At 37.0% G+C, this 142,480-nt stretch overlaps 16 protein-coding genes, 2 long non-coding RNA genes and 1 pseudogene across 19 annotated transcripts; 12 read left to right on the top strand and 7 right to left on the bottom strand.

Annotated features, from left to right (window-relative positions):
• The first annotated feature begins 2,262 nt into the window (after nucleotides 1-2,262).
• LOC110795814 (gibberellin 20 oxidase 1-D) lies at nucleotides 2,263-8,441 on the top strand. Its single transcript, XM_022000840.2, has 3 exons — nucleotides 2,263-2,909; nucleotides 6,612-6,933; nucleotides 7,777-8,441. The coding sequence occupies exons 1-3, from the start codon at nucleotides 2,380-2,382 to the stop codon at nucleotides 8,047-8,049; spliced, it is 1,125 nt and encodes a 374-aa protein (XP_021856532.1). The 5' UTR covers nucleotides 2,263-2,379; the 3' UTR covers nucleotides 8,050-8,441.
• Nucleotides 8,442-26,548: 18,107 nt separating this feature from the next.
• On the top strand, nucleotides 26,549-28,982 carry LOC110776700 (uncharacterized). The gene is made up of 4 exons (XR_002530236.2): nucleotides 26,549-26,827; nucleotides 26,923-27,017; nucleotides 27,661-27,725; nucleotides 28,723-28,982. It is a non-coding gene; the product is annotated as an uncharacterized lncRNA (long non-coding RNA).
• A 653-nt stretch (nucleotides 28,983-29,635) lies between these two features.
• On the top strand, nucleotides 29,636-34,980 carry LOC130467682 (nuclear pore complex protein NUP107-like). The gene is made up of 6 exons (XM_056836270.1): nucleotides 29,636-29,639; nucleotides 29,740-30,050; nucleotides 30,129-30,158; nucleotides 30,855-30,996; nucleotides 32,512-32,672; nucleotides 34,788-34,980. The coding sequence occupies exons 1-6, from the start codon at nucleotides 29,636-29,638 to the stop codon at nucleotides 34,890-34,892; spliced, it is 753 nt and encodes a 250-aa protein (XP_056692248.1). The 3' UTR covers nucleotides 34,893-34,980.
• Nucleotides 34,981-44,002: 9,022 nt separating this feature from the next.
• On the bottom strand, nucleotides 44,003-47,279 carry LOC110795780 (glyoxylate/hydroxypyruvate reductase HPR3). The gene is made up of 2 exons (XM_022000800.2): nucleotides 46,569-47,279; nucleotides 44,003-44,787 (listed from the first exon to the last, which is right to left on the bottom strand). The coding sequence occupies exons 1-2, from the start codon at nucleotides 47,037-47,039 to the stop codon at nucleotides 44,269-44,271; spliced, it is 990 nt and encodes a 329-aa protein (XP_021856492.1). The 5' UTR covers nucleotides 47,040-47,279; the 3' UTR covers nucleotides 44,003-44,268.
• A 2,900-nt stretch (nucleotides 47,280-50,179) lies between these two features.
• On the bottom strand, nucleotides 50,180-53,191 carry LOC110795779 (glyoxylate/hydroxypyruvate reductase HPR3). Its single transcript, XM_022000799.2, is given in 3 exon segments — nucleotides 50,180-50,813; nucleotides 50,815-51,084; nucleotides 52,649-53,191. Coding segments are annotated over 3 exon segments (1,002 nt in total). The 5' UTR covers nucleotides 53,120-53,191; the 3' UTR covers nucleotides 50,180-50,552.
• A 1,479-nt stretch (nucleotides 53,192-54,670) lies between these two features.
• LOC130467681 (uncharacterized) lies at nucleotides 54,671-55,777 on the top strand. The gene has a single exon (XM_056836269.1). It carries the CDS (start codon nucleotides 54,671-54,673, stop codon nucleotides 55,775-55,777), a length of 1,107 nt encoding a protein of 368 aa, XP_056692247.1.
• A 4,808-nt stretch (nucleotides 55,778-60,585) lies between these two features.
• LOC110795784 (1-aminocyclopropane-1-carboxylate oxidase homolog 4-like) lies at nucleotides 60,586-66,323 on the top strand. Its single transcript, XM_022000803.2, has 3 exons — nucleotides 60,586-61,261; nucleotides 65,530-65,851; nucleotides 65,961-66,323. Exons 1-3 carry the CDS (start codon nucleotides 60,732-60,734, stop codon nucleotides 66,216-66,218), a joined length of 1,110 nt encoding a protein of 369 aa, XP_021856495.1. The 5' UTR covers nucleotides 60,586-60,731; the 3' UTR covers nucleotides 66,219-66,323.
• LOC130468057 (uncharacterized) lies at nucleotides 65,526-67,669 on the bottom strand. Its single transcript, XR_008928401.1, has 2 exons — nucleotides 67,529-67,669; nucleotides 65,526-66,957 (listed from the first exon to the last, which is right to left on the bottom strand). It is a non-coding gene; the product is annotated as an uncharacterized lncRNA (long non-coding RNA).
• On the top strand, nucleotides 66,448-67,833 carry LOC110795785 (1-aminocyclopropane-1-carboxylate oxidase homolog 4-like; annotated as a pseudogene).
• A 784-nt stretch (nucleotides 67,834-68,617) lies between these two features.
• Nucleotides 68,618-70,342, top strand: LOC110795787 (1-aminocyclopropane-1-carboxylate oxidase homolog 4). The gene is made up of 3 exons (XM_022000806.2): nucleotides 68,618-69,303; nucleotides 69,409-69,730; nucleotides 69,829-70,342. The coding sequence occupies exons 1-3, from the start codon at nucleotides 68,786-68,788 to the stop codon at nucleotides 70,075-70,077; spliced, it is 1,089 nt and encodes a 362-aa protein (XP_021856498.1). The 5' UTR covers nucleotides 68,618-68,785; the 3' UTR covers nucleotides 70,078-70,342.
• A 1,549-nt stretch (nucleotides 70,343-71,891) lies between these two features.
• Nucleotides 71,892-74,791, top strand: LOC110795786 (1-aminocyclopropane-1-carboxylate oxidase homolog 4). The gene is made up of 3 exons (XM_022000805.2): nucleotides 71,892-72,572; nucleotides 73,927-74,248; nucleotides 74,419-74,791. Exons 1-3 carry the CDS (start codon nucleotides 72,055-72,057, stop codon nucleotides 74,665-74,667), a joined length of 1,089 nt encoding a protein of 362 aa, XP_021856497.1. The 5' UTR covers nucleotides 71,892-72,054; the 3' UTR covers nucleotides 74,668-74,791.
• A 141-nt stretch (nucleotides 74,792-74,932) lies between these two features.
• On the top strand, nucleotides 74,933-78,055 carry LOC110795783 (1-aminocyclopropane-1-carboxylate oxidase homolog 3). The gene is made up of 3 exons (XM_022000802.2): nucleotides 74,933-75,688; nucleotides 76,939-77,260; nucleotides 77,708-78,055. Exons 1-3 carry the CDS (start codon nucleotides 75,147-75,149, stop codon nucleotides 77,954-77,956), a joined length of 1,113 nt encoding a protein of 370 aa, XP_021856494.1. The 5' UTR covers nucleotides 74,933-75,146; the 3' UTR covers nucleotides 77,957-78,055.
• A 248-nt stretch (nucleotides 78,056-78,303) lies between these two features.
• Nucleotides 78,304-81,782, top strand: LOC130468056 (uncharacterized). Its single transcript, XM_056837548.1, has 4 exons — nucleotides 78,304-78,667; nucleotides 78,891-80,973; nucleotides 81,084-81,432; nucleotides 81,616-81,782. Exons 2-4 carry the CDS (start codon nucleotides 78,892-78,894, stop codon nucleotides 81,780-81,782), a joined length of 2,598 nt encoding a protein of 865 aa, XP_056693526.1. The 5' UTR covers nucleotides 78,304-78,667; nucleotide 78,891.
• A 2,799-nt stretch (nucleotides 81,783-84,581) lies between these two features.
• On the top strand, nucleotides 84,582-85,160 carry LOC110795788 (uncharacterized). Its single transcript, XM_022000807.2, has one exon. It carries the CDS (start codon nucleotides 84,582-84,584, stop codon nucleotides 85,158-85,160), a length of 579 nt encoding a protein of 192 aa, XP_021856499.1.
• Nucleotides 85,161-86,056: 896 nt separating this feature from the next.
• On the top strand, nucleotides 86,057-94,213 carry LOC130468055 (uncharacterized). The gene is made up of 2 exons (XM_056837547.1): nucleotides 86,057-89,017; nucleotides 89,092-94,213. Exon 2 carries the CDS (start codon nucleotides 89,792-89,794, stop codon nucleotides 90,866-90,868), a length of 1,077 nt encoding a protein of 358 aa, XP_056693525.1. The 5' UTR covers nucleotides 86,057-89,017; nucleotides 89,092-89,791; the 3' UTR covers nucleotides 90,869-94,213.
• Nucleotides 94,214-109,094: 14,881 nt separating this feature from the next.
• LOC110795790 (UTP:RNA uridylyltransferase 1) lies at nucleotides 109,095-120,968 on the bottom strand. Its single transcript, XM_022000808.2, has 6 exons — nucleotides 119,773-120,968; nucleotides 115,391-115,759; nucleotides 114,330-114,553; nucleotides 113,884-113,947; nucleotides 109,896-110,092; nucleotides 109,095-109,564 (listed from the first exon to the last, which is right to left on the bottom strand). The coding sequence occupies exons 1-6, from the start codon at nucleotides 120,835-120,837 to the stop codon at nucleotides 109,354-109,356; spliced, it is 2,130 nt and encodes a 709-aa protein (XP_021856500.1). The 5' UTR covers nucleotides 120,838-120,968; the 3' UTR covers nucleotides 109,095-109,353.
• A 3,886-nt stretch (nucleotides 120,969-124,854) lies between these two features.
• On the bottom strand, nucleotides 124,855-126,152 carry LOC110795811 (probable carboxylesterase 9). The gene has a single exon (XM_022000836.2). The coding sequence runs from the start codon at nucleotides 126,066-126,068 to the stop codon at nucleotides 125,112-125,114; it is 957 nt and encodes a 318-aa protein (XP_021856528.1). The 5' UTR covers nucleotides 126,069-126,152; the 3' UTR covers nucleotides 124,855-125,111.
• Nucleotides 126,153-126,608: 456 nt separating this feature from the next.
• LOC110795791 (probable carboxylesterase 8) lies at nucleotides 126,609-129,394 on the bottom strand. Of its 2 annotated transcripts, none has more exons than XM_022000810.2 (2): nucleotides 128,700-129,394; nucleotides 126,609-127,241 (listed from the first exon to the last, which is right to left on the bottom strand). In XM_022000810.2, the coding sequence occupies exons 1-2, from the start codon at nucleotides 129,250-129,252 to the stop codon at nucleotides 126,799-126,801; spliced, it is 996 nt and encodes a 331-aa protein (XP_021856502.1). In that variant the 5' UTR covers nucleotides 129,253-129,394; the 3' UTR covers nucleotides 126,609-126,798. The 2 variants fall into 2 exon arrangements, with proteins under 2 accessions (XP_021856502.1, XP_021856501.1); XM_022000809.2 differs by having other exon boundaries at nucleotides 126,609-127,256; nucleotides 128,700-129,375.
• Nucleotides 129,395-132,906: 3,512 nt separating this feature from the next.
• LOC110795792 (receptor-like serine/threonine-protein kinase At2g45590) lies at nucleotides 132,907-135,487 on the bottom strand. Its single transcript, XM_022000811.2, has one exon. It carries the CDS (start codon nucleotides 135,182-135,184, stop codon nucleotides 133,079-133,081), a length of 2,106 nt encoding a protein of 701 aa, XP_021856503.1. The 5' UTR covers nucleotides 135,185-135,487; the 3' UTR covers nucleotides 132,907-133,078.
• Between the last annotated feature and the right edge of the window lie 6,993 nt (nucleotides 135,488-142,480).

Below are 142,480 nucleotides of genomic sequence, written 5' to 3'. Positions count from 1 at the left end.
ATTGAAGAAACTGCAGTAAAACAAGAAAAGTAACATCGAAAACAATGTACACCAACATAGAAATAAAGTCAAGTAACATCAGTCAATAACCGTCTTCACAGTAGTTGTGTTGTGCGCGCGTCACACTATCAAGTTGATGGAGTGACCGGTCACACTGGAGACGCGTTGAAATTGTTTTTAACAAGAACAATTGGGAAAATATTGCATCTCTTAGACATTTCACAAAGTTTAATTATCTTAAATTATTAATTATGTACCAAACTTGTCGAGGCTTTCTTAAAAAATAAGAGTCACCTCTTAAAAAATTGTGGAAATGGACTAACTTTTAACACTAGCTCTTATGCTCTCTTACCCTCCTTTTTTTATTATATTTTTATACAAAAACAATGATGTGACACTAGCTCTTATTTCAGAAATTTCTCGTACACATTCTAATTAAGAGTCTCTATTTTCTCACCTAAAAGCTAGCTCTTAATTTTTCTCTCTCCTTAAGAGATAACTAAGAGTCTACCACTATTGTCGCTTACAAGTATTAATGTTCACATAATTTTTTTCAAATTAAAGGGCAACCCTTAAATTTGAATCACACTTTTTAAAAAATTGTTTGTATTGTCAAATTAGACATTATATACCACACGAATGATCAATCATTATACTGAAGCGAACCTATAACCTATTTGACCAATAATCCTCCAAGAACTTGCAACTCAAAGAAAAAAAAACAGATTCTCCAAGAACTTGCAACACAAAGAAAAAAAAAATTTATTGGAGAGAAAAAATAGGCATCCAAGGTAATGGATCCTTTCAAAACCTTTTTAATGTTATTGTTGTTCTCTAAGGTAGGATACCCTCCATTCACAGTTCACACTAACAACAACTAAAGGTTTAATTGGCATGGCCGTCCCATTGATAACATGTAGGCATAACACAATACAGTAGGGATGACAACGAGTCAGATCGATCAGATTACATTTTTGAAATCAGATTATGACTTTGAATTTTATTTTAGAATTTACATCGGATTGTTTTGCCTCAAATTGAATAAGATGATTATTTTAACACTTTAGATCACAAAATTAAGTTTCTAATATACTACGAGTACTACATTTAATTAATTTGATATTTAATGGTTCAATTCAAACATAATTGTCATACCATAATATTATTCCAGTCTATCAATAGGTGAGGTGAAAACAATAATCAGATCAGGTCCCATATGTCGAATCTTACATAAACGCCACCTTGTATCGAGTATAAAATGGATTTTCATTCAGATTAGCTTTTCTTTCCCTCAGAATCGGACTAAATTACCTTACGTTAGGGTGTTGTACATGTTGGGCCTGGGATTTATTTTATTTTGTATAAGCAAGTAGAGCCATAACTTGACACGACAAAGCACGCAAGCATGACACGAGAAAATATAGATTGACACATGGGCTTGGGCCATGCCGCAACCTACCTTTTTAAGATTTTGACCTTGCACATCTAGTGGGTTGGGCCATAGGCCAGGCCTAACCACCCCCAAGTCATGTGGCTCGACATGGGACATGACCCACATAACAGGGCGTATAAATTAGAAGGTGGAGTCCGTATGGTAATTTAAGTGTTGTAGGAATTTACTATTTATAAACCACTTTAAGTCAATATCTGCTTTCTTTATCCTTCGAAACGCAGGACGCTTCCCTACACATTGGGCCACACGAGGAACTAACTACAGAGTACAAACCAAAATAATAATTGTACATTTTGCTTGATCCTATATTCTATGTCTTCTTTTACTTCTGCTCTTAGAAATAATACAACATAATCCACCATTCCCATATTCCATTTTGCCAACGTGATCTTTTGGTATTATTACTTGGACCATCCATTTCATAGCCAATAGAAATAAAGAAAAAAGTTTGGCCAAAGGCCCACTTACTTAGCTACTCCGTATTACTCCTTCCGTCTCTAATTGTTTGTCCTATACACAGATAATGTTTATTAAGATTTAGTTATGCAGAATTGAGAAGAGACAAATACGAAGGGTCAAATGTATTTTATGTGAAAATAGAGTTGTAGTTCTATGAACTTTTATGGTAATGAAACAATCTTTTAGATACAACCTAATTACACAGCAAATTAGACAAATAAAAAGAAACAGAGGGAGTAATATATTGTTAGGTTTTAACTTATTTTAACTTAATTCAGACTTAAAAAAAAGGTTGATAAGACAGTCGGAACAAGAATTGCTCAGTTGCTCATCTCATATAAACCCCTCACCTCCACATCTTAACTTCGACAAACTGCCTCAACTTCTTTCCATTCTCTATTTCTCTCTTCTCCTTAACCTCCATTTTCCTAACAAAGCTAGCTTAGTTTGCTTCAAACCAACAAAAAATGATGCAACCACTTCTTACCATTCCACCACCACTTCCAACAACCTCATTGTTTGATACATCATTTCTTAAACATGAAGATAACATACCAAGCCAATTTATATGGCCAGATGATGAAAAACCATGCTCGGAAACGCCTCCAGAGCTCGAGGTACCTCCCATTGATCTAGGGGGGTTCCTCTCAGGAGACCCAGTTGCAGTGTCAAAGGCAACTACACTTGCCAATGAAGCATGCAAGAAGCATGGGTTCTTCTTGATTGTCAACCATGATATCGATTTCGAGCTCTTAGCTAAAGCTCATGAAGCTATGGATTACTTTTTTAGTCAGCCGTTTTCCCAAAAACAAAAAGCTCTCAGGAAACAAGGTGATCATTGTGGCTATGCTAGTAGCTTTCTTGGAAGATTTGCCACAAAACTTCCTTGGAAAGAGACTCTTTCCTTTCGATATTATGATGATGATGATGATAAGTCCTCAAAAATGGTACAAAACTACATCTCCAACTTAATGGGGACTGACTTTCAAGAATTTGGGTAAGAAATCTTGCGTCCGTTCCATAAATATTGCACCATATTAACATAACGCTTCCCAACATACAACTTTGACTCTTAATCTCTCGAATTATGCATGAGTAGAAACTGTAAAATATTGATATTTATAAAGTATATATCAATACGAATCTAACAAGGTCTTACATGATTACATATTTCCTTACACATTACAAAAGATGGCCTTCCCTCAAAAAATATATTACAAAAGATGGCCAAAGGCCGACACTGCGTAAATAGTGTAACCCGTGGTGCGATGTTTGTGGAACAGAGGAAGTATAATACTTTATCCGTTTGTTTTTATCGCAACGTTGGTTACTTTCACGTATGATAATGTAAAAATTATAAAAAAAGAATGATATGTAGAAAACACACATTAAGACGAATTTATCAATTACATTCCATATGGCTATATTTTATCTTAGGTATAATTCACTAACATTAGTCAAAGTAAAATATGTGAATAGTATAAATGTCAAATATTGTGTAATCTCGTATCATTCTCATTAATAACATACGTATATATAGTACAACTCAGTTACCTAAACCCTAGGTACACATTAGGTAACTCACCATAGTTAGGACTCTACAGAATATTCACAGAATAATATCTAATATCTTAACATATCTTAACATCCCCCCTCAAGGTGGAGCATGTAGATCTCGAATGCCCATCTTGTTCAAAAAAAACTCAAATTGCGCCTTCCCCAACGCTTTGGTGAAGATATCTGCTAACTGAACCTTCGTCGACACGTACGACGGACTGATGATCCCTTCCTTGATTGCATCTCGAATGAAATGACAATCTGACTCGATGTGTTTTGTCCTTTCATGGAACACCGGATTCTGTGCAATATGCAACGCAGACTGACTGTCGCAATACATCCTCATGCCTTGGTCGTGTGTCACCCCCAAGTCGCGTAGTAGTTGTTTCAACCACTTCAACTCACACGTCAGAGCTGCCATCGACCGATATTCTGCCTCAGCAGACGACCGAGAAACAGTATGCTGTTTCTTGGTCTTCCAAGAAACTGGCGACATACCAAGTGACACAAACCATCCAGTCACCGACCGACGCGTCATTGGACACCCTGCCCAATCCGAGTCGCACCACCCCTCCAACTGCAACGCACTGTCCGACCGAAGTAGTATACCTTGACCCGGACACTTCTTCAAATATCTCACTACTCGCAAAGCTGCTTCCCAATGTGCCTCCTTTGGTGCTTTCATAAATTGAGATAGGACATGTACAGAGTAGGCAACGTCTGGTCGCGTGACAGCCAAATAAACCAGACGTCCGATCAGACGCCTATACTGCTCACCGTCCGACAGGTCTGGCCCGTCTGCCAATGCCAACCTATGATTCTGTTCCATGGGAAAGTCCACAGGCTTTGCTCCCAACAATCCGGCCTCTGAGATGATGTCGAGGGCATATTTTCTCTGACATACATAGAACCCTTGACTACTTCGTGCCACCTCTAACCCAAGGAAGTACTTCAGAGCCCCGAGGTCTTTCATTTTAAAACACTCCTTCAAGTATGCCTTAAAACTCTCAAGCGCAAACTTGTTATTGCCCGCGATAATCATGTCGTCCACATAAATGAGCACACTCAGCTGCAACGTACCTTTAGACAGAGTAAAGAGCGAATAATCGGACAGCGACTGTCGAAATCCATAGTGCGTCAATGCCGTCGACAACTTCTGGAACCAACATCTAGGTGCTTGTTTCAACCCATACAACGACTTTCTCATTCGACACACTTTGTCAGAGTGATTCTTCTGGAATCCAGGAGGAATCTTCATATAGATCTCTTCCTCCAAGTCACCGTGCAAGAACGCATTATGGACGTCCATCTGATGCACGTCCCACTGTTTGACAGCTGCGACAGCTAGGAAAGTTCGAACTGTCGCCATCTTCGCGACGGGAGCAAATGTCTCATTATAATCCAACGTAAATCAAGATTACCTTGCAACTTGGTTGAAGGTCGTGACAAGATGTCAACTATTTGCTGGACTTGCTCCTTCGTCACCCCAACAAGCTCATGATTGGTTGTCGTCACTGCACCATGCGATCCGTCTCCACTCGTCACAGTGGTTGTCGCCCCTCCTGTGGCATTGCTCACGGCATTGGCACGAGCGACACCACTGGTCGACGACGCTGCCCCGCGAGCTACTCTGCCTCCTCTAATCGACGTCCTGCCTCCTCGACCAGGCCCTCGTCCACCTCGTTTCTTCTCATCCCACCATTCAGGAAATCCAATCAGCTGATAACAAGTTTCTTCCTCATGACCCTCACGATTGCAATGACCACAAAATCTGCCACTGACATCTCCCGACCTCGACCGAGCCTTAGTCTCGACCTTGAACGCCATGACACTCTCCGGACCTCTCGCAGCCTTGGCGCGCATGGTCTCGGTATTCATAACCGTCTGGTACGCCTCGTCGAGTCCTGGCAACGGCGATCGTGCTAACAGTTGTGCACGAATGGCTTCATAGTGATCATCCAGGCCAATTAGGAAATAGTGCAGACGATCTTCATCGTGAATGTCCCCCACCTGCTTCGCTATATTACACGTACAACCCGCACATACACACCTGGGAACTCGTGCATACTGTACGTACTCCTTCCATACCTTCGACAAGCGGCCATAGTACTCCATGACGCCCTCAGACGTGCCCTGCTTGCAACCACTCAGAGCCATCTTAATATGGCAGACCCTGGTGCCCGACACGACGCAGTACCGCGTCCTCAAATGACTCCACAACTCGTGAGCAATATCAAAGTCCTCCAGATTCGAACGCAAACTCTCGTCAATGGTGTTTGTGATCCAAGACACCACCATCGAATTGACCGCAATCCAATGTTTCATCTTCGTCTCGTCCGTAATGGGCTCCTTCACAGACCCATCAAGAAAACCAAATTTGAATTTTGAAATCATCGAGCGACGAACGGCTTTGGCCCATTCATCGTAGTTCGATGCTCCTCTCAGTTTCACAGGGGTGATAACAATACCGGGGCCGTCGCCTGACCCGAGATAGTAGTCTAGGTCGACGGCGGCGGCGATGACCTTTGGTGGTGCCTCCTCATCGGAACTCATGGTGATACTTAAGGAATTGTTAACTCCTAATCTCAATACTCAACAAGCGAAGAAAGTCGCTGTTCTCAATACTCGGCTACACTCTCTCAAATTTCTTGCGGAAAAAAATCTAGGGTTTTTAACCTAGGCTCATGATACCATGTCAAATATTGTGTAATCTCGTATCATTCTCATTAATAACATACGTATATATAGTACAACTCAGTTACCTAAACCCTAGGTACACATTAGGTAACTCACCATAGTTAGGACTCTACAGAATATTCACAGAATAATATCTAATATCTTAACATATCTTAACAATAAAAATTTCAAACTTTACTAGTATTAAAAATAAGAGGAAGTGTATATATCTATTTTAGGACGTCCAAACAAACTTGCCTACCTACAAGTCTACAAGGTACACATTCTAAATTAAGTAACCAAAAACGAATTGGACTTTTGGTATGTTAAGGACGTAATTGAAAAAGAAAAAAGGGTACTATGTTAAATTGTTAACTCAATTTATTTATTTTTAAATATGACTTCGATCTGATGTGGTACTACATCGATCTATTATTTGTTCCAACACTTTTTTACATTGTTGTAGGAGGGTGTACCAAGAATATTGTAAGGCTATGAGCAAGTTGTCCCTTGGTATCATGGAGCTTTTGGGAATGAGCCTAGGAGTTGGAAGAAACTATTTCAGGGAATTTTTCAAAGGGAATGACTCAATAATCAGACTAAACTACTACCCGCCTTGCCAAAAACCCGAATTAACTCTTGGGACGGGGCCTCACTGTGATCCCACGTCGCTGACGATTCTTCATCAAGATCATGTTGGTGGCCTTGAAGTCTTCGTCGACCAAAAATGGTACTCCATCCGTCCCAACCAGAAAGCATTTGTCGTCAACATTGGAGATACCTTCATGGTAATTATATTGTCTTTACAACTAGTACTATTTTTGATTTTTTTTTTTTTTTTTTTCAAGTTACGTTTATGTTGCCCTACAATATTTGTCCACTTCATAATGTTTGTTCATCTATCAACTTATGAGCCACATATTATGAAGTGGGCAACAACTTGTCGGACAAAAGGAGTTATGAGTATCAAATATGCACTTACAATTTTGACATAAAGATTACAAATAGTCGAATAGTTCGATCCAGGATAACATAGTGATGATTTCGAGAGAGTAAAAGAATTCAAAATTGCATTAATTTTTAATTTTTTAATTTTTTTTTATTGCGAACTGAATGAGCCACATGGGCAATATATACGGAGTATGATTTAATTTACAAACTAGATTAGATTTTGTGCACGCACGGATTTTGATAATTTTTTTCACAAAAAATTTAACTGATTATCTCCCAAACTATTGCATAATTATAACATTTTTTAACATATACTCGTTTAATTTATTCATTTAATGTGCATATTTAAAATGCCAATATGATAATTTTATCAAAATATTGAGTGTTTATATTTTTCATTATTAGTATATCGATTTGATTAAAACATTACCAATTTAAAATAATTATTATTGCGTTATATCTATTATTGTCATAATTTATAAACTAAAATTTTGTTTCCATTCATAAATAGTTTATAAATAAAGCTAGGTAGAGAATAAAATAAAATAAAACAGATACACTTTGTTTTGGGAAAGTAGTTTTTGGCGGGAAAAAATTGCACCAGGAATTGACACATGTCATTCCCGGTGTCTCTTTTAGTATATAGTAATAGAATAGATGTGTTGAATATATGTGTGTAGGCTTTGTCAAATGGGAAATACAAGAGTTGCTTGCACAGGGCAGTGGTGAATAGCAAAACTCCTAGAAAATCAGTGGCTTTCTTTCTGTGTCCAAGGGGAAACAAAGTGATTCGTCCACCAATTGAGTTAGGGCATCCAAGGGTATACCCGGATTTTACATGGCCGCTTCTTTTGGAGTTTACACAGAAACATTATAGGGCCGACACAAAAACTCTAGATTCTTTTACAAAGTGGCTTCAAAAGAGATCAACTGAAGACGAGCGAGTAAAGTAAAACCATGCAACAGCAACAGCAACAGCAACAGCAACAGCAGCACGCAAAGGACATACATGTAAAAACATGATGCACTCGTTATAGAAAAGCATTGTACTCCGTATATGAATTGAAGAGACAAAAGGGTGCCAATTGAAGTTAGCTAAAGATCGATCTGATTAAATTACAACTGAAGCACCGCTGTTGGTTAATATCTATCTGTCTACTGTTATTAGTGTACTATGTTTAAAGTTTATGTTTGTTATTGTACAATAACATGTGGTACGACCCACCCTTTCTTAGACTCTGTCTTCTTCTAGGTTTTCTTCCCCTTCGATCATTGCAATTGCGTACAATGTAATATCTATACCGTTATCTATACTATATACTTCTATTAAAACAAAAGGTCTTGCATGCACAAGGTGTACAATAAATTTATTGTGCACCAACATAACTTTTATCCACTTTTCTCTAACTTTTACTCACTTTTATCTAACTTTTATATTAATAAAAAAAAGTTAATAGATAAACATTTTAAAGTGTTAAACGATTAATTTTATATATTATTAGTGATTTTGAAGAAATATTTTTTATTAGAATGAAAATTTTACATATATAAGTGTAACTTTTAAGCATTTTATGTCAACTTTAAATTCGGTGTACAATATTTATCGTACACCGGCCATTTGTAAATTAATAAGAATTTGTGATATTAAAAAGCGTTTTAACAAACGTTTACATGCCACGTGGCGCTCTCCCTCAATCCACAAATCCACGCTATAATATATCCACTTTCATTTAAAAAAGAAATAATATGGTTTGCGTAAGATTCGAACCCACATCCCCCACTTTCAACATTAGTCTATTAACCAATTGAGCTATAATCTTTTACATATTATTTGTGCAAAATTAATATTAATATAATATAGAAAAATCATCTTCTGAAAAAACTCAAACAAAATTCATTTAAAAAATATGATGATTATTGTTATTCACGAAATAATCCGGGGCATCGCCCGGGCCCAAATACTAGTTTTATAATTATACACAGAGTACGTACTATTTTAAGATGTACGAATATGATGTTATTTATCCTAAGTGATGGTGTATGCAATGTTTTTAATTCTTAGAATAATGAAATAATTAATGTATTGACACCGTTTCAAAATAATCTTTACACTTTTTGTTTTGTCGTTTTATAATGTTTTTTTTTATCATATATTTAACTAACGGTCTTGCGTGCACAAGTTGTACAATAAATTTATTGTGCACCAACATAACTTTAATCCAGTTTTCTTTAACTTTTACTCAGTTTAACTTTTATACTATTAAAAAAAGTAAATAGATAAACATTTTAAAGTATTAAATGATTAATTTTATACATTATTAGTGATTTTGAAGAAATATTTTTTATTAAAATAAAAAAATTTATTATTAAAAAGTAGATAACTTTTACATATATAATGGTGACTTTTAAGCATTTTACGTCAACTTTAACTTCGGTGTACAATATTTATCGCACACCCCATTTAAATAAGAATTTGTGTATATTTAATACTTTTTTTGGACATAAAAATGTATCATCTTACCCCCACAAAATTTACAATTTTGCACTCATTTTCTCTTACTTTATTCATTTTTTTCTTACTTCAACCCACCTTTTACACATTCTCACTTATTTTATCCATTATCTCTATTATATAAGTGAAGAAGTGATGTTATTTTAGTAAATCCCCTTTTGATGTCCCCCCTTGTATTACTAAAATACCCTCCACACTTATAGAATAGAGAATATAATGACAACCTACCTAATAGGAAAAGCCCAAGGAAGCATTTTAATCAATCTAGCCCCTTAAATAAATTCTTATCATTCTATCTAACTTATACGATTCTTATATTCGCACGCATCGCATTTATATTATATTTTTTAAATGTTATTTCAGGTTTAAATGTAATAACAGAAATATGTTTCTTATATTTGCACGCATCGCGTGTATATAAGACTAGTAATCTTCAAATCAGGACCTTTGATATCTATACTATTAAAAAGCATTGTGAAAAACGTATATGTGTCATGTAGTATTCTCCCTTTTATGGATAACTAAAAATCAATACAATGAGGTTGGAACACATGATCTCAAATGTAAATGATAACTCTCATCACCATCTTAATCAACCACCAATTGTGGTTTATCTCTTCACATCAATTTATAAATAATTGTTAATATGAAATCTAAAACAACTAAATTTTTATGTGACTTTTTATTTACAATGGACTATTTTGGGAAAATAATAATAATACCTAAAGCAAAATTAAGGATAACCATGAAGAAACATGATGTCATAAGTCTCGTAAGCATCAACTATAGAAAATTAGAAACGGCCGGGCTACAGACTAGTTTAGCATTAAACGACCGGGCACAGAAGTTTTATCCGCGCGCGCAGAATAAGTCGTGCGCGCGCACAGCTGAGCGGGATCTCTTCTCGCCTTTTGTTTTTGGGCAACGTGAGCTTTTCTACTGCATTGATCTAATTTCTTCTTTGGTACTATACATACCAACTAAACCTATTTCTGATTTGTGTGGAGAGTTTATAGTGAAGGAAACACATAAACACAAGAGAGTTAGAGAGAGAAAGTAGATATAAACTCTTATCACACAATTTCTACTTGTAATACCTCCTCAAAGTGTGAACGGATTAATACAAGCATTATTCTCCCTCCCCAAAAGTAGATGTTTGTAGCTCATTTATGAGTGAACCACTATAAATTTGGGGTTCTTTATTTGAGTATTTATTGTTTTTCATTTATTTCCCAACTAGAAAATCACAAATCAAAATTCCTCGATCTTTATTGAATTAATCCGACATTAATTCATAACACTATAAGTATGATGTCATATCATATACATGAAGTACATCAATTAATGACGGGGTTGGAGATGATAAAGAGTACATTAGTTGAAAGTTTAGAACATAGACATAGTCCATGGTCTAAAGCTCACACATGTTCACATGCAAGATGTGTAATGTCTTAGATGGATCCATATGATCAATCGAGTATGACTCAAAGGACTATGATGTTTCATAGTTACATAAAACAAAACAAAACTAATTAGGCCCTCAAATTAAGTACTTCGTATATAAAGTTTGTAGATTATGATTGATGTAAATGCTCACTATTATTAGTTGCTATATGCACATAAAACCACTTCGTATATGGTGCGGATAATGAATTGAACATCTTTTTTTGGATACCATGGTAAGAGTACTTTATCTAACTTCACATGGTACAACACTACAACATGTGATGTGGGCTCTAGTTTAGTGTTTCCTTTCAAGCATACACCATACAACAACTTGATCATAATAATAATACAGAATAACTGTTATTTGGATGGAACACTACAAGAGGGGGGGTGAATTGTAATATGGAACTTGCTAGCCAATTTTTGCGGAATTATAAAGAACATAAGCAAGTAGAGAAACAATGCAAGAGAGATTTTACGAGGAAACTTTCCAGGGCCCAACTGGAAAGAAAACCTCGACCCACTAGGGATTTCAACTCAAACTCTTTTCACTATAGGGCAACAACTCAGTTACAATCCTATAAGAAACTTGGCCATTACTTGAGTTCCTCTACGAACTCAAGTTCCCAATAGTTGTTCCCTCAAACAACTACGCTCTCACTGACTTCCCTAGAAGTCTCTCTTGACTCTTAGACTTCACTCAAAGCCTCTCTGCTTCTCTCTCATAGACTTCACTCAAAGCCTACCCAAATACATATCAGGAACTCACTCACGTTCCTGCCCCATACACATCAGGAACTCACTCAAGTTCCAGCCCAAAACTTGATACAAGAATTCACTCAAACCCTTGACCAATTCCCCATTACAAGAGTTCACTCAACCCTTGACCAACTCTCAAAATATTGATGATTGATAATTGATTAGTATCCCTCTAGAATGTAGCACGTGAAAAACCAATGGGGAACATGTCACTCGTAGGAACTTGGAACTCGTAAGAACTGACTCAAAAATGTGGAATGAAAAACATATTCTTCTATAACATTATTCCACAGCCAACCCTTATGGAATGACACAAGTCAGACTCTTTGGAATGAAGATATAAGCCTCTATTTATAGCGTGTACAAGACTTAACCATAATCCCACTAATTCCTCCACTAACAGTAAGTTTCCTAACTTCTAGGCACTTACCCATGATCAGTTAGTTGGGGAGAAACTTGGGGAGAAAGCAGTCAAAGTCTTGGGCACAACTTATACCACGTTTACAGTAAAACAGTTAGAGTAAAAATAGGAAATAAAAAGAAAATAAATACTTGGAGAAAAAGCAACGTTTTATCAAAACATAATCCAGGAGATATTTTTCCAAAACTCACTTTTTATTTATTTTCTTATGCAAAAATATTTTACTGAAAACCTTTTCATAAACGTGAAATAAATACATGAGATTTCGTTCGTGCAGGAACTTGCATTACAAGTTCCAACACTCACAAACTCATTATACGTATTTTAAATTTTGACTCTTTATTTTCCAAAAGCAGGTAAGATAAAAATAAATAAAAGATGAAATTAAAATCAGAATCCTAATTAAAGTTGATTTAATTTAAAACTTATCTTTTATTTAAAACTAAATCTTATCCTAAAATAACTAGTGCATATTATCTAAAACTCTTAACCAAGTAGAGATTTATTAAGAAACAAAACTCTAAATAAATCCCTACAGATTACGATAATAATATGCAACATATTCACTGACTCTTATATGCTTTTGACTCTAAGTTCCACGAGTTCCTTTTGACACCTTGTTCCATTACCTTTCACGCTACTACATACTTACATGAATCCTAGAAAATAAACTCTTATTTCCTGTCTTCATGTTCCATGCTGCTCCGCATGTTGGTTGTGAAGGAAATAATTCCCTTGGTCCAAGTATGCATTCTATGTTAAGTCTAATAAATGCGGTTCAGTATTAATTAACAAGTTAATAATTCAGTGAGATCAAGTGAGCTGAATGCCTAGCTAGAGGCCGCTTCAGTTCAAGTGGAATTAATGATATTAATCCACAGCTTACTCTTGACTGAACCCGTAGGGTCACACAAATAGTACGTAAACGGATCAAGTATTTAATGGCATTAGATACTCCATCTATGGATATTCGGAATCGACGGATCTTGGTTTCAGTGGGAGCTGAGATCGTCACAGGCAAGAAATGAATACTCCGGAAACGATGATATTGCCGGAAACGGAAATATGGATCGTATCGGAAATATAAATATTATCCAAGTCGTAGATGTTGCCGGAAACGGAAACATGGTACATATCGGAAAATATTATCGGAAATGGAAATATTTCCAGAATCGGAAATATTGCCGGAAACGGAAATATTGTCAGAATCGGAAATATTATCGGAATCGGAAAATAATTCCGGAAACGGAAATATTAAATATTTGTTCGAAACGGAAATTGATTCCGGAATCGGAAATATTAAATATTGTTCGTATCGGAAATGAATTCCGGAACCAGGAATTTAATCGAAAGCGTATCGTACGAATTAGCATCGGACGAGGCCTGCCGGACGAAGGCCCAGCACGAAGTCGGGCCATCGCCCAGCAAGCCAAACGCGCGCCCAGCCAAGGCAGCGCCCAGGCCCACCGCAAGGCAGGCCCAGCGCGCGCCAAGGCCATGGCCTCGCTGCGTGGGCTGCTGCTCGCACGCACACGCATGGGCGGCCCTCGTGGCTGCCGTGTGTGTGTGAGTTTGTGTTCATGCATGATTCCTAAAACTATTAGAATTAGTATATGATTAAATTCCTATTCCTAAAAGGATAAATTAATTAATTAGAGTTCTTGTAGGATTCTAAGTTTAATTAATTCGTATCCTACTAGGATTCCAATTCCCTTTCCATAACTCTATAAATACGTGCCTAGGGTCACATATTTTCAGAGATTAATTCAAGTATTCAAAGTGAGTTTTAAGAGAAAAATTCAGCCACATTCCTTGCTCAATAGTGCCGAAAATTCTAGTACCTTAAGGGCGATTCTAGTTGGTCAATCTTAAGGCGGATCCGGACGTGCTGTGGACTATCTACGGAGGGACGACACTTGGAGTCCTAAAGACTTGTTCTTGTTCGGTTCGGGCGCAGCTAGGGAAGGCACGCAACAAAGAGTATGCATCTAAATTATGCTATATGATTATGTGTAAATAATATGTATTCCTGGCTTAATGGTTGTTTCCGCATGATTTATGTATTGTCATATGTATCATAACCTAACAGTGGTATCACGAGCCCCTTATTATTTTCATAATCTAAATTGCATGAACATGGTTAAATATTACAAATTTGCATGAATTAAAAGGGGTGATTAATTTTCGTAATTGTTAATTAATTGCAAATTGCGTTTATTTAATTATACGTACGCAGTTTTTCGGCAGTTTCTTCGTTACTCATCCAAATCGAGTGATTTTATTGTCAATTCCGCATGTAAAAGGCATTCTAAAATTTTGACAAAAACAGTATTTTTCTGCCGAACCCAGAATTCTCAAATTCGAAGCCTAACTATGACTTTTCGAAGGTTTTAGTTTTTCGAATGCAAAATTTCGTAAATTTAAGATTTTAAATTAAATATTTGCGATTCTTGTTGATAAATCTTGAATTTTTGATTGACCTACTGTATATGTTTAACAAGTTTGAATGCCTAGCCTTGTTAATTATGCAATCTAATTTGTAATTATGATTAATTTGTTGAAAATTAGAATAATTTAGAATTAATTTGATTTTCATAATTAATTATAATTTAATTAGAAACCTATGATTAAAAACCACCATAAAAATTGTAAATTTATGATAAATTTTAAATTTTTATGACCTAGGCTTGAATCCAAAATAATCGGAAATCAATTGAATAATAAATTTTCGATTTTTCGCCCTAAAATTATGAAATTAATATTAATTTATTAATTTGTCAGTAATTTTAAATATAAATTTTAAATTTTTATGCGATTCGTTCATATAACTTGCACGCACAAAGCAATGGACGCTTCGTGTTACCCTTAAGGGGTGTTGTATAGTGCGGGCATGCGACGACGAGCAAGGGAGCTCGTCGCCCATGCGGCACGAATGCAATGAGCAAGGGCATGGTGCACGAGCACAAGGCAGCAGCCCTGCCTTGTGTCGTGGGCCACGAGCAATGAATGAATGGGCATGGGCGAAGGCAAGGCATGGCAGTCGCGTGTGGGCAGCAAGCGAGCTGCGCCACAACGCGCACTGCCTCGCGCAAGCGCGCGCAGCGAGCGCAAGCTCGCGTGCCACGAGCGCAGCGCCCAGCGTTGAACGCGCGCAATTGCTCGCGCACAGCGAGGGATGGCTCGCGCGCAGCGAGCGCTGGCGCTCGCGCACAGCGAGCGATGGCTCGCGTGCATCGAGCGCTGGAGCGCGCGCTGGCGCTCGCGCACAGCGAGCGATGGCTCGCGTGCATCGAGCGCTGGAGCGCGCGCAGCGAGCGCTGGCGAGCGCGCACTGCGAGCGATGGCTCGCGTGCGACGAGCGCTGGCGCGCGCGCAGCAAGCACCACAGCGTGCGATGCCTTGCGATGGAAGATGCAGCAGCTATGCGACGAGCGCATGGGCTGCGCGCACATGGCCAGCGATGGCTGTGTGCGTGCGGCCCATGGGCGTGCGATGCGTAGGGTGTTTGCGTTGCGATTAGATCGTTTTGAATGTTTAATTTGAAATTTTTCAGTTTACGTAATTTTAATTAATTTTAAAATTAATAATTTAAATTATTTTCTTGGATTTTAATTTTGAATATTGTAATTATAATAAATTTTATTTATTCTAATTATATTACTAAAATTAAAATCATGAATTAATTTAAATACGACTGAAATTAAATTAAACTTTTTGGATTCAATTATAAATTTATATGAGCTTTAAATTTTAATTAAATTTGTATGTTTCCGGTTAGACTTGAAATACATTTTTATGTTTAAAATTAGTAAAGCATATGAACTTATTGGTTTAAGTGGAAGCCCTTTTAGTCATAAACTCTTGATTAGGTCTACAAATCCTTATGGTTAAAACAACTTGATTAGAATTAATAAGGACTGAATAATTGGTAGATTATTGGTGCCCTTGATTAATTGCTGCAAATGTTTACGTGATGCATAATGTGTTTTACTAACCAGCTATGTGGGCCATTCATGATAATGAATGGGTGAATGGTATATATTGTATATGTACTGTTTTGCAGGTTATGAAGTGACTAGTATGGCCCAAAATAGGATAGAAAATATGGTCTGCGTACCATTAATTTGAATGTAATTGGTCTAAAGTACCAAAGTCGTTTTTCAATTCAAATATGGTCTGCGTACCACCAAATAGTTGTAATTAGTTTTAATTATAGCTTATCCTATTTGAAGAAAATGGTGCCTCCCACGGAGATTTTCGTGACGGACTTTGAAGTTGAAGCTTCAAGATGAAGTCGGGCCATACTAGATCACATTTATCTTATGCATGCCTTAAGTTATTTATTGCTTTAAATATGTCTTAATTATGCATGAGATTGTGGCTTGATTATGTTGCATGATTAAGGATTTTAGTTCACTTAAAATCTAACCAACATAGTAAGAGCCTTAAGTTCCAAACTTAAAAATTGAGTTATAAGGTGCCATGCCAAAATATACACTTGCTTGGATATCCTTTACATCAATCTAGTAATAGTTTTCGCTCAGCGAGGTGTTACTTATTGGTCCTAAAGGGGCAAGGTACACAAATAATTGTGAGTACACGTTAGTTTTGGTGAAACTCAACGATATAAGTAAGGAGTCCTTTTATGTCGTGGCAAAATCGATAGGTTTACCTAATAAGTTCTTAGACGTACCTATCAACCAAGAGTAGTTTCTAGACTATTAGCAAAAGGATTTTGCTTACCTAAAATGTTTTAGAATTGAGTCGACAAACTGTGCTTAATTCTTCAATGGTTTTAGGGTCTTGGAATCATTTTATTCACACCTGCCGGAACACACAATTCGAATAAAATGCTAATGACTTGTTTAAATTGCATGAGTGCTTTCATTTTCAAGTTATTATTCATGATAAATGTTTAGACTTTGCATGCTTCAATATATGTTTTAATTATTGTTTATAATTAAATATCTTGCACTGCGGTAAATCCTTTTAGAAAGGTAACAGTAAATTTCCTCGATTGATAGTGAATCCAAGAACGATTCACGGAAATGAGAGAAAATGAGCAATTTAAAATGTACGTTTCTTTTAGTAACTTTTATGGTTGTTTTCGAGTATCAAAGTCGAATGGCGAACCGATTGGTGCTTGTGAATTCAAAATACAATGTAGTTTTGAGATCATAAAGCATTGAGTTTAATACGCTCAGCTTTACCAATGGTTAACAACCTAATATCTTTGTCCATTTAATTCTCGAATGAGTCTAGTCCCTAGACATTCGAATAGATCGATGCTTAGAGAACTTTAGAAGCTTCTGGTAAGATCATCTAGTTGAAACTTAATATTCAACATAAATTAAATGGTAAGAACCTTGTTGGGGTGACATTGGACATGTCTAACAAAGTATAAAAGTCAACACTAAAGAATTCAATTCTTAAGACTATAAGAAAGGGTACAAGAAATAGGAAAACGAGGAACAAATGAAAGGAATTTACGATTCCGTTTCTACCTATAAGTTTATGTTTAAAGAGAAGTGACCTAGCAATCAAACTTCCTTGGTATCATATACCGCTTGAGGTTCTTACTTCGGTAAAAACTCAAACAATGGAAGCTAGGCTACACTAATGACCTACAAGTGCGAAATGAAGCATGGCAATGCTACATTAGTTGTAGGGTCATCTAGTTTGTTTTAAGTCCTTTCAAAGGCTGGAACTTAATGGCTATTTTGTTCCATAATCAGCATACCTAAATTTCTGTTTTTCAAACACAGAAAGACTCACATTCAAGAAAAACAAAAACAATGTTTGTTTGTTTATTTGAATGAAATGGTCAATTACGGGTTGAGTCAATATGCTTGATTAAAACAAACAACTCTTAAATAAAAACTTTACTAGGTTCAAATCAAACCCTTGATTTGAGTTCCACTAATCTTTGGCATTGTTGCTTAGACCATGTCAACAAGTTAACATTCACAAGCTCTATTTTAATGGACTTTTGAAAGTTGATTGATTTCTAGATCATTTTAAGACAACTAGTCTTACTTGTTGAAAGTAACAAAAGATATGAACTATTGTTAGAACGCCTAGACAATAGAGTTCAAAGCTAAAGAAAGATTTTATGACTTTATTATTTCACACAGATTTGAGTGAATATAGGTTTATTTACTCAAAGTGATATAAGTTTGAATCTGTTTGGCTAGTTCAAAGATTCAGAAGTATAAATCCCACTTGGAAAGAAATCATAAAGATCTAGGTTAGATCATGTTGATGATTACTTGAGACCAAATATGATCATCAATGATTGTGTGTTGTAATTTCACAATCTAGGTCCATAAGATATGGCATATCTTAGTTGGAATAATCGAAGTCAATTAGTACTTGATTCGATCAATGATGAATCATAAAGACTTTTCCTTTAATTTCTAAAACAAAATGCTCAACTACCACCAAACTAAACTAAATTCGTCAAAGCTATAGAAAAGAAATTTCAGAATATCTTTTCGATAATATATATCTAGAGAGTTGCTAAACTCAGTGGGAGCTTAGTGTTTGTTATTCAACAAACTAAGGCCCAAGTATAGATATATGTTTCATTGTGATTTATTCAAATGAGACACAAGGGTATTGTTTCTACCACGAATTTTTGAGAACAGAATGTTTGTTTGCTCGAAATGATGTCCTTTTGGAGATTCGTTTCCAAAATGACAAGTGGGAGAAAATAGACCTCGAAAGTTTTCGAGGCGAACAACAAACATAAACGGAGATTCCGGAGGCTTTTCGAAGTGCTTCAGAAAATCCGAACTTATTCTTTAAGGACTTTAGAAGTGGCTTTAAAGAATAGACATCTCTTAGAAGACTTTACAAGTGCTTCAAGGAGAACAGAATATTCAAAGGACTTTCAAGTGGCTATTGATATTCTATTGTTTGATGTTCTATACCCAAGTAGGCATAGAATTCAAATCACTGAAACTATGAGATTCTTCTATTAGATAGTGAAGAAACATAGAGATCAGGTCAATGAAACTATGAGATTCTTCTATAGTGAAGAAACCTACAACTTGCAGTCAAACTATTATCATATAAATTAATGAGTTTGTGACTTGTAAGAAAGCTATGACGAAATATAGATTCCCTAAAATGGTTAGAGGCCATATATAGACTCAAATGTTTTAAATGGTTAGAGGCCATAAAACGTACTCAATGTTTTGATGACAAAATTGAAATTTTGTTGATTTGCAAGAATAGTTTCACACCTATTGGTTGCAAGTTTGTTTTAAGGATAAAAACCATCAAACATGGAATTGTGTTCACACACAAAGCTAGATTAGTTGCTGAAGGTTACAAGAAAATTCATGGCATGGATTGTGTTGAAACCTCATGCATAATCGTGATGCTCAAGTCTATAACTCAAGCAATGATTGCATATTGGTACATATGACAATTGGATGACAAAACGTATTCCTCAATCAAATGTTGGAAGAAAACTATGTACATGGCATGTCATAGGATTTGTGGATCCAAATAAATGCTTGAAAAGGAATGCTAACTTATGAAATCTAAGTACAGATTTAAGCAAGCAATTGGGAATTGGAACTGTATTTTAGTGAAGCTAATAAGCATTTTAGTTTCATAAAATATGATTCTTATATATATATAAGAAGTTTAGTGGGAGTACGTAAAACTTAATTGGTCCTATGTGTATCACACACATATCTCTCTATTGTAAAATAACATTCAAATGCTAATGACTTAGATTTGAAATTATTCATCAATAATGGACCATGGCGAAACTTAGTACATACTGGGTATTAAGATCTATTTACAAAGATCTTATGATATTGTTTTAGATTAAGTAATGGCATTTACTAAATCAAACACGAAAGTCTCCATTGGAGATATTCGACCCATGTGAATAAATCTAAGTAAAGGATGTTTGAACTATGTATAAGCATTTACTAAGTTAAACATCAAAGAATCTAAGTAAGATTCTTAAACCTATATTATATGTCAAAGAATTTAGCTGGATTTAGTATCTACTGAAACTAGATGAGCTAAAGTTACATGAATAGAATTCAATTGGGAATCATTCTGCAAAAGAATTTATCATATATGATATAATATGAGGATCGCCAAAAACGTATCGTATGACTTTAGGCATGACGAACATATACCAATCTCTATTGATCTAAGTAAAGATCAACTAGATTGAGATCAAGAATACTTATGGTACTTGAAAAGGTACATAGGAATAGTTCTTGATTCAAGGAAATAAAGATATGCTAAATATTGATGCTACACGCATAAACACTGGCAAAGGATCAAGCAAGATCCTTTGGAGTTAACCATTGATAAGGACGAGCTATAGAGCATCGTGTTTTGAAAATGGCAACATGGGTTGGAGACCATGAGTTGTTGCGTGGGAAATTAAAATAATAATTTCTATGTTCTAAGATATAGTTGGAGAATCTTCCACATATCTATGAACTGCCTGGATAGGTAAATCCAAACAAAGCATCACTAGCAACCTATACAGTTGAAGTAAAAGTAATTATTGCCTAAGAAGCAATAAAACAAGGTTGTTTAAAGTTCTTCACTGAACTTGGGTAGATCACCTATCTGCTGGCTTGATGGTTCTTCATTGAAAAATGCGTAGAACCACTCTTGAAGCAAGAAAAACGTCTGCTAACTTGATGGTTCTTCATTGCAAAATGAGTAAAACCACCATCGAAGTAAGAAAGACTAGATCACATAATAAACAAACTCGAAAAGATCTTATCATCATATCTCGAAGAACATTCGATGAAAAGGATATTAAGATTGGCAAAGCATGATAACTAAACCTATGCAACAAATGAGAAGCAACACTCACGTTGTAGCACTGGAAATCAAGCATAGCTTTGAATTCCACGAATTGTTTTAGAAGATGGGTTTGAGGCCCATGGTTATAAAACATTGGGGTTGAACATTTATCATATATGAAATGTATTTTCATATTCCATTTAATCTTGGTTTAGTATTAAATGATGAGTCCCTTCAAATTTGACGATATATTCAAGATAGACTGTCAGGACCAGTCCTGTGACTAAGAAATGTCTATCAAGTGAACTTGAATGTCAAAGGTTGAAAATGGTCCCTGGTCGGAGTTTTCTATAAAATTGGACGCATAGAAAACGTTAGACGATTAGAATGCAAGATGACTAGTAGTTATATTTCTTGAACTATGTGGACATGGCAATGTCATAATCATTTGCATAGATACTTACTTTGGGAAGACTAGTATCGGACAAGACCTATGAAACTTTACTGTAAGAGATGAAAATCTGTCATAAGTAAATTTCATTAAAATTATTAGACACTAAATCCTCAATACCTGAGTGATTTGAGATTACTTGTTTGAGAACTGGTTGCTTTGACGTTGACCAACCGTCGCACCGTAAAAGGAGGCTATAAAGGCAACGCTCAGGTAATCACCTATCAAACAAAGTCTAATCTCAAGATCGCAAGATTGGGATTGTCCTCCCATAAATCGGGATGAGATGCTTAAAAGTTGTACAAGGCCACTCGGAGAGCTAGAAACTGTGAAATGCATGGCCGTGCTCGGATGAATCATAGGCTATGATTATCTGTTTATTTGATCAGTTGAACTCTGAAACCGAGGAACACCTCTGGACATAATAAGGATGACAACTCTTACCTTATGTTCAAGAGCAAGCATCGAGCGACAAAGGAATTAGGAAATGCACACTTGTCCCTAAGGACAAGTGGGAGACTGAAGGAAATAATGCCCTTGGTCCAAGTATGCATTCTATGTTAAGTCTAATAAATGTGGTTCAGTATTAATTAACAAGTTAATAATTCAGTGAGATCAAGTGAGCTGAATGCCTAGCTAGAGGCCGCTTCAGTTCAAGTGGAATTAATGATATTAATCCACAGCTTACTCTTGACTGAACCCGTAGGGTCACACAAATAGTACGTAAACGGATCAAGTATTTAATGGCATTAGATACTCCATCTATGGATATTCGGAATCGACGGATCTTGGTTTCAGTGGGAGCTGAGATCGTCACAGGCAAGAAATGAATACTCCGGAAACGATGATATTGCCGGAAACGGAAATATGGATCGTATCGGAAATATAAATATTATCCAAGTCGTAGATGTTGCCGGAAACGGAAACATGGTACATATCGGAAAATATTATCGGAAATGGAAATATTTCCAGAATCGGAAATATTGCCGGAAACGGAAATATTGTCAGAATCGGAAATATTATCGGAATCGGAAAATAATTCCGGAAACGGAAATATTAAATATTTGTTCGAAACGGAAATTGATTCCGGAATCGGAAATATTAAATATTGTTCGTATCGGAAATGAATTCCGGAACCAGGAATTTAATCGAAAGCGTATCGTACGAATTAGCATCGGACGAGGCCTGCCGGACGAAGGCCCAGCACGAAGTCGGGCCATCGCCCAGCAAGCCAAACGCGCGCCCAGCCAAGGCAGCGCCCAGGCCCACCGCAAGGCAGGCCCAGCGCGCGCCAAGGCCATGGCCTCGCTGCGTGGGCTGCTGCTCGCACGCACACGCATGGGCGGCCCTCGTGGCTGCCGTGTGTGTGTGAGTTTGTGTTCATGCATGATTCCTAAAACTATTAGAATTAGTATATGATTAAATTCCTATTCCTAAAAGGATAAATTAATTAATTAGAGTTCTTGTAGGATTCTAAGTTTAATTAATTCGTATCCTACTAGGATTCCAATTCCCTTTCCATAACTCTATAAATACGTGCCTAGGGTCACATATTTTCAGAGATTAATTCAAGTATTCAAAGTGAGTTTTAAGAGAAAAATTCAGCCACATTCCTTGCTCAATAGTGCCGAAAATTCTAGTACCTTAAGGGCGATTCTAGTTGGTCAATCTTAAGGCGGATCCGGACGTGCTGTGGACTATCTACGGAGGGACGACACTTGGAGTCCTAAAGACTTGTTCTTGTTCGGTTCGGGCGCAGCTAGGGAAGGCACGCAACAAAGAGTATGCATCTAAATTATGCTATATGATTATGTGTAAATAATATGTATTCCTGGCTTAATGGTTGTTTCCGCATGATTTATGTATTGTCATATGTATCATAACCTAACAGGTTGTTCCACCTCTGGAACTTCTCGAACCATGTTCCCATCAGGAACTTATTTATGCATGCTTGATCAGTTTCTCTGATTGTCCAAGTCTACATGCTTTGGCCTTCTCTTGTTCCTGCTCTGGAACTCCTGGTTTTCTTAGCATAGAAACTTAAACATTTATTAGTTAAGTTTGCCTGTCATCATCAAAACCCTGTGGGTCAACAATAACACTTTCCGTCTCAAAGATAATAATAATACGGAGTAATTCTTTCCATCTCAAATTAACTACAACATTCACTTTTCAAAGTTAAATCTTATAAACTTTTTGGTTAGATTTTATAATTAACAACATACAGAGTACAAGCTATTTAAACTTTTTGGTTGGATTTTATAATTAACAACATACGGAGTACAAGCTAATTAAGGGAAACAATAACTACATAGTATCAAGTTATGTAATAGCTGTAAGATTTGTTTTAATGTTAAAAGTTATACCAAGTATTTAATATATTTCGGAGACGGTAAAATCAAATGTTGTATACTTCCTCTGCTTATTAATCGCTGCATGTAAACATTACAAAAATTTGTATCTTTTATGACAACCTAATAACGACGGGTAAAAATCCCATTGCAAAAGGGCTAACAACCCAACAAAGACGGGAACAACCGTCGTAAATGTTTTTTATGACGGGTTAACGACGGAATTTTTCATTAACGACGACCCCCTTTTATGACGGGTTCACGACGGAAAATCCCGTCGTTAATCAACAATTATTGGCCTTTAGCGACGGGATTTCCCGTCGTTAATAGTACAATTTCTTATAATGAAAGATAAATTTTGTTTTTTTTAAATTGTTAGTATTGTAAATCTCAATATACTTTTGCAAAATATCTAAGTTATATAATTTTATAACAATAATTTAATTAAAGATACTGATGATCAAAATCAATATATAAATAAGATAGAAAGTCAATATGATGCATTTATGATGAAACAGCGGAATTACGAGTTTACTTTGAGGCGAAATGAATACTTCATCAAAATAGCATCTTGATGAAAGAAATTGCTATTTTAGGGTGCCACGCATGATACAGTACATAGGAACGAATTGATGAAGTAAGTCGTAACTTAGATGATGTTGCATTATTAGACATAGAATACTTTTTTAAAAGAGAAAACAACTGATCGATGAGATGTTGTACTAGAAAACAAATCAATTCCTTTCACTTTAGATTTGTGAAATATAACAGCTAAGACTATAATCTTGCTGTTGGCTGATTAGGCAGCTCCATTATCTAATACGGAGTAGTAGTTTACAACTTATGTTTCACCACGTCAAGAAAACAATTTACCCCCTCCGTATTTATCTAAGGAATACACTTGTTTTTTTCGACGGTATTTATTTAAGAGATACACTTGACGTCTTTTCGCCATACGTTAAGAAAACAACTTATATCTTAAAAGTAACTTTATAGAAGTCGTTTATAATCACTTTTGAGAAACAAAATGAAATTACAAAGTATAGAGGTAATTAGCAATCGAGGGGGTCATTTACATGAGAAAAATTTCCAAATGTTTACTGTTAGGTGTCCTTTAGTATATGTACTGTTCCTATATACAACGAATGCAACGTTTGCAATACATCTTAAGTAGGAGTATTGCAATACGGAGTACTACTTTTTTTTGTTATACGTTCCTATACTACTCCATCCGTCCCTTAATACTCGCACCGCTTTTCTTTTCGGGTCGTCCCTCAATACTTGCACCGCTTCTATAAATGGAAATTTATACCAATATTATATTATTTCTCACGCTTACTTAGTAACCCCACCTACACCCCTATTCCCTACAAAAAATCATTTAAAAATTCACACCCCCCACTCACCACTCCCCACCTCTTACACATTTCCCATTAACTATATTAAAAAAATACGCCACTATCCACTAACACGTATTAAATTAATAAGTCAATTCAAATGTTTTAAACTCCGCACCAGTCAAACGGGTGCGAGTATTAAGGGACGGAGGGAGTACTTCTAAGATATAGTACTACGTAAGTTGTTATAAGTTCCTATACATGAGAACGTGCTTAAGATGTATTTCGTTATAAAATAACAAAAAAGTAGGATTGCAATACGTGCTTAAGATGTACTTCAGCAACGTTTGTTACAATATATGAAAATATTTTTAAGTAAACCCACAATTGGAAAATCGTTTTTTTACCAGAAAAGTAATAGCAAAAACGAAAATGAAAGTGGAAAAAGAGAATGATGGAAGGAGATCGAGAAAAAAAAGTTCAGTGTGTGGTTTATTGTATTTAGTTTGCTTTACTTTCTTAGGTTGTAATTGCATTTTCGAATGAACTTTCTGTGAAAAAAAAAAGGTAAAAAAGGTAAGAAACGAAGGAAGTAAGGAGAAAAATGAGTGCTTCTTTCTCATAAGAAAATGTTTTCATTAAGTTTTTTTCCACCGTTTAGATTAGAAAACAAATTAAGAAAAATGATTTTTTTTGTCAAGAAAATATTCTACTGTCAAAATAAACGGAGCCATCATTATTCTGTCCAGAGGAAATACGAATCTCGAAAGATCGAAAAGGCCCACCACCAGCGTATAAGATCTGGGACTGCATTGAGCGTCAAGATATAGATTTAAAGCAGTAGTGGGAGACTGGGAGGCCCCATTATTATAGGAAACTCCAAACGAACAAAGGTTTCTTCTCAAATGGAGTTCGAGATAATGTCCCACTATTACACTACCATTTTTGTCTCATTACTCATCTTCAATTAGCTCCCCAAATATGTTATCTTCCTGACTTCCTTAGATTCTTAGGTAGGCTTTAAGATTCAACATAATAGACTTCAAATTCGTATTAAAATACTATCATAACAATGTACGATGTTCTTATAGGTTATGTTTGGCAAAAATCAATTAGCACGTAGCTTTTGATAATTGGTAATTGCCCGAACAAAGATTATCCTATTCGTAATTTTATACATTTCATTTATATATTTTAACGTATATTTAATATATTTAAATAAGAATTTATGAATTTTGGAAATAAATATATAATTAACGTACATGTATTATTACATTTTAATATTTTCAACGATTTATGAAATAGAAAATGATTTTTAGAATTTTAAGTTGAAAAGAATTTGAATTACGAAAATTGATTGAATTTAGAAAACGATCCTATTCGGTTTTGGATTCGAATCATAAAAGTTAAATCCTAAGTCTAGCCCACTTGGGAAAGCCCAACATTAAAACCCAAAACTCAAACCCTCCCCCTTTTCCTAATTCACGTGAAACCTTGGAGAAAGAAAAAAAAAAAAAAAAAAAAAAGCAAACCTCCTTCTTCAACCTCACGTACGGTACAACCAAACCCTCATCCTCTCTTCTCACCGTTTCTCCCTCCCGCCTCCACGTTCGTTGTTGCAGCTTCCCTCGCCGTCGGACCACCACCAGCCGTCGCCACTGGTAAGGTTTCGACCTCCTTCTCCTTCGAACATCTTCTCTTTCGTTCCTCCCTCTCTGTTTTCGTCTTTTCCTTAGCCTCTCTCGTTTTTGCGCAGCAACACCTCGACCCAGCACCACCGTCCGCCGGTCAACCTTGCCGCGAGCCACCACCTGTCCGCCGGCCAGCCTCCTCTCTCCTCTTTAATTCTTGGTTATTTCTTAAACCCTAAGTAACTAATTATTTTAATTAATTATAGTTGTTAATTTAAATTATGTTCTTGATATTAAATTTATAATTTTTATGGTTTGAACATGATTTTCAGATTTGGTTGAGATTATAAACGAATTAATTTCAAGTTTTGGTTGATTGAACTATAAGTTAGGGCTTATTTATGATTTATTAATTTGGGTTATGTTTTCTTGAATTAAAGTTATGGTTTTGTGATTTAAATTATGAATTTAAGATTATACGAATTATATAATTAAGTTACTAATTTTCAGATTATCAAATTACTTTGAAACATTAATTTTGATTGTTTAAAGTATGAAATTCAAAGTTTTTATGATTATTAATCATTGTAGTTTGAGTATGGATTATTGAATTTGTTGTTTGGAGATACTAGGAACATAGATTCACCAAAACGAGTTTATATTGCTGAAAATTTAAAGTACGATGTTTGCAAAGAGTTTTCAACGAATTTCAATCACTAGTTCAATAATCATGATGCTAGGAAATCAAATGTTTAAGTTTTGATATTGGGGAAAGTTCTAAATATGTTTAGGATGCATTTAGAATGCTTTATTATGGTTGCCAATGATTAGAAATTGATTGGGATTACTTGTTGTTGTTTTAGGCGGAGAATTCTCTTTAGGCAACTTTTGAAAGTGTTAAAGTGGCGTATCAGTTTGTTTACACAAGGTACGTACATACCTGTGTGCTTGGAATGTGTGCTAATTGTTGAAACCATGTTGAATTGTTGATAAACTTGGTTATGTTGATATTGTTGATGAACTTAGTCAGGTTGAAATTGCATGTTTAATACTGTTGGATGGACATATTAAACCTATATTGCATTTTGAGGATTTTAACATGTTAGTATGGATGTGATGCAAACATGTTTGATTGGGAACAATAGATTACTTATATATAATTCAGATCAGTTGATTGTTGTTCCCTTTTAGCTTTTCACTACTTTATGAGGGCGGAGGACCTTATTTAGTAAGTTGAAACCTTATACCCACATACAGGGTTGATCAGTATTAAAGGAAAGATTGGAGTTAATTGGAATGAGTCTTGTTTGATGCCTTTGTGATCACTTACTTAATTCCAGGATAAAATCAGTTGTAAATAAATGTGAGTTGTATGCCTTATGTGATTGTTGAGTCATAACAGGGTGTCAATTTGTAAATCATGTAAAGTGAAACTGAGTAGCAATAGCTTTAGACTGTGCACGTCTAAAGTGACGGACAAACAGGAGTTGGGGTTCATGGTGGTAGCCCATGGCCTTTCATTCGGACCGGATTGATCACCGCGTCCTATTTTTAGTTAAACGTTCCTCGATATCGCAGGTCACTGAGGTTACGGAGTCGCGCCCGTACCTCGTCTTCCTTAGTGAAGACTTCTAGCTAGAAAACTCGGTCCATTGCCTATTTCAATTAAAATAATATTATTGTTATAAAAGTCTAGTCCAGTCTAGCCTAGTCTAGTTAAGTATGGTCGTCAGATTATCATGCTTTGTCTGCCCTTATTTATGTTCATTAGTGTCATGTTAGGATTGATCGTTTAATAGTATCATGTTAGGATTATTATTGTTTTAGTATGTAGTACTCAGCTTTGCTGATTACGTGCTTTTTTTGTGTGTGTTGATCATGGCTATGCCTTATTGATCCTGTGATGACCCATCTTTGGTGAGCAGTCTCTAAGGATCAATAAGCGTTGCCCATCTACAGGTTTGAAGATGATGCATCATTGGGATCGGGATTAGAGAGCTTGTAGTTATATTTGTTTAATTAAGTGATTTAATTTGTTAATTTGGACTTGAAATTTGTCGTACTATTCGTAATTCCTTATTTTCGTTAATTGGTTTTTGAACTTAATATGTAATCGATTATTTATAAACCTAAAAGTTAGTTTTATGTTTTCTGCTGCAAAATTCTGAATAAGCCGTTACGTTTTCACACGGGCGATAATACTTTGATAATTCTCTATAGTTATATTTATAAAAAGGGTTATTTTAGAAAACGGGAATTGTCGGGGTGTTACACTATTTGACTTTTCACGGTCTCTAAAACACGACTTAAAATTTAAATATATCTAATTCTACACACGTAAAAATATAAACAGTTGATATTCCAAAAATATAAATTGAAACGAATTGAACAATATCCTACATGTTTTAATTTTTATAGGCTAATGAGAATTCATAGTCAAAGTTTTCAAAGTTTGAACAAAAAATTCTAGTGGGACAATATTGAAGGCAAGGACGGAGTAGTTGCTAAAAGCTACTACCTCTGTTCCTAAATGTTCTTTTCGTTTACTATTTGCACGATAATTATGGAACTTTGGTGAACATGTGATGGCGGGGTAACAAATGGGAAAATGAGTGGCTATAAATTGTCCAACAATGTGAGTGGATGAAAATTAATATTAAACTATTTGCACGATAATTATGGAACTTTGGTGAACATGTGATGGTGGGGTAACAAATGGGAAAATGAGTGGCTATAAATTATCCAACAATGTGAGTGGATGAAAATTAATATTAAACTATTTGCACGATAATTATGGAACTTTGGTGAACATGTGATGGTGGGGTAACAAGTGGGAAAATGAGTGGCTATCACTAGAGAAAAAATCCTTATAGGTGGCTCATCAAAGGTTGCTCTTATCAAACAAGTGCAACCTTTAAGAAATAAAACATTAAAATAAAAAGATAAACATCTGAATTCTTTCCCTCCAATACACGCGCATCCTTTAACCTATGGAACTAAGAAAAATTTCGCCCATCAGCCAACTCTCTCCCTGCAAACTTTCACAGGTCTCTCCTCCTTCTCGGGTCACCGGCGAAACCACCGGCGAGGAACACACACTCACACACTCGCACCCTCCTCTGCTATTTTTCCAAAATTACCGGCGACAACAGCGAGGAATAATGATCATTGTTCTGGCATCACCTCTCACTCTTCTTTCCCAATTTACTCTACCCATCTCACCAAATCCTTGATTCTTTGCTATTTTTCTCAGGTTCTTTACTCATTTTTTCATTTTAAAGTTGTTTTTTCTTATTTTGTGCGTGGGATTGATTTGATTTTTTTGTTGCAGATAGATGAGTCGTTTTTTGTGGGAATTGAGGTGGAACAATCCCTAATTATTGATGACCCAGATGGGTCTTTTACTGTTACTGCTTTTGATGCCAATCACTGCCCTGATATTCAATTTCATCCCTTTTCTCTATCAAATTTATCGGCTATTTGATGATTTTTAGAAAGATAAATCGGCTAGTTCAATTGGTGAATTTAATGTATTGGTATACAATATTGTTGATTGATGTATTATGTAGAAAGGGGGGAAATTGAGCTTATTTTGATGAATTAGTTGGGTTTATATGGGTATACAATATCGTTTACGTGTTGACATTACAAAAATATGGAGTTTCTTTTTCGTATTTTCTGACGGGGTTCGGGATTGTTTAAGCAATTCCATCTTGTGATATGCTGCATTTTTCAGGGACCTATATCCTAATGTTGAATTCCTAGCAACAATTCTGCTGCTACTGACTGTATGCACTTTGTTTTATTCATCTCTCTCTAGTGTCTGACTTATAAAAATGTAATTTATGATGCTCTTGTGTCCATGAATTTATGTAGTTGTAAGCTTTTTCGTAATAGGGATTGTGATAATTAGCTTTTAGACTTTGGTTTGACCAGTGACATGTTTGAATATGTTAAACTGTTGGTTGGCTTCTGGTCGAAGGTTGATCCTTTGGTTGGTTTCACAGATCATCATTTTTTGCATTTTATTGAATTCTGACCAATTATATATTGCCAGGTCGACGTGAAGGTTTCTTCTAGGAATAATTTATGTATTGAGGTTATCCTTCGCTGCTTGGCAGTTCAAGGCGATGGATTAGGGCCTCATGAACTGAATGATGGTGGTATCCTTGCCAGTGTAATGTCAGCGGGCTTTAAAGGTAGAAAATTTTCAATAGCATCAGTACGATATAGTACTCTCACTTTGGCAGTTGTGCTTTGGCTTAAACTTATGGTTATGCATTATATTGTTCAATGAGTCTAAAGAGTTTGGTATGTGGTTTTAACATAACTGTAGATTTTTTATACTCTATTTTATTTCTAACTCACGCATATCAGACTGTCGGTGCACTTTTTGCCCAATTCTTTAAGCTTGCTTTCTTATGCTGTGAAGCCAAGTGGCATGTCTTCATGGGAATGGTAGTGTTCTAGATGTGGGAGGTGAAATTAATTAATTTTGTTTACATCTTTTATTGTTTTTCATGCCATGGTATTAGGGAGGCTTAAGCAGCATGAATTAGTGTCTGTTATTAGTAGTTATTTGAGAATAATAATGATTTTAGGCTGTCTTGATTTCATATTTTGTTGGAAATATGTAAGACATCCTGCATTTATTATCTGGTACTGCATTGAGTGGGTGATAGAAACTCAGAAGCATGTGTCTTCTTTTGTGAATATTGATTCGGATTAGGGTGCCTGGCATTGTATTTATGGACAATATGTTTTACATATACTATTACGGCAATACCCTTAGGTAAACACTATCACTTCTGAAAGCTTGAAAGTTGAGGAGAATTTTCTACAATTATGCACTGCTTGACAGAATGATAGTTTCTTTCTCTTGATCTCACGTCTGAAGAATTTTTTGAGTGGCCATCAGTAAAAAGACAAGAACAGGGTGAGTTGTGCAGCATAGTTCTGAAGCGAAATAACTTTGATGATACTGTGAGATTTTGCTACTATTAATCGTTTCAAATTGAATGGACATGAAAATATTAAATTTAAGTTACCTCAATTTATCCCTTGCTGTGTAGTGGTACTGTATCAGTATGGTTGCAAGATGGAAGTTTCAACAAAACTGAGTACACAGACATTAATCTACCCTTGGTAATAATGTGATGCTAGTAACTAATCGAGTACACCTCTGTGAGTGAGAAATTTATCATGTTCCTAAAGTATGTCTTGTATTGTACTACTGTGTTGCATTATTGGAATTAGGCTATTGTGGTAAGTCTGTAAGTGTAGCGACATTTACATGCTTGCTGAGTTGGTTTGTGTGGGTATAAAGAGAGAAGATGTTGTGTGTAATGCCTTTTTTAGTGATTGTTTGGTGCATTTGATTGAATGGAAACACTTGCATCTTTTTCAGAGTGGTTTCTTCTAGTTTCGAAATCTAACAATTCTGAGTGACCTTTCGCGACTGGGAATGTTGATCACTTGTCTCTTATAGAGATTCGATTTAATTGATTCAAGTTTTACCAATTCTAATCAGTTGTACCTGTTGCTTCTTACACCAATAGCATTCTTTAATCCAATTATACTATAAGAAAGATCGTTAATCAACCAATCAGAATTAGTTGTATTATTTTTTAGTCCCCTGCTTTACTATCTGAATGAAGGGATAAAAAAATATACTGGTTAACGGTTATTGACAAATTGGAGATTATATAATGCAGGTGAACTTTCTCGATTTCAAGCTGGTGTCACAATGGAGATTTCACGACTGGATGCTTGGTATTCTAATGCTGAAGGCTCCGTGAAAGATCAAGCTGCGTACATTGTGCGTGGTCTCTGTCGCAGGTGTTGTCTTCCAGAACTGATTTTACGCTGCATCCAGGTAAGTGTGTTCTGTAAACAATGGATTTTACGCTGCTGCTGCTGTCGCTGCACAGCTGCTGCTGCTGCTGTCGCTGCTCCAGTGCTGCTGCTGCTGCTGCTGCGCTGCTCCAGTGCTGCTGCTGCTGCTGCGCTGCTCCAGTGCTGCTGCTGCTGCTGCGCTGCTGCAGTACTGTTTTTATTATAATTTTAAAAAAAACAGTAATTAATAACTGGCATGAAATTGATAAAGTTACTAGTATAAATTATATTAATAACTGGCCTACGCTTGTAGTAACTGGCAATTATAGAAGCCAATTACAAATAAGAAAATAATAGTAACTGGCCAAGTCCAACACCAGTTATAAATAGCTCATTTTTTTATGTAAAATTTGACATATAGTAACGGGCAAACGTAAATGCCAGTTACGAATAGCACAGTATTAGTAACTGTCATTTGCCAGTTACAAATATGAAAATAGGTTCGTTTGTTGGTAGTTGGGATTGAAAATGCCATTTTTGACCATAAATGACCTATATCGACCCAAATGACCCTTAGGCGTGCATAACGAACTTGAAATGAGTCTTATAATCATATAACTAATCATATAAATCATGAAAAAGGTTTAGAATGTGGATATAAGTTCGTTTGTTGGTAGTTGGGATCGAAAATGCCGTTTTTGGCCATAAATGACTTATATCGACCCAAATGACCCTTAGGCGTGCATAATGAACTTGAAATGAGTCTTATAATCATATAACTAATCATATAAATCATGAAAAAGGTTTAGAATGTGGATATAAGTTCGTTTGTTGGTAGTTGGGATCGAAAATGCCATTTTTGGCCATAAATGACCTATATCGACCCAAATGACCCTTAGGCGTGTGTAACGAACTTGAAATGAGTCTTATAATCATATGACTAATCATAAAATCATGAAAAACGTTTAGAATATGGAAATAAGTTAGTTTGTTGGTAGTTGGGTTCGAAAATGCCATTTTTGGGCCATAAATGACCTATATCGACCCAAATGACCCATAGGCGTGCATAACGAACTTAAAATGAGTCTTATAAACATATAACTAATCATATGAATCATGAAAAACGTTTAGAATATGGAAATAGGTTCGTTTGTTGGTAGTTGGTTTCGAAAATGACATTTTTGGCCATAAATGACCTATATCGACCCAAATGACCCATAGGCGTGCATAATGAACTTGAAATGAGTCTTATAAACATATAACTAATCATATGAATCATGAAAAATGGTTAGAATGTGGAAAGAGGTTCGTTTGTTGGTAGTTGGGATCGAAAATTTCATTTTTGGCCATAAATGACCTATAACGACCCAAAAGACCCATATGCGTGCATAACGAACTTAAAATGAGTCTTATAAGCATATAACTAATCATATGAATCATGAAAAACGTTTAGAATATGGAAATAGGTTCGTTTGTTGGTAGTTGGGATCGAAAATGCCATTTTTGGCCATAAATGACCTATATTGACCCAAATGACCCATAGGCGTGCATAAAGAACATGAAATGAGTCTTATAATCATATAACTAATCATATGAATCATGAAAAAGGGTTAGAATGTGGAAATAGGTTTGTTTGTTGGTAGTTGGTTTCGAAAATGACATTTTTTGCCATAAATGGCCTATATCGACCCAAATGACCCTTAGGCTTGCATAACGAACTTGAAATGAGTTTCATAAACATATAACTAATCATATGAATCATGAAAAAGGATTATAATATGGAAATAGTTCGTTTGTTGGTAGTTGGGATCGAAAATGCCATTTTTGGCCATAAATGACCTATATCGACCCAAATGACCTATAAGCGTGCATAACGAACTTGAAATGAGTCTTATTAACATATAACTAATCATATAAATTATGGAAAAGATTTAAAAAGTGTACTTAGGTTCATTTTTTGATATTTGAGATCGAAAATGCCATTTTTGGCCAAATATGATCTATATCGAGCTAAGTGAGCCTTAGATGTGCATAAAGAACTTGAAATGAATCTTAGTACACTCAGAAAGTTGTTTTCGCGACCAATATAATTTCTGTTTTCGCATATGAAACTTAATTTAATTTATTGGTTTGCATGTACGTTGTTCTTTTAAAGGTTTTCACAACTCCAAGGGAGGGGCCCTTCACCAAAGAGGAGTTGGATGAAGTTCGAGACAAGTGGGCTACTTACTTCAACGATTGTGAATTACCCTCAGTGTAATAATTAGAGCAGGCTTGTAGTTATTCGTGACTCTTACATTATTTTGTATTTATCGATTTAATTAATTACATTTGAATTAATTCGGAAATATTATTGGAAATTTGAAATTTATATCATTTTTGAGGAATGTCAAGATGATGTTTGGTGAAACAGTATTCTATAAACTATAATGCAGAATTTTATATTGCAAAATATCAGGAATTATATTGCAGATTTGTTTTTTTTTTTTAAAAAAAAAAAAACTCAAAAGTTGCCCTTGTTTGCAACAAGAGCAACTTATGTGAAGCTTATAAGTTGCCCTTGTTTCAAACAAGAGCAACTTATGTGAAGCTTATAAGTTGCCCTTGTATGCGACAAGGGCAACTTATAAGCTTCACATAAGTTGCCCTTGTTGCAAACAAGGGCAACTTATAAGATTATAAGTTGCCCTTGTTAAGGGCAACTTTTGATAATTTCACAAAAGTGACCCCCCCCATATGTTGCCCTTGCAATTGGCAACCTATAAGCCTATTTTAAGGGCAACTTATGATGTTTTTTCCTCTAGTGTATAAATTGTCCAACAATGTGAGTGGATGAAAATTAATATTAAACTATTTGCACGATAATTATGGAACTTTGGTGAACATGTGATGGTGGGGTAACAAATGGGAAAATGAGTGGCTATAAATTGTCCAACAATGTGAGTGGATGAAAATTAATACTTCCTCTATTTTTTTTATTATTGCACCATTTGGGTTGGGCACAAGATTTAAGAATGGGGGTTAAAAGGTGATAAATGACAAATATACCCATGTGATCTAAGTACAAATGTGATTTAACAAATGATGATAAGGATAGAAATGTCATTTTATGTGGATAAACTTACCAAAAAAGGAAATGGTGCAATTAATATGCAACTTCCGAAAAAGGAAAACGGTGCAATTATAAAAAAATGGAGGAAGTATTAAAGTGTTGTGAATATCTAAATTATGGTGGATTCTCATAATAAAATATTGCAAGTTGTATGTTGTAGTGTGGATAATGAGAGTATAATGTAAAATATATATGCTAAAAGTGGAATAAAGTAGAGGATAAATAGTTTTTTACCACCTAAAAAAATCAAAAAATTATTTTTCATCACCTAAAAAATTAAAACTTGTGTTTTACCACCTAAAAACTTGTTTTTTTACCACTTGAAAAATGGAAAAATAGATGAAATGTTATGTTGGGGGGGGGGGGGGGGGGGGGGCAATAATGGTAATACATCTGATATGTTCTTTTCTTCCACGATTTCATGTATTTAACTCTCTTCTCTTCCCCCATTTTCTTACATTTCACGAACTCACATAATTTTTCACCACCATTAATTCATAAAATTAACAAAATTTAATGAAAATAAACAGAGAAGGGTGAAAGAATTAAAGAAAATCACAAAAGGAGTGTAAAAAATTGATGGAAATTGAATTAGGTAGCCACACATAAAAGTTTTATCAATTTTTTCGTTTTCAGGTGGTAAAAATCAAGTTTTAATTTTGTAGTTGGTAAATACAAGTTTTAGTTTTTTAGGTGGTAAAAAATAACTTTTAAATTTTTATAGGTGGTAAAAAACAATTTATCCTAAAGTAGAATGTAAATAACTTTTAGAAACAGACTAAAACGAAAAGCGTAAATAACTTTCAGGAACGGAAGTAGTAGTTGTTAAAGTACATGTTGAGAGTATGAGGAGTGAGCAAAAAGTCAAGATATCATGAACCCGAACCGCAACATGTTAGGAACTTGTGGTTTCGGAACTAGAACATACATGTTGTTACGTTTAGTCTCTGGAGATTCACTGCAATAGGCCATACAAGTCTAACTATACTCCTATTTCTGGTCCACACAATACAAGCAATAAAATTCAGTCAAGAAACTTCTCTTACACAAGAAATAATGTGTTATGTGAGCACTGCAAGATTAAGAATTAATCACACTATTGATAAGTGATGGAAGTTAGATGGTTATCCTGAAGACTTTAAAAGGCAAAGGAAAGAGAGTTGCAACAGCAACTCAGCTGGAGTAGTTCACTAAGAAGGAAAATCAAGGTGAAGCAGAATCAAGCCTTATTCATGCTACCTTCATAGAGGAATAATACAGCCAACTGGTGAATTATCTCAGTAATTAGAAAGTTGCTAACCAAGCTAAGCATCATGACTTTAGCTCACTTGGTCTAGCCACAAGCACTCATATGAAAGGTACATTTTTCCTTCTGTCTAGTTTTAAAACTAAGTGGATATTAGATAGTGGAGCAAGTGACCGTATATGCTCGATTTGAACATGTTTAGTACACTAAAACCACTAAATGACAAGCAACACACCATGATAATTCCAAATGGAACTGAACTACAAGTAACACGCAAAGGCCAGATTAATCTAGGTGGAAATCTCACACTTAGGATTGTGTTACATGTTCTAGGATTTTAGTTTAATCTAATTTCTATATCAAAGTTGTGATGTGATGCTAAGTGCTCTATCTCATTTACAAATTGTGATGTTTTGTACAAGACCTTTCAAAGAACAAGAATGCTTTTCTTGGTATATTGGAAAAAGGCATGTACAGTCTAAAAGAGGACCTATTGGTGTCAGACAACAATTCTATTTTCAATACCTATGCTCTTTCAAGCATATCTGCAGTTGAAGAAGCAAAACTCTGGCATCTTAGATTATGGTACATGTCTTTTGGAAAAATAAAGAACGTCAAAGGCATTGATGTTAAAGAACATGTCTTTTCTTAGTGTTTTTGTCAAATCTGTCCCTTAGCTAAGCAAACCAAATTTCCTTTTTCTATAAGCAATAATAAGAGAACTCAACCTTTTGAATTACTACATATAGATGTATGGGGACCTTCCTCTGTATGTGATGCTTATAAAGGTAATCAATTACTTACAATTGTGGATGATTACAAATTTACAATAGAATGACTTGGACACATGATGAGATATAAAACTAATTATATCAAGAATATGAGTGAGTTCTTGCTTTATTTTCAAAAGCGGTTTGGTTTTACAGTCAAACAAGTTAGATCAGATAATGCACTTGACTTGACAGAAGGTGGCATGAAAGAATTGTTTTTTTAACAAAGGATTATTACAACAGAAAAGTTGTAGAAATACACCTAAACATAATGGTGTAGTTGAGAGGAAACATAAGCATCTTCTTGAAACTGCTACAACTCTCTTTTTTTAGTCCAAGCTTCCAGACAAATATTGGAGTGATTGTATTCTTACTGCTACCTATTTGATTAATATGATGCCTTTAAAGAGTATTCAGTTATGTACTCCTTATGAAAGGTTGTTGAAACAACCACCTGAACTGTCTCATTTAAGAGTGTTTGGCTTCTTGTATTACATCAGTGCGTCTAAGGTCCATAGATCAAAATTTGATCCAAGAGATGATGCTTGTGTTCTCCTAGGATATTCCAAGAAGACCCATAAAGTTCTGAATCTTTCCACAAATAAATTTGTTGTTTCAAGAGATGTTGTTTTCCATGAAAAATACTTCTTTTTCATTTTTCAACCACACCAGACACTGCTTATGAGAATCAATTCTTCTTGCCTATTGTCACTCCCTATTCTTCATATATCTATTAAACTCCAAACATTACTCAATCAAATTCAAATGACACACCAACAACAATTGCTCACATAAATTATCCTATCTCATATGAAAGTCCACCTTTATCTCCAATTTCTACCCCTCAAATTCTTTCTAATCCTTCCACTAACCCTCTAGCACCTAGAAAATCTACAAGACCTACCAATGCACTAGTGCAATTTAGTCACATCATAAGTTACTCATTGCTGCTCACATGGACCTTGTTGAGCCAACTTCCTATGCTGACGTTGTTGGAGATGTGAATTGGATAGAAGCTATGGACAAAGAGATTATTGCCCTACTAAATAATAACACTTGGGATTTTGTTCTGTTACCCAAAGGTAAGAAAGCCATAGGGTGTAAATGAGCTTACATGATCAAAAAGAATGTAGATGGTCTATTGAAAGATACAAGGCCAGATTAGTTGTGAAAGGATTCACACAAAAGTATGAGATTGACTATCATGAGATCTTTTCTCCTATTGTCAAAATGTCAACTGTTAGATGTCTGATTAGTCTTGCTGCCAGCAGAAAATGGAATTTGTTCTAACTGGACATTAATAATGCTTTTTTCATGGAAATCTTGATGAAGAAGTGTATATAAAGGTCCCTAAAGGTGTCATAGCTCCCCCTGGTTATGTTTGCAAGATTAACAAGTCTTTATATGGTCTTAAACAAGTATCCAGTAAATGGTTTTCTAGGCTTCATAATGAACTAAAATCTCAAGGTTACAAACAGTCCAAGAATGACTATTCTCTGTTTTTCAAACATGATACTACTCACATTATTGTGGTTGTTGTTTATGTTGATGTTATCATCATTACAGGCTCCAGTAAAAGCATTATTACTGACCTTAAGAAACATCTCCAACTTACTTTCAGTATCAAATATCTGGGTGTTTTGAACTTCTTTCTTCGTATTGAAATCAGCCAGACCAACGAAGGCTACATTCTCACTCAGAAGAAGTACACCGAAGAATTTCTCCATGAGTGTGAACTTGACTTGTCTAAACTTTCTATCACTCATTTTCCTCTTAATCTGAAACTTTCTTCTGAACATAAAGCATATTACAATGCAGAACCATATAGGTGTTATGTGGAAAAGTTAAATTTCTCACTCATACACTAGTGGAAAAACAGTCATTTGCGACGCAAATGAAAAAAGTCATTTGCGTCGCACATTTGGGCGACGCAAATAAGAGTCATTTGCGTCGCAGATTAGCTAATCTGCGACGGAAATGACTTTTTTTTAACATGCCGAAAAGTCATTTGCGTCGCAATTTAACTAAACTGCGACGCAAATGACTTTTCAATATGTTAAAATAAAAGTCATTTGCGTCGCAGATTAGCTAAAGTGCGACGCAAATGACTTTTCATCATGAGAATCTGTTAATCTCTTCAAAGGCGCAGACAAACCACAAATATGGTACCACATGGCATACAATAGAAACACCAGGCTAACGGTCTTTGAAATCCCACCCACAAAACAATGTCTCGGTAGAATTAGTATCAAAGGCACAACACAATGACCATTAGCAACAAGATCCACCACAGAAACTCAGAAATCTCAATATCACAACAAAAAATCACAGAGAAAACATAATCATAGACCACAATACATCGACACGAACATTTCAAATCAAGAATAACGATTTCCGTCCAAAAAATTAGCATTTCAATAATATAAATCGACACAAACTATAAAAAATCCCAAATTGTTAACAACATTTGATAACTAACATAACCCTAAATTTATAAGAACCAGGACCTCAAATTAAGCAAAGTCATCTTCTCCAGCTAGATTTAGTTTTACACGCAATTTACTCAAAACCCCAAATATCAAAACCTTAATTCGTTCCATCTAATAATTGGAAAAATTAGCCTAAATTTTCTGCACAATAAACTTACTAGGCTCAACTAATTAAAGGAAATTCAATTTAATGACCAATCAAAACAGGAGAATTAAAGTAAACCAACATTGAGAAAGAAAAGAGGAGTAACAGAAGATTTGGTCGGCCAGAAGGGAGGACGACAACCTTAGTACCTGTGGTAGAGGCGAGTAGGTGGTAGCGGCGGCGAGAAGCGGGATCTTCCGGCGAGCAGAGTAGTGCGGTGGATGGTATGGTGAGAGGAGGCTTTGAACTGTACAGAACCCTTTCGTACTTGCGTCACAGAGCTGAGCCTTTCCCGACCTTGACCACGAGCACTAAGATGGAGGAGGAGGGTGAACGCGGCAGGGTGGAGGAAGAACATACGGCAGTGAGAAGAGGAGGAGGGTGAACGACGGTGAGAGCTGAGGGTGAGCGATGGAGGAGTTTTGTTTTAGGATTTTATCTTGATTTAGGGTGAACGCCGCAGTAATGAGAGTTTTAGGGGTTGAGTCATTACGTCGCACATTTCTAAATCTGCGACCCAAATTTAAATTCATTACGTCGCAGGTTTGTAAATCTGCGACGCAGATGACTGTATAATGCTTGGAACAGTCATTTGCGTCGCAGATTTATGAAAATGCGACGCAATGACAATTTTTTAGACTAAAATTTTTCAATTGCGTCACGAATTTATAAGTGCGACGCAAATTCAGCGATGCAAATGAACATTTTTCCACTAGTGATACCAGACCTGACATCTCCGTTGTTGTTCAGTCACTGAGTCAGCTCACGCATTCTCCTAAAGTTCAGCATGTTGAAGCCCTTACTCACACTCTTAGGTACATCAATTACACTGCAAGGCAAGGTATTCTCTTAAGAGCCAGAGAGAAGCTAACTCTCCAACCTTTTTCTGATTCTGATTGGGTTGCTTGACCCATAACAAGAAGGTCATTTATTGGCTATGTTCTTCTATTAGGAAATTTTCCCTTCGCCTGGAAATCTAAGAAGCAATCAACCATCTCTAAAAGCTCTTTTGAAGTAGAGTATAGGGCTATATTTCAAGCTGCTAGTGAGATCACGGTGGTGGTTAGATTATTGGAAGAACTAGGTGTCCACAATCTTAAACCTGTTGAAATTCATTGTGACAATTTTGCAACATTCATATTGCTACAAATCCTATTTTCCATGAAAGAACTAAACATATTGAAATGGAATGCCACTTTACTTGAGATAAGGTTCTAGAAGGACTTCTGCATATAAGTTATTTACCTAATCAAAATTAACTAGCTGAGAATTTTACAAAGATCCTTCCTAGCGCTCAACGTAAGAATTTGTCTACCGAACTTGCCATGGGCAATGTCTTTCTCATGCCTAGTTTGAGGAGGGGGGGGGGGGGGGGTGTTGGTATACACTACTGCAATGCTGGCCAAGAACACAACAACAACAATGATGCAGGCCAAGATCACAATAACAACACTAATGCAGCCATGCAATGCTTCACTCATCTTCTAACATCAGGAAGGTTGTTAGAGAGTTTGTTATTAATCCTTGTTGTAATAACTAGCTGCATTAGATCAGATTTGTTGAGGTGTACAATCGAGCAATCATGATTGGTTAGAACACCTCATTAGTTAGCTTGAGTATATATTGTACTCATGGTAATCAGCTCATCGGTTCCTCAATCATCCAAAATATCTTCATTGAACTTTCTCTCTCTCAATCTTCTCTCAATAGAAATTCATCCAACATTGGAGAACTCCGACACGAATTATATACGAGAAATAGTGGCTAGATCAAAATCTATCTGAACTGATCTGTTGTTGACCCGAAATCCGATTTAACCGGTGAATTCAAGACCCTAATCCGAACTGCTAACACGAGGAGACTCATATCGCGATTTGCATCCGATAATTTTAACCGAACCCACATCTGATCTGATAATCCGGAAATCGATTTTAGCTGGTAACAACAAAACCTAATACACGATTTAACCCGCCCCACGTCTCCAAATATTAATTCAACTTAATTATTGCCAATCTAACCCGATTTAACATGATATCCGAAAATAATTCGACTCGAGTTTACCCGATAAACGAAAGCCAATCGAGATTAAAAAAGCTCGATTTAACCCGAATCCTATTCAATGCACTCGTCATTAATCTAACTCAAGTTAACCGAGTTGAACTATTAATTATGATCCAACTCAATATATGCAAATTTATTACTCCGTATATGTTCTATTTATATTAAATAATTTGGAGACAAAGTAATAAAAGTCTAAAAAATCTTCATTTGGCATGAAGTCTTAGTCTAATAAAGTGATCTGAATTTTATCGAGAACTCTAGAGTCACTCAATTAATTGAACATAAGAATACCAATTACCTTAACACGATCTAAACTTAAACCGCAAGCCCAATCCGTAATCGACCTGAATCCTAGGTATGTATTATCCGAACTTTGCATGAATCTGAGCCTTATTGATACATACTTGGCCCGAATCCAAGTCTTAGCCGATCCGGACATGATCCGTACCCGATCCGTACAGACATGATCCGCTCACTAACCATTAATTTTTCAATTATATTTTCGTATTTATTCTTAGTGTCAAATCCTACAAATATATAGTCCCTCTGTATGAAAATATTTGTGCACTTTCCTTAATCGGCCGTAATTAAATGATTGGTGCATTTTCTGTTTTTGGAAAAATTTCCCCTTATTTTATTATATCTTTTTTACACCAAATACTCCACTTCTAATATTTAATCTTTTAATCTGCACTTACCCCACTTTCATTATCTTTTATTTCAATTATTTAATCTACACTTATCCTACTTCTTTCATTCTTTAATAAAATCAATTCGCCTTCATTAAACTTTGTCGTTCAAATTGCACCTTTTCCATACGGATGGAGTACTCCCTCTGTTTCAAAATAATCTTTACGGGTACTATATATTTGGACAAAAATTAAGATAAAAAAAAGGAGAGTGAGTAAAAAGGTGGGTGAACATAACAAAATGGAAAGGTGGGTGAACAAAACAAAGTTTATAGAACATTATGTAACAGACTAAAATGGAAAGTGAAAAGATCATATTGAAATGGAGGTAGTACTTTTTATGTCTAAAAATATTATAAAGCACAATGTAAAGAACAATTATGAAATAATTTAAAATGGAAAGCATAAAGATCATTTTGAAACAGATGTAGTATTATGGAACATGGGGAATGTTTAATGTGATTGGACAGAGGTTCTAAGTCCAAGACAGGCTAAGCTAGATGAGTTGTAGAGATGATTTATTTCTCTTTCATGCATAAAGTATTCGACAAATCAGAAGATGGAGAGGCGGCACACAATAATATTTTTATAAATACATTATAGGGGTACGCTGGTAATTTCGTATCAAATAAACACGCAATTATTCACATAAACACACCATTTTTCATACCATTTTTTATACATGTTACGTATTTGGCAATACATAACCGTTATGGGTTTTTACTTCCTCAAAAAATCATGCTAAAATAGCTAGGGAAAACCTGCTCTCATTATTAAATTGATTACCAATCAGTCTAATTTCCATTGTGATTTTTAAGCATAACAGATTGAAACCTTTGAATATCCTCTGTCGATTCATAGACAAAGTATCCTATGTCGATATTAAATGATATTAAATAGCTATAAAATCCATAGATGTGCTGGCTTGAATTGGTTACAGACATTGAAAAAATTCAGAATCCACCAGCAAAATTTGTAAATTTTCTAGCTAATGATGTTAAATCGGTCTGGTAGCAACCTTGTTTATAGTGGAGAAATGCCTACCACACAACGTTTAATGTTACAAAGAAACAGCTAATTGCTGCTTCTACAGTACAAAAATGACAAACGGAGTGGTACGTGTATCAGACAATTGGAGAATGTAGTGGCTTGTTTGAGAAAAAAGCTTGCAAGTTTCCTTTGACATGTTGGTACAAATCATGGAAGGCCTCCTCTGTGCAAGCAGCAAGATGAGGAGACAGAACAACATTGTCTAATGCCAGTAGCTCTTTTGGCACACTAGGCTCATTTTCGAAAACGTCTAGTCCAGCACCTGCTATTTGGCCTTCCAGTAAAAATCTCACCAACTCTTTCTCGTCGACTACAGAACCACGGGCAATGTTGATGATAACTCCTTCCTTTCCCAAAGCCAGTAGAACTTCCTTGTTTATCATATGCCTCGTTTCATCAGTTAACGGACAACATATTACAAGAACATCACTATCTGATGCTAATGTGTGGATGTCTGGATAAAACGAGTATGGGACAGAAGGCTTCTTTTTCCTGGAGGTGTATGATATGCTGCAATTGAAACTTGCAAGTCCTTTTGCAATCTTTGAGCCAATGTTTCCCAAACCCACAATCCCTATCTTTTTATGTCCTAGCTGAAATCAGTGAACACAAACAGCAACAACATCAGGGGAGAAGGGGCAACAAGTATAGCTAAACGGAAATAGTGACATGACATGCTAATTGGGGGGATGTGGTGGCTAATTCAGAGTAGTGAATGAAACTATTAAAGTACTAAAGATCAATACCGGATATGCATAAAATTGTAGACATGATCAACTGAGTGAAAGCTACATGAAGATTAAAGGCTACGTGAAATGGAAATAATGATATGGTAATGTGGTAGCCAAATGAATAGCAGTTGGCTATGTAGTCATTTAGCTGAGCAACTCATAGTCTGATGCATGAATTGAAAGTTTAGACTGTGTTCCAAGGTCTTGTAACATAGGTACCAACAAAAATTTAGTAGTAAGACATAGTTTAATGGCCAGTTTTTCTACATTCGACAAATTAGATGGACAATCTAACTGGATATTGATGACTTTTCTGGTTTCTTGAGGAGTTCTTCACAGTTCACATATGATGAATAACAAAAAAGAACTGATTGGTTCTGCTGCTACTCTGTACATCTTTGCGTAGTATTCATGTTCCTACAATGAGGACTGGTTCCAAGTGAACTCTTTCTGCTAGAGAAATGCTCTGTCAACCTGTGATCAAAAGTAAGACTGATGCTGTACTGATAAGATTAGTGACGACAAGGCTTCAGAATCCAGGAATTGTGGTGGGTTAAATGTTGGTTTCTTCAAAAGAAGCTGCTCACTTATAAAGGATTATGCTGTATTTTTGGAATTCTAAGCAAAGCAGTTCAATCGTACTGCTGTCACTTTGGTCCCTAAGGTGCATAATCGGATTATCCATCCAGGGTCAAGGTGGGTGATCTTAGGCGTATTACCTGTACCAGTTGCAATGTGATTTCCAGGATTATTTCCAAAATCTCAACGGTTAGGATGCAAGGAACCATTAGGAATATTGTTAATGATATTTCTTACAAATATTCACTTGGAAACTGAGCTTTCTGGATGCACATTGAAGGCATATGATTCCATGAATTAACTGGAGCTTTCTGCAATCTGCGGTGCTTGAACTTGGTTCCCCTGTGAAATTCATTGATTGGGTGTTTGCTTGCATATCTTCTGTGACTTATACTTCAGTATTTTGATTAATCGCAACTCGCAAGCTTAATACTCCGTATGTCATATCCCGCTATAATTTGTTTAATGAGAAGTTATTTCTAGTATTGGATTTCATGATTCCACATTTCCACAAGACTTTCAGGGAAGTATCATTTTTTAGACACAATTTGTTTTAGGTCAGTACTCATAATTAGTCATCTGATTCAGTTCCAGTTTAGTTCCATTCACTATGGGTTTGGTCACATTCCGACAATCCGACGCTTCCAGCAGTTCATCGAAAATTAATTATAATGAATGATCAATTATTATTCTTTAGGGTGCAAATAAACCACAAGGGCAATACAATAACGAATGATCAATCATTCAATCAGTATAAGTTAATGTTCATTTCAACTGGATATGAGAACACTGACCAACCTAAATTACACGGTCAAAATAAACCTGGATGATTTTAGTTTAGGTACAATTTTTAAATACCCAAAATTGTACCCCAAACCTGGATGATTTAGTTAAGGTGCAACTAGTCTGACTGATAGACTCATAAACCAAATAGGAAGGAATTTAATTGACCCGAAAAGAACATGATCCAAACCACAGCGTTACAAAATACTAATGCAACAATTGTATTCAACAAATACTCCAATTTCATGAAATGTCAAGCTAGGGTTTAGAAATAGCATTACCCGATTACCCAAAGGGAAACCGCCTGAAGCGCTCCAATTTCCGCTCCGAACGAAACGATCAGCAGCAGATATCTTCCGCAGTACGTCAATTAGCAGACCAACCGCAGACTCAGCGCAGTCAGAGGCAAAAACATCGGCGGCATTGGCGACGGTGATTTGACGGCGGCGGCACTCGTCAAGGTCGATGAAGTCGACGCCGATGGTGGAGGTGACGATGCAACGAAGGGAAGGAAGGTGGTCAAGGATGTCGGCGGCATTTATCCGAGGTCCAAGGCTGGTGACGAATGTGGCGGCGACGTCGGTGGAATTTGTGGCGGCGATGTATTCCGGGAGGGAGAGTGGGGAATCGTAGGCTTTGAGGAAGTTGAAATGGAGAGAGAATTGAGATTCGTAGCGGAGGTAGATTGGTGGGGGTTTTAGGAGTAAGACTTTTGGAAGATTTGGGAGGTTTGGTGAGGCCGTGCCCGCCATTGATGCAGGGAAGAACTCAACAACAACTACTCAACCCCGTAGTGCGGGAATACGGAGTAGAAAGATTTAAGACCAAGCTAACTGTTCCGTACTCATTTAGGCCTTCGTTACTGTTCTTTAATTGTTCTGTTTAAGATGTCTCATTTTATTTTTAACAATGAAAAAACTTTTATTTTATATTATCAGAAATTTGGTGAAACATTACAAACATTACCATTTAACTTTTGTTGATAATGTTTTTCGTCTTTAAATCCTACTATAACGGTTATTTAATACTTGTATAGGAAATGAACAAAACAACAATTGAACATAGCTATTTAAATAATAGAATAAATACACGACATAAAATGTCAAATAATAGAATAAATACACGACATAAAATGTCAAATAGTAGTATTAGTCAAATAAACCAAACTTATAAGAAAGTTAAATTTAATAAAGTTTTTAATAGGTAACAACTTACAAAACCATCAAATTAAGAGTAGTTTCACAAAATTTCCTATATAAATATCTTAATATTCGGTTAAAATTGTGACCAAATATTATTTTAACCAATTAAATTTTTTGAAGCATTTAATCTCTCACACTCTTCCATTGAGGCATTAAATCTTTCACATTTTCCATTTTCGGATTTTGGATAGCCAAAACGTTATAAATAAACGTTATTTGCATTATTTAAATAAAAAATATAATAAATCTCAATCCATATTAATTCATCGTTAAATCGCGTGAATGATACCAAACGTTAAAAAAAACATATGGAGGGAGTAATTAGTATTTTATTGGCTTGTTTTTCAATGTATCACTGCACACAGTTTGAGCAGGCTTATGGAGAGGAGGATCTAAAACTAAAAATTAATCATTGTAAAAACCAAAATAATTAATTGTTCATAAGTTAAAAACATACGGAATACTCACTACGAAGTAATTAAAATGTAATCTGGAAATTAACCGGCGCACTCTCCTCCGATCCGTCCTCTCCCCCTCTGAAACTCTAATCTCCATGAGTTAATTTCTGATCCAAAGTCAAGCCCACTTAAGAGCTCTTTTGGCTCATGAACTGGTTGCACTTGTTTTAGACGCTCTTGGATTTTTACCATTTGCTTACAAGCCCGAGTTGTGACTTGTTTTATTGCCTTATGTACAGGCGTTAGACATTCAAGTTTGGAGCATTTGTGCGAAGAATATTTTCAAATGCAGTGATAAGTGATTGGCATTGCTTTGTAGGATGATTTGTTTTATTTTTAATTTTTGGTTTTCTTTCTCTTCTTCCCTTCCTTGTTAATACTCTACCAAACATGAGATTCCTATCGATTCCTTCTCTCAAACCAAACATGGGAAAATATGTTTTATTTCCTTTCCTTTATTTTCTCTTCCTTTCCCTTCCCTTCCTTTACTAATATTGAACCAAACAGGGCCTTAGATGATTTTTAGGATTTGTTGTGGAGTCTTTGGCTTCCTTTTGCTGCTCCATTCCTCTATTTAAGGAGAGCAAATGATAGAAGAGAAATCAGTTATGAGTTTGAATATTAAAAAAAACTTGAGTTTTCATAGTTTATACTTTGAGTTTGAATATGTGCATAAGCAAAAGAACATAACACTACGGCACAATAACATGCGATATAATATTTCACTTTTTTGTTATAAAAATAATATATTATTTTACTATTTATTAAAAACCTAAATAAAAAAATACCCATGTTCTTTTCTCGTAACTAGATGTTCTTTCAATAGTAGTGTTCTTAAGGTGCACCATGCTCTACGTGCACCATGGTCCACCTTCTAAATTGCGCTTGAAGACATGGTATTTCTTCTCCTTTTGAAAGATAGGATGTTACAATATCCTAGATGTCTGGTGTGCGAGGGGAAAATATAGAAATTGACTCGTCGATGATGGTGATGCCGCATCACATGTCAGTTCTACTTCTACAATTATTGAATCTGATTTAATAATTTAAAAAATACAACATATCAAAAAACCCTCTTGTAGAAAGGTCTATCAAACAAGTGTGTAAGATGGTATATAAGAAGTTCGACGTACAATGATCATAGTTTTGTAGAAAAGGAGTTTTATTTGATTCGATTTGTTATGTATTTGATATATTTAGATGTCTTTTGTATATATTGTATTTTATTTTATTTTTGATTTTCCCTATCGTGTGACATTTTATCAGTTAATAAATTTTCATTTTAAAAAAAAAAAAATTAAAATGTGAAACATTCACAATTGGTGTTGGATTGGAACATGGGCTTGGTAAGTCAGCTGGTCCAGGGGACTCAAGGAGAGGAGTATTCTGGCCTTGTGGGGTATCCCAGATTCGAGAGTTTGGAGTAGCAAGGGGATCAGACGATCAGTAACCGAATAGGGTGAAGGAGTGGAGGAGGACTGATTTGGGCTTGGCCCAAATAAATCAGGTTGATGGACCGAAATTTGGAGAATAGGGAAAGAGATTGGATACGTGAAGCTTGGGCTAGAAAAATAAGTAGGAGTGAGGTGATTGGTAAGCGTGGAGTAGGGAAATTCATTTTGGACAAAGTGTACGTGTCTCGAAGTGAAGACTCGTTTTGTGACGGTGTCTATGTGTGAGGTATATGGTTTTAATCATGGATAGCATAGGCAACCAAAATTACCAAGGTTTAAGATAATTAGGAAGAGAATTGAATAAACAATAGTAGCGGGATTTATTCAAAAGGGGTATAGGAGTTGGTAATTTATTGATTAGGTAGGAGGAAGTTTAGCATGAGTTAAGAGTGATAAACCCGTTATAACTATGTGACGGCGTTTGGCAAAGCTATTATGTTCGGGGGTGGGAGGAGGGGATGTGAGATTTGAGACTCTGCCAATCGCAAAAAATATGGGAACGCATTTTCAAGGGTCTAACTAAATATAGGGTCTATGAGTGGACATCTTCTTCCTCAAATATTCTAGCTTTTTCTATCAAAGCTCCGATAATAAATTGGCATCAATGCATCATAGACTCTAAGTATTTTATTTCAGATTTTAATCTTCATGTTATGAACTCTCTATCTTCTTCCTCAAATATTCTAGATTTTAATTTTAAAAGTGACGAACTTTCTTTGGTCAATCTACTTTAATATTTTGTCTCTTGATATTATCTACACTGCTTTTATATCGATGATTTCAAAATTCAAAATCTATGTTATTTTTGTCGACTATCCCACCAAGTACATATGTTCATCCCTCTCAAAAATAAATCCAATACTAAAAGCCCCTCCTTGAAAAGTTGTAATTGCAATGAGAAGACAATATCAAGTTTTGACTTTTGTACTTGGTATGATCTTCCATACAAACATCCTCACCTTGACTGTGTAAGACCTTTTCAATATCAAGTTTTGACTTTTGTACTTGGTATGATCTTCCATACAAACATCCTCACCTTGACTGTGTAAGACCTTTTCAATATCCTTTCTACAATTTTCATATCACTAATAGAGACAAAAAATAACTTGTAAATTTTGCTAGAAACTCAGTCATGAAAAGGAGTGTAAGAATCATCCCTCCATGACTGGAGAGAGTAATGGTTTATTAGAGAAGAAAGCTTGCAGATTCCCTTTGACAAGCTCAAAAATGTCACGAAATGATTCGTGAGTCAAATAGGCAGCATGAGGAGACAGAACAACATTGTCCATAGCAAGAAGCTCTTTCGGAACATTAGGCTCTTTCTCAAAAACATCCAATCCAGCACCACCTATCTTCCCTTCAACTAAAAACCTCACCAGTTCATTTTCATCGATTATAGGCCCTCGAGGCTCGAGCAATATTAATGATGACACCTTCCTTCCCTAGAGCTGATAGAACTTCCTTGTTTATCATGTGCCTTGTCTGATCGTTTAAAGCACAACTTATTACCAAAGCATCGCTGTTTGCTGCTAGCTCGCGAACATCTGACTAGTAAGGGTACGAAACAGATGGTTTCTCTTTTCTTGAGTTGTAAAGAATTGTGCACCCAAACACCTCCAGTCTTTTCGCAATCCTACACCCAATACTACCCAATCCAACAATTCCTATCTTCTTTCCTTTTAACTGCATGTATTTGGCAGATGCAAACATCAAGATTGTAGTTGACATTTACATGAAAAGCATGGCAAACTTTCTAAGAAGTGGAAGATTGTTGTGTTGTTTGGTTTGCAAATGCAACATGAGAAATCACACTTCCGAAAGTTTGTCAAAAGTTCTTTTTTTAATGCAATCTAGGAACCATAGATTAATAGTTACTCCGTATCTGTAAGACTTTAAAAGCAACAACAAGGGGGGACTCTCATATTAAAGACTCTTAATCTCTCTCCTATATCACCTCAGCTCTAACTTCAAATGAGAGTCCCATCCCAAAATTTATAGAAATGCATTATCTCTTAACACTAACTCTTATTTCTCTTACCCTCTTCTTTTTATTTTATTTTTCATGCAAAAAATATTAAGGTAACATTAGCTTTTTTTGAGCTAGCTCTTATTTTAGAATTTTCTCAAACCAAACTCTAATTAATAGTATCTCATTTCTTACCTAAGAGATAGCTCTTAATTTTTTTTACCCCTTAAAAATTTATCTAAGAGCCTCCCCTTATTCTCCTTAAAATCCATCTAAGAGTCTCCCCTTAACTTAATCAACTACGGAGTATCTCATATAAAAGTCAAATCTATACTAATATATTAAAAGGCGTTGTGGAAAATGTATATGTGTCACGTAGTACTCTTCTCACGCCACATCATCCATTCACCATGTATTATGTAATGGACAACCAAAAATCAATACAATGAGATTCGAACACTAGACCTCCAGTTTGGATGATAATTCTCATTACCATCTTAACCAACCACCAATTGTGGTTATCTCTTCACATTAATTTATAAATAAATGTTCACATGAAATCTAAAACAAATAAATTTTATGTGACTTTTTAATTTCTATGGACTATTTTGAAAAGGAAAAAAAATTAAAGCATTATGACAACCATGAAGAAACCTGATGTCATAAGTCTCATAAGAATCAACTATAGGATTGTCTTACATAGCTGCATATATATCTAATTTGGTGTGTATTAATTTGACGCACTTAATTCCACGAGAAAACAAATTATACAAATTGTAAGATGATATGATTGAAAACTTACTTGCCATGATAAATGACTTAGCGTGCCTGTGTAGTTGACGAAATTAACGGATATTTTTCATTCTAGAGAATACAAGTATTTTGGTCAAATATTGAGCTCAAGAAAAATCTAAAACTTTAGTTATTCAATGTAGCAACCGGGGCATCGCCCGGGCCACACACTAGTATTTGATTAAATGAAACTATTTATGATCCCTAGCTTCTTTTTAATTTGCCTTATTTGCCATTTTATCCGTTCCTTCGTCAATCGTCACTAAAAATACTTATGAAACCATAATTTTAATCTCAAATAAGGAGTAAAATAATTTGGTCCAACGAGTTAGAATATGGGGCAAACAATTCGGACTGATGGAATAATTAATTTAATTCTTCGATCCCAACATAATCAATCCACATAGTAGGTCACGAGAAAAGTAATTAAGCAGCTTAAAAAAAAAAAAAAATATCAAGAAATGCGAGTTAATTGTAAGAAGAGATTACCCGATTACCCAAGCCATATTGTCCCTCAACACTCCAATCACCTCTCTGCACAAACTGATCACCTGAACAAACCTTCCTAAAAACATCAATCAAAAGAGCCACCGCCATATCAGCGCAGTCATCAGAATAAGAATCACCAGCGGAGGCGACAGCGATGCCACGGCGTCGGCACTCGACAAGATCGACATGATTAAGGCCAGCAGTAGTGGTGACGATGCAGCGGAGTGAAGGGAGGTGATCGAGGATGCTAGTTGCATTGATTGGGACAGATCCACCAGCGAGCAAAGCAGTGACACCGGCAGATTTTGCGGCGGCGAGGGAGTCGGGGAGGGGAAGTGGGGAGTCGTAAGTCTTGATGAAGTGGTAAAGGTTAGAGAATTCAGGTTCGTAGAGATTGTAGACTGGTAGTGATTGGAGAATTAGGACTATCGGTAAGTTTTCCGGCGGAGGTTTGTCAGAGATATTGTCCATTGATGAGGTGAATTTTGGAAATGATATTGACAGTCACAAAAAGTCTTCGGGTATTATCGAGATTCAGGTAATAGATAAATTGAGTGGATGCTTCGGAAAATGTTTGGTTGACCCTAAGGGTTGGTACTGGCAACCCCTAAAATACATACGAAGTATAACATAAAATCACAATTAATTGGAGAGAGAAAGTGTTGTAAGTAAAGTTTCAATACATTTGTAACCAATCAAAATTCAATATTAAAAGGGTTACCGATTTTTATGATCACTCTGTCATTGTCCACTTCTATCATTCACAATTCATACGTAATTCATTAATTGTGGTGTAGTATGGCCCCTCTCACTTTGTTTTTCCCGTGACTCTTTTGTTTCCACGTTTTTGTTCTCATAGAGTCATACGTGTGGGAAGCTATCACCTGACTTCATGTCATGTATTATTGGAGGATATATCTCTCTAGTGAAAAGGCGACATGTATCCTCAGGGTGTGAAACTTTGAGTTGTGATTGGTCTAAAATTATAAATTCAAATATTATTTGATATTTTAGATTTAAATTTTTATCTCATGTGGGGTTATGTGAAAACAACCAATGAGAGCCCATGGTATGTAACTATTTGGTACCCTGGGTGTCACGGTTCGAGTGTTTTGACACCGGATCGTGCGGCACGCTCTTGCCTATAGGGCGGCAGGAGCTTATGCGGAAAGTGAATCTCAAGGCTCGGAGCACGAGCGAGTGCTTGCTTTAGAATGGGCACCCTTGCCTATTGGTGGCAAGAGCGAGGGTCGATCGGGGCGCTTGTGTGCGCACAACAGGCACAAGCAGGACCGACGACGAAAATGTATTTTTTTTAGGGAGACTTTGTTGAGTATTTTAGAAAGCTTAAAAACACGCGATGCCAAATATCTATAAAGACTAGCAACAACGCAAGTGATTAAGCAAAAACAATTTCCCCTCCCTAGACTTGTTATTTTGTTCTGCTTAATGAACTAAATTTCCAGCTTGCATAAAAAAATGTTTTGTATACTAGGTTACGTGTTCGAATTCCAATTCCTTACTAATTGTAACTTGTGTTAGATCATGGCTCATTCTCACCCAAAATGTACTGTAATTATTGTTAGATTACTTGCTTAAGCTTATGTATTTGCACGATTAGTTCCTTATACTAGCTGAATCAATGCAACCACTACTGCTGACTAAGCATGCTGATGTGGCAGCAGTTACAACTAACTCCCTTAATACAAGGAGCTTGTACTAACAAACTTAGGAAGATTCTAGATTAACAGCTTCTATATATACTGTATTCTGCTGAATTTATTTCAATAATACAAAAATCTCTTTCCTAAATTCTGCATTCTATCATGGTATCAGAGCAGGCTTTGCTCTCTTTCTGAAAATTCCGCAAATTTCTTACACAAGTTCATTCCTAAAATCAGCTAAACAAGTGTGTTCTTCACTGAATTTGACTGTCAGTTGATGTTTTGATCTGGAAATCTGGTTAAAACTAAAAGTTTTTTCTTCGTAGCTGCATTCTACTAAGCTTCTTAATCTGAATTAATGGCGATTGATGGTGAAAATGAAGGTGATTCAAGGAGAAGTGTGGTGTTACCTCCAAATCAAGATCCTACCAGCATCTACTATATTCATCCATCTGATGCTAATTCTGTTCAACTTGTTTCTTTCAAGTTTGATGGTGAAGGCTTCACTGGCTGGAAAAGATCTATGTTGCTTGCACTATCTGCTAAGAATAAGATAGGTTTTGTTGATGGTAGCATCAGCAAGCCAGATATTGGTACTGTTGAGTGTAGAGCTTGGGAAAGGTGCAATGATTTGGTTTGCTCTTTGATTTTAGGAAATCTGAGTGAGGTAATTGCCAAGAGTGTAATGTTCTTGAAATCTGCCAGAGATGTGTGGTTAGATCTTGAAGAGAGGTTTGGATTTGCATCCATGGCTCAGGTTTATTCTTTAGAACAGAAGTTAGCAGAATTGACTCAAGGAGAGAAGAGTGTGTCTGAATTTTTCACTGAAATCAAAACAATTTGGGATGCAATTGAGGAAGCACATCCTATGCCTTACTGTACTTGCAACAACTGTACTTGCAATGTGACCAAGAAGTTCTTTCAGAGACATCAGGAGAAGATGGTGATGCAATTTATGATGAAGCTAACTGATCAATTTGCCACAATTCGAGGAAATGTTCTAATGGTGCCAAGTTTACCTAAAGTTTCTGAAGCTTACAGACTATTTGCTCAAGAAGAAAGGCATCAAGAAGTCTCTAAAGCTACTTATTCTACTGAACCAATTGCTTTTGTGGCTGAGAAGAGGAGGTTTGGTGGAGATCATTGGAACAACGGAAATTACAAAGCACAAGACACTGGTTCTGCTTATCAAAAATATGGAAACAACAAGTCTGGTTCTCCATATTTTTGCACTCATTGCCAGATTCCAGGTCACAGTATTGAGAGATGTTTCAAAGTTCATGGTTATCCACCTGGTTTTAAGCATTTTAAAGGCAACAATTTCAATAAGACAGCAGCAATGTCTTCTGGTGTTGATACTGAAGCAGAAACCAAAGCTGATCAACCTACAATTTCAGTGGAGCAATACAATCAGCTGATGAACATGTTGACCAAGCAACAGAAGAGTTCTGAACCTAATCAATAAAATCTTGCTATGATGGCAGGTAACATTTGTTTATTGTCATCTACAAATTCTAAATGGCTTTTAGATAGTGGAGCTTCTGATCACTTCTGTCATGACCTAACACAATTTGCTGAGTATAAATTGGTTGGAAATCAAGCCACTTATATCACTATACCAGATGGGAGTAAGATACTTGTCAAACACATTGGTTATGTGATTCTGAATGAAAATATCACACTGCACAATGTGTTACATGTCCCTGATTTCAAGTATAACTTGATTTCTGTCCACAAACTGTGCAAGGACTTGAACTGTGAATTACATTTTACTCACAACAAGTGTTTTATTTGCTGTCAGAAAGGGAGGTTGATTCCTCTTGGTGAAGTCAGTTCTGGCCTATACAATGTTGGAGAACCAAAGTTACCAGCAACCTCAACTACTGTGGAGTATCATACTTGCAACACAGCTTGTCACTCAGCCATAAATGATGCTAAACTGTGGCACTTAAGATTAGGTCACTTACCTTTTAGCCAACTCAAACTAATAAATCCTGATTGTAAAGTCAACTCTTGTATTCAGGATACTATATGTCAAGTCTGTCCTGCAGCTAAACAGACTAGATTGAGCTTTCCTCATAGCAGCATTAAGAGTTTAGCACCATTTGATTTGATACATATAGATGTTTGGGGTCCCCACTCTGTGAAAACTACTACTGGCTGTAATCAGTTTCTAACTATTGTAGATGATTACAACAGATTTACTTGGATTCATTTGTTGAGGAACAAAAAGGATTCTATTTCTGTGTTAGCTGATTTTTTGAATATGGTCAAAACACAATTTGGTGTTACTGTCAAGTGCATTAGATCTGATAATGCAAAGGAGTTGTGTGAAGGTGACTTCAGGAGATTATGTTTAACACTTGGAATATTGAGCCAAACCAGCTGCAGCCATACACCTCATCAAAATGGGGTTGTTGAGAGAAATCACAAACATTTGCTAGAAACTGCAAGAGCCTTATACATCCAATCTAGGGTTCCTGACAGGTTTTGGGGTGAGTGTGTGATGTGTAGGGGTGTGCAGAAATAACCCGGGTCCTGAATCCGGTCCGGAACCGGACCTGAATTGTCCAGACCGGTCCGGTCCGTTGGATTCAGGACCGGGCACCAGACGTTATAAATTGAGCATTCCAGATTCAGGACAGGTCCGGACAAAAACCGGATAAATCCGGTTAGATCCGGTTTACCCGTTTAAATTTGAAAAAAAAAAAAAAAATCCCATCAAAACGCAAAAGGGGTTAGGAATTAGGGTTATGCGTTTTTCTGTTTCAGACTCTCCTCCTCCCTCATTCTCTCTCCTCCCTCCCTCCCTCCCTCCCTGAATTCTAGATCTGACTATCACACACGCAGAGCTGCGATGCACCACGAGTCCACAAGTCACAACAACGACGGTTCGACGGTCACGCAGGCCGCAGCCGCGACGCACCTCCGAGGGCTACGAAGCTTCGACTGCGACGAGCCGACGAGTCTCCGACGAACAGAATTGGACGAGTCTCCGTACTACCGTAGGGTCCGTGGTGATTTGAGGCAAAAAACGAAGGTTTATGTTTAAAAAACAGCATATATCGAACCTCATCTTGTACTCGTTCTCGTCTTCCGTTACGTCCCATGGTGCTCGGATTTCACCCATTCTTCCTGGCATTGTTAAAGTGTCTTCGAAGAGGCGGTCCATTGTGTCCATCATTTGGCGCATTGATCTCATTGGTGAGAATGAGTCGGTTAGCCCTACAAAGTTTAAATATCATGCATTTAAACATTAAAATGTTTAACCATTTTGAATATATCCTCTGTTTCCTTTGTTTTCCTCTGTTCTATGTGATTTTATTCAACAAATTAAAATGCACTTTTTTTTTAGTATAAAATAAAATAAAGCAAAGGAAAGGAAATGAAAATCGCTTTTGTATTTATGGTAAAAGAACAGCAGTTTAAAGCTTAAAAAAACTGCAGTTTTGCACAGCTAAAAAACAACATTTTTGGAATGCATATCTTAAACCGGACAAACAGGTCAAAATCCGGTCCGGTCCGGAATTTTCAGGACAGGACCGGACATGTCCGGTAACATATAGGACCGGTCACCGGACAGGGAAAAAACTCGATTCCGGATCCGGTCAATTCCGGATCCGGTCCGGACCGGGCCGGATTTGGTCCGGTGCACAGCCCTAGTGATGTGTGCAGCTTACCTAATCAACAGAATGCCCCTCAAGTCCATTGAATTACAGTCACCTTATCTTGGACTCTATGGAAAGTCACCCAATCTCACCCATCTTAGAAGCTTTGGTTGTCTGTGCTATGTATCTACAACAAAAGTGGGAAGAACAAAGATGGATAACAGGGCATCCACTTGTGTGTTCATGGGTTATTCCACTTCACAAAAGGGATACAAAGTCTTAGAACTTGATACCAACAGGTTCTTTGTCTCAAGAGATGTGCAATTTCATGAACACCATTTTCCATTTCACCTATATCAGAAAAAACAGACTTCCATTTCCAACTACACAAATGCCATTTTTCTGCCAGCTTTTGCTTCACCTCAAACTTTTGATACACCTGATTTTTCCTCTCCAGAAACCATTTTCTCACCTCATACACCACAATCTTCATCCTCTCAATCTACTCTATCTCTATCTACTGAACCTACATCTTCACTTTCTTCATCTACTTCATCCTCATCTTCTCCCACTTCTTCTATCCCTACTGTCTCACCCACTTCTATATCTCAACAAACCAATCCCACAGATACACAAGAGCCAGTTGTACCTAGACAATCCTCTAGAATGCATAAAACACCATCATATCTTTCAGATTATGTCTGTCACACTGCCACTACTCATTGGTGCAACTTGGTTTCCTACACTGCTTTTCCAGAAGAATTCCAAGGTTTTCTGTCACATTCTTGTGACATTACATAACCTTTAAATTATAATCAAGCTTCCAAGCATAAGTTATGGTTAGAAGCAATGCAGAAAACCTCACTTGGGAACTTGTAGAACTTCCTAAAGGGAAGAAAGCTATTGGCTGCAAATGGGTTTTCAAAGTAAAACTTAAGTCCAGTGGTGCTCTGGAAAGGTGTAAGACTAGATTAGTAGCTAAGGGCTTCAATCAAAAATATGGCATTGACTATGAGGAGACATTTAGTCCTGTAGTCAAAATGAGTACCATTAGGTGTTTGATTGCCATAGCAGCCAGCAAATATTGGCCTTTGTTTCAGCTTGATGTGAATAATGCCTTCTTACATGGGGATCTCAAAGAAGAAGTTTACATGGCTGTTCCTGAAGGTGTTCCTAATCCCAATAACAAAGTCTACAGACTGCTCAAGTCTATCTATGGATTGAAACAAGCATCCAGGCAATGGCATGAGAAATTTAGGTCTGCACTGGAACACCAAGGTTTCATTCAGTCCAAACATGATTACAGTCTTTTTATTCACAAACAGGATGATGATATTAACATAGCAGCTGTGTATGTTGATGATGTGATCTTAACTGGTACAAATGTTCAAACACTTGATGCTTTGAAAGCTTACTTACACAAAGAGTTCAGCATCAAGGATTTGGGTCAGTTACATTACTTTCTTGGCATTGAGGTTGGATACACTGCAGATGGCATAATCCTCAGTCAAAAGAAGTTTACTAGAGAATTGCTACATGAATGTGACTTTGATCTTTCAAAGAAGGCTGTAACTCCTCTCCCTCTCAACATTAAGTTAACTAAAGATGATGGTGAACTCTATGCTGATACAGAAAAGTACAGATCTATGGTGGGCAAACTGAATTTCTTAACTCATACCAGACCTGACTTATCCTATGCAGTTCATTCATTGAGTCAATTTTTACAAGCTCCAAGACAACCACACATTACAGCCTTGCATCACACTCTGAGATACTTGGCTCATACAGAAGGTTAAGGCATTCTATTAAAGGCTTCAGATATTATTTCACTACAAGCTTTCTCAGACTCAGATTGGGCATCTTGTACTGATTCTAGGAGATCAATCACAGGATATGTGCTACTGTTGGGTGGTTCATCTATTTCTTGGAAGTCAAAGAAGCAAAGTACAGTTTCCAAATCTTCTGCAGAAGCTGAGTATAGAGCTATGGCAGCAGCAGCTTCAGAAGTTACTTGGATGGTTAATCTCCTTGCTGATATGGGGATCAATAATCTCAAGCCTTTCACTTTGCATTGTGATAACCAATCAGCCTTGCATATTGCCAAAAATCCCGTGTTCCATAAGAGAACAAAACACATAGAAATCGATTGTCATTTTACTAGGGACAAAGTTCTTGAAGGGTTGCTGCACTTATCCTATTTGCCTACTCAAGAACAGCTGGCTGATGTGTTCACTAAACCTCTACCTTCTAATCAGTTTCAGCATCTGTTGTCCAAGATGGGTGTGAATGATCCACCTCCCCTCCCATCTTGAGGGGGGCTGTTAGATTACTTGCTTAAGCTTATGTATTTGCACGATTAGTTCCTTATACTAGCTGAATCAATGCAACCACTACTGCTGACTAAGCATGCTGATGTGGCAGCAGTTACAACTAACTCCCTTAATACAAGGAGTTTGTACTAACAAACTTAGGAAGATTCTAGATTAACAACTTCTATATATATACTGTATTCTGCTGAATTTATTTCAATAATGCAAAAATCTCTTTCCTAAATTCTGCATTCTATCAATTATTTAATAACCAAAGGAGTATAATTGAAACAAACTGGTCCCAAACATAAAGTTCCAGAGGTTATCTATTTCTTGACAAAATAGAGTTGCGTATTACTCCGTACTCCGTAATCTGTTACTCATTATGTTGAAAAATCATAACAAAATTGGTGTATAAAAGCAATCATATCCCAAATCACATTACTCTTTAACATTCCCAATACGGCAATACTCACATCCTAAAAATAAAAAAGAAGGCGAAATGGCTTCTGTAATCGCTAACACTACCGGCAGCCAACCGGTTTTGGTATTCGATCGACAGGAAGACGTCAAAAAATTCGAAGACACAAAACTCGGTGTTAAAGGCCTAATCGATTCAGGAATCACGCAAATTCCTTCAATTTTCCACCACCCTGAGGAAAACCTAATCGATTCGGAAAACTCACCACCCGACTTAGCTGCCGACCCTATTCCCGTTATCGACCTTTCAGGTCCAACACCAGAGGTGGTGGACCAAGTCCGTAAAGCGGCGGGGAAGTTCGGGTTTTTTCAAATCATCAACCATGGAGTGCCAGTTTCTCTACTCGACCGCCTTGTTAAAGCGATTAAGGCGTTTCATGAGCTTCCGGCTGAGGAAAGGATGAAGCACTACCGGCGTGATATGGGCACCGGTGTGAACTACTTCTCCAACGTTGATCTCTTCCTATCAAAAGCTGCCAGCTGGAGGGATACGTTGCAGCTACGGTTGGGACCTACTATGGCTGATGTTGATGCTATACCAGATATTTGCAGGTGATGGTTTTTGTTAGCGTTACTTAAGTTGCATCACATTACAGTTCCGTGTTGAATTTTAAAATTTTCGATGTGTTCTCATTTTCTGGTTCTGTCGTGTCACGTGTGGTGTTTCAATTTTTGGAATTTTTGGATTTATGCTACTTTTTTTCTTCTCGCTCCGTCCCAAAATTATTATATAAATTTTTATATAAATTTTTAGGCGTACAATAAATATTGTACATTGGAGTAAAAGTTAATTGAAAATGTTTAAAATTTAAGTTTATATATGTAAAAGTTATCTACTCCCTCCGTTCTTAAATAAGTGTCACATTTGAGATCGGGCACGGTAATTAATAAAATTGTAAAGTGGGTAAGAGTTAATGATTGAGAATGTTTTTTTTAGGGAAAGGATAAAGTAGATAATTGTTTAATTGAATAAAGTACAAATAAAAGTGTATGTGGGGATTGAAAAGTGGAAAAGGGTAGAATGTGTAAGTAAAAGTAATTATTATTTATAGAAAATTGGGAAAAGTGCATGAAAAAATGTGAAAAGTGTATGGAAAAGTGGGAAAAGTACATGTTCAAAAGTAGAAATGTGACACTTATAAGGGAACGCAAAAAATGGAAATGTGACACTTATTTAGGAACGGAGGGAGTATTTTTTAGTGATAATTTTTTTTCATTTTCAGTAAAACATATTTTTTCAAAACCACTCATAATGTATAAAATTAATCATTTAACCATTTCTATCAACTTTTTTTTATTAATATAAAAATTAATTAAAACTAGGTTAAAATTACAAAAAAAAATGGGTAAAATTTATATTAGTGTACAATAAATTTATTGTACACCTTGTGCGCGCAAGACCTTTTGAAATTATTATCCTATTTTCTAATCGGGCATTCCAAAATTATAGTCTTGTTTCTAATTTTGGCTACTAACATCCCTACTTTCTCATGTACTATATTAATTAAAAATGTATTGATAACCCCACCCATGTACTATATTCCACTTTTTTATGTATTTTATTTCACTTTTCTATACAACTCAATCATCATTTGTACTTTATTCCAATTTATGTACTATATTCTATTTTTTTAAAAATTCGTGTTTTTGGTCAAACATGACTATAATTATGGGACGGAGGTCCTAGAATTCTAGGTAATCCGGCAACCACCCAAGTTTGATTTTTGCTAAGAAGTGAATATGTTTAAGGATACATCATCTACCATTCAATTTACACATTGTACACCTTGTAAGGATAATTCAGTAGAAGGTCATTTTGACCTCGAATATTTGACTATTCAAATTGGAGTTGAATAGAACACAAAGTAGTATTCCCTCCGTTTCTTATTGTCCTTCTGGTTGGAATCAGGAAGAGGATTAAGAAAAATGGAATGATTAAGGATAAGAATAATGATTGGGTGTAAGATATTCTACTTTTTGGAATAAATGAAACAGAGAGTAAATAATAATAAAGAAAGAAAGGAAAGGAAAGAGATATATTTTAATAAAATAATCATAAAATAAGGTGGGTGAATGAATTGGAGGTTGTGAATGAATTAAATAATGTCGGTGGAGAAATCAATGAGAATAATTGGGTAGGTGGATGAAATAAAGGTAGAAATACCGTAGAAAATTAAATTGTAGAATGATGATATTTTGGAAAAAAAAGGCAAAATATAGTATAGATTTCAACTTGCAAGAACATTTAGGAACGCCAAAAATTGAAACGGGAAAAATATTTAGGAACGGATGAAATATCTCTTAATCCATTAAATAATCTCTACTACTTTACCTTATTTCGAATCATCTCAAACCAAAAGAGCGAACTTGCTTGCCCCCCGAAACGGGAGAAAGATTTTGGCACACCCATCTTAAACACAAAGTTTTCCTTTGCTCTACTCACAAAGTGGTGTGCGTCAAAATCAACATAAGATATGCTACAATCAGTTTCCAGAGCCACCCTTCTCAATAATATCTTTTTGAAATCTAATAAAGCTTGACTAGCCTAGATGCATTATTGTCCAATTAAGCTCCCCTTTCTACAAGAAATGTTACAACAAAACTTCCCTCAATTAGGAAGAACTTGAAGTTGTTCCGGTAATAGACTTATTAAGTTCTCTAAATGATTTCAATATCTTATATCTATATCAATCCTTGTTCTTCTAGAGGTATTTGTTAAGTTATTAAAGAGATTAAATCATGGGAAATTCTCAATGGTGGCCCTATATAATTGCACTTTTTCAATGGTAGCCAAAAAATATTCTTATTATGATTAGTAGCCTTATATTTGTTTGTATTATGATTAGTAGCCTTGTATTTGTATTTATTATCAACAATGACACTAAATCTAACCATGGTTAACTAAAAAATGATTAAATTGCAATAAGACCAATAAATTTTTACTTGATCCCATCTAAAGATAAAAATAAAAACAAAAAAGCCCAAAATTTGGCTCCTTCTTCGTCCCTCTAAGGGCCTCTCCTTCTCTTCCTCCCTCTTCTTCTCTAAATCTACCATCTTTGTTGAACCTTTTAGACTAATTACACCATGAAGTTACCTACAAAGATCAACATTATTCCTTTATCAAACCTCGTATATTACAGCTACGGAGTATATAAAAAGATAATCACCCAACAATTATACTCCGCATAAAACACGAGATGTGACTCTGTGAGTCATAATGGGGCTTCATTCCATATAATTGATGTGTCGTTTTGGTTAACATAAGCCAAAATCCTAATAGCTATAGGTTGGTATCTAATTATCTATAAGCAACTCATGGATGAAATAGAAAGAGGGTAACTGCAGATAATATAGCATACTGAAAGGTAAACTACTGCCCACTATGGAGGGTTCAGCTTTGTCTTCCCCATTGACCCAATAATATTATAGCATCGGGTGTTTGCTGAACCACAAGATCACCACAACTGTTTCCGATAGAATTTGAAGAAAATATGGGAAAAAAATACAAGGAATGTTAAAGATCGGTAATCCTTTCTATATTAAAAAGCCCCAACACCCATCACTTTGGAGTTTGGAGTAATAGTTTTCTTTGGGACGAGCACCTTACTGTATATTCTCTTAGGCAAAACCTTGTCTTTTCTCAATCTCAAATTTTCTTCTACTATCCCCATTTTGTAGTTCTCTCCGGGATGATCAATTATTAATTTTCCCTAGTAATGTTTAAAAATATTGCCCTTTAATTGACGATAATTATTTTTTAATGCAGTACTAAGTACATATATGGCTTAAATGGGCAGCAATAAGAAAAAAGTTACCCATTAGTTAACCATGGTTAGATTTAATGTCGTTATTGATAATAAATATAAACTCAAGGCTACCAATGATAATAAGATATTTTTTTGGCTACCATTAAGATAGTGCAATTGTATAAGGCTACCATTGAGAATTTCCCTTAAATCATTTAAAATGCAATATGTTAAAATTATATGCTAGTTCGGTAGTTCCACAACTAATCATATATAATATAATACTCACCAAATGTATTGATGTTTAGCTTAAGCTTCATTAGGGATGTCAATGAGCCGACACGCTCGTGAACAGCTCGTGAACAAGCTCGGTCAAAGCTCGGTCAAAACTCGTTCAATAAATAAATAGACGAGCTTTAACAAAAAATTTAAGCTCGTTTAATAAATGATACTAGCTCAAACAGCCTAGTGTTCGGCTCGTTTAGGCTCGCGAACAACTCGTTCATGTTCATTTCCAAGCTCGTTCGTGTTCGTTTATAAGCTTGTTTAAAAGCTAGTTCAAGCTCGTTTATATTAAATTTCTAAAAAAAAATATGACAAATTTTTATTTATAAGTAAATATAAGTTGCAATTATTTTGTTAAATTTTGATTTTTAGGAGATTATAATTTATAAAATAGTATTAGTTAGTATACTGTGCTAACTTTTTATTTGGGTATGGTTTTGTTTTTATAATTTTTTAAAATAATATTTCATTTATTAATATGATCATATAAATTCGATCTTGCTTGTTTATTAAGGCTTGTTTGTTAAAAGCTCGTTTATTAAGGCTCGTTTGTTAATAGCTCGGCTCAGCTCGAGCTTGAACTTAAACAAGCTACTCGTGAGCTAAGCTCGAACAACGAAAAACTTAAATGAGCCAAGCTCGAACAAGGAAAATGAAAGCTGGAAATTTCTTATCAAGCCTAGCTCGAACAACCAAATACTCGGTTCGGCTCGGCTCGTTGACATCCCTAAGCTTCATAGAATAATTCTGATGGATGATGTTGTTTCCAATTGTATATTCTGGCAGAGATGAGATTATTGAGTGGGATAAGGAAGTAAAACAGCTAGGTGAGACACTCTTGGGGTTATTCTCTCAAGGATTGGGAGTGGAGGCTGATAAGTTGAAAGAGATGTCATGTTCAGGAGGCAGAGTTATGGTTGGCCATTATTATCCATATTGTCCCGAACCCAACAAGACAGTTGGGATCGCGTCCCATACTGATCCTGGTGTTCTCACAGTGTTGCTGCAAGATCAAGTTGGTGGGTTGCAAGTTAAACATGACGGGAAATGGGTTAATGTCAAGCCAATCCAAGGCGCACTTGTTATCAATGTTGGCGACTTGCTTCAGGTATAAAAAACAGTCACATTCCTATATTTTTCCCTTAAAAGTCTTAACTACTGTAGTTTCAGTGTTTCAGTTTGTTAAAGCCGATTGGTTCTGTTTTATATATATTCAGCTCCTCTCGAATGATAAGTACACGAGTGTAGAACACCGAGTGTATGCTAATCCTCAGCATGAACCACGGGTCTCAATTGCTGTGTTCTTCAACCCTAGCATGAGGGACAACTTGTATGGACCGATTCCAGAGACAGTATCACCTGAAGAGCCTGCACTGTACAAGCAATTTACATACACTGATTTCATTACCAGGTTCTTTAAAAAGGAACTGGATGGAAAGTCTTTGATCAAGTACTACAGTTTGGAAAACAACTGATAGACTACAATAAATAATGTTGTTATAATTTGCTTGTCTTGATGATGTAGTTATTTATGAATCGATTTGCTTATGTATTAATTAATTTATTATAACCATTTCTTATTCTCTTGTTGGAATTAATTAATATTAGTTGGTACGGAGTATATGATATGCAATTACTAAACCAGATGTTCCTCCCAACTCCATTATATCTTCCGAGCCCCAAACATCAGAATTTTACAAAATCATGACAACAAATACTACCAGTATCAGTAACCTCTCAGAATATGACCGTGATAAAGAGCTGCAAGAATTTGACAACACGAAACTCGGAGTGAAAGGCCTGGTTGATTCAGGCATGACAAGAATTCCCCACATCTTCCACCACCCACCAGACACCCAGTTTCACCTCACCAACACCAAAAGCGATCCAGATCATGATCTGATACCTGTGATTGACCTTTCAAATGGGAAACCAGAGATTGTGAAGAGCATCCGAGATGCTTCAGCTAAGATTGGATTCTTTCAGGTGATCAACCATGGAATCCCGATCCCTCTCCTTGATCGCCTGCTCAAAGTAATCAAGTCTTTCCATGAGCTGCAACCGGAGGAGAAGATTCATCATTACAGGAGAGATACCAGTACTTGCAGCAGCGGTGGAGTCGGGTTTTACTCCAACTTTGACTTGTTTCAATCGGATGCTGCCAGTTGGAGGGATACTCTTTGATCATTTTGATCCCCATGTCCTCCCAGAAGTCTGCAGGTGAGTCAGAATTCAGATTTTGCAGAACTGAACTTCCATTAATTCTGTTACAAAATTGAATCATTGATGAGGTCTTAGCTTGTTGTTTTTTGGGTGGGTTTAGAGAGGAGGTGATAGAGTGGGATAAGGAAGTGAAGCAGCTAGCAAACAGACTCATGAGATTATTGTCTGAAGGATTGGGATTAAACACAAACAGACTAGAGGAGATGTCCTGCATCAAAAGGAGACTTATGGTCGGACAGTATTATCCATATTGTCCTGAGCCTAACAAGACTGTTGGGATCACTGCACATACAGATCTTGAGACATTGACAATATTGTTGCAGGATCAAATCGGAGGTTTACAAGTTAACTGCCATGGAAAGTGGGTTGATGTGAAGCCAGTACACGGTGCTCTTGTTATTTCTGTTGGAGACACACTTCAGGTATTCTAACAAGAAAAAGTCTACATCACGAACATGTTCTGTTTCTAGTTATTTGAAACTAATGTGTATGTGTTATTTTTAGATGATATGCAATGATGAATACAAGAGTGGAGAACATCGCGTATATGCTAATCATTTACCTGAACCACGAGTATCTGTGGCAGTCTTCTTTGATCCAGGCATCAGTGAAAATGTGTATGGACCTTTGCCTGAGCTTGTTTCCTCGGAGAAACCTGCATTGTATCAACAGTTCAAATTCTCAGATGTGCTTAACAAGGGATTGGATACAGGGCTAGAAGGCGAGGGCAAGTACACAATCAACTACTTTCGACTATAAATCTGTGTCTTTAGTTATAAAAGAGACACTGCTACTCATGTACATATAAAAATAGCTACAACTTACTGATTATTTTTGATTTGTTTATGTCTATCTCTACTTCCTAGATGCTTAACAATATAAATTTACTTTTAATAGCCTCTAAAAGTCAGTCAACTCTTTGAGATAAGTTTATTCCTTGAATGAATACCCTATGCCTTTTGAACATACTTCATTACTAATCAAATGTTTTGTAAGGAACTTCCAAGAAAGTAACTCATCCTTGTGTCATTTCAATAAAAAATCAAATTGTATCCACGTTGTACATAGCGTTTTTTAATTAATCAATTACCCGACTGGCTGACTAGAAACATTCGGCTAAGAGGGGTCACATGCATGGCCCACATGCCCCCACTTGATAGATTATAAAAATTAATCAGCTCACCGAAAAGTATGTTGATTTTTGATTTGAAGGGCGTGAATTTTATAGTTTACCTAGTCATGATTTTTTTTGGATTCGCTAGTGCTCTTAAAATCCAACCAAGCACACATATAAAGATTTCACTAACAGATTCATTCACCCAGTGGAAAGTAGAATCATATTCCCAGTTTTGATATTTAGCACAACAAACAAGGATATGAATAATTTTGATGGCGTATAAAAGCATACGAAGCACAAAGTACGTACTTCGTCCAGTATAATCCGGGCCAGATCTACCCGTATGGGGTTCCTGTCGAACAAGTCTTCTCCTTACCTACCCAACAAAAAGATATACGAGTACTACATATCAAGTAAGTTGACTAGTATCACCTAAAAAGATTAGAGAAAATTCCAGATTAGAGAAAAATGGAATTTTGGCTCTTCTTACATTATAACACCATGTGCGAATTACACTTATGCATTAAATTATATTAACATCAACGTCAACGCATCATCACAGTCGACTAGAAACTGATTAAATAAACATAAATAAAATATCTATAAATGATAAGAAATAATCAGTTGTAAAAGTCATCAACACACTAACAAAAGTACACCCCCAAACCACCACCACCAACAACAATCAAATCAACATAAGAAATGAGCGCCAAACAACCAACAGTTGAATATGACCGCCGTAAAGAGGTGGAAGATTTCGAAAACACGAAACTCGGTGTAAAAGGCTTGGTTGACTCAGGCATTACTGAAATCCCTCGTATGTTTCACCACCCACCTGATACCCTCTTTGAGCTCGAAGCTGACAGCCATGACGGTCATGATCATCTCATACCTGTCATTGACTTATCGGGGCCTCATCTGACGGTGGTGGAACAGCTTCGAGAGGCCTCTTCTAAGTTCGGGTTCTTTCAGGTTATCAACCATGGTGTTCCTGTTTCTCTGCTGGACCGCCTTGTTGCTGGTATTAAGGCCTTCCATGAGCTTCCATCGGAGGATAAGATCCGAAACTACGGGCGTGAGTCCTTAGCTAGCGGTAAAGGAGTAGACTTCCACTCCAACTATGACTTGTTTCATTCAAAAGCTGCAAGCTGGCGGGATAGTTTACAAGTTCGGTTGGGCCCTGTTCCTGTCCATCCTAATGATATCCCTCAAGTTTGCAGGTATCTTTAATCTTTTATGTTATCACTACTGTCAATATTACACTTCATTTCAAACAAATTAAGTTGATACAAAGTAGAAAATAATAATGTTATGTTTTCTCTTAGAGATGAAGTGATAGAGTGGGGTACTGAATCGAAACAGCTAGCAGAAAGAATCATGGGAATGTTATCAGAAGGGTTGGGATTACGCGAAGATAGGTTGAAGGGCATGTCGTATTTGGGAAGGATAGGTATGACCGGACATTACTATCCGTACTGTCCAGAGCCAAAGAAGACTATAGGAACTGCTGCACATACAGATCCTGGAATTCTTACTGTGTTGCTTCAGGATCAACTGGGTGGCTTGCAAGTTAATTATGACAACAAGTGGATTAATCTCAAACCAGTTCATGGTGCTCTTGTTATTAACATAGGCGACTTGTTTCAGGTATATATATTTATATATATATATATAGCGAATTTCTAGGAGATTTACTCAAGTTAATCCTGTCCTTGATGCTAATTAAATCTTTTATAATGATTCAGATAATATCCAATGATGCATACAAGAGTGGAGAACATCGTGTTTATGCAAATCCTAATCCGGAACCACGAGTGTCAATTGCTGTCTTCTTCAGCCCAGGCATTCAAGAGGACTTATATGGACCTCTGTCTGAGTTAGTTTCATCTGAAAAGCCGGCGTTATACCAGCAAATTAAGTTTTTAGATTTGGTCAAGACGTTTCTCACGAAAGAGCTCAAGGGCAAGAGCATGACTGATCACTTCCGACTCTAAATTTAGGGTGTTTCTCTCATAATTAATGACTTAATGTTAGTGGGTGTAATAAAATTAAATGAGTGAAAAGTAGTTATAATTTGTAATTATCCAACTTCATTGAACATACTTTAATTTGTAATGCTAAGCCTACAGTAGTCGTGAATCTACTAATAGTTGCGACTGTAGTCATAAATCATAATCAACAAGGGCTATAAGCTTCTAGGAAAAAGCTTCGAATCCGGTGAACTGCCTTTTGAACCAAACAAAAAGTATAGATATCAACTAAGTTACTTAATATTAAGTTGTAACCAAGGCCATGTTTATTCGGTAAAGTTTCGGCCCTCTGGCCAATTCTTCTTACCTACCTAAACAAAAGATTCCAATACATCAAATCAATTAAACCATTCGTATAAATACAAGTAAAAATAAACTAATCTAAAGCTTCCCCCCACTAAACAAAGAAAAAGGTAGTAATTAACTCTATTTAGGACCACCTTGATACGAGTAATTATGATACTCCGTAGTAATTATACGAGCTAAACAGAGAAAGATGTTACAGCATACCTCTCTGTAAGACCACCTTGATACTGCATGTTTGCAAACATAGTTTGTGGCATTATCTTTACCTTATGCATACATTGCATATACATTATTAGCTCATGCTTGAATATAAATTCATTAGTGTTTTTAATTTATAACTTTACTCTCCCTAATACACTTAGTCACTTTCAAAGCCCCCCTCACATAATCAAAATGATATCACAAATGACAACGCAAAACAGTGCTTGCGATCGCAGTAAAGAGCTAAAAGAATTTGAGACCACCAAACTTGGAGTGAAGGGCCTAGTTTAGTTGACTCGGGCATAACTCAGCTCCCATGCATCTTCCACCATCCACCTGAGACACTCTTTGTCCATGAACAGCCTCAACAACTCAACCTTGCCAACTTACATGCTCAACTCATCATATCTGTCATTGACCTCTCAGGTCAGGTCAGGTCAGGTCAGGTCAATATAGCAGCTGTGAGATGCCTCACCTAAGAGGGGCCACATGCCGCACTTGATAGATTATAAAAATTAAACGGCTCACTCAAAAGTATGTTTGATTTGAAGGGTACGGATTTTATATAGTGCACTCCTATAGAGTGATTTTTTCTGGATTCGCTAGTGCTCTCAAAATCCAACCAAGGCACAAATACAAAGATTTCACTAACAGATTCATTCACCCAGTGGACACTGGAAAGTAGAATCATATTCCCTGTTTTGGTATTTACTATTTAGCACAACCAACAAGCATGTCAATAATTTTGACGCTGCATAAAAGCATGGAGTACTTCGACCAGTAGAATCCGGTCCAGATTAACCCCTGCCGAACAAGTGTTCTCCTTACCTCATTCATTATCATTACCCCATTGCCTCAAGAGGCTCCCGCAACTCCCGCAAGAAGCGGAGTAACGGGGGTCGGACGTACAGAACCTTACCCCTGCAATTGCAGAGAGGTTGTTTCCAATTGACCCAAAAGCGGTAACGGGGCGACAACGAGACAACCATCTTCTATTTTATGGAAACGAAGCGAAGAGGTATTAAGAGGAATGTCCATTACATCCCACAGCCAAAAGAACAAATGAATCGTTGGCTCAATCAGAAAAAGTGTTCTCCTTACCTACCCAAAAAAAATATATACTATCAAGTATTTCGACTGGTAGTAGTACTACCTAACAAGATTAGAGAAAAATGGAATTTTGGCTCTTCTTTCACTATAATACCATGTGCCAAATACACTTATGCATTAAAATATATTAACTTCAACGTCAAAGCAATAAAGCATCATCAAAGTCGACTATAATCTGATTAAATAAACATAAACAAAGTATCTATAAATGATAAGAAATAATCAGTTCTAAAAGTCATCAACACTACAAAAGTACATATCCTAAACCCTCACCCTCACCCTCACGGCCTCACCACCACCACCAACAATCAAATCAACATAGAAATGAGCGCGAAACAACCAACACTTGAATATGACCGCCGTAAAGAGGTGGAAGATTTCGAAAGCACCAAACTCGGTGTAAAAGGCCTGGTTGACTCAGGCATAACTGAAATCCCCCGTATGTTTCACCACCCACCTGATACCCTCTTTGAGCTCGAATCTGACCGCCATGACGGTCATGATCACCTCATACCCGTCATTGACTTATCGGGGCCTCACCTGAAAGTGGTGGAACAGCTTCGAGAGGCGTCTTCTAAGTTCGGGTTCTTTCAGGTTATCAACCACGGGGTGCCGGTTTCTCTGCTGAACCGTCTGCTTGAATCTATCAAGGCCTTCCATGAGCTGCAGCCACAAGAGAAAATGCAAGTTTATCGCAGAGATACAGTCACTGCAGGGAGTGGAGTGGGGTTCTACTCTAACTATGATTTGTTCCATTCTAAAGCTGCAAGCTGGCGGGATTCACTTTCAGTTCGTCTAGCTCCTATTCCTGTTGATCCCAATCAAATCCATGATGTTTGCAGGTCAGTCATAATACGTTCAAATGTTCAATTCTAATTCCACCCCTCCTATTCTCTGAATTCCTTAGTAATTTGATCGTCCAGTAACTGAAGAGAATTTCGTTCCAATAAAAATGCCATAGTTGATCGTCCAGTATCCGAGTTGGAGAGATCTGTCATAATACGTTCAAATGTTCAATTCTAATTCCACCCCTCCTATTCTCTGAATTCCTTAGTAATTTGATCGTCCAGTAACTGAAGAGAATTTCGTTCCAATAAAAATGCCATAGTTCATCATCAACTTTTTTTCCTTTTATTTGTGTATAGTTGCTTAAAGCGTACGGGGTTCCAAACCTAACTTTTTCTTTTGTTATGCTCTAAACCAAACTACAGTATTCGATTCCTCAAAACACTTTTAATAACACAGCTTTGCCTTGTAATATGAAAATAATAAATAAATAAAAACTCCCATCTTTATGTCTTCAGTGTGGAGTATGAAAGACAGCTCTACTCAATTCAATGAACTATGAGTATCGGTGGCTGACTCATTGGGCTGTTAAATCCCAGTACGGGTTTTGAATGGGATTGTTTTAACTTTGTCGACCGAGCTCTGAATTTTAAAAAGATGGCCCAACTCATATCAAGCTTTAAAAAAAGCTCAAGGGGAGTGCTTCATATCAGCCTGATTTCTACTTTATGACGAATTCATGACTTACCAATAGATACTACTATTAATGACGAATATATTTGACCCTAGATGTCTAATCTCATAATGTGGTAAAAACTGAGATGGGGGTAGTAATGTAGTATAAAAAGAACGAACCTGGTCCAAATCAGTCCAACAATGCCACTGAATCAGCTCCAGCCAAACTGGTACTGCTTACAAACGAACCAGACCTACTCTAAGTGAACTGAGCTTAAATATCCCAATATGTGAGTCTGTCACCACCTCTATCACCATCGTTTCTTCTCTTTACGCTATGTTTCTATCAGCACATGAATATACACTCAGCCGCCACCTTCTAAAGTCCTAAGTAGTCCCAACATGTGACCTGCAAGTCATAGTCACCAGATAAGAATCAACACAGAAATCCAAAATCTCCTTAATAGAGTCCTCAGCAATATAAAGTGCACATTATGCATCTGGAACCCCATATATGTACTGACATAATAAGGAAGAATACTCCGAAAACATTCATTTGCATTTTGCAATATGACACCTCCAGTCCTGCTTATACTACAAGAGTACGAGTTTCTCACTATTACCTAGAGACTGAATTTATGCTTTATGCTTTATACTTATAATTATATCTGTTAACTATGTGATATATATCATGAAAAAGACATATCAAGCAACATTAGTGCTGATTTTCTGCAGAACTGAGGTGATAGAGTGGGATAAGGAAGTGAAGCAGCTCGGACAACAACTCATGGGATTACTATCCGAAGGATTGGGACTAAATGCTGATAAATTAACAGGAGCGTCCCATTTAGGAAGGAGAGCCATGGTCGGCCAATATTATCCACATTGTCCGGAGCCTAACAAGACTGTAGGGATCGCCTCACATACAGATCCCGGGATTCTGACAGTGTTGCTGCAGGATCAAGTGAGTGGGTTACAAGTTAAATATTATGGCAAGTGGATCGATCTGAAACCTGTTCCGGGTGCTCTTGTTGTTAACATCGGTGATTTATTCCAGGTACCTGACATTTTAAAATCAGCAAACCTTCTTAAATCCCAGACTTTTCTGACAGCAGACTGCTAATAAGCATTTGAAAGAAGAAGTTTACATGTTGATGTATCATATATTCATGTGTTCAGTATGTTTTCGGTTTATTAGACTTACTCCTTGTATTTTGTTTAATTTAGATAATATCCAATGATGAATACAAGAGTGGAGAACATCGTGTATATGCTAATCCTTTCTTCAAACCACGAGTATCAATCGCAGTCTTCTTCAGCCCAGGCATTTATGACAATATATATGGACCTTTGCCTGAGCTGGTATCACCTGAAAGACCAGCACTGTACCAGCAACGCAAATTCTCAGACTTGGTTAGCAACTTTTTCTCAAAGGAGTTAGAAGGAAAGTCCATGACTAGTTACTTCAGGTTGTAAAATTGTGATAAAGCTTTAATTTGTGTTATTATGTGTAAGTGGCTTGAAAAGATATGAGAATAAATATAATAGTAATAATAAAGATTAAAGCAAATTACCTTCTATGTCAAGATATTGGAAAATATTCTACATGTCTGACACAGCTGACAGCAAACGCCTAAAGCTAACATTTATCTAAAAGGACCATGTACAGATGTACTGATGTAGAAATTAAAACAACAATGGAGAATATTCAAACTCAATTGCAACTTGAAAGCACTCTTTATAACATGTGCGCATTATCTTCATTGCATATGTTAATAACTTAATATCAACATCAACCACATTAATCACGTCTATAAAATCATGGTCAATGTTGAATCATGATTTGAAAAATCATTAGTGTCAAATTGTCAATAGCTTGAGACAAATAAAAACCGTTCAAGAAGAGGTAACTTCGTAACATACTCAATAGCCATTACACAAAACTCATAGCACAAATGACAACCAGCAGTACTAGCAGAGAACTACAGACACTAGATGATGAATATGACCGTCACAAAGAGCTAAAAGAATTTGATGAAACCAAACTCGGAGTGAAGGGCTTAATTGACTCAGGGATAACAAAGATCCCTCGTATTTTCCACCACCCAACTGAGACCCTTTTTGATCATGAACCCCAACAACCCAACCCACATGATGACCTGATCATACCTGTTATTGACCTCTCGGGTGAGCACACGGATTTGGTGCAGCAGCTCCGAGATGCCTCATCTAAGTTCGGGTTCTTTCAAGTAATCAACCATGGTATGTCAATATCTCTCCTTGACCGTTCGATCGATGCTGTCAAGGCCTTCCATGAGCTGCAGCCACAGGAGAAGATGCAAGTTTATCGCCGAGGTACGGTCACTGCAGGCAGTGGAGTGGGGTTCTACTCTAACTATGATTTGTTCCATTCTAAAGCTGCGAGCTGGCAGGATACACTTGCGGTTCGTCTAGCTCCCGTCCCTGTTGATCCCAACGAAATCCCCAATGTTTGCAGGTCAGTCATTAATGTGTTGTATCATATTTCAACCAGTTCATTTACAGATTTTACACGGGATAAGGATTCTCTGTGGTCCAAACAAATCCACTGAATCAGCCCTGACTGAACTGGTTACAAATAACACAAACTCTTATTTAAGGTTGGTGTAGTGGTATACAATAAATATTATAAGGCGAAAGTAAAATGAATCAAAATGCTTAAAAGTTACTCCATGTAATGTAAAAGTTATCTACTTTTAGGCTCCGTTTGGTAGAGCGTAAAACGTTTTCATGAAAAACGATTCTCCCATTTTCAATCATTTTACGTTGTTTGGTTGGGTAAGGGGTGTAAAACAATTTTTCATGACTCCCACAAAGGTGGAAAACCCTTTTCCATTTGAAAGGGAGGGAAATCATTTTTCCTTCTTTCCTCCTTACCTCCCTCTCCTTTCTTCCCCTCAATCTTCACCATCTTCTCCCGTTTCCTTTTTTTTGATGCAAGCTTGGTACGTTAAATTAAAAAGTTAAGAGACTCCCGTTTCCTCTAAATTACCAAACAAAGGGAAACTAGTTTGGAATTGTTTTTTCCCTTGAAAAATATTTTCCATGGAAAATCATTTTACAATGAAAACGTTTTACGCCCTACCAAACGGAGTCTTAGTGACAAAAAAAATTCTTTAATAAAAAATTATCTCAAGGAAATGTGACAAATTAGTTGGGACGGACATAAAAGGAAAGTGTGCGATGAAATTGGAACGGAGGGAGTAAAAAAATAAATAAAAACTGGGTAAAAGTTACACAGATGTACAATAAATTAATTATACACCGGGTACGTGCAACTGTGCAAGACTTTAATTTTGTACAAACAAGTAGATCTGTCCTAACGAAGCTGAGACAAACCAACTCATCAAGAGGTACCTCAATCACCTTTTTTTCTTTCTATTTGTGAGCTATGTTTTTATCCAATATTAATCTAGAATTGTTCTTAAAGTAAAGAATTAACTCACAAGATCGTTATAAAAAGAGAAACACATAAACTTTTTATTAGTGTCCTAGACAAAATGATGTACATATAATAAAACTAGTTCATACTTTGACATAAAACAGAATTCCATCCGGGAAAGTATACATTTACATCATGGCTCCTTATAAGTCTTGCCTAAAACTCTATGCAATTGAACTGGTCTTTAATTTTTATCAGCACAACTGTAATAAATTATTATCTGAAGAAGAAATACATCAAGCAAGAATAGTGCTGGTTTTCTGCAGGACTGAGGTAATAGAGTGGGATAAGGAAGTGACGCAGCTTGGAGAAAAACTCATGGGATTGCTGTCTGAAGGGCTGGGACTAAGTCCTGATAAGTTGGGTGGGAAGTCCTATTTAGGAAGGAGAACTATGGCCGGACAGTATTATCCATATTGTCCAGAGCCTAAAAAAACAATCGGGATCGCTTCACATACAGATCCTGGGATTTTGACAGTGTTGCTGCAGGATCAAGTGGGTGGACTACAAGTAAAATATGATGGCAAGTGGATCAATCTGAAACCAGTTCATGGCGCTCTTGTTGTTAACATTGGCGACTTATTGCAGGTACTTTTCTTTTTTCTATTGGCAAATAAAGAACTTAATTATTTACCAAAAGAGGGTACACGAAACTAATACATCAACTTAATCAACAAAGCACCAAAGTACCTAACTCAGTACCATTTTTGCATCAGTGTAAATCTTAACAAACGTAGGGAGGGTAGTAACTAAGCCCTGACACAGATTACAAAACAGAACTTAAAAGTCCGAAAGGATTGTTAATTGACACTAGGAGGACTGTAGTCTATGATACTCAAACTCCTCATTTCAACTCTGACATATACTACTAATAAATATATGAACACTTGATAGTTGACACTTCAATTGGGATAAAAGAAGGTTTGATTTTTCATTAAATAGCTGAATCTGACATGAGTGCATGAGTCGGTAGTTAAATCATTTATTCAGTACGTTTTTGTACTAATAAAACTTATTCCTAAAATTGTCATTTAGATAATATCCAACGATGAATACAAGAGTGGAGAACATCGTGTATTTGCTAATCCTTTCCGCACAGCACGAGTATCAATGGCTGTCTTCTTCAGTCCAGGCATTTATGAGAATATATATGGACCTTTGCCTGGGTTGGTGGCACCAGAAAAGCCAGCACTGTACCAGCAACTCAAATTCTCGGACTTGGTTAAGAATTTCTTCTCGAAAGAGTTAGAAGGCAAGTCGATGACTAGCTACTTTCGATTGTAAAGATGTAAGTTTGGGTTCAAAGTGTGTACTTTTAATTTCTAAAGTTACTCTGCATTAGCAATTGTGATATTAATCTATAATCTATATAATGTTATTGTACTCCTACCAGATATCTTTACTGAATAAGCCAAAAGCAGGGCATGCTTGCCTAAGAAGTTGATAATACTGATAGAATAAATTGTTGTTTTACATTGTGCTTATTTGATCTTTTTATTTACGGATTTTTCACCAAATGCCCCTGAGGTTTACTTTAATGCACCAAATACCCCTAAACTTTCCAAAATGCACCAAACACCCCTGACGTATGCAATAATATCATTAAATGCCCTTTTGTCTGACGTACGTTAACCCTCCGTTACCATGTTTTTACCTTGTTGCCCTTACTTGTCCTTTCTGGCGCCATATCAAAAAAGAAAAAAAAGAAAAATAAAAAAAATTCAAAACCTAACTTCCCAACTTCTTCCTCGACATTTCTCTCTGTTCTCTTACACCATTAGAGAGCACTTGAGTACCAAACCAAAGAGAGAGAAAGATCGAAATTCGCTGGGATTTGTGTAAAACAACTCGCAATAGTTAGTCGAAGTAAATCCCCACGAAAAGATCGACAATTTGGTCCAAAAATCTGCAGTTTTCGCGAGTCCTACAAAAGTGGGTGCAAGGAGAGCAAAGGACTGGAATTTGTGGCTTCAACTTCATCAAAATTGTGTCAAGGTTAGTTCACTCAATTCGTTTCTTGTTCTTGGTGCTATTTTTTGCGAATTTTGCTTTGATTAGGGTTAGGGTTTTGCTAAAATCGTGATTTTTCCATGAGATGGGTTAACTTGAATTTTGGGGTGTTAATGGTAAAACATAGTGTCTGGTTGTGCTTTGTTGTTTTGCCTAATGATTTAGTTCATTAATTTGAATTTTTGTGTTGTGTTTATTGTTTGTATAGGATGGTCGCAATTTGGTTGTTATGTCATTATAATGATCGGAATTTTGATGTGAGGGTACAAGATACTGATGAAACGAACTACATGGATTTGGTTGATGACTTGTTTGATGATTCTATTAAGCAAGATGTTCTGATTCCCGATTTATTTAGATTGTTTTATGTTAATCCTAGTACGAATAAAAGAGTAGAATTGTTGAATGATGTTGGTTTGATGGGCATGTGGGGTTTATTTAAGCGCACAGATACTGTGGAAATATGGATAGAGAAGGCAAATGAGAAGGAAACTTCAATCCAATTTAGGACTGCAGTTAAGAAAAGGAAGGATAGGAAGGAAAGGAAGGCTGCAGAACTTAGAAGGAAAGCTGAGGAGTTTGAGAGGGAGAGGGAAGAGGAAAGGAGAAGGTTAGAAAGGGAGGCTGAGATTCAAAGGGATTTGGAGGAGCAATTGGCAAACACAGTGGCAGTTGAGGTGCCTGTGTATGATGTTGAGGATTTAAGCGTAGAGTACGTACGTGTTTACAGCTCACAACATGCTGACTGCCTTTCCCCGGGAGGTTCCCAACCACCAAATACACAAAAAGAGCCTTCACCACCACCAAGAGAGCCCTCACCACCACCAAATGTTCCATCACCACCAAGAGAGCCCTCACCACCACCAAATGTTCCATCACCACCAAGAGAGCCCTCACCACCACCAAATGTTCCATCACCACCAACCTCACCACAGACACAACCACAGCAACAACAACAACAGACAGAACATCAGCAACAACAACAAACAGAACATCAACAACAACAACAAACAGAACAACAGCAACACCAATCCACAGAACAGCAGCAACAACATCAAACAGAACACCAGCCAGATCAGACACCCCCTCCTAACAGGGCTGAGTTAAACAAAGGGAGGGGTTTCAGAATTTCCAGAAGTCATGCTAAGAAGACGGGTGAGTTTGTTCCTAAGAAGAGGGGGGGAAGGCCTGCTGGTTCAAGGGTGAGGAAACCCACTGCATACAATGTGGAGGAAGAGGAGCAATGGGATGATGAGAGTGATGATGAAAATTTTGAGGAGAGTGAGAGTGATAATGAAACTGGTTTCAACTCCGACGATTTCATTGACGAAGAAATTGAAGAAGATGAAGAACAAGATGTTCTTAAGGAGGTAATTTCTGAGAGAAGTTTTGAGGATCATTTAGATGGGAGTAATAAGCTGGATAATTTGTATGCAAATGGAAAAGTTGTGGGAAGCATGCCATGGGGGACTATCAAGTTGCAACCATGGATGATATTCCAAAGCAAGACACACTTCATGGAGGTCTTCAGAGACTTCTGTATTCAAGAGGGATTTGCTGTGAGTGTTGAAAAGGCTGATACAACCAGATTCACTGCAATGTGTCTGGTTGAGTCATGCAATTGGAGGATCCATGCCTGTGTGTTGTTGGATGGGGTCAGTTGGGCCATTAAAACTCTTGTCAGTGAGCACAAGTCTTGTGGGAGACTTGAGGAGAATCCCATGGTGACATCTCAGTGGCTATGCACCAAACTACTTCCTGACATTGAAGCAAATCCAGAAATCCCAATTAAGACACTTCAAAGAAAGGCATTGGGGATTTATAGGGTACAAGTGAAACAGAGGTTGATGTACAAGGTGAGAAGCCTCGGGAGGCAGCAAATTTATGGAGGTTTTGATGAGTCATATGCCCTTTTACCATCCTATGCTGAAATGATCAAATCTACCAATCCTGGGAGTTATGCCTTGGTCACTTGGACTGCAGATTCTGGTAACGTGACACCCCGTTTCAAGGCTTGCTTTTTCTCCTTTGCTGCACAAGTTAGGGGTTTCTTAAGAGGTTGTAGGCCTATCATAGGCATTGATGGTGCACATTTGAGTGGATACTATAAGGGAATTCTCCTCACTGCAGTTGCTATCGATGGGAATAATGAGATTTTTCCATTAGCCTATAGCATTGTGAGTACGGAGAGTATGGACACATGGTCCTATTTTTTCAGAAGTTTGAAGGCTTTGTTTGTTCAACATGGGTGCCAGAGGGATGACTGGACTTTTATTAGTGACAGAATGAGGGTAATTACTCCTCCCTTTCTTGGTTTTTATTATTTGTAGTATTGTTTATATTTTTTTCAGTTTTCTGGTTCACTTCCCTAGTTATTGAAACTTGGAATTGTGTTATGCAGGGAGTAGAATCTGCTTTGTATGATGTTTTCCCCAAAGCAGTCAGGAGGGTCTGTGCTCAGCATCTGTATACCAACTGCAGACAAGCTGGATACAGTGGCACAGCCTTCCATGACTTGTTCTGGGTTGCTGCTGATGCATACAATCCATATGTCTTCAACAAAGCCATGGAAAAGATTGGCAAACTCATCCCAGAAGCAGTGGGATATCTTGACAAAGTGCCTGAACAGTGGTCCAGACACAAGTTTGATGTTGGGGTCACTTGTGATCACAACACCACCAACTTTGTGGAATCCTTCAACGCGTGTACCAAACCCTTTAGGGATCTTCCTGTTTTGTCACTTCTTGAAGGTAATCCTTTACATTTTATCCTATTTTTGTGTCATTGGAACTTATTTATTTAGGTTTGTATTCAAGTGTCCGAGTCGGGTTTGTGTTCAAGTGTCCGAGTCGGGTATGTGTTCAAGTTTCCGAGTCGGGTATTTATTTTGCATTAAAATGTGTGATGCCAATTATTGTATTCTGTTATGTTAGAAATAAGGTCTTGGTGCATGACGAAGATCGGGGCCAGATTTGATAAAGCTGTTGACATTGGACCCGATCAATTGACGCCATATGCTACTAAGGAGCTTGAAGAGAGGAGTGCTGACTCGAGGTTCTGTTATGCAACTAATGCTGGGGGGGTGAATTTGAGGTTTTAGATGGTCATGTGAAGTTCCCTATTAGGCTTGCTGCTAGAGTTTGTGGTTGTGGGAAATGGCAAGGGTGTGGTATACCTTGCAAGCATGCTATTAGGGTAATATACCATCAAAGACTCAATCCTACAGATTTTGTTTCTCCTTACTTCAAAGGGGCAGCCTATAAGCTCACATACTCAGAGCATATTCACCCCATGCCTGACTCAACACAGTGGCCTACATTTGAGCTACCTAGGATTCTTCCCCCACTAATGAGAAGGGCAGCTGGCAGACCAGCCAAGCAGAGAAGAAGAGGTGCTCATGAGAAGAAGAGGGGTAAAAGAAACACCACTGTCAAGTGTGGGAAATGCAAGCAAATTGGGCATAACTCAAGAACCTGTAAAGGAGGTTCCACTGCAAAACAGAGGAAAGAATCTGCTGCAGCTGCTGCTGGTTCTGCTGGTGCATCAACATCTGGTGCTAGGAAGAGGAAGGCTCCAACATCTAATGCATCGAGCATCAAGAAGTCCAAAGCTGCATAACTAGAAGTAAGCTTAGGATTCAATTTAGTATTTCTGTTTTAAAGCTTAGGTTTATTTTGAAAAACAACTTAGGTTGTGGCACATTTTGGCATTTTTTTTGTAAAGCTACCCACAACTTGATGTTCGGTTTATTTTGGAAACAAACTATTTCAGTTACGAGTTCAAAGACTTGCATATTATTGATAAATGAAATTCATGTGCTCGTGCCATTACAACCATCATTGTTTGTCTTGATTACTTCTTTACTACAAACATTAGACACAAAAACATTACAATTCCTATTTTAATTGCTGCAGCTTGGAATTTTTTGAGCTCTTTCACTCTTTTCTTCAGTTTCTTCGGTTCGTCACTTATATTGTCGTTGTCTTCCGATGTTCCCTCATACTCTATATTGCTCTGTTGCTGTTGGTGTTGTTGATTTTGGTGTAGAACACTTCCTTTGCACCACATAAAATGGTTACAAGGATCACACTTGTAATATAGCCTCTGTGGATTTTTGGATGTCTCGGAGCTTTTTATTGCACATTTTTTGGAACAAATAGGACAACATTTGTTTGGAACAAGTATGTATGAAAACAGATTGGATGATGATGTATTGGAACAAGAACTCATGCTGTGTTGTTGTTCTTGCTGCTCTGTTGTTGCTGCTTCTGTTGTTGATGCTTCTGTTGTTGCTGCTTCTGTTGTTTGTTATTGTTGTTGTTGTGTTGTGTTGTTCTTGCTGCTGGTGTTGTCTATTCTTGTTGTTGCTGTGTTGTTCTTGCTGCTGGTGTTGTGCTGTGTTGAAGTCCTTGCTGCTGCTGCTATTGGTGTTTGTTCTTGTTGCTCTGCTGTCTTGTTATTCTTGTTGTTGCTGCTGCTGCTGTTGTTGTTTGTTCTTGCTGTTGCTGCTGCTGGTGTTGCAGGGTTCTGCTTGTTGTTGGTGCTCCTGTTGCAGTGTTCTGGTTGTGCAGGTGGGGGTTTGGGGTGGACTGTTTGTGCAGTTGGGGGGGATTGGGGTTTAGGGCAGTGTGGTGTTGTTGTTGGGTATGGTATATATAAGGGAAATTAGTGTATGGGTGACTGCAACGGCTATATTATTCAAATTCAACGGCTAGTTTTTGGAAAAAAAATTACCAAACCTCAGGGGTATTTGGTGCTTTTTACCAAACCTCAGGGGTATTCGGTGCATTATGTTTTAACGAACTAACTGCCTAACGGAGGGTTAACGTCCGTCAGACAAAAGGGCATTTAATGATATTATTGCATACGTCAGGGGTGTTTGGTGCATTTTGGAAAGTTTAGGGGTATTTGGTGCATTAAAGTAAACCTCAGGGGCATTTGGTGAAAAATCCGTTTTATTTATTGAATTATTGCTAAGGCATTAGAGAATTATCGGAAAACCACCCGAACAAAATCAAACAGTATGTCCTGTTCCGTTCTATAAATTCAGCCAAATTTCGGCATTGCATTAGAAGACTAGCTAGCTAACACTTCCTTTTCTCATTAGTCCTACAGTAATCTTTGGCGTCCATCCAACACCCGGGTGCAATTTTAACAACTTCTCTCGTCGTTTCAAAAATCACACCCTAGGCTAGGTGTAGGACATAATTGCGCCGATATAACCTCTTACTGGATGTTGCATTTGGCTTTTTATGTACTCATCTCTTTCATTTTCAAATACAAGTCATTTTCTTCGCTCCATCATCATCTTTATCCGTTAATATCTCAATTTCATACGACTACTTTTTTTTTTAATTTTATCCATTTCCAAATTATCTTTAACAACTTTTTATACAAAAGGTCTTGCGTGCACAAGTTGTACAATAAATTTATTGTGCACCAACATAACTTTAATCCAGTTTTCTCTAACTTTTACTCAGTTTTCTCTAACTTTTATACTTTAAAAAAAAGTTAATAGATAATCATTTTAAAGTGTTAAATGATTAGTTTTATACATTATTAGTGATTTTGAATAAATATTTTTCATTAAAATGAAAATTTTTATTACTAAAAAGTAGATAACTTTTACATATATAATCGTGACTTTTAAGCATTTTACGTCAACTTTAACTTCGGTGTACAATATTTATCGTACAACTCATGTAAATAAGAATTTGTGCTTTCTATAATCAGAATCCACGTGGTAAGAATGACTAGATGAAGATGGAAGAACAAAATAAATTCAAAATTCACATTCAATTATGCAAATATTTACTTATAAGAAACACTTAATCCAAACATAATACTAATAATAATTCACAACAATAGAGAAGGAGTATTAATTTAATTACCTGTTCTAATGGAAAAAACTGAGAATTCAAGAGCTCCGTTGATAATTTTAATGAAGGGGCATCCAGGCACCGGAAAAAGCACCATCGCCGCCGTAATTTCCGCCGCCCTCCGCTGTCCACTCATCGACAAAGACGACATCCGCGACGCCACGCTTTGTCTCTCATCCGCCGCCAATTCCACCGCGCTCAACAACCTCTCCTACGACGCCATGTGGCGCGTGGTATCCACGCAGATTAAACTCGGCCTGTCCGTCGTTGTCGACTCCCCTCTCTCCCACCGCCGCCACCTTGAATCCGCCCTTCACATTGCCGGCGAGTCCCACCGTGTTCTCATCGTCGAGTGTGTGCCGTCTGATGAAGCCGAGTGGCGGCGCCGGCTTGAGCTGCGCGGGGCTGAAGAGGAAGGGGTGGGGCATAAGCCGGCCACGTGGCAGGATATAGAGCGTCTTTTGGTAGGGTACGATGGATGTACGGAGTATGATGTGGGTGAGATTCCTAAGTTGATTGTGGATACTACTGCACTTGATGGAGTTCTATTCAGTGTGTTTGAGTTTATTGAAACTTACTGTGGTGATCATCAATCATGATTGATGGAGTTCTATTCAGTGTGTTTGAGTTTATTGAAACTTACTGTGGTGATCATCAATCATGATTAGTTCAAGGCCATCGTTTATGAATTATGAGTATGAAGTTATTAACCAGTGGAGTACCAGGTAAAGCTGGCAAACATCTTGTGTTTATTTCGATCTGTTTATAAAATGTATCAAAAAGTTTGTAAAATACGAAGAAGGATCATTGCAATATGACAAATTGATCATAGACTGTTTTCGGGTTAATTTCATATTGTTGTGTCGAATTGATGTCTTGTTAGAGACTGGGAGCTCTAATACCAAGTACGGAGAACTTCATAAGGTAGTTTATTGGGGTATAAACTTGTTAAAGTAATAAAAGGTAGATATTTTATATGTTAGAGTTACACCGTTAATCAAATTAGTAACATTACGGAACAATCTACCGTATATTTCTCCTGGAGCTACTACTTATTGCTTATGAAGTGAATGTTACACAAATAAGACACTTTTTAGCTAACACGTGAACAAATGATTTTGAATTTTTGATACAATAGGCAACCAAATCTTAATATTTCTTGCTAAGCAACATAAATATGTACGAAGTATAAGATTGTAACCATTCTAGCCATTCTTTTTGGGTTAAGCCAAATTAAGCCAAAGGTTCCTAACTAATTTGAGTACGTTATAGAAATTTGAAATTGGAAATTATTGATGAATTTTGAGTTAAACATAAATCATTATAGTACCTGATTACTTTTTAGCATCAACCCAATTGCGCTATATTCTCAGTAAACAATCAAAAATCAGTATGATTTATGCTTAACTCGTGGTTAAAATCATAATTCATTTAAAATCAACTCAGTTTCATTACTTTTACATTTTTTGGAGACGCTATTAATATTCTTCAAAATTGCATTAAAATAGCTTAGTTATAAATATAGACATAAATCAGAATCATATGCTATAATACTATCATACTCCGAATAATTTAACCAAATCGAGCTACATGCATAGAACTAAGATATCGATAGGACATTATCATCACATAATATACAAGTGATAACACCATATATAATTGCGAGCCCAAACCGATTTGTTTATGGGCTAAGTTTGTGAATTTAGTTTCTTTGCTAAGATTCTTACAAATAGGATTTAGTCCGTTGTTGGTGAAGTAGTTAATTATTCTCAAATCCGGTGTTCTCCCTGGAAGACATATAGCTGATAATATAATTCTTGCAATTGAACTTATTAAAGGTTATACTAGGAAGAATATTTCTCCTAGATGCATGATAAAAGTGGATGTTCGGAAAGCCTATGATTCCCTTAAATGGACCTTTCTTGAAACTGTTCTTAGTGAGGGAAGAAAGCCTATCAGTCATGTCACCATCTCAATGTTATGTTTAACAGCTAATAGGATATGCTTTAATAAGATATACCTTAGTCCTGTGAAATACACAGATATGACTTAGTTCCCATTGACAAAGAGGGTAGAATGAATTTCATCGTATAACTACTATAAATATCCTTACCATTCACTTAGGTATTTCTATTATTTCAATTTGAGATTATTAATGTTAATGATTATATATGTTTAAATAATTGAATTGGAATTACAGGGAAACATGAACGAGATCTTAAGAGGTTAAAAAAAAAATTATGGATTATGACAGGTGAAAAAACAGAAAGGTTGGTCCTCAAACTTTTGGTTTACTTTTACCTTTCACTCCAAGGACTTAATTTTAAAGCACTCTACTACTCTAGTTAAATTTGACCGAAAAAAGGACAATGAAATACTAAACGATGAAGAAACCAAAAGTTGGAGCTCAAATGTTAGCTTATAACATTTTCCTTAAACACCTAGGCTACGAAGTAAAAAGTTTCTTTAGGTAACAACATTTCAACCTTTGATCACCTTTCAGCAAACCTTTTACGTGAATTACCTTATTATTTTACCAATTAGGCTACGAGTACAAACTTAGGATTTCTTCCCTTAAAAGAAAAACTTGGACTTTCTAATTTAAAAGCCCTTATCCTCAATGGGTCTGGGCCTTGGTCAAAAAACAACATTTATTGATGATAAATGAAAGTTAGGTTACTACTTCCTCCGTCCCGGAATACTTGACCTGTTTTCCTTATCGGGCCTTCCCTTAATACTTGACCTGTTTCTAAAAATGGAAATATTCTAACAATATTATATTATTTCTCACTCCATCCCTATTAACCCACCTACCCCCTACTCCATACAAAAAATAATTAAAAACTCAACCCCTACTCCCCCCCAACCCCACCTCTTAACCCACCTCCCACTAACTACATTAAAATAATACCCCACTATCAACTACTACCTATTAAATTAAATAAGTCAATTCAAGTCCCTTAAACTCTGTGCCGGTCAAACCGGGTCGAGTATTCCGGGACGGAGGGAGTACTCATTACTAGTCGCTAGTCACTAGTCACTAGTCAATACTCAATAGTCACTAGTTCACTACTCACTATACCGTAAGTACTCCGTAGTAATCTACTACCACTAAATTTCAATTGGTACCGAGAGAGAAAATGCACATACTCAATCAATAGTCACGTTAATTATAACTAAACGTGTTAATATGATAATTAAATTCGAACGAAAGGATAACCTAAACCTATACATAAAATAGTTCATCCCAACAATCAATGATATCCTGGAACTTTGCGCTCCAAACTTCTTTAACGTTTGGTTTCTCAACTGTGACATCATCAACGACGGTCATGGCCATTAAAATTGGAGTAGTGCTGTATTGTTCATGATGTTGTTGATCCTTCCATTGTACACTATTTTAAGGTTGCACTAATACTGCTACTAGTTATGCAAAACTGCATTATAAATTTAGAATGTGTCGAGTACTACTCATATTACTTTTGCCGGAGTTTAGATATCACGTTACTAGTTCAATTTTTTTTTGACGGGAAAACTAGGCTATATTATCATTCAATAGAGACCTTGTCTATGAGAACAAGGGGTAAAGCATCTGGTGGACACTCTTCTATCCATACTTAGGCTATGCTATCTTCACCTTATTTTCACTTATTTCAGGTCTGATAAGATAAAATAAGGCCAATAAGATAAGTGCAAGGTCAATAAATTAAAATAAGATAAGATAAGTTCAGGGCCAATAAGATTAGATAAGTCAAATTCAGGTGAAAAGAATCTCTTCCAAAAACTTTAGCACGTTACTAGTTCAAATTTAACTACCAACTTTGTTCCGAGTATGGAACTGGGGGAGCCCTGCCTGGTGACGTTGCCCTGTCAGACAGAACGAACGTAAGCTAACCTCGGGGGTTTAACCGAGGAAACCCCCTCCGATGCCTAAGTCAGCAAATGAGATAATGCTCTAGAGAGAGAAAGTAGAGAGGGTTAAGAATTGTACTTGTATTGAACGTGTCCGCAAATGAATGGGGACGACAGTATTTATAGGCGTACTATTCAGTACTTTGGCCTATTCAGATGTTGCCGCGTGTACGCTAGTGACGTACTTGTTGTGTTTGTCCTTTTGCTTAACGACGTATCTATGTTGTCGTCTAGCAGGTCGTTGCCCCGCAGACCTAAGGGTCTGCGCGGTTCTTGAGGACTTGTGGTACTTTCAATAGGTACTTCCTGCGGTTGCTTTGCTTGATCGGTCTTATCAGATGTCCGATGGTCTGCTGTGACATGGATGATCTGATAGGTTACTTCTACTCCGTACAACTAGTCCCCAAGAGTAGGGCTGACTGCTTGGAGTTAGGCCTGCTCTTTCTGTGTTTTTGGCTGCGTCCTGTACAACTAGTCCCCAAGAGTAGGGTTGACTGCTTGGAGTTAGGCCTGCTTTTTCTGGCCATAACCTGCGCGATTGGCTGTATGTATCTTTGCCCCCTTTTTTTTTTTGTTTTTTTTTTTTGTTTTTTTTAAACCGTCGTGGTTTTACTGTAGTGAGCGTTTGAAAGGAAAATAAACCGTCACGGTTTATTACGCCCCACGTGTCCTTCATCCAGGTAAGTGACTCGAAGGGTCTTCCAATCTTGGCCGTTTATTTCTTTCTTTAAATATGGGCTTCAGTCATTTTCTTTTTCTCTCTCCTTTTTCTTACCTTCTTCATCTTCTTACTCTCTTCTAACTTCACTTCGCTTCGAACTCAATTTCACCATTTCCAGAGTGTTCTAACTCCAAGTTCCTTGCTTTCTTGTGTTTTCGTGTTATTTCGGTGATTGCGCGTCCATTGGTGGTGGTGCTTTCTCTTGGGATTATCGAGGTTTTCTGGGTTCGAACTTTTGCTCAAGGGTTTTAGTCCGCCATTGTCGAATTTTTGACTCCTTCTTCTCTCTTCCAGGTATTCCTTTTGCCTTCATTATGTCTTTTTTCTTTTGTTTTGCATGTCCATTTGAGTGTTTTGGCCTTTTTCATGGTTTTTTGTGGTATGTGTGTTTTTGGGTGTTTTGTGGTATTGAGTTCGCCATTCCTGAACTTCTGAAGCTTTCCTCTTCTTCCCTTTTCTCCTGCATTTTTATGTCGTTTTGCGTTCTTCTTCCTGTCGTTTTGTATTTTGTGGTACTTGTCTACTTTTTTGTTTTGACTTTCCTCCTTCTTGCCTTTGTTTATTCTTCTTCTTTTCTTTTTCTTTCTTTCAGTCAACATGTCTGATACCTCTGATAGTGCCAACCCTAGTAGCCCTGGGTATATGAGTGATTCCTCCGAGCCATACTCTCCTTCTTCCCCTTCCTCTGTTTCTTTATCCTCTGATGAAGAGGCTAGGACAATAGCAGAGAATTGGACTAAGTCTATGCATGATGTCATTTCTCGTTCAGAGCCTGCGGTGATATCTATCTCCAGTGGTTCTTCCTCTGGGGGTGGGTCCCCCGTTGCTGGCAGGGCTACGCCTGTTGTGTCAGGGCCTACTCCTGCCTGTCGTCAGCTTCTTAGAGAACTTCGCCATGAGCATTTGGTCAGGGCGGTTCGACTGAACCCTCCCCCTAACGCCCCTGTGGGATTAGATATCCAACCTTTGTCCGAAGTAGCCTGGTTGGACAGTTTTGATCCACTAGACGAGCCTTTCACTGGGGGTATTGATGGGTCATTGCATGTTTACCGCAGACGTTCTTCAATGGCAAGTGGCCCTAGCAGTGGTTCTGGCGACGCAGAGCATCATCTTGAGAATCCCATTCTCGAGGAGGTGGGGCTTCTCCGACCGTTTCTGTTGTATGTCGAGGAAGATCTGCCCGTTGGCTCGACTGAAAATTATTTAAGTCCTGAAGTTTCGTATGGTCCCTTAAATGCTGCGCCGGATGCGGACTGGCTCAAAGCAGCTCGTCAACATGATTATCCTGGTGTTGGAAGGGAGCTTTATGCTTTTCCCTGTGGATATGAGCTGGTTGTCCCCGCAGATGATGCTCGTATTACTGCTCCTCCCCCAGGTCATATTGGGTTATATTCATACCATCTGGACTTTGGGCTGCGCTTTCCCTTGGATCCAATCTTAGCCAAATTTCTGAAGGCTTTTAATGTCTGCCTGGCGCAGCTTCATCCGTTTGCTATACGGACTCTGGTCTGCTACTTGTGGGTGGTGCGTTTCAAAGGCTTCCCTGAGACTCTCTCCTTATGCAAACGACTACACTGTATTAGAAGCAGTGATAACAAGGAAGGGAACATTGGTTGGTTCACCACCTACACTGCTCGAGGCAAGATGACTTGTCTGGGTAATCCTACCGGGTAGAGGGATTGGAAGGGTCGATTCTTCTGGCTCCGAGTTCCCGCCGACTTTCCGCTGCCCCGCACTTTTGTCCCTCCTAATGGCAGAATGGAAGGTGTAGAGGTCCTTGCTGGTCATAATTTGGAGGATGCTGCCTACGAGTGGTTTGACTCCGTGGTCAAACGTGACGCCAATGGGAAGGACATTGGCCGTGCACCCAGAAATTGGCTACCCTAGTCAATGTATATTCTGCGGAATGATGTTCTTTCCGCTATGCACTTGTGCAATACCCATCCCCACGGTATACTTTTCTTTCCTTTTGACTTTTTCTGTCTTGTACTTAGTTTTTTTTTTTTTTTATACTATCATGACATTTTCCTGTTGCCGTGCTAGGTCGCCAACATCTTGATTTGAGTTCCTTGGGCTTGGCTGCTGATGGGACCCCACAGACCAACGAACCGGCAGAGGATCCTGCCAATGCCTATCGTACCATAGCTGACGTTGTTGGTGGTCGCAGGGCGAGTTCTCGGCGGACTGCCCGAGGAGGGAGTCTTGCTGCTAATCGTACTGCCAGGGGTGGGGGCTTTGTGGTTAGCCGTACTGGCAGAGGCGGAGGCTCTGCGGGAGTAGTTATCGGGGCAGGCACCTCGGCACCGCGCTCTACCCCTACCTCTCGAGCTACCTCTTCTACTCCTTCCTCTGCGCGGCGTGGTCATACCACTCGCGGAGGAGGTAGTGTGGCGGGTCAACGCCGGCCTCGCTCTGAGATGGAGAGTGTTTCTGCTGACACGACTAGAACAGCTGCAGACCAATTGCGGTCTGCTCAACCAGATCAGGTCGTGAATTCTTCTATCTCTGAGCAGGTGGAAATTGTGACTGCGGAGCGGGATGTTCCTTTTGTGCAACGCCCAGGTAAACGCGTTTGCACTGGGGAGAGCTCTCGTTCACAGGAGCAGGCTCAAGCTTCTGCTCCTGCTAATTAGAGCACTGCTTCTCTCCCTACCTCGTCTGCTGCTCTTGCTGCTTATTTGGAGGAGCAGTTGAAGTTGCCCGAATCCTCCATCCCTTCTTATGTAAACATCAGAAACCACGAGTTTTTGGAGAAGGAGATCATTGATGTTCGCCCTGAGGTGAACCCAGAGCTAGCTGCCCTCTTTCCTCCTGCATCGATTAGCGGCGACATTTTTGTTCCTAACTGGGATGTCAAAGCTAATGAATCCTTGTATGCTAGCTTCCCAGAGAAGGGTGGGACGTTGGCATATCGGATGTTGAAGGGAATGACGTTGCCAGCTGACCGTCCTCTGGAGCGTGTTTATACTCCTGGGGCTAACGCCTGCCAGAAGGTGTTAGAGGTATGAAGTTTGTACATCCTTATTGTTTTGTACTTAGTCGTTTTTTGCATGTTTTTACTTTATCACTTCTTGTGCTTTTCGTTTTTTTTTTTTTTAGGCTGGAGGTGCAGTGAAGGAGCTCTGCGACTTCTTTTTCTATTATCAGAGGAAGCATGACGAGCATCTTGCTCTCCTTGAAGAACGAGACAGGCAGATTCGGGATCTGACCTTAGAAAATGAGAGAGCGTCTTCTTCCCTTACCATTGCTAATGCCAACGTTCAGGCCATATCCGTGGAGAGGGATAATTTGGCTAGTGAGGTCGTTGCTCTGCGTCCAGCTGGGGAGAGCTTGGCCAAGGCTCAGGCGGAGATAGAGGCTGAGAGGAAACGCACTGAAGATTTGGCGGAGCAGCTAAGCCTTGTTGAGCAGAGGCATGCTGATGAGCTGGCAGGCCTTCGCCGTTCTATGCAGAAGGAGGTGGCTGCTGCTGTGCGGGAATTTTGTCGATCTGACGCTCAGTATGCTCTTCTGACGCAGAGGTATGACGGTGGGTGGAAGACAGCCTCTCTTATAATCAAGCACAAGTATCCGCAGTTTGACTGGAGCTTAATCGAGGAGGATTAGCTCGCTGGCCTGCACCTTACTATCCTTAGGGAACTGCGAGAGGCTGAAACTGCTGAGGGGCATGCCGCAGAACCTAGTGATGTGCCTGACTTCTGCGTTGAGAACATTCACCCAGGAGACTTGCCCTTCTCTGATGAGGATGATGCTGCGGGCAACAACGAATAATGGGTTTGGCGGCTATCCCCCTGTTCCTCTTGTGTTACTGGGCCTGTTATGTAATAGTTTGGTTTTGAACAATATTATTTTGCGTTTACCCTATTGGGTGGTGGCGTTTGTGTTACTTCGTTTTTGGAACAATTTGTAGTTAGTTTATTGCTGCCTTTCTTTTGAAATATTTTCGAGTTGGGCTGGTATTTTTACTGCCCAGAGCCATTTTGTAGGGCTGTACTTTATCTATTTTCATTGGTTTTTAATGAAGGTATAGCCGCCGGCATTTGATATGCATATTTTGCTAAGTACTTAGCCAATTTTTGATATCTTGTTTGCCTTTGAAAAGTTCTAGTTACGATCAGAGTCAAACTTTATAGCATGTCTTATGACTACCTCCCCTTTTGGACTGTCTTGGCTTTTGCCAAGGCAAACTTAGGGACTGCTCTGTGACATTTCAGTTGACCTTTTGGATTGCTTCTAAGTTTGAATTGTCGTGGCTTTGGTCGAGGCGAAACTTAGAAATCGTTCTGCGGTATTCTGGCTAGCCTTTTGAGCTGCCTTCAACCTTGAATTGCCTTGGCTTTGGCCAATGCAAAACTCGGAAATTGCTTTGCGATATTCTAACTAGCCTTTTGGGCTGCTTCCAATTTTGAATTGCCCTGGCTTTGGCCAAGGCAAAACTCGGAAATTGCTCTGCGATATTCTAGCTAGCCTTTTGGGCTGCTTCCAATTTTGAATTTCCTTGGCTTTGGCCAAGGCAAAACTCGGAAATTGCTCTGCGATATTCTAGCTTAGAAATTCATCATGACACTGTTCTTCAGCTAACTTGAGTGATCAAGTCAAGTTATCTGTTGAATGTGTGTATCATGGTGTATTTCTAAGTTACATTGTACTTTGCTTATCACCATATCTTTTCTTGGAACCGCCAACCTCATTTCATTATATGTATTCTGTAAAAAGGAGTACAAAAAGGGATAATTTTGGCTTATCTTGCCTTATCATTGTATAGATCATTTATACTAAACATAGCATTTTTTGAGCATGTTGGCGTTCCAACTGTTCTTTAGCTCTTTTCCATCCATTGTCATGAGATGATATGAGCCAGGGGCTATCTCCCTTGTGATCTGGTATGGTCCTTCCCAATTTGCAGTGAATTTCCCTTCTGCCTTGCCCTTTCCTGTGGCTGCTATTCGTCTGAGCACCAGGTCTCCCACATGCATAGGTCTGTGTTTGACTCTTTTGTTGTAATCTCTGCTCATTCTCTCTTTGTTTGCTGTGATTCTTAGTTCTGCTTGCAACCTTACCTCTGGCAGAAGGTCTAATGATTCCCTCATGAGTTGTTCATTGGTGCTTTCATCATAGTACTGCACTCTGAATCTAGGCAGGCCAACCTCTACCGGTAATACTGCTTCTGCTCCAAAGGCTAACTTGTAGGGACTTTCTCCTGTCGCCTCTTTCTCAGTTGTTCTATTGGACCACAAAATTTCTGGTATGAGGTCTGCCCATGCACCCTTAAAATCCTCGATTTTCTTTCGCAGAGCTCCAAGGATCTGCTTGTTTGCCGCCTCGGCCTGTCCATTGCTCTGTGGATGGCATACTGACGCGTAGGCAAACTTGATTCTTAGCTCTGCGTAATAATCCTTTACGGGTGTGCAATCAAACTGTGTCCCATGATCAAAGACCAAACTTTCTGGGATGCCAAATCTTGTGACGATGTTTCTCCAGATGAAGTCTTTCATTCGCTTGGCTGTTATGCTCTTTGTGGGCTCTGCTTCTATCCATTTGGTGAAATAATCCACTGCCACGATCAAGTATTTTCTTCCTCAACTCGCGGCTGTAAACGGACCCAGGATGTCCATTCCCCACTGAGCGAATGGTATGGGATTGATGATTGGTTGTAGATCATTTGAGGGCTGATTGATTATTGGAGCGAACTTTTGGCATTTGTCGCACTTCTTCACATATGACTGCGAGTCACTCACCATGGTTGGCCAATAGTACCCTGCTCTGAGAGCTTTTAAGGCTAGTGTTCTACCTTCAATGTGATTACCACATATTCCCTCATGAATTTCTTCAATGATCCTCTGTGACTCCTCTGTTGAGACGCATCTCAGCAGGGGTAGGGAGAAGGATTTCTTGTACAATCTTCCCTGGTAGATTACAAACCAGTGTTCGTTTCGTTTTATCTTCTTCTATTCTGGCTCTGCTGTAGGGAGACCCCTGCCCAGCTTGTATGATACTATACTATCGTACCACTAAGGCTCTGTGTTGATGGCATTTACCACAGGCCTTCTATCGATACTCTTTTCTTCCTGTACTTCCACCATCACTGTTCTTTCAAGGTCTTGCAGCGAAGAGCTTGCTAATTTTGAGAGAGCGTCTGCTTGGCTATTCTCTGCTCTGGGGACCAACTGAATCTCGAAGCTCTCCAACTGGGCTACCGCTTCTTTCATCAGTGCCAGATACCTCTGCATGGACGGTTCTCGAGCTTCATACTCGCCTCTATACTGACTGGCCACTAACTGGGAATCTGTTTTTAACACGATTTTCTTAGCATCCGCTGCCTTGCACATTTGAATGCCTGCGATCGCTGCTTCGTACTCTGCTTCATTATTTGAGGCTTTGAACTTGAACTTTATGGCATATTCAAAAACATTGCCTTCTGGTGAAGTCATTATAATGCCTGCTCCTGACCCTGTAACTGCGGCTGAGCCATCTACATATATCTGTCAGGTCCCCAGAGGCTCCTCTTCCTCTTCATAGGATGCCTCAGCTATGAAGTCTGCTAGTGCCTGTGCCTTTATGGCCGTTCTTGGCCTGTATTCAATGTCGTACTCTGAGAGTTCTACCGCCCATTTCAATAGTCTGCCTGAGGTATGCAGCCTTTGCAACGATTTCTCTAGAGGCTGATTGGTTAGTACTTGTACCTTGTGAGCGTCAAAGTATGGTTTCAGCTTCCTGGCAGCTATCATAATCGCGAAGGCCATTTTTTCGATCAGGGGGTACCTTTGCTCTGCGGGGTTGAGAATGTGACTGATGAAATATACTGGTTGTTGGACCTTGTCCTTTTCCACTATTAAGGCTGCTGCTACAGTCTTTTTGGAGGCAGAGATGTATAATTGCAAAACATCTCCTACTTCTGGTCTGGCTATGGTTGGGAGGCTCTTCAGATGATTCTTTACCTCCGCGAATGCCTTTTCCTGCTCTTCTTCCCACTTAAACGTTTTGTTGCCTTTCAGTACTTGGAAAAAAGGGAGGGATCTGTCTGCAGACTTACTGATAAAACGAGTGAGTGCTGCCATCTTTCCAGTTAATCTCTGTATATCTCGTATGTTCTTTGGCTCTGGCAAGTTGAGTATGGCCTCTACTTTTTCTGGGTTGGCATCTATTCCCCTTTCACTGGCCAGGAATCCCAAGAATTTTCCTGACTTAACACCGAACACACATTTCTTTGGGTTTAATTTCATACCGTACTGTCTCAACGTAGCAAATGTTTCTCGCAAATCTGCGATGTGGTCGGCCTCTTTTTTGCTCTTGACTATGGAATCATCCACGTATACTTCCACATTTCGGCCCTTTTGCCGTGCAAATGTCTTATCTACAAGCTTCTGGTAAGTTGCACCCGCATTTTTTAGGCCGAATGGCATAGCCTTGTAGTTATAAACTCCAGCGTCTGTGATGAAAGCAGTCTTCTTACGATCTGATTCGAATAAACTGATCTGATGGTAGCCGGAAAATGCATCCATGAAACTCAAGAGAGCGTGTCCACTGGTAGAATCAACCAGCTGATCTATCCTGGGCAATGGGTAACAATCCTTCGGACAGGCCTTGTTTAGGTCTGTGAAGTCTACACACATCCTCCATTGGCCATTTGCTTTTTTTACCATCACAACGTTAGCCAGCCATTCTGGGTAATCGCATTCTTCTATAAACTTGGCTGCTAGCAATTTGTTGATTTCTTCTTGGATGGCTACATTCTTCTCTGCCGAAAAAGTTCTCTTCTTTTGTTTCACTGGCCTAACTTCTCTACTGACATTCAGTCTATAGACCATGATACTGGGGTCAATCCCTGGCATTTCGTCCGCTGAGAAAGCAAATATGTCTGCGTGCTCTCTCAGCAGACCAATAATGTTCACTCTGAGGGATAAATCTACGTCTGTGCCAATTCGAACCGTCCTGTCTGTCACCCCTTCCTCTAATTCTATCTCCTCAGTTTCGTCAGTTGACGTGGGTTCCAACAGACCTTCTTCCCGATGCTCGAAGTTTTCCATGCTTAGCAACTTGTCTTTTTTACGCTCTGCTCTCTTTCTTTTTCGAGATTGGGGAAGTTCTTCTTCTGCCAGTGGTGGGGGTCTGGGTGGTTGTTTTAGCGCTGTGTGGTAGCACTTCTTAGCCTGCTCCTGACTGCCTTTGACCTTGGCTGAGCGGCCATCATTTGTCGTATACATCATGGTGAGGTGATAAGTAAAGACTACAGCCCCTGCGTCATGAATGAATGGTCTGCCAAGAATGACGTTGTAGGCTGCAGGGACTTTCACAATCATGAAGTCTACCATGATGTCCTTGATATCCTTCCCTTGGCCAATCTGCACTGGCAAACTGACTATCCCCTCTGGTATCACTGTGGCTCCTGTGAATCCGATTACTGGGTAATTGACTGGCTTTACGTATTTCTCATCAATTTGCAACTCTTGGAAAGCAGGCCAGAACAAGATGTTTGCAGAGCTACCTCCGTCTATCAGAATACGGTGGATTTTTCTGTTTGTTACGTTCAGGGCTAGTACCATAGGGTCGTCATGGGGGTATATTATGCCTTTACAGTCCTCCTCTGTGAAAGTGCACTGCGGGATTTTTGGAGGGGCAGGCCACCTGCCAGAATTATGGTAATTAACCTGGTGTTTGAATTCGCTCACACTGGCCTTGGCACCGCTAACAGTGGTTCCTGCGTAAACTAGCCCTCCTGTTATGACCAAAATGTCGCCCATCCTCTTTTGGTCTGCTGGGTAGCTTTGCTTGGGTTCCACCTTCTTATTGTCAGACCTATTATCATTATCTCTATTCTTATAGGTCCTGCTATACGAGCTTTTTGCTTTGAACTGAGTCAAGTATCCCCTCCGGATCAGATCTTCGATATTATCCTTTAAATGAGTGCATTCTTCTGTGAGGTGGCCATGATCTCTGTGAAAGTCACAGTACTTTTTTGGGTCCCTGTATTTGTACATTTTGGGAGGTCTCTGCCACTTCTCGTCTTCTTTGCTGATGGCAAAAATTTGAGTTCTGGATGCCACTAAGAGGGTATATTCATTGAACTTCCCCCTCTTTTCAGTTTTGAATTCGTTACCTCTGCCTCTGCCTGGTCCCTGCCAGTCTTTTCTGGGTTGTGGGTTTTCTCTTCTGTCTGGGTATTCTTTTTTGTATGGCTCTTTCTTGCTCTGACTACCGTAATTGTTCTCACTTGCCACATATCGACGTGAGGTTGCTCTGCCAATTTCTTCACTCTTTATAAATTCATTTGCCTTTCCTAGTACCTCTGCCAGGGTTGTGAATGATTTTCTGCCCAGATAACTCTTGAATTCTCCATCCCGCAGACCAGTCATCATGGCCAGGACTGCTACCTCCTGCTGCAACTTGGGTATATTCGACGCCTCCATATTGAATCTGGATATGTATTCCCTCAGAGACTCCTGAGGCCCCTGGATGACTGACATCAGCTCCCCTGTCATCCTTTCTCTGGCAATGTTTGCCACATATTGGGTGCGAAACAAGATAGCTAGCTGCCGGAAAGAGGTTATGGTGCCTTTGGGTATTTTACCAAACCAGCTCTGTGCCATCCCTTCTAGAGTGGAAGGAAAGACCTTACACCACATAGAGTCTGTGTTGGTATATAGCATCATGTTTCCCCCAAAGGCAGAGAGGTGATTTGTTGGGTCTGTCTTTCCGGAGTATTTGCAGGTGAGCATTTTTATCTTTTCCATTCTTTCAGAGAGTATTTCATCGCAGAAGGGAGAATTATCAGGCTTAACTACTGCTCGGATGGGATTGGGCGTACCTGACACGGAGTGGTGTCTATGACTGGGTGCTTGTTCAGTCCTTGCTCGGGGTTGAGCTCTGCTTGGTGTGATACTCTCTGCTTCATACTCTTGATTGTCAGCCCCTTCCATGTCCTGCTGCAGATTCCTCCTCCAAACATTCGGACTATGTTGGAGTCTGAGACGTTTTCTCCTCTGCTCAACCTCAACCTCTGGGGTTGTTCTCATAACCTGGGCTTGTGGGGTTGTTTGAGTAAGGAAGGTCAGGACTTCTATTGTTGTGCGCATCTGGTCAGGTGGGAACTGTGCCCCCAGCCGTGCTAGCGAGGCACTGGTCGGAATTGGGATACCCTGGGCCTGGCTAGGGGTTGCCATAGCTCTGGGTTGTGGTGTTTCTCTTGGCGGACCAAGATTTTGAGGCATGCCAAACAAGGGTATGTTTGTGGTTTTCTGGTTGTTTTTTGAGGTGGGTGGTTCTATCTGTTGGATTACCGGTTCGCTTGACTCGGTCATTATGTGGGAGGGTAGGTTTTTGAAGAGCGAGGTCTGGGACGTCCCCCTCCTTCTAGCGCCACTTGTTCCGAGTATGGAACTGGGGGAGCCCTGCCTGTTGACGTTGCCCTGTCAGACAGAACAAACGTAAGCTAACCTCGGGGGTTTAACCGAGGAAACCCCCTCCGATGCATAAGTCAGCAAATGAGATAATGCTCTAGAGAGAGAAAGTAGAGAGGGTTAAGAATTGTACTTGTATTGAACGTGTCCGCAAATGAATGGGGACGGCAGTATTTATAGGCGTACTATTCAGTACTTTGGCCTATTCAGATGTTGCCGCGTGTACGCTAGTGATGTACTTGTTGTTTGTCCTTTTGCTTAACGACGTATCTATGTTGTCGTCTAGCAGGTCGTTGCCCCGCAGACCTAAGGGTCTGCGCGGTTCTTGAGGACTTGTGGTACTTTCAATAGGTACTTCCTGCGGTTGCTTTGCTTGATCGGTCTTATCAGATGTCCGATGGTCTGCTGTGACATGGATGATCTGCTAGGTTACTTCTACTCCGTACAAACTTAATCAACAATTTTAAATAGAAGCACAACCGGGGATTGCAACAATTAAAAGCATGTTCTTAATATAATATTTATAACAACTTAATAAGAGTAACATTTACTGCCATCACCATCATGGCATCATCCCTTCCAAACAAAACATTGTCTACCATCAGTCCATCACCGTACCCTTAACCCCGAGAATATTTCTACTCATACAAAGATTATATAAATAAGTGCATTAAATTACCATTTACCACTAAGAAATGAACAACACTTGAACATTGGATTACTAATAAGTAATAAGACGTACGGGGTAATCACATTCCATAACCACCTACCTGTTCATCCCAACAATCAATAACATCCTCAATTTCCATTTTAAGATCGAGAGGGGTTTCATAATCTTTAATTTGTTTCCCCAGATAAGTGAATTTGAAGGCAGTATAAGTCAAACCCAATTCAAGGCAGTAATTAAGCATAACCTTTCCCAATGGAGCGTTACGCTTAACATTGAATGTTACATCTTTGGTGTTCTGCTTCTGTACGGTAATCTTCACTGTTTTCACGTCAACAGTATCGCTCCCTTCTGTTGTTCCTCGTGCGCTACCGTCTCCGGTGACCATCGAACGTGGGGTAGGGCTTCGTGATCTTGCTTTTGATGATCCTTCCATTCCTGTAACTTTTTTGAAAATTAAAATTTGAAATTTCCTTTTAAAACCCTAGTAAAACAGAATCTAGTGAGATATGGAGAGTCTGCTTGTTCTTGTACCATTTATAGGCTAAGATAAACCGCTAGGATGGGCTGGCTACCTGGCTGTGATAATTGTCCTTGGGTTTAGGAAAATTTCAAACCAAAAGTCAAGTTAACCATTATTGTCAAAACAGTGCAAATACCAAACTACGGATTACGGAATACTCCCTCCGTCACTTAATACTCGCACCGCTTTTCTTTTTAGGCCGTCCCTTAATACTTGCACCGCTTCTATAAATGAAATTTTATACCAATATCATATTATTTCTCACACTTACTTACTAACCCCACCTACACCCTATTCACTACAAAAAAATCATTTAAAAATTCACACCACCACTCACCACTTCCTACATCTTACACATGTCCCACTAACTATATTAAAAAATACCCCAATATCAACTAACATCCATTAAATTAATAAGTCAATTCAAATGTCTTAAACTCCGCACCGGTCAAACCGGTGCGAGTATTAAGGGGCGGAGGGAGTAATAAATTACGTGTATAGCTGTTCGACACTCGCATTTTCTAAAAACTTTTTTAAAAAATGATATTTTAAAAATTTACATTAAAATTAATCCATCAATATATTGCACAAATTTTTATACATTGTTAAAAAAATTATGGTAAAAAATAAATGTATGAATAGTGCAAATGTCTAACATGTTGCAAATTCTTAGGGAGTACACAAGTAGTGATATCAATAGAATGTGAGTTTTTTTTTTTTTTTTGAACGCAAGATGTGTTATACCGGGCTAAAACCCTCCCTCAAAAAGTTCTTAGTGTGATTGAACTCCAATATTTTAGGTGGAAAGTGAATTCATTTCCACTATATCGATACATTTCTTGGTGTCAAATGTGAGTTATTAGATGCAGTGAAAATCAATTATAAGTCTGTAACCATTATTTTGGAGTGTGTAATTATCAATATCTTTAAATAATTAAAAAAAAAATTAATGTCTTTAGTTTATTTTTTTGGTGTTAGCACCCGGTTTACCCTTAGGCTAATTCAGATTCGGGGCGAGTTCTGGGTGGTTAGGTTCCAGTCCCCTCCCAATTGTTATTTCGGGGGATCGAACACGGGTTCTCCCTATCAAGTTCAGCCTCAATCACCACTGAACTAACAAGCAATTGGTTATTAATGTGCCTATCTTCTCTAGGGATCTATGGAGTGAAAATACAAGGGGAAGATAGAACCACACAGGCAAACCATTCTGAATGTGATGTCCAATTAATATTCTTTTATGTCTTAAAATAGTGTCAAGTCATTTCAAGATCGTACCTCTCCCTTTTCTTTTTCTTTTTTTGGAAAATGGAGCAATGTATTAACGTTAAAATTAAGTCATGTCACGTATTCGAGCTTTATTATTTTCACATTGTTTCAGGTCTACTATAATAAGATAAAATAAAGATTAATAAGTTCATATTAGATATAATAAGATAAGATAAGATAAAAGTCAATAAATGTAAAAGACACATTTTTATAACTTCGAATAAGGGTCAATAAGGGCTAATAAAATAAGATAAGATAACATAAGAAAATAAAAGGGGTAATAAGATAAGATAAGTTCAATGCCAACAGCCGAACCCACAAAGATGTCACTTTCAACTTGCGACAGTTCTTCGGGGTCAAACCTTCAATCTTAGGGCAATTTTCAATTGAACCCAGACAACTTTGAAGCTTTTCACAGAAAGAATTAGGCATACTCAATTGTAGTCCCCTAGCTTTGTGGTACCATATCTTGTCTATACCTAAGAGGGACTTCTCGACTGAGAATTCATACCCGAACTAGGAGATCCAGCTTGCCTTGAAGTAGCCTTGTGGCATAGATAGCGAGTCATACAGAGAGAGGGCGTTTGGTTCAGTTTCACTTTGAACAATGTCTACTGTGTCCAGTTTCATAATACTCGTTATTTCCATCTTATATTCACTTTGTTTCTAAATATTTACAACAATTTGACTTTTGCGTTATTCATACACGAACTTTGACCATGTGTTTTTTATTAATCATAAACCTTTCTTAAAGCAAGAACTCTCACAATTGGAACAGTAAAATTACGCCATAGCCCTAAATCCTTCTTGAAAAAAAAAATCTCCTAGGAATAGTGGCTTTACTAATTTACCCTTATATACTTCGATTACAATTTAACCCCTCTTTCTTTGCCAATTTTGTGTAGCTTATAATTTTCATACGGAGTAGTTTTTAAAAGTTTGTCATATTTTTATAAGAAAGGGTAACATTTACGCTTTGTACTTGATTATTTTTTTGTATACAAGTTAAATTTTATACTACCACATCCCTTTCATTCTTTACGTAATTCGTATTGGGTGTTCTATTTTAATCATTATGCTTGAAATATTTCTTTTACATTGTAACATTTTTTATAGTTTTTAAACTAGGTTTTGTCATCTTTTTAAAAGAAAGGGTAATATTTTATGCTTTTTACTTGATTATTTTTCGTATACAAGTTCAGTTTTATACTTCCTCTGTCCCTTCTCATTATTTACATATTCCGTTTTGACTGTTCCATTTTAATCATTACGTTTGGAATATTCTTTTATATCATAACATAAATTCCCCAATATTACGTCAAATCGTGTCAGTTATTATTTTAATTTATCAAAGTCATTAGGCATCTCTCACATTTATCTTCCGGGGTATTAAATCTCTCTTATTTTCCCAATGTTAGATTTTGGATAAATGAGAAAATATTTTTATTAAACGTAATTTGCATTATTTAAGTAAATAAAAAAAATCTTTATCATTATTCATTATTTGTTAAATTGCGTGCATAATACCAAATATAAAGAATAAAAATCAACGGAGGGAATAACTTTTAAACCAGTTGTTCTTGTTTCCATTGTGTTTTAATTTGAAAATTAAGATTTATCATTTTTTAGTGGACATCCGAGCGCAATAGCGCGCGACTTTGAACCTAGTATATTTTGCACGCATTTTAACGTATGCTAAAGTATCTTTTCTTTTTAAAAAAAATGCAAATTATTCCATCATTAATCTTGTTTTCATCTTTCTAAAATTTGACATTTATTGTCTTTTTTTTTGAAGAAAGACATTTATTGTCTTTTTGGATAAGTGAAAAAAACTTTTAATTTTTATTAAAAAAATAAACACAAATAAAACATCACTCCACTGACCATATAATCCAAAAACCAATAAGATTTATTTTATTTAAGTTCTGAACCAATTATGGAAAAACACTTGAAGAAATGAAAAATTGTGAACATAATTAGTGTATAGAAAGTTTTACCAAGTAAAAGTAATACTTTGTCACACAAAAAAACATAATAAGAAGGGTATAGTTGTCGATTTATATCAGTTTATAAAAGGAAAGATTTCCAATATAAAGAATATTTTGGGACACCTAAAACGATATACGTAAAGAACATTTTGAGACGGAATAACTGGCACATTACGGGGTATTCTATTTTCTTGAAAATTAAATTTTGAATGATTTTTGGATTATTTACATTTAATAATCCAACTTTTGAGCGAGTTTCTACCATTAATCTTTCCTTTTGATTATTATCTATTAATCTAATCTTTATACCCTTTAACTTATATTGCTCCAAAAAATTGGGAACCTGCTGAACAAGTCAACCACAGAGTAAGGTTTATTTTGACCTTTGTTTTGTTTTTTTCCTGATTTTCCTCCTAAACCAAAAAAAATAAAAAAAATAAAAAAAAAATCATTAATTTCTTCAACCTTTTTCAGCATGCCCCTTCATCCACTCTCATTATCTCTCAACAACATTACTGCAATCAACATCCCCAACCTAAATTTGTACTAACAAAGTGAAGCGTGAATTTATTTGTCCTAGTTTTGTTCTTCTTCTTATTATTAGGCGCAACTAGTAGTAGCAACAACATGTAAACAACTTCTCTCTCGCAATTTCACGCTCAAAATTCCCGACTGATTAGTCTAAAATCGCCATTTTAATACTCTTCATCGTTTCGTTGCTGTTGTTTAATTTGTTCTTCATTTTGTGATTCTGATTTTTATGGGTTTTGTTGGTGCTTTGGGTTTTTAAATGTTATATTTTGAATTTGGATGATATTCTAACCTACACTTAAACAATTTTATGTTTCAGTTATTATTTTAATTTTATTTTTTTGTTGTTTTTTGGATGATATCTCTCCATGCCATTACTGCAATCAACATCCTCATTAATTTGAGTGTACTCTGTGATTTTGAGAAGCTCCAGACTAAGCAGAGCATTGCCGCTTATCAGATGCCATTAACCTTGATTTAAAAATAAAATAAAAATAAAGCTTAGCCTTTAATGTCGATTCCTGATGATTTAGGGGAGAAGAAGAGGAGGGATAAATGGAAAGGGGAAGAATAAGAAGAAAATAAGGGGGAAGTGGGGTTATTAAATTGCCCACGTGTTACTTTTTATAACGGCCATAAGCTACGTCATCAATATGACAGGTTTTACCTATTTCGTAAAATATAGGTGCAAAATTTAAAAGGGTATAAAGGTTAGACTAGTAGACAATAATAATAAAAATTGGACTAATGTTGAAAAATCGCTCAAAAATAGCTTATGTGCCACGTGGCACTCGCACTAATCTCATTTCAATGTTCATGTCATACACAATTATTTAAAAATGATAAACATGTGTGGTACAAGTCTTGAACCCGTGACCTTTAATTGTAAACCAAACAATTAACCACTACTCCAAATCAAATTATATGTCATTTTTTCATAACAAAATATAATAAATGACAATTTAATAATACAGAGTATTGAATATTTTAAATTTTTATACGTGTATCAACCCGGGGCATCGCCCGGACCCAAATACTAGTTAGATTATTAAATGTAAATAATCCATGATTTTAACCCTATTAGAAATTTAGAATAATGATGCTAGACTACTTATTACTCACTTTTTTTAACTTTGTGGGAACTCATTGACTCATCAGCCATCACTCACTCACACATTCCTTGTTCTTGACTTCTAAATTAATTGGAATTTAATACCAGGTACACATATTTTACGGAGTATCATTGACTTTGTTTTTGATGGAAACGGCACTGGTCTCTGGTTTTCATTACTCCGTACTACGGAGTACTAATGTACCTCTAAGAACATTGATTTTTGACTCATCAGTCATCACCCATTCACACATTTCTAACATTTTTAAACTTTTGACCATAATGCTATGGAGTAGTACCCATGAGTAGACAAAATTGGCCAGACAAAGTTTGGGAAATCCCCAAAAAGTAATCCATTTTGTTTTACAAATACACCTAAACAACCTCACTACCAACGAAAATCAAATTTTGTTAACGAATTTTTTTTGAAAAAATGGTAATTAACATATGGTTTAAACTTTAAAGAACAAAATATAGATAACAAAATTCATAAGAAAAAACAACAAAAATGATACGAAAATAATGTTAATCAAATTAAATTAGATTAGACAAGTTACTAGTACAAGCCACGGACCACGGTAAACAACAATTAGAGAAATTACCGTTAAGGACACGAAAACCATACTACGCCTTAACTAAATTGGCGTTAATTAGAGAAACAACGCTTAATTAGAGACCAAGGACACAGTAATTACCTAGAAAATACGGAGTAACTAGTAAAACCGTACATCCGTACAATACTTAATTAGAGATTAATCAACCACCAATCTGATCAGCCCAGCAATCGATGACATCTTGATCTTCCATATTGAGAAGATGAGGAGTATCAAAATCATTGAGTTGTTTACCAAGATAAGTGAACTTAAACGCCTTATAATCACAATTCAATTGCTGACAATAATCAAACATTACCCTTCCTAATGTCAAATCCCTCTTCACTTGGTAAGACACGTCATGTCTCATGTGTATGCTCCTTCATCACTGTAATATTCACCAACTTCTCAACTTCAACTGAATTCTTGTCTTTTCCATTTGGGCTCATAACTTCCTTCGTCTTCGTCTTCGTCTTCGTCTTCTTCGTTGTTGTTGTTGTTTGGTTTTTTGCAGTTGACGAACCTTCCATTCTTCCGACTAAGATTTTGCAAATTTCAGCAGCTTACCGTCGCCGACGATGGAGATCTGAAACAAAAATTAAAAGACAAAACAACAAAGAGGGGGCTGTGTGGAACTGTTGATATGACTTTAACCTATTCGGATCATAGGGTTTCTAAACCTCAAGTGACTTGTGTCCACATGGACATAAGTGATCCAAATACAATCATCTTGAGTACCAACACATAATATGTCAGTACCAAAATGTAAAATTGCTTAGAAATACCCCCAATATAAGTCATATGTTATTATTGGTATTCACATAATTTGTATTGTACTAACATATTCTGTATTGGTACTCCAAATTCTGTATTGGTACTCACTTGTGTCCAATATGGACACAAGTCACTTGTGACAAAGACTTCCTCATTTGGAGTATGGGTTTTTGAATTAATTTGGGGATTCACCAAAGGGAAAATTAAATTGATCAGGAATCTTTTTTTCACAAGCTTCCAAAATTTTTAAATTTGTGTAGAGAAGCATACTCCCTCCGTCCCGGAATACTTGACCTGTTTTCCTTATCGGGCCGTCCCTTAATACTTGACATGTTTCTAAAAATGGAAATATTCTAACAATATTATATTATTTCTCACTTCACCCCTATTAACCCACCTACCCTCTACTCCATACAAAAAATAATTAAAAATTCAACCCCTGCTCTCCTCAACCCCACCCTTTTACACATTTGCCACTAACTATATTAAAATAATACTCCACTATCAACTACTACCTATTAAATTAAATAAGTCAATTCAAGTCCCTTAAACTCTGTGCCGATCAAACCGGGTCGAATATTTCGGGACGGAGGGAGTATTGATTATTGACGACCAGTGAAGTGACCTCCAATGACCAACTACCAAACCAAAGTACCAAGGCAAGTAGTATTGTCAGATAGATTCCTTGCGCTTTCATATTAGTAGAAATCAACATCAACTCCTTTTTAGATTCTTTTGAGTAGTCTTATCCATGAAAATACAAATCTGAATAACTTTTTTTTTTCTTAACATTCAACAAACATACAAGAATTAAATAAAGCCGAAAAAAGTACTTTCGTATATCTAAGGGCAATTGAGGCATCAGACAAAGAGCCACTTAGGCTTTATCAATTAAAGAATTACGGAGTATCTCGTAATGGTTAGGGCTAAGTAAAACTATTCGAAAAATTAAAAATCTGAAATCCGAACCAGTATTCGATTTGAAAAAGTGGGTACCCGAATCGATATGGTTATCGATTCAGGTATCCGATCCGAAATTTGGTTATTGGATATAGTTACGGATATCCAGTGGCGGACCTTGAACGGTTTTATGAGGGGGGCCGATAGAAAAAAAATTAAGCAATATACTATGTAATTGTACAATTATACACAAATTTTAAAGGGGGCCGTAACTAAGAATACACTACAAAAATTTTCGGCCGGGGGGCCAGGCCCACCCCAGCCATACCTAAGATCCGCCATTGCGGATATCATTTATAAATCAACGGGTACCCGATAACGACCCGATAAGCTCTTTTTTTTAAGTTTTTCTCAATTTAAATATTTTTTTTCCAATAGCTCAAAATCCCAAATGTTTATAATCAACATATAATTTGAGTAAATTCTAATTTTCTTAGTAATGTAGTCAAAATCATGTGTTAATGTTGGTTCTTAGTGTTGAATGATATTACAATAATCTAGTTCCAGTTATAAAGTCTATTTTTTCTAATTGGATATCATAACGGGTACCCGATATCCGATCCGAAAGTTTGGGTACCCAAACTTAACAGTTCAGTTCACAGATATCAATTTTAGCCTTATTGGTTATTAGATACCCAATCCGATAATGCTATTGGTTCGGGTACCCGACCCATGCTCACCCCTGGTAATAGACTAATCAGTAGATACGAACGGAGAGAACGGATTGCACAATAGAACTTGCCATCAATTGAGAGATGTACGACATTGTACCTGTTGTGTCCAATAAATGAACAATATTATGGTCCAACCTTGGCTATAGTCCACAGGGGACGTTCATCAAACATGGTAGCAGACTCCCTGGCCAAACAAGGCCTTCATCGCAGCTCCGAGTTCATAGCATGGACTTAAGTCACTATTCGTACTAATATCACATGATTTACATGATTTTTGTACTATAGCTGCTAGTTTGCTACTCTAGCTTCGTTCCCTTGAAACTCTGTAATCTTATCATTAATAAAGATTACAAATTATCAAAAAAAAAAAAATGAAAAACAGGCCCTTGCTTCAAATTATAAGAAAAAGTAAACAATAAAAACTAGAAATCACAGCTTCCTTATATAAGAAAACGAGATTCAAAGAAGACTGAACAAGGGCAAGCTTCAGATTAGATTGTGAAGAAACCACAGGTTTACAGAATATGACTACTACACCTTTAGGAGGGCCTATGAGATATGCCCTAAATTACCGGGCATTAGCCAAATTCAAAAGCAATGCCGCTATACAAACCCTAATTAGTACTTACAAGCAACAACAACACATGCAGAACGGACAGAGAGAAGGGGACTCACTCAACCAGGGATATAAGGCTCAAAAAGCGTTACACAAGGATTAGGATCGTTCTGCAAGATCTCTGCAGCTCGTTCAAATTCCTCCCGTAGGACTTTTATGCTGCGTTTGTCTACTACTCGTCCTAGATCATGGGATGTCTCAAACGGGTCTTCTATGCATATTAGATGACGATCATTTCCCACTCTTCTTGTCCAATCTTTCTCTTGTTTCCTACCAAAACCAAACAAACATTCCCTTAGTCTTTAGCCTTTAACTCGAGACAAAGCTTATTGTGTAAAGTCAATCAGTGAACAATATTATCAACTTATATTCAACTTATATTCAAAACAAACTCAAAGATAGATGGAGAAAGATAACAAATTAATAAGGAGTTTCTCCTTGACATGTTAATAACTGGACAGAGTAAACAAGGAAGAAGTCCACCAGATATGGTTTATAGAGTAAAGATAGATTGGAAGCAGCAACCATAGTCCATCATAAGTTGTTTACAGAAAAATCCATCTTATACGATCCTGAAAATAATACTCGATATTCATCTCACCTGAGGATATAGCCATGGCGAACGGATATGACATGATTTGGATAATCATGACAATATGCCCAATAATGAAAGAACCCCCACAATAACTTGGAGATATTTTCGTTATTTCTGGCTCCAAAATCTCGCAGTTTTTCAACTTCATCAAAGAAAGCACATTCGATATTATCAACAGTCACTGCGTATGTTGCTTTCATTCTCTGCAAGAGAAAAAAAAAGAAAACACAGGGACATGGTCATAAATCTTTGAAATATATATCAATAAGAACAAAGAAGAGGCTGTCCATGCTATCATTTGATACAAGTCAAGAGTACATTGAGCACTAGTGACTGAGCCTGTGACAATCAATTTCCAAGGCAGGTACAATCAAGAACTTGACAGAAAAAAATTATGAAAACACCTTATTTTCAATCCCTCTTTTCTCACAGAACCCCAGAAGTTATATAATAATCGCAGAAAGGCATGTTTAGTAAAAGAAGGGAACATTTCCTCAGCATAAGTTTGACAAAGGCAACCCAAGAAAGCAAGATGAATACGGGTAACTACAAGCACCATAACTTGAGAACCACTGCATCATAGTACACACTCAAAGCAAAAGACAGCATCACAGAGTGTTAAATTTCAGACAATATGAAATGGCTCTGAGCAACCCAATAAGGTGGAGAGATTGGTCCACTTATAAGCCCAACAGAGGTTCCACACTAAAACCAATTGGCAATAGTGGGAGTAACTCCTCAAGCTTATAAGTTGGAATTTTCTCTCCTCTTTCTCCAATATGGGACAACTCACATGTGGGTAACATTGGGTTTCAACACAGAGAAATCGAAAAAGTGTCTACTCTCTTCTTACTATTACAGAATATACTTTCAACAGAACCATCCACCACCAGCAGAATCCACGATGAATCTTATTGTTATTGCTGTTGAAGCACAGAATACAGGCTATACAGCTACACAAGTGCAATGTATTCTCCGTTACTAGAAACATATTCGTTGTTTAAAGCAGTGTTTAAAAAAGCGCAAAGCGCACTAAAGCGATATGAGTCCTAGAGCTTAAGCGTAAAGCGCAAGCTTCATCGAAGTGAAGCGCACTTTTTAAGAATTCAAGGTTTCTTTACCATTATGGATATATATCTTACTAAAATAACCACAAAAACACATAAACATCAGATTTTCTTCCCTAGTGCTCCTTGTTTTAACAAAATAAAGCATATAACATAGTGTTTATCATGTAATATCCACTAGGAAACAAATATACTGCTATTTTCAAAAGAATATGGCATCTTCCTTTTTTTTCTTCTTTTTTCTTTTCTTTTCGACTCTTTGCCCACTTTCTATTGTTAAGGATTAATACGATGTGGTCCAATAGACAATAACAACATATAAAAAAAGCTTTTAACGTGATTTTTTTTTTAAAAAAAGAAGATTTTCAATGAAGCTCAAACAAGCGCGCTTCATACGCTTTTTCACAAACGCTTCGCTCAGACCTAATTAAGCCCTTTGCCCTAGAGCTTCGAGCTTCAGCGCTTAAGCGAGCTTTAAGCGCGCTTTTTTAAACACTGGTTTAAAGTTTAAACCAGTCACAACATTTCTCCTCAATTTGTTTTCAGCAAAAATGAGGGGAGCAATAATTGAAGACAGCAGAAATTGAAAAAAGAAAATCCGTTCTGGCTTCATCAGAGACCCCTACTGCCAGACCACACCCACTACATATGGTGAATTGTTACATATGCTACATTCTACGCGTGCTGTTATGAACTAGCATAATAAAGAAAACATTGAAAAGCTAAAAATGGTGATTGGGATTGCTAATGCTCAAATTACAGAAGATGAAAGATAGATGTCAAGTATTCGAGAAACTTGAAGCTCTTCAAAATAAGTTCTCAATTCTTCTCATGATCCTTCTCCCTTCCTACCCTCATCTATTTATAGTCTTCCTGATTCCACTTTCCCTCTAACTATCTGCCTTATCACTCAGACTTCCCAAGTGATTTATGAGTGCGTCAATTACATCAGGAATTTACATAATAGAAAATTCAATTTAAAAAAGTTGCATAAACATTAATAAAAATTAAGTATCAAATAAATCATATAACGTACATAAGTTTTAAATTTGGAAAATATAAGTTCTTCAGTAATTAACTGTAACCAATTCCGGATAAAATTTAGCATGCTTTAAACTTTTTTTGTTTAATCACTTTTCAAAGATAGAGAACTTTTTGCAAATTGCTATTAGAATATGAGATATTATCTTTGATTTTTTTTATTGTACTAAATTGGGATTTGGGATACTAATGCTATTAAAGATCGCAAACATGAATAGTTGTTAGTGAATAATCTTTTTTTGTCTTTTTCCCAATCAAATTGCTCCCCGCATGAAAATAGCAGAGATTGAATCAATTTTCCTAATTGGTTAACGGGCATTAAAGAGTTCATTACTTCCCTGTTATTACTTTATTGAATTATTACTTTTCTGTTGTTTGACTTCCCTGTTATTACTTTTCTGTTGTTTGACTAATCACCTCAAATTAGTTTTCCATTTTTTAAAAATTTAATGCAATTCGTTTTATTGAATTATCATTAAGGATATCATAGTCTATGGGGAACACCAAAAGGTCATTTACGTTTATGACCTCAGGAGTTCCCTTATAAAATAGAGATACCCTGTTGCTACAAGATCTTACAGGTGGTTTATTCAGGATCCGAAGTGAGAAACTTTTCAAGATGATAACATATTAACATGTATAAAGACAACAAAGGTGTTTCAAACAAAAGTAGAACCCAAATGCAAAAGTAGCACAAAATCCTTCTAAACACCAAAGAACAATCACCTTGTGAAGAATAACAACAACAACAAAGCCTTAGTCAAATGATTTGGGGTCGGCTAACAATCACCTTGTGAAGAATAAAGACCCCAAAAAGTCCATAGGAGTAAATGAGTAATCTTACTCCAAAATAAGCTTCTACTGGAATATCTCAGTACTACAAAAATCTAGCATTTGATTCACCTATAAATGGCAAAGCACAATCAGAACCGCAAACATCAAGCGGAAAAGTGGAATTTCCTCTAATCCTCCAAAGAACTGTAAAACACTACTGCAAACAAGTGTACATATAAGAAAGTGTATATTCAAAATCTGCCGTTACTTGGAAAAGATCCTGAAGAGTCTGATCACAATGATCAGAAAGTCAAAGAACACATAAGATACCTTTTTATAGGGGCCCTATCAACATGACGGGTATTGGCTACTTATTTCATTAAGAACATAAATACGTGTAAAAGCTTAGTCATTAGCCAGAAATCTGGACTTCTACAAAGAACTTCAAAGGGAAAAAGAAAATAATATTCACATTTTAGCCATAAGATGTATAAGAAATGAATTACAAGTACGAGATTCAGAAGAATCAGAACTATTGACACTCCAAACACTTGCATTTTGAACCAAAGAAATAGAGCTAGTGTAAAGAGTTTGCACTCAGAGTCAAATTCATCCGATTTCTTCTGCCCCCAATTCAAGTAAAATTATTTTTCTACAACACATTACCCACACTTAAGAATAGCAGAAACTAAGGCACGCACCATGTAAGAGAATAGGGTATGTAAGGGGGTAGAATGAGCAAATAAAAATTGTTTGCTATGCACATATTTCCACAAATGCACAGTATTACTCATATGAAGGAGATAACACGGAGTGAAAACAAATGTCCATTTCCTACAAGTATCATTAAAAACACAAATTTACTTCAATATGACTCACTAGTGACAAAGGGTCAAGATTTCATGATATCGACTCAAGTTATCACGTTATCCTTCAAGCATATCCAAACAAGAAACCTTTGCAAAGCATCTTTATTATTCACCAATCCTTAAATTACTACCACGAACAAGCCAACTTTTAAAGAAAATCTTAAAATGCACCTTTAAAAAAAAGCACATACCAAAGCGCCAAAACGAAGCAATTTAAAAAAAACATAAAAAGAGACCCTTTACCTGTAAGCAGGGAAGGATGGGAGGATTACGCAGCTGTAAAAAATGAATGCACATCAGCACATACCTGCATAAGAAATTAAAGCACATCCGAATAAGAAAAGAACTAAAGGTGAAATCAATCGAAAATTGCAGAGTGGTCTCAGAAACTCTCCCCCCCCCCCCGACCCCCCGACAAAATAAGCAAGTTATATGCAATATGAGAGCTGTTGAACTTGAATCTCTAAAGGGTAGTTCACATGGTTACTCTGAATGGCCTATTTTATCATTGAATCACAGCAACAAATATCATTCAAGTGTCAATAAGAAACTAAAGACAAAAGCAACCCACCCCCTCCGTATGCAATAGAGAGAATACTCTGTGATGGCCAATACATGAAATATGCAAATACAGATAAAATCAATCACATCACAAGATAACGGATAACCATTTATGGATGGCAACTCACGCATAACTAGATAGAGTTCCCTGGTAAGTTTCATTGACTCCTCTGGACTTCGCCCAGTGTTTTACAAGAAATGCCAACTGCCTTAGTCTCCCATCAATTTCTGCATAATCTCGAAGTAGCTTTGTATTTACAACGGCCAAAACATTGTTTACGCAAATGTCACATGATATTCCTGTCACTGGATCCATAAGCTTCACTATGGGAACCCGTGCACGTGTCAGTGCCTGTAATCAGAAATTTAACCAAAAAAATTGAACCATAAAAAACTGTTTCGTACCGGAGGCAAGCAGCATTAGAAATGAGAATAATGCAGATTAATACGGAGTACTTCTGTTTCAAATTAACCCAGGGGAGAAAAGAATTATGTCCAGCTTGATGTACTTTTATCATCTTGCCCAACTAGTTAGCCTAAATAAAATACAGCTATTTCCAAAACAGTGGTCCCATCATGTCTTCAATTCCTTGTTTAGCGCTTTTCAAACTTTTATACGAGCGAAACCACCAAAGTTGAGTTTTAAACCCAAACAACTGTCTTTTGGTTTCCTTGACTACGCTATTGCACTGTATTTTGCTTATGGTTCAATGGCATCATCACAGATGGAGTGATTTGAACATTCAAGATAAATGAAAACGAGCCTAAGAGCGTTGCCTCAAGAAAAAAGTTCATTGTAGGCTCAACTGTAGAATTCAGATCCAACCGCTAAACAAGGACCCATTTCAATGTAGCAGAGAAAAGCAGGGTATGAGGGGTGATATGCACTCCAATTATAAGAGCTAGTAACCGTCAGTATGCTCCTATTGATGAAGTTATTGACATAATGTAGCTGTGATCAATAACTTCAGAAATGTTAATTTTATTATGATCCAAAATCATACAAGCAATCAATCCCACGAGAAAATAGAAATAAATTAAATTCCATAGAAATGTCCATAACTCACAAAGGAGAATTCACAATTCATGAGAGCATAAATCATCTAGCATAAACCATACCCGATAGAATATAAGGAAACCAATACAAATACAATGCAGAATTTTGGTTGCTAGTATTTACAGGATTTACCTGCACATCTTGGAGATTTGATGACTTTAGAATCTCAGCCAGTTTCACCAACATTACAACCTTGTTGAGATATGGATCATCAATGGCAAGGCAGACATCAATGTCACTCTTCAAGACTCCAAAAGAGTTGCCACATGATCCATACAGATAAAGCTTAGCTTTAGGCCAGTGCTTGCAAACAAGCTTCTCCAACAATGTCAACAACTGCTTTTGCTTTGCCTTCTCCTCTTCTGCTGGTATTAGAGACTCGTAAATTGCAAGAAAAGGGGCATCCAACCGGTCTATGTCTTTCCTACATTCAATCGTCCTTCTGGTGTTCCTTATCCTTTGCGAAAGGATCCATTTCCCTCTAGCATCTTTTCTGAAGTCCTAATTGCAAGCACAACAGTTGAGTTCAAAATTTGAGCAGTCAATGATTTAATGAACAAACGAACTGTGGGTGGAAAATAAAGTGACTAATATAAACAGAATAAGTTAGGGAAATTCTACAAGGTGACCTCTTATTTTGGGAAATTGTAGATGGTAGAAACAAAAAAGGTCTTATTTTCTAAAGTGACCCTATGGTATTGTTTATTAACCCATGTTAGTGTTCTAAACTACTAACCTAACCATCTAATGACTAAATTCTAAACTTAATCCTAAAATTACTAACCTATCCCTAGTAAACATTTGTTGATGATTCTGGCATATCATCGACATCTAGGTCCAAGTCCAACTGATTCACTGCACAAAAGAATGCTGTGAAGATAAAAAAAAATTCTTCGGAGAGAAGGAATCTGCTCCCATTCTCTGATATGTGAATGAATCCACCACCGTGTTCTCTTCTGAAAGATTACTCTTTATGTTTTCACATCTTCGATATGTGCCTGGTAGCTTAGAATAGGGGGATTTGAGCTCTAATAACATTTCTGGGAAATCCCACCTGGGATTTGTCAAAACTTTGAGGGAAAACCTAGTACTTTAAAAGGGCTTTACCTTCTAAACAATTTGCTCATTGGCCCAATAACACCTACTCTAGGTAATTGTTCTCATCCTGTCTCACTTGATCTTAGCTTCAATTATCTCACTGGGAGATCCCACCTAGATTGGGTTTTCTTACTCACCTTAAAGACTTGATTAGGTGGATGAACAAGCTGGAAGGGGATATCCCTACCGAACTTATGTACGTACGAGCACTCGAAAATCGGATTCTACACTACATTGAGTTGACTATTACCATCCCTTCTGGTCTGATGAACTGCACAAACTTGAACTGGATTTCGTTGTCGAGCTACAGGTCGAGTGGAACAAAATTCCATCCTGGATTGGTAAATTAAATAATCTTGTCATCCTCAAGCTATCAAATAACTCGTTTTACGGAGAAGTCCCACCTGATTTGGGGGGTTGCAAGAGCTTGTTATGGTTGGATTTCAATAGCAATTTGTTGAATGGGAGTATTCCGAATATTTTTGTGTACTTGATGAACTATAGATAAATGTATCAAAGCCAGAAACAGTTTCCAGAAATGATACATCAAATGTTAACTAGGTATCAATTGGTTAGTACTTTTAGGATTAAGGTTAGAAATTAGTCATTAAATGATTAGGTTGGTAGTTTAAAACATCAATAAGGGCACTTAGTGTAAAAAACAATACCATAGGGTCACTTCAATGAAAATCAATTTTGTTTTTTTCCACCCTTTTTGTTCAGAAGAGCTTAATTCTATCCTTTCTTTTTATCAGAATTATAATGCAAGAGACTAGAATTTCCCAAACTAAGAGGTCGCCATGTAGAATTTCCCATAAAATTAAGTGGAATAAAGAAATAGTTGACGGACGTACAAGTAAAGTACCCAGAAGTACTCACAAAAGGAAAATATGCTAGTGGTTTCCAATTTTTCCCTTATGCAAAACAGCATAACATAACAAACGTCTTCTACATCACTTAAAATAAGCACACATAGTTTAACAAAGTCCATTACGATCCAAAAGACAAGAAACAGTAAATCTACATCTCCAACATCTACAAAAGATATAAACAAGAAACAATAATATGCATACCATAGAACAATGTTCTGTTTACTTTATTTTCAATTATTTCGGGTCTAATAAAATAAGATAAGATAAGGGTCAATAAGTTCAAAGGACACATTTATATAACTTCCAATAAGGGACAATAAAATAATATAAGATAAGGGGAAATAAGATAAGATAATATAAGTTCAAGGCCAATAAGAGAAGTGAAGTTCAGATGAATAGAATGGAACCTAAGTAGTTCTAACTGTTATGGAATAAATTACAACTACAAATATGTGTTCTCTTCAATTTATGGGACCTGAAATTATCTGAATTTATCAGACCTTATTTAACTCATAAGACTTTATAGGACCTTATTTAACTTATGGGCCTTATAAGACCTTAGTTTATTACTCCCTCCGTCCCATAATAGTTTTGACACTTATCAAGAAACATAGTTTTACGAGATATGTTGTTGTTTGATTATTAAATAATATTTTATTGGAAAAGTAGAGAGTGGGATATTATTTTATTGAAAAGTAGATAGTGGAGTGTTATTTAATGCAATGTGAGAGAGTATTAAAATAATTGTGAGCTCTTTGCCACAATAGAATTATAGAAGTGTAAAAACTAATCTGAGACGATTGAAAATGGAAAGTGTAAAAACTATTATGGGACAGAAGGAGTAGATTATTTCTAAACTTTTAGCCATTAAAATATTTATTAATTGATAGAAAATATTAATAAAATATAAATTAATAATGTAATTATTATTTACTTCTTGTATTAATAATTATGTCTTTTATGTTATTATTTATAACATTATAAAATTATTACTCCGTACTTATAAGACTTTATTTTTAAAATCCTACTTCTAATCCGACTTAAAAATCCAACATGTTTCATTATAATTATATTGATAGTAATTAATAATAACATAGTAATTAATACTCACGTATTATTGATAATTATTAACCGTAAGTTAGTAACCATAAATTATTTTAATATAACAATATAAATATGATTTATTTAATTTAACAACGTAAGTAATAGTCAAATATATAATAATGGTACTAATAATCATATCATCATTATCATTATCATTACCCCATTGCCTCAAAGTGGCTCCCGCAAGAAGCGGGATAAGGGGGGTCGGGTGTACACAACCTTACCCCTGCAATTGTAGAGAGGTTGTTTCCAATTGACCCAAAAGCGATAACGGGAAGACAACGGGACGACCATCTCCTACTTCATGGAAAGGAAGCGAATAGGTTTTAAGAGTCATTTTGATTTAGTCCATTACATCCCACAGCCAAAAGAACAAATGAATTTTTTGGCTGCAGTACTAATCTAGTGTTGAAAGTGAAGGTCGCGGGTTCGAATCTTATGCAAACCATTTATCTCACCCCAAATCATTTTGGGACTAAGCTTTGTTGTTGTTGTTGTTGTTGTAGTACTAATAATCATAATATTACATATTTTATTCATTGAAACTTATAGGACCTTATTGGAACTCATGAGACTTTATAAACCTTAATGGAACTTATAGGATCTTCTTGAACTTATAAGACCTTATTTAGCTTATAAGACTTCATCTAACTTATAAGACCTAAAACTTATATAAATAAGGTCTTATAAGTTGAAGAGAACACCCCTTAAAAGGTTACGTTTGTTCCTAAAACTAGTTTCCTCCAACAGAACCCACTTCGAATCATAATACACAATCTAGTGTTTTTTCTAGCCTTTTTTGTTTTCCTTTACATCTAGCCCATTCCTGTTCCAGAAAATGAGCCTTTCTGACTTTGGATGGCAGGTCCCCTATACCATAAATGATGGATTGGCTGAAAAACCAGTCTCAAGAGACAAAATTCTACCAAAACCACGATGTTCATTTTAGGAGTTTAACAATAGTACAAGACATAGAGGGTTTCCCTTTAAGACCAATGTTTTTTACAAGTATCTCATTTTTCTTCTTTGTTTATCTTAAAAGGTAACAACAATAGGAGACTTAGGAGGCTATGTTCGCTTCCAGGAATCTACAAATCAAGCATTACCAATGCCTAAGCGAGAAAATTTAGGGTTGAGCGAATAACCAGTCTTAAAAGACAATCCTAATGTTCATTACAAGACAAGACATAGATGGTTTCACAGTATGATAGATATTGTTTAGGAGTATTCCTTGTTTGCATTCAAGAAACTAAAAATCAGCATTATCAATAGCTGTTAATGTTACTCAATACCAAAAGAGGCATAGTGGGTGCTAACAAAAAATGCCAAGTATTATAAAGCATTTATCCATTTGAGACGCAGTATGAATTTGCAACTTGCCTAAACTCAATCAAATTGAATTGCAGAAGATAAATGAAAGCAGGAGCACCTAGATTATACCTTATCACGGCTGTTTTTCGTCGTAGCACTAGTATCAGCTTGATCCTCTTCAAGAACTGATTCAGCTAGTTGTTCACTCACATCATCAACTTCATCTTGATAAGCCCCATTATCCACCCCTTCATCATGATCATTCAGCAAAGAAAACTCGATATCTGAAGCCAAAACAGAATGAAGGCTACTCCCAGTAGGCAAACCAGGGTGCTCAAGCTGTCCACTAAGCCCATTTCCACTATCTCTACTCGATAATCGTCTTTCATTCTCATAACTCTTACTATTAGAACCAAAGCCCCTATGATTACTCCTCTTCAATTCACCAGAGGAACTACTAATTTCCCCACGCCCATTGCTCAAACTGCCAAAATCCCGCCTTTGGTTGCCGGGCGTGCTCGAAAACCCCGGTGGAGGACCGGACCGTCTTTGCTCGGGCGAACCATAACCCCAATTCACATTAGGGTCAATTCTTCGATTTGAATCAAACCCATTAACCCCCCTAGTCCCTAAACCTGAACCTAGTTCACGTTCCTTCAACAAATTCAATTCCAACTCCAATTTCTTCAATCTTAAACTCCCATCTTCAGCAGAATTACTAGTATTGGGGAAATTACCGAAGTACCCAGTACCGGAATGCTGCTGCTGCGGTGGTTGCTGACGGCGGAGGAGATCGAAATGCTGATGTGGGGCGGAGAAAATCGATGGCGTATGAGTATTAGGTCGTTGAAACCCTTGATAGGAGTAATTGGGGTTTTGAGTTTGATGAGAGAGAGGGAAAGGAGAGCGAGACTGGTCATGCTGGTGGTGGTAATTGTTGTGGTTGTAGGGAAAGTTTCCAGGGACGGAGGGTCCGATGGCGGCGACGGCGGGATCAAGAGAGAAATTTTGAGAAGGTGGTGAAGGTGAGAAAAGGTTGTGAGGGAGGTAAGACGGTTGTTGTTGTTGCTGCTGCTGTTGTTGGCGGTTTTGGACAAGACGGAGGAGAAATTCGCCGCCTTCGTTGGAAATGGGTGGTTGAGGAGAGAAGTGAGGCGGGAAAGGCTGGTCGCCGGCACCTCCGGCGCCGTTCATGGTGGTGGGTTTAGGGAGAGAGATTTGAGTTACGATGGGATCATGAAAGAAGTATGAAGAGTTTGGGTTTGAAATGGGGTCTTTTTCGCTTTTTCTTTATTGGCTTTTTCAATCATGGGATTCAGATCTTTTCAATCATGGGATCATGAAAGAAGTATGAAGAGTTGGTTTAGGGGTGATTGGGGGTGATTGGGGGTGAATTTGGTAGGGAAAATTCGTATTTGACCCCTCGTAATAGTAATTGGGAGGGAACTGGAACATCATCCAGAATTCGCCCCGAATTCGAATTAACCTATAGGGTGAACCGGGTACTAACACACACACACACAAAAAAAAAAATCAGATTTTAGGATACGTTTAATGCCGATTCCAAGCACTTGGACTTCGATAATCGGCTACGATGGCGAAGGTTGCTGAGTTAACCTCCTCGGATATAGTTTTTCCAAAAAAAAAACTAGTTTTCATGAAGGCAAAAGAAACAGAATTACTCCGTAAGTGATATTTCGTGTGTATGCGTAGTCAATTGATGTATGTTTATTCTAACTTTGCCATATGGTTTAAGATATTGCAACTAAAAAATATATGGTTTAAGATATGTTTTTGTATTTACAACGATATAAAGTAGAACATTCTGTTAGAAGACTTGAGTCCTAACTCTCCATATTATCACACTATTTGTCTTTGAGATGATTCGAAATCATGGGTGTAAGGTAGTAGTTCGAAATCATCGTTATAGGGAGGCAAACAGAGCAACTGATTGGTTGGCTAATTACGGTGTTGGTCTCTCGCTCAAGCTCATGCTCATGGAGGTGGCCCCACCGGGTCTTCGGACCGTTTTATTGGAGGACCTTAGTGGTGTGGCACCTCTTCGGCTAGTCCATGTGGTGGCTGCGTGAAGGGCTGCAATTTGATTTTTTTTTTTCTTTGCATTTTAGTTTCTTTTTCTTTTATGTTGTTTTTCCTTTTATAGCGTAGCTTTCTTATTGTTTTTCTTGGTGGAGCTATCTCCCACTTATGCAACAAAAAAAAAAATATAAAGTATGACTTTTTCGAAGTTGAATGTTAATGGTTAACTCATACCTCCGCGTACATCGATATAGAATTATAGATAGATGTAATCTATTTGTCACCACATCTTAATATTTTACTACAAAAATTTGGTATATCATCTCAAGAATTTATAAGAATTGCATGGTAGACAAGTGACAACAATATGCATATTGATTATTGTAGTATAGTAGTAAATCTAGTAATAGATAAATAAATTTTTACTTGTATACTTGTATACATTTTGTAAAGATAATTGCGTGCATGTTAATACATTTGCAATGAAGTAAATCATCAAACACACGTTTTTGTTCAAATGACAATACCAAGAGATATACAGCCATCATGAACCCACTACTCTTACTACTATGTATTTCACATATATTGGGTTCTCCCTCATTTGCATAGGAAAAAAAAAAAAAAACTTATTTCGCATATAAATTAGGGAAATAAAAGAATTGAGCAAACTTGGTTCTTTATTGGTTTTTGGTAGGTAATATATATTAGTTTAATTATAGGCATGAGTATTATAAAATACATATGAGTATTGAATAGGTGGACTTGTATGAGTGTCTGCCTGTATGTCGAAATTCTCTTCATATGAGAAGAATAGAATAAAAGTAAAATATTAATAGGAATTACATAACATACCTAAATCAAAAGTAGGTCCATACCTTTTTATGCAAGGGACAGAGAAATCGTAATTACATTTGTGGAATGTTGTAATAGTTTTAAACTAGATTTTACCCCGTGCGACTCACGTGTTTATTAATTAAAAATACGGTTATGTTGTGCGTTTAATATTCGAGAATATACGAAATTTAAAAATAATAAGCTATAATTCATTTGGAGTGTAATGAAATTGAAGTTAGAATGTGAAACAAATAAAATTAATTTCAAGGAAAATAAACATTTAAAGAGGAAAAGTAGAAAGGATGAACATAAATAAATAGTGGTTTTTAAAATTAAAAAAAAAAGTTAAAAAATAAATATCAATTAAATGGGATGACATGACATGAGATGTCATGACACGTGGCATCATAAAATGCAAAACATCATCTCATGAAATGCCCCTGAGGTTTGCAATAATGCACCAAATACCCCTGCGCGTTTCAAAATTCATAGAATGCCCCTATTTAAACTTAAAGTGCACCAAATGCCCTTGGATTTAACGGCCGTTAGTACTCCGTTAACGTTAATTTACGTTTATGCCCTTATTCACCCAATATTCTACATTTTAACTTAAAAAAAAAATCTTATCTCTTCTCTCTCCTCTCATCTCCTCTGTTGTTTCTGGCCCTTCTTAAATACTCGCCCCTCTTCTTCTTCTTCATCGTTTCTCTTCTCCCCTCACCCTCCTCTCTCCTCTCAATCTCACATCTCTTTTTCCTGGGTATCAAAATGGTGAACCCAACCACAATTTTTCCTTCTTCAAACCATCTTCATCAAACATCAATTGCTAACTCAAATCCCCAAATAATCGAACCCAAATTTTCTAGTGAATTCAAATCGTGAATTGAAGTTTGATGAAGAAGGGGAGGTTTAAGCCGATGACGAAGGACGGAGAACAAAAATAGATAGAGTAGAGAACATAGAGAGTAGCGCAACAATTAAGAGAGAATACATAACTAAATCGAGGGAGCATATGAAATTAGAGGAGATTTTGGAGCAACATTTGTTTTTCAGATTTTGATTTTTGTTGCTTTTCCTATTTTAGATTTTGGAGCTGAGTTCTTCGTGAGCATAGAATAGCAGCGGCAGCAGCAAGGGGCGAAAAACAGCAGAATTTCGGTAGATTAGAGAGAGATTGTAGACACTGGAATTCGAATTTGTAGTTTAGATTTTTCGATTTTAGGAATTAAACTCTCAAAATTTAATGTTCTCTTCTTCAATATTATGGGTTTTTGTGTTTGAAGGCTGTGTATGTTTCATGGTTGCTCCTGCTGTGTATGTGGTGAAGGATGTGTATGTGTTGTAGTCATTCTGCAGGTTCTGGTTTCTGCAGGTTCTCTGCAAGCTCTCCCTTTCTGCTTGATGCTGCTGTGCAATACTATGGTCTTTGTATCAGGTGTTTGACCTGGTTTTGGTTGTGCTGCTGCTGTGAAGTTCTTGTGTGCAGGGTGTCCAGTTAAGGCTGGTTTTGAACACCTGGTTTTGGTTTTGCTGCTGCTGTGCAGTCCTTGTGTGCAGGATGTCCAGTTAAGGCTGTGGTTTGCTTGCTTACTGGTTTGCTTCCCAGCTGCTGATGTTGTGTTTATGCTTGTTTGTTCTTTGCTGCCCTGGTTTTGCTGGTTGTTTTGCAGTCCGAGTGGCTTGTAATTAATGTTTTTTTGTGTTTTAGTTAGGGATGCGGTTGTGCTCCCCTTGCTGTTTGCTTCCTTGTTATTTGGGTTTGTTCTTAACTGGTTTCTACCATTTTGGTAATAAAATTTGCCTTATTTACCAAAAAAAATATTATGGGTTTTGTTCTTCAATTTTCAGATGTATTGATCTTCAATTTTGGGCTTCAAATTCATTTATTAATGGTATAAGCTGTTTGGGTATTTGGTGCAAAAAACTTTATAAATAGATGTGTATTATGCAAAAAGTTTATAAATAGGTGTATTTGGTGAATTATAAACATGACTTAACGGATGACTAACGGAAAGTCATAATAGGGGTATTTGATGAACAGTTCAGAAAAAATAGGAGTATTCTATGAATTTTGAAACGCGCAGGGGTATTTGGTGCATTATTGCAAACCTCAGGGGCATTTCATGAAAAAGCCGTTAAATTTACAAACCATTTTTGACATTTAGCGTATCTAGTTATCCAATTTTAAGAATCAAACTTGAAGTTTTCAAATTTCTTTAAGAAGTAAATTGAGGCACTACATTAAACGTATTGTGATTTGGAAATGGTCCTCTAATATATGTACCGTGTTAAACTGTTGAAAAATTAGACTATTAGTAATCATTTTACGTAAATAAGTAATTGAAAAGGAAACATCTGTATTATTATTGTGAAATATATAGTATAAACAAAGGGAGCAAAATACATCAATGCTCTATGGAGGAAAACTTTCTCCTGAAAGAACCATTTACCAATACCATGAGAGAAACTCCACACTAGAATTTGGCAAATGTCGCCAACCTCATGCCTAAATCGACTAAATGATATACACCATACACTTAAATACAAAATAAAATGAATCTTGTATGTATTAAACAAGAAGAAAAATAATGCAATTAATAAACAAAATCCTTGATTAGTTGCAAATTGTAAGAACTTCGTTTAGAATCAATCAAATCAACCCCATGAAACCCAACATCAAAATGAGCATGAACTTTAGCACCACCACCCAATAACATTGCAACAAATTCTTGTTGTCTATCAACCATTGGATCCATACTATATCCAATCACCAAACACCTTCCTATTTTGGCAATCTTACTTTTTAAGGCAGGATCCTTAATAGGGTTACAATACCTATGATCTCTGTCTGTCCCTTTAGGCAATGCCAATTCCCACATTAAATCCCAAACTGGCAATGGATATAACTCATCACATGCATACTTTAACTCAGATTTAGTCCTATGATTTCCACTAAACATAGGTTGGTTTAGGATTATCCCGGATATTTTTAAAGGGCTAATATCAACATCGGCAGCCCTAATGCATGCATTATATGCCATGTTACCGCCATTCCCCCTTCCCCCTAAATAACACCTTGAAAAGTCTCCATATTCTTTCAACCATTGTTCACCGTTGGGATCTAACATTTGTTGTCGAATCCATAACACTGTATCCATTGCGTCTTCATATTGTGCTGGTAGTTTATGCTCTGGGGATAATCGATATTCTAAAGATATAATTATAGCGGGCATATCACGTGCAAATTGAACACAACTTTCATGACAGAAAATATCAGCCACACCATGATCAATCCATCCTCCACCATGAAAGAAAACTATGATGGGAAGTTTAGCAACACATCCATCATCATTTGATGGTAAGTTGGTTGGACAATAAACTCTAACCCATATATTCTTTTCCATGTCTATTGTGATATCTTTGGATGCCACTGCTTCTGCCTTGCCAGGGTTGAGATTTGGTGGTATATGAGCCATTTTATTGTAACGATGCAACGTTCCATCGTCATTCAGTGAGACCTTAAGGTGTTCATACGGATTGAATTTTGACATAATTTCAAATAATTTATGGTTTTCAATTTAGCAACAATACAATAATGTTATAATCACAACATATATTAATCACGTTCAATTCTATGTATTTTATTCTTTTCAATAGTTGCATGGTTAGTTCAAAGGTTGGGCATTTTTCACGGATTAGATGATGGTAAGCAGCCACACAAATAATGTGATAAGTATAGTAAGGCAAATAATGTTGACCATTTCATCGTTTTTCCTAATTAATATGAAGAGAATTTCTAATTTCTAGCATTGGATATTTTTGTAATTGTGCTTTTTTGTGTGTGTGGTTGTGTGATGTATAATGTCTTTGCATGCCTCTTTTTTTTTTTATTGGTGCACAACTTTGCATAGAATAAATATGATTTTCTTACATATAATATGAAATGATAATTTATTTGTAGGTGCATCAAAGCCCTCTAAAACTCTATTCGATAAGAATTGTGCATGATCAAGTCGGGGAGGCACGCCTAATAACTTAAATAGTAAAACAACATCTTTATACATATATCATGACTTACGTAGTTACTTGAGTACTATAAAACTTGAAACGTCCATAATATCGATAAATAGAATATTTATTACAATTAACAAAATTCAAATAAGGAATAAACAAAAAAAATAGTCTAGATTATACCATACATTTAATATTGAATGGTACTATTTATTGCAATTAAATTGTCCATTTATTCATAGAACATTTAATTACATAAATTTTAGAACCCTAAATAGTGGATCTTGGAGAAACGGACCCAATAAAATCCTTAATCATAACAACCAAAGCTTGGGCTCGTTGAGGCTCAAACAACTCCACAGCATGGAACCCTCCCTCGTCAAATACGGCCACCACGTGCACACCACGTGACTCTAGCATTTTAACAAATTCCTTCTGCCTGTCCACAAGTGGGTCCCCTTCGTACCCGTTGACGAGGCAGCTTGGGAGCCGTCCGATCTTGTCACTGTGGGTGTTCTCAGCCATTGGATTGCAGAAACCGTGGTTACGGTCAGCACCAACGGGCAGGGCAAGTGACCACATGACATCATTAGCTGGTAATGGAATGATTTTGTCATCGACTAATCTTAATTCTGAATCTGTTCTCTCCACTCCTCCAAAATATGCTTGATTTATTATTAGCCCTTTGATCTTCATTGGTGATAGATCATGATCTAATGCACGTAAACCTGCATTAAGTATTATTATCACGAAATCGCGGAACAAAAAAGCAAAATATAACATGAAAATGTACTTTTTCTTTATATTTAAATTTGCAAATTAGGTAACGTATGGTAATCTTAGTACCCATTCTCATACTACCGAATTAATAACATTAATCCGTAATTATTCTAGTATCCTGTCAATACTCAAGAGAGATTATATTCATGACTTAATACATGTCACATTTCTATTTTATACATAGCAGGTGAGTTTATCACTTAAATTCAACCTCAAACTCATAATTCTGCCACATGAACTTTCCACTAGCTTTTATTTATGTTTTATTATTCAGACTCACAATACGCTCCCCATTTTATACATTATCCCCACATTCACTTATGAGTTATGACTCACTAGAATTTCTAAAAAGCAGGACTGGCTATAACCATGTCCAACATGGGACACAGCACAAGCCACAATATTTGAAAAAATAGTCATTTGTATAAAATAAATCATGGGCGAAAGGATTGCAATTCCCACCTGAATTATATGGGCCCTTCAAATCTTACATTTATTTTTCCATTTCTATTAGTCAACACGAAAAAATGGATGAGGCATTTGAATTTAGGGCCTAACTTTGATAAGTAGCACAGGGCCTCCACTAATATTGGACCGGGCCTTCATTTTAAAATGCTAGTTGTACGGTATGGGACAACCTGGCAGGGGTGAGATGCTAAGACACCTAACTCACAAGCTAAATGAACTTGTAGCTAGTGTGATCATTGATCACTACTCTCAGAGGTCAAAATCCCAGACCTTCCATGGCAAAGTATGTAACTTGAATAGTTAACTTCCAGATCAGATCTTCGAGCTCTCAGACAATCTACTTAAGAGGATGGACTATATATATATCCCTATAAATACCTCATTACTTGGTACTCTTCTCTCTCTACACTATACTTTATCTCACTAGATCATTAGTCTTACTTAAGCATTGGAGGGGATTTCCTCGGTAAAAATCCCGAGGGTAGCTAATGTTTGCTGACTTTACAGGACAGAGAATGGGCTCAGCTAACTCCGTCAGACACCACTATATTCCACATCGGAACAAGTACAAAATAAGACATCGGTGTTTTAATATTTACCCTTTACGGTACCTTTAACTATCAATTACTCGGTAAGTAAAACAACTTGATATGGTGAAAATGTGTATATTAATAATAGTACTCGATAGAGAGTGATGGATAGCTCAGTTGGTTAGAGTTTCCATCCCGGTTCCAGGTGATCCTGGAATCGATTCTCATCCTCGTCCTTGTGGCTCATTTGCACCCAAAAAGAATAAAATAAATAAATAATAATACTCGGTACTCTATAGTATAGTAAGATATTAAAAACTAATTGAATGGTCTATTAGACCATTACTCTAACTTGGAATAGTTTAAAAAAAAGAATGAGAGTAAAAGTCAAACCTGCATGGTAAGTAATATTGGCACCAGAACTACTACCCATCAGAAAACACCGACCAAAATCAGCAAACTCTTGCAACCAAGGATCAGCTCCTTCTCCACCACTACCACAGCTCAAAGCTTGGTCCCGGACCCACAAGATAGCTTCAACAGCATCATCATACGCGGCGGGGAGACGACTCTCCGGCGCCAACCGATAATCCACAGACACAATGACAGCAGGAATAGCAGCAGACATGCTGTTGCAGGACTTATGAAAGAAGACTGTGCCAGCTGAGTAAAACACGAAACCGCCACCGTGAAAGTAAATAATAAGAGGGAGCTTGCTAGTTGAGTAGTGTTGTAATGCTGCAGGTCGGAAAATGCGAACAAAGGTGTTCTTGGCTGTGTTAAGAGGTACATCTTTGGAGACAACTGTGTGATCATCTTCATCAGTTTCAGAATTACTAATATTTTGTTGTTGTTGTTCAGTTGTTGGTACCAAGATGGTAGGGGTAAGTCTGGTAATTGTGCCATCTGGGTTTGGGGATATTTTAAGGAATTTGTAAGGATCCATTGATAATTTTTCAAGTACAGATTTTCTGAAATGTGTAAATGTGAAAGTTTTGAAGAAGTTGGTTTTAAGGCTAAAGCAGAGATGGGATTTATTGAAGGAGGAGGAGGTGGGGTAGGTTGGTAGGAGATATGCCACATTCTAGGCATTGTGCCAAAAGACAGGTACATCTAACTCTCTGTGCATTCTATTAAATGAGCTACCTTTAATTTTCCCGAGTGATGTGGACGGGATTCAATCTCAAATCTTGGGTACCACCTTCGAATACTTTTTTTACAAACTTAGCTAGTATACCTATAGAAAGTTTAGCATCAAGGATTATATGAGCAAGAAACCAGTTAACTAGTACGGAGTACTACATGTAGTAATTGACAACAATGGGCAATATAATGGGATCCTCGGCGTGAGAAACTAGAGTCTGGTTTGACGAACAAAAATTTGTACATTTCCTAATTCAATCTTCCCTATGTCATTCAAGTAATTGGATGATTCAGTAACCGGAGATGATTTTTACGCGTAATGACTAATGACTGGTGTAATGATGCAGGTTTCAACTCAAGTTTCCTAATTAATCCATTATTCATGATTAGCATTTTCCCCTGGAAATTGTTTACAACAGTAATCAGACTCAGAATTTATGAAAAAACACTGAACCTAGGAAGATCTTAATACTTAATAGTAGGTAGTTGGCTATCGCATTCTGTAATCAAAGCTCAACAACCTTCCATCACTCCCATGTTTTTCTGGGTTTGGTCGTTCACTTTGCATTTACTCTGTATTTCCTTACCGTTATAGTAGTGCCAGTCTTCCACTGTCCTAATTTAAGACAGTTCACCTTCCACCAGTACTATCCAAAGTTGTACAGCCAAATCTATCAGGCAGATTATTCTGTATTAACAAAACTGTGTTATCAAATTTTAAAAATTCAACTCTTGTGCAGTTTTCCACAAAATTTCTAGGATATGAAAACTAAACTTGAGCTATAAGAGCTCTAATATAATCAGGGGGAGCATTAGTAGCAAACCTTATGTATAGAACACCATGCCTTGTATTCCCGAAGATGACTAGTTAAAAGCAAAAAGCAGCTCACCTTGTATGCATTAACATGATAATAAACTACAACCCCGATATATTCAACATGTTAAGAAATACCATATCTTTCTGTAACAATCCAAATGACAATCTCCGCAACAACATTAATATATCAGAAGTTGAGAACTAAGCAACTGATGATAGAATTACCAAGGACTAGTGGCTGTGGCACTGCTGGTCATAGTAATTTCCCATTACGACAATCTATCAGCTGCACCTAAGAATGCATGTTCCCGGTCAGCAACAATCCAAAGAGAAAGAACATGATTACGACAATCTAGTAGGTGCACCCAAGAGTGCATGCTCCCGGTCTGCAGCAAGAGTCCAAAGTGAAACAACATGGTTTACCTACTATATCAATCCTTAAATTGTCCCCATATTACTTGGGATCTCCCACTTGTATCTAACTGTGCCTTCTTACAACTTGATATGATCTTTCTAGATAGACATAGAGCCCCCACAATCTCCAGTATAGCATCAGCTGATGTTTATACAAGAATGCAAGAGTCCATGAGATTATCACTTCCTCCCTGGTCCTACTTTGGTGCTGGAACTCTTCATACTATTCTCTGCCTATATATATAGATCTACATGGGAGTCTTGCTAAGAGTATATACAAGGGAAACCTTCTATTTCACTTATCTGGTGCCAACTAAAGTTAAAGACAATAATGAGCTAAGTAAATAGATTCCCCACTGTAACAACAATCTGTTCCAGCTAGTTCTAATCAAGGAAGTGTGTCCATATGAATAACTTCGAGCAATAGCACTGCCCAGTGCCAGTCCTATATTGTTTACCACTTATTAGTACACATTTCCTTGAATCCTTCCCCGTTCCTACTTCCTACCAAACAGAAAACTAAAACATGTTGCATAATAAGAAAATGAACTAAAAAGAGCAATCACCACCACACCCTGACCCAACAATCACAAACTTCAAGTCTCTGGCTCAGTGTATGGCAACCTGGCCATAGCAAAGGGCAACATATGGATTGCCATATTTGCACCTCACTTGGTGATCAACTGGTCACACAGATACAAGCATACTACAAATACTCATTAGCTGCAACTTGCAAGTGAGGCACAAGTTGGGGGTTGGTGGAGAAGGGAGTATACTTCCACAAATTTTACTCCTGTCTTGGACGATTATTGCTTCTGAGGGGGCTACCGAAATTTACTCAATTGATACATACGCCTAGTAAACGAAATGAAATGGAGGGGGCAGGAATGTTAACTCTAAAGCATTGCATATAAACCAGATCTAAGACCTTTCGAGCAGGAACCAGCATATCACATGTCCAGCCATTTAATCGTACCTCGAGCCTTGTTTTATGCACTTCCCATGTGAGCTTGATGTAAACTGGAAGGGATAGTATTGCTTCCACAAGCACAATAGCAAATAAACATAAATTCTTCACAAATTATTACCTAGGAAAATGATACCGTAAGGGTGTAAGGGTACTTTTTCAAAAACACACGAGCACCTTCCTGGCGTAATTAAAGGAAGCAGAAAACAATTGCTCCACGATTATCATTTGAAGAGATATTCTATTTCACAAAAATAGTTCTTTCTCAGATTAGGGCCCTGAACAACTTAGTTAATCATCTACCAAAAGCCACAGCCTTAGTTACCATGCAAATTTGTCTGGTCAATTACTTAGCAGCATTAAACACAAGTTTTAGGATTGAGATTTCAAATAAATGTTATACTGGCTTTGATCCAAATTTGCACTGAATGAACTGTATTTTTTTGGATAATTGGATTAACATAGTCCTGGAGTCAGTTGGCAGGGGAAAGCAGAAAAGAAAGGGGTAGGAAACCCCAATCAAACTTGCGGCTGAAACTCAAAATTTCAAGAAAGGTTAAGTTTTGGTTTAGCAGAGGAAAACGCCTACTCAAGTTAATTTCTCGCATTTTTCAATCTGCTGCCATCAATAAGTCAGGCAAATATGCTTTTGAGAAGTAGCTGCACTTAGATTTCACCAGCAGTAGCCACATAAGTATGCAGAAAAAATATTTCTTAAATAATTCTGTATGTCCTACTGAAAATTCTGAAGTTCATCCGAAGTTTCACATTTTGACCAGAAAGTAGAACAGTTTAAGACTTTAAGTTTACGCTAATGAACAAGAATTAGACTTTATGGTTATCTAAGAAAGCAAAATGTGGGTCCAAGATTGAACTAAGTAACTAACATGATTGATATTGTAGCACAAAGATTACCTGTGCTTTCTAAAGGCTATCAGACAGAAAAGAAAAAATGGAAAATAAACCAGGGCCCGGTCGGTTTTGTTATATATAAAAAGCAGGTTACTCAATTCCAACTCTTCCTGCACTAAAAGAAATGTGCTTGATGATTGTGTCCTAACCACTTGGAAAGTGAAAGATAGTAACTTTACAGTTTACAATCACAAATATGCATAGGTGATGGATTCTTAGCACTATTTATGGGTCTTTACGATTACAAATCGACCCCTAATAATGGATTTTCGGATAAAAGTCAAATTTACAGTGAGATAACAACTTTAGTAGCACCATAACAACAAAGTAAAAGTTTTGGACTGAAATTAAGGAAGATTTTCCACCCTTTATTCAATTTCCTTTCATTATTATCTACAGAAGATGACTACATCGAAAAATGTCATACACAGGCAACAGTTTGTTCTATTGTCAACTAAATGATACTAGACATTAGATTAAAATCAAACAGTACTACTACTACTAAAAACATGTGAAAACTCACCGGGCCTTCTTCCTTGACTTGAAGGGGAAATTCGAAGGCGGTGATGGAGAGAACTCGAATGGCAAATGGGGTGGCTCGGCTTCCCCGGTCAACATTTCTACAATGTCTTTCATGCTAGGCCGCTTACAAGGTGATCTTTGTAAACAGAGGAGTGCAATTGTGATGCATAGCATAGTTTGATCTTTATCCAATGACTGAATTGAGGAGTCTACAAGGTCCAAGAGTTTGCCATTGTAAGCCAACTGCCTTGCCCAGGAAACCAAATTCGCCCTCTCGAATTCTGACATTGGAGAAGCCAATACTTGCAATGGACGACGGCCTGAAATGATGACCAATACCAAAACACCAAAACTATATACATCACATTTTTCTGATATCTGACCACCACCACCATACTCAGGAGCAATGTAACATACAGTCCCTCTCATACTAGGTGTGCTACTAATCCCACCACTTTTGGGTATTTCCCCACTCGCCCAATCTTGACTATGTCTCCGGCCACCCCGAAGCTCACCGCTTAAACCATCTAACCACCAATCAATGCTTCCTAAACTACCCCTACTTTTCGTTCTCTTCTTCCTCTCAGGGGCAACAAAATCTTCATCCCTTTGCCACCACAATTCACCTCCGCCACTCGATTTCACCCCTGTCTTCTTCTTCTTGATATTGCATTTACTTTTCTTAGTCAGCTCCTCACAGAACTCCTCCTTCCACCACTCCCTTGGCCTCCTATTCTTTTCTCTCTTCCTCCTAAACTTATCCTCATCCATTGAAACCCGCCACCAATCCATCCTCTTCTTCTTTACCTTCTTCCCCTCAATTTTATCACCACCACCGTCATTACAAGTCAAACCAGAAGCAGTTCTCTCTCCTCCAATCAAATCAGAACTTTTAGGCCTTTCCTTCTTTATCTCACTCCCAATCCACTCCATCACATAATCCTTCACTCTCCCTGATTCTGACCCACCAACACCCCCATTACCACCACCGTTATCCTGCTTCCACCACCAATAATCCCTTCCTGAACCCCCATTCTTCTTCTTCCCTCCTATCTTCCCACTCTCAACACTCATCTTATCCACCCAACTCTCCGGCAAACTACTCGCCCTCTCGAACCCATCCGATGGCGAAGTCATCAAATTACTCCCCACCGTCGTCGGTGACTGCTCCACCGTCGTAACCACACTCTCAGTCTCCACCTCCTCCTCGACAATTGACCCAATATCTTCCTCCAATTTCACCTTATTATCATCATTACCCTCACAATCACCATCATCATCATCTATCTGAACCAAAACCCTAAATTCATCATCTCTCTCCTTCTCAATTCCATCCAAAATCGTAGCCAACCCAAAATCCCCCAGTTTGGCATTAAATTCCTCATCAAGCAACACATTGCTAGGTTTCACATCACCATGAACAACGGGAGTTGGTCCACAATCATAATGCAAATAATACAGTGCCCTAGCTACATCTAGTATTACCTTATACCGCTTCTCCCAAACCGAAAGCTCCACACATTTACTGTCCAATAGCTTCTCCTGCAAGCTTCCATTCACCATTAATTCGTAAACCAGAAGCTTTCTCTCTCCTCCTCCACCACCTCCGCCGCCGCTCCGGCTTCGCCTTCCTCCGCCGCACGAGTAACCAAGGACTGAAACAAGGTACGGCGATCCAACAGTGCAGATAACGCGATTAGCAAGCGAAAGTTCGTTGTGAAACTCACGTTCGCCTTGAATAGTTCCAGAAGTTTCCATAACCTTCACAGCGACATTCTCTCCCGTAGAAGGAAGGGTGGCGCGGTAGACAGAACCAAACCCGCCTTGCCCGAGGCGTTGAGACATAGAAAAAGAAGCGGTGGATTTACGGAGCAGAGAGAACGAAAAACGCCGGAGCTCCGGCAAACTTTCTCGACGGCGATGAGCTTCTCTATCCTCATCAACAGGTGCGGTACGGCGACTAAGCTTAAGCTTCCGATAAAGAACGAAAAAAACAATGATGAGAGAAAAAACTCCGGCCCCGGCGACGGCAAGAACAGGGATAAGGTGAGGAGAGATAGCCTGGTGCGGCGGTAATGGCGGCGAAAGTTGCCGGGAGGGCATGGTTATAAATAAAACAAAGTTGAGGGGCTAAAGAATAAATAATATCAGAAAAAAGTCATCGGAGGTTTGGACTGAGGAGTGAAAATATTTTGTTGAAAAGAGGAGAGAGAAAATGATAACTGCGGAAGTTATTACGGTGTGTTTGGCATTGGATTCTAATTTATTATTTTGCGGGAGAAAGGTGGTGGGAGTATTTAATGTCATTTTGGAAGGTTTTGACTTGTTTTTTTTAGTTAGGTTTTGATTTATTTTTATTTTTTTTAGGTGATTTATTTTAATTGTTTTGGAAAAGTGGGCCAGTGAACACTAGAATTTGGACTATATTTTGTTGGAAACAAATTGACTATTAACTGAATATTGTTATTTGTTTTGTCTTTTTCCTTTTTATTGAAATTTTATTTGGTTTTTCATATTTTGCGCATAATATTTTATGCACACTTTAGGAAAATGATTTTGGTATTGATACAAGATGTAATAAAGGTCCCCTCAAGTATTAAAAAAAAGCAATTAAGGCACAATTGAGATATTTTATTCCACCCTTTCTTAATTTGCACTTGTTCATTAATTAAAAAATACAATATTTCGTATAGAAAGTCAGAGATCTACCATAATAAGCATATAGTCCATACAATATTGATCTGGGATTACAATCCAATCTTAACCTTTCGACCATAAAAATCTGAGTTGAATCCAAAAAAGTGAAAATTCCGTAGAATGTGGAGTTTGTGTAAAATTCGACAAATCTGACTCGAATCCGATTACTACATATTGTCACCTCGTCAACAAATATATTAAAATTACGTTACTCATATTTTTGTGATTTTGATTGCTAAAATAATCCGAACCCGACTCAGTCTGACCCGATCCAAGGCAAAATAATACGACACAAACCCGATAAATATAAGATGGGTCTAAATCCAACTTAAAAAAATCTGAGTCTAAATAGTATGTGGTACTGGTAGGTCATGTATGAGTTCGTATAATTCGAGTCGATCCGACTCATTGTCATCCCAAATATTGACTCATTCTGACAATCTTAGGTTAAGATCGCAACAACTGAAAAGGAAAACAATCTCGAGTTAAAAGGTATCCTTCATTACACATATCTAACTCTAGTCCGTCCATGCTACCAATAAAAATCAAATTCGGATCTTGCGACAATTTCTACTCTAGGTGTATCCTTGGTACTGTGTTAGGTCACTACTCCATATAAGGTAACTAGATCTACTACCTTTGTTCTAAAAGATGTTTTTGTTTCCTTTCGCCTAGTTTTCAATTCATACTTTGAGCATTAACATTCTAAAATATGTGTCACCGGCCGATGGGAATCAAAACATGACTGTTTTGTGTATGCTTTTTCCTATAACGTTATCTATAAAGTATGAGATTTCACTTTTGATTGAAATGTTTTAAAGTGTACGTCTATTCACCACTTCTATCTTTGAAATCCATTCACCAAGTTTACTTGTAACTGGGGTTGGGGTATTTCATTGTTCTCTCCATTCTTCATCTAACTTACTCGGAGTCTTTGTAATTCATCCGATCGAAATGATGATTTCAGGTTGTTCGTCTAGATTTTCTTCCCTTATAAAAAAATATATATTGAAATGTCAAAGCTAAATAAAACATTAAAACAACGACATACAAAAACATAAGGAGTACTTGTCTACAGTAATTCTAATTCAAATTATGTAGTCGGTAGTGATCTATGACAATTTTCTTATGTACAAACGATTGTACCACGTGAAAGGTACTACCATAAATTTTACAACGAAGCGTGATTGTATCTTTTGAGCATGTGAGCAAAGAAAAAGTCTTGATACTCCATAATGTACGACAAAGCTAGTGGTAGCAGATAAATGTAGAGGTTGAGTAGCGAGTAGCGGTGAACTAGTAGCAAATAACGGTTAGATGTCAAAGTAGCAGGTAAGTAGGTAACTAGTATAAATGTTCGGTAAAATTAAGTAGCGGTTGGATTGTAACTATTCCCTCCAACACTTTTTGTTCTTTACGTTAGGTATCATACTTATTCATGCATGCGATTTAACTATTAATAATGTAGATTTAGATTTCTTTTACTAAATTACAATGCAAATTACATTTATTTATGATGTTTTCATTTTTATCTAAAATTCAACATTGGGAAAATGTGAATGATTTAATGTCGCAATGGAAAGTGTGAGAGATTACATGGTCAATGAATTTAATTGATTAAAAATAATCATTTTGCACTTTTTTTTTTATATAGAACTAGTTTTTAGGCACGGGCGATGCCCCGGTTTACCACATTATAACATCCACATGTACTTTTATATATATATATATATATATATATATATATATATATATATATATATATATATATATATATATATATATATATATATATATATATATATATATATATATATATATATATATATATATATATATATATATATATATATATATATATATATATATATATATATATATATACGATATCATGAAACATGGGATAGCTTAGAGGTAAAAACTTTATTATTTAAATTCAAGGTCAGGGGTTCAAACCTTATATATGTTAGACCATGTTTGACTTTTTTTTATGTATATGATCCATAAGCAGAGCGTCACGTGCCACGTATACTTTCTTGTAAACGCCTTTTAATATATGGTATAGATAGATATTGAGGATATTAATTTATGTGATAAGATAGATGAAAAGATTCTCAATGCAAACAACAAAATGGGATAACATAAATGGAATACGTAAAGAACAAAAGATACGAAGGGAGTAGTACATATTATATTGTTTTAAACTTTACTGCTCCGTATCTATTACTTTATACTAAAACAAACACCAGGAATGACACATGTCACTTCCTGGTGCAAAATTTTCCCGCTAAAAACCATTTTCCAAAAAAAAATATTTTTTATTTTATTTTTATTATCTATCCTTTTCTATAAACTATTTATGTATAGGAAAATATTAGTTTATAAATTATGACAATAATAGATATTACGCAATTATAATTATGCTAAATATTTTTTGGTAATATTTTAGTCAAATCGGTATATTAATATGTAAAACATATTCACTGGATATGTTGGTCACATTAGCATATTACATATTATCATATTAGATGAATAAATTTAAATGACTATATTCAAAACTTTATATTTATACAGTTGTTTGGGATATTCAGTTAAATATTTTGTAAAAAACTGTTTATGAAAACTTTTTTGCACGCGCGGGATCTAATGCTTATTGCTACTTGAATGTTGAATCATTACCCTTATCAAACCCTCATACTTCCCATGTTCCTTAAATAGTACGGGGTACACTATAGCTGACTTTACCTTTTTCAATTCATACTTTCACTCTCAATATCTCGAATTATCGATACGAATATAACAAGATCTCGCATTACTACAATTTTTTCTTAGATATAAATCACAAAAAAAAAAAAAAAAATGTCTAGTGTGAATAGTGTAAAAAACAAGATGGTACAATACTTATGAAACAGAGGAAGTAAGTAAAATTTCAAAATGGTATCCACTACTTTAACGATAACACCCCATCGCGGTAAACTCGGTTGTATATGCTCGTGTTCTAATGGCCAAATAATTTTAGTGGGAATTTTCTTGGATATGGAAGCTGGATATTGCTCCAAAACTAAAAAAAATGTTTGGAAATTACTGCAAAACGACCTCCCTACCCGGGATAATTTATCCTATCCTCATATTAACATTCATAATAGTTGCCTTTTTGTGCTATTCCAGGAGAAACCAAGACCGTTTATTTTTGCATTGTTCTGTTGTTAGAGAATATTGGGATGCAAACGCTTCAATTCGATGGCTTGGCACTCATCTTAGATCTTCTTATGTTCTTACTCTTTTCCGTGAACTCCATAACAATGTAATCTTACCGGCTAAAAATATCATAACCTAACTTCTATTTGGAGTATTTGGAAAACACGTATTGTTCACATTTACAGACAATCTCTTGTCTCCTCGGTGAGAATATATAGTAGAGCTTTCAAGATCTTTACATAATGTAATGTGTGTACACGTCTTGATTCATTGGATATTAACATTAATAAAACACTCCTTTGAAGTTTGCTCGTACCATACGAGTTGCTTGGACACGTTCGACCCTAGGTATTGTGGAAATCAACTTTGATGGGTCAGTTCATAACAACTATGGGAACAACTTGTGTAGTAATTAAGGAGCACCCAGGAAATAACGTTGTTAGTCGAACCTATAATCTTGGAATCTCCACTTTATTTCGTAGTGAAGCAATAGCTCTTCGTAATGGTCTTCTATTAGCCATCGAAAAAATACACAGACATGTTTTCATTGATGGTGATAATTTATTAATCATAAATATTTTGCAGGACAAAATCTATTCCCGCGGAAGATACAGATACTGATGCAACATGTCAAACAACTATTGAATAATTTTGATAGTATATCTTCTCGCAATATTTATAGGAAAGTCAATTACACATCAGATTATGTTGCCGCCTTAAGTCATCGAATACAGACTCACCAAGAAATTGAGCAATACATAGATACGGAGTAGTCGAACCTATATAGGACGGAGGGAGTATATTTTTAGATAAGTTAGGATACATCCTAAGTATTGTTGTATCTTTCTTTTAAAAAATAAAATAAAGGGTACTCATTGGTTTATGATTAGCATAAGGATAGTCACGCTCTAATGGGTAGCAGATTTGCAGGTGGGTAGACTTTTGTACGTTCACGTGATGATACTTCCTTTTTACAGGTCAATCCTCAACTCAATCCTTGTTTGACAAAAATCCACTACACTTTTTCATTTTATCAAGCCATATAACGCGCTCCAAATAACGCGTGTCGTTATTTCCTTTGTATTTTAGCTTTTGTCTTGTCTCATTTTGGCTTCTTACTATTATTGTTAATTACGGAGTACTCCGTATCCACTGGATTGCATATTATCATGTGGCCGATTCATTCAAATTTTTGGAACCATAGATTGTCTACACATTTCTTTTGGGTTTAAAACTGGAGTAGCTTAGGAAGTAAATTCCAATATCAGAAATGTATTACTCCCTCTGTCCTTTAATATTTGTATCGTTTTTATCGGTTTAGAGTTTAAGATATTTGAATTGACTTATTAATTTAATAAGTATTACTCCTTTCGTCCCGGAATACTTGATCTATTTTTCTTATTGGGCCGTCCCTTAATACTTGACTTGTTTCTAAAAATGGAAATATTCTATCAAAATATTATATTATTTCTCACTCCACCCCTATTAACCCACCTACCCCCTACTCCATACAAAAAATAATTAAAAATTCAACCCCTACTCTCCCCCAACCCCACCCCTTTACACATTTCCCACTAACTACATTAAAATAATACCCCACTATCAACTACTTCCTATTAAATTAAATAAGTCAATTCAAGTCTCTTAAATTCTGTGCCGTTCAAACCGGGTCGAGTATTCCGGGACGGAGGGAGTAGTTGATAGTGGGATTTTTTTTAATATAGTTAGCAGAAAATGTGAAAGGAGTGGGGAGTGGTGAATAGGGGATGTAAATTTTTAAATGATTTTTTTTGTAGGGAGTAGGGGTGTAAGTGGTTTAGTAGGTAAGTGTAAGAAAAAAAATATAATATTGATAAATAAATTCAATTATAGAAGCGGTGCAAATATTAAGGGACGACCCGAAAAGAAAAGTGGTGCGAGTATAAGGGACAGAGGGAGTACTAAAGTTCGTAAAATCTACGGAGTATTTAAATATAAATAACTATACGTTAAAATACATTTATAAAATCTACGGAGTAAAAATTTACGGGCGATTACACTTAAAAAAATAGATCAAATCAGAAAAAATAAGTTCAAGACCAGATCAGATAAGAAAAATAAGTCTAGACCATATCAGATCAAAAAAATTAAGTTTAGATCAGATTAGATTAGACTAGACCATATCAGATCATATATGATCAGATTAGATTTGACCAGACCAGAACAAATCATATTAGGAGAACTAAATGGGGCATAAGTTGGTATACTATACAGGCCAATCCAACCCAACTTAAAGAAGACAAAACTCTGAAATATATTGTTACATACAAAGTAGTACATAATATTGCACATTACGGAGTACAATTTAGTTCTTGTAACTAATGAGGTTTTGGCCTAATGGTTAAGACTGAGAGCATGTGTGCAATATGTCTCAGTTTCGATTTCCCCGTCCCCATTTGTAACTTATATTATCTTTGTGGCTCATTCGAACAAAAAAACCAAAAAAATATATTTCTTGTACATAATACGTCAAATCCATGCGGTGAAATACATATTAACTGCACCAAGTGTATTACGTATATACTAATATTCTATTAATCAATCAATGTCTTGGCCTAGTGAAAAGAAATCCACATTCCAATCAATGAGTTGGGGTTCAATCCCCACTAGGGCACTGTGAGGGAGGATTGCCTTTACCATCTTGCCACTCTTAAAGTGCATAGCCTTTTAATCCGTGCGGGATACCGGTCCGTTAGAACTCTTCATCTTACCTTAAAAAAATGAATTATGTGTATACTATTGCGTATATAATATATTATTATATTAAGATGAATGATCCAACTAAATTTCGTTATGATAATGATTCCTTTTGGTCTTAAGGTTGAGGGTTTCATAATCTCAACTAGATAGAGGGGATACTATTTCGGGATGGAGTTTCTTTTTGAGTTCCACCACTCATAAAGAGCCCCACTCGTCTACCAGGATCGGGTTGATTCTTAGACCATTGTCAATTATGGGGAAAAAAGTCTTCACCCCTCTCTCTCTACCCACTTTCTCACTTATATATTTTCATTTGTCTCATTAGCAAAAAAAAATCCCCACCCTACTTCTCTCCCCAACAACAACAACAACAATAATAATAATAATAATAATAATAATAATAATAATAATAACAACAACAAGTTAGAAAATGAGTAATTAAGTTTTTGGTACATATAGTTGTAAATAAGCAAATTAGAGAGAGAAATGAATAAAAAAAATGTGTTAAATTATATCAAAATAGATGTCTGTTTGTAGATTTTGAATTTTTATGAATGATGGTAATTTTATTTTAGTTTTTTAAGAATCAGAAATATAAACATATTCCCGTTGAAAAATTATCGTTACATGATTTTTTATGTCATGCATATTACTGATTTAGATTAGGTGAATTTCTCCACTCCAAATCAAAAAAATCTTCATGCCAAAGGGGTTTTTGGTTTTCCACTCCCCAAGTGCAAAACAACCATTAAGACCCTAACTTTA

The sequence above is a fragment of the Spinacia oleracea genome, chromosome 2, assembly GCF_020520425.1.
Source record: "Spinacia oleracea cultivar Varoflay chromosome 2, BTI_SOV_V1, whole genome shotgun sequence".
NCBI classification, from domain to species: domain Eukaryota; kingdom Viridiplantae; phylum Streptophyta; class Magnoliopsida; order Caryophyllales; family Amaranthaceae; genus Spinacia; species Spinacia oleracea.
This window is presented reverse-complemented; position numbering and strand designations above follow the sequence as displayed.

Bases quoted from the DNA above. Each gene is read 5' to 3' on its own strand.
- LOC130467682 (XM_056836270.1), top strand. The intron at 30,997-32,511 runs GTAGAAAATTTT...TATATAATGCAG, and splicing joins AATGTCAGCGGGCTTTAAAG to GTGAACTTTCTCGATTTCAA. The intron at 32,673-34,787 runs GTAAGTGTGTTC...GTTCTTTTAAAG, and splicing joins TGATTTTACGCTGCATCCAG to GTTTTCACAACTCCAAGGGA.
- LOC110795786 (XM_022000805.2), top strand. From the start codon at position 72,055: ATGAGCGCGAAACAACCAACACTTGAATATGACCGCCGTAAAGAGGTG. The intron at 72,573-73,926 runs GTCAGTCATAAT...GATTTTCTGCAG, and splicing joins CAAATCCATGATGTTTGCAG to AACTGAGGTGATAGAGTGGG. The intron at 74,249-74,418 runs GTACCTGACATT...TGTTTAATTTAG, and splicing joins ACATCGGTGATTTATTCCAG to ATAATATCCAATGATGAATA.
- LOC130468056 (XM_056837548.1), top strand. From the start codon at position 78,892: ATGGTCGCAATTTGGTTGTTATGTCATTATAATGATCGGAATTTTGAT. The intron at 80,974-81,083 runs GTAATTACTCCT...TGTGTTATGCAG, and splicing joins TTATTAGTGACAGAATGAGG to GGAGTAGAATCTGCTTTGTA. The intron at 81,433-81,615 runs GTAATCCTTTAC...CTGTTATGTTAG, and splicing joins TGTTTTGTCACTTCTTGAAG to AAATAAGGTCTTGGTGCATG.
- LOC110795792 (XM_022000811.2), bottom strand. From the start codon at position 135,184: ATGCCCTCCCGGCAACTTTCGCCGCCATTACCGCCGCACCAGGCTATC.
- LOC130468055 (XM_056837547.1), top strand. From the start codon at position 89,792: ATGTCTGATACCTCTGATAGTGCCAACCCTAGTAGCCCTGGGTATATG.
- LOC110795787 (XM_022000806.2), top strand. From the start codon at position 68,786: ATGAGCGCCAAACAACCAACAGTTGAATATGACCGCCGTAAAGAGGTG. The intron at 69,304-69,408 runs GTATCTTTAATC...GTTTTCTCTTAG, and splicing joins GATATCCCTCAAGTTTGCAG to AGATGAAGTGATAGAGTGGG. The intron at 69,731-69,828 runs GTATATATATTT...ATAATGATTCAG, and splicing joins ACATAGGCGACTTGTTTCAG to ATAATATCCAATGATGCATA.
- LOC110795780 (XM_022000800.2), bottom strand. From the start codon at position 47,039: ATGGCGGGCACGGCCTCACCAAACCTCCCAAATCTTCCAAAAGTCTTA. The intron at 44,788-46,568 runs GTAATGCTATTT...CACTGATTTCAG, and splicing joins GTTTCCCTTTGGGTAATCGG to CTAGGACATAAAAAGATAGG.
- LOC110795783 (XM_022000802.2), top strand. From the start codon at position 75,147: ATGACAACCAGCAGTACTAGCAGAGAACTACAGACACTAGATGATGAA. The intron at 75,689-76,938 runs GTCAGTCATTAA...GGTTTTCTGCAG, and splicing joins GAAATCCCCAATGTTTGCAG to GACTGAGGTAATAGAGTGGG. The intron at 77,261-77,707 runs GTACTTTTCTTT...ATTGTCATTTAG, and splicing joins ACATTGGCGACTTATTGCAG to ATAATATCCAACGATGAATA.
- LOC110795791 (XM_022000809.2), bottom strand. From the start codon at position 129,252: ATGGATCCTTACAAATTCCTTAAAATATCCCCAAACCCAGATGGCACA. The intron at 127,257-128,699 runs GTTTGACTTTTA...TACTTAATGCAG, and splicing joins CAATATTACTTACCATGCAG to GTTTACGTGCATTAGATCAT.
- LOC110795788 (XM_022000807.2), top strand. From the start codon at position 84,582: ATGGAAAAAACTGAGAATTCAAGAGCTCCGTTGATAATTTTAATGAAG.
- LOC110795811 (XM_022000836.2), bottom strand. From the start codon at position 126,068: ATGTCAAAATTCAATCCGTATGAACACCTTAAGGTCTCACTGAATGAC.
- LOC110795814 (XM_022000840.2), top strand. From the start codon at position 2,380: ATGATGCAACCACTTCTTACCATTCCACCACCACTTCCAACAACCTCA. The intron at 2,910-6,611 runs GTAAGAAATCTT...ACATTGTTGTAG, and splicing joins ACTGACTTTCAAGAATTTGG to GAGGGTGTACCAAGAATATT. The intron at 6,934-7,776 runs GTAATTATATTG...ATATGTGTGTAG, and splicing joins ACATTGGAGATACCTTCATG to GCTTTGTCAAATGGGAAATA.
- LOC110795784 (XM_022000803.2), top strand. From the start codon at position 60,732: ATGGCTTCTGTAATCGCTAACACTACCGGCAGCCAACCGGTTTTGGTA. The intron at 61,262-65,529 runs GTGATGGTTTTT...ATATTCTGGCAG, and splicing joins GCTATACCAGATATTTGCAG to AGATGAGATTATTGAGTGGG. The intron at 65,852-65,960 runs GTATAAAAAACA...ATATATATTCAG, and splicing joins ATGTTGGCGACTTGCTTCAG to CTCCTCTCGAATGATAAGTA.
- LOC130467681 (XM_056836269.1), top strand. From the start codon at position 54,671: ATGGCGATTGATGGTGAAAATGAAGGTGATTCAAGGAGAAGTGTGGTG.
- LOC110795790 (XM_022000808.2), bottom strand. From the start codon at position 120,837: ATGAACGGCGCCGGAGGTGCCGGCGACCAGCCTTTCCCGCCTCACTTC. The intron at 114,554-115,390 runs GTAAATCCTGTA...TTCTGATTACAG, and splicing joins CAAATCTCCAAGATGTGCAG to GCACTGACACGTGCACGGGT. The intron at 113,948-114,329 runs GTGAGTTGCCAT...TTTCTTATGCAG, and splicing joins GGAACTCTATCTAGTTATGC to GTATGTGCTGATGTGCATTC.